Genomic DNA, 102,323 nt, shown 5'->3' on the forward strand with positions numbered 1-102,323 from the left:
GCCAGCCTGGGTGCCCCCAACTGCCCCCCCCCACCAGCCTGGTCGCCCCTCACTGACCCCCTGCTTGTCTGGTCACCCCACGCACCCTGCTGTTCGGTTGTTTGGTCGTCCCTCACTAATTTCCCACTGGCCTGGTCGCCCCACGCAGCCTGCTGTTCGGTTGTTTGGTCGTCCCTCACTGACCCCCCCTGCCAGCCTGGTCGCCCCATGCAGCCTGCTGTCTGGTCGTTACTGTGAGGGCATCCTGACCAATTTGTATATTACCCTTTTATTATTATAGATGCTATTTTTAAGTGTTTCAGAATTAGCATCCAAATAAATAGGTTTGCTTTGTTGATTACAAATTAAGAGTAGTTTCAGGAGGCTTAAGCTATAAACCAAGCCAATATATGAGAAAATTCACATCCATCGTTTTTCAAAAATATGAAAGGTTGCTACAAATAGAACTGTTTCTATAGAGAATACAATGTACAGTATCTAGAAACTATATATAGTGGACTCTATGTTTTATCATTTCATTCATTTTTTTTTACAATGAGTAGAGATAACTATACCAGCTGTATAGGTATTTTTTTTTCTGTTACCATAAATAATGAAATGAATAGACTGGACTATATAATATGTGCAATTCAGGCTTGCTATCTTATAAGGAGCTATTTGTGTATGAAATTTTGACATGAGATTGAAAATGTGTGGTTTAAAAGAAAGAGAAAAAAAACAACAGCTTTATATCCTAATGTACTACATTTCAAATTTCGGGCTAATTTATAATTCTCGTAAAGCCCATGCTATTAAGCAATTCAAAATTTCAATGGCTGTCTATGTTTAGCTAATATTAGCTCCTCCACTAATCAGCCTGTGACATTTTGCATGCTATTCTTCATTTTTTCCGTCTGTATTTTTTCTCATCTAGCTTTTTCAGGAATGTTATTCCTATTTCTGTCACACTGTCGCCTTTTAGTCTGTCTTGCAAGAATGTAACATCAGCAGCCAAATGAACCTAGGAAAGAAAAGAAAAAAGGCTTTTGTCATTTACGTTTTAAAAAACAAACAAACTCATTTTTCTGACTCTTTTTTTCAGCTTTATTTACCCCACAGGAGCTGACTTTCCTTATGGAAAGATAAAAAAGAGCTAGCTCTGTGGATGAAGGGCCCTTTACTGCGTGTCTTTCAGAGATGGTCTGGCTGTGTGTGAGCTCTGTGTTATGCATCTGCAAAGAGATGGGCATTCCAGGCCAGGCCGAACCTGGGTGACTCTGGGGCAAGCCCAGAGATGTGGGCCCTTGCCAAGTTTTGTTCACAGGGCTGAATTATGAATCCATCTCAGAAAGAACACAGATTCTCAGCTCAAGGATGGCCTTGACCCAATGTGCCTTGCAAGCAGAACTTCCAAGGATAAATGAATTCATAAACGATTCCTCTCCAACTGACTTGCCATATATCATTCTGTCCTAGCTAAATAGCATAATCATAACATAATAAGTATTGTCCTAACAATACTTAGGACTCACTTATGGCTTTGAGAGGTTTAAAAAAATATAGACTAAATAAATCATGAATATAAAATTAAAGATTGAAATTACAGACATGAATATTTGATACCAAGGCCTTCTTTTCCTCTGTAAGGCATAGCTCATTTCCCAGACATTGAAGTGAGCCCCAAGGGCTGACTTCTCTATTCATTAAAATATATTCACATAAGAGCAGCATGGTATTGCTGACTTACCCTCAATAAAATACCATTCAGCTATTTTAAGTCATTGGGGGCAAAGAAAATAAATAAGTGAAAGTACCTAATAAAAGCAAATAAGTGGAAAATCCTGAGCCTAGTAATGAATTAATTAATATTAATTAATTATAATGTTACCAGACTCATTCCCCTCTCTCACTAAGAATTCCTTGGCCAACCAGCCTGGATTTGTTAAACCATAAACCTTGGTAGGCCAAGTTCTTTGGCCCAAAAACCATGCCTCTGTGATGTCCACCACCCAATAGAAAGATATAGACTGCACTTTGAAATAGAGAAGATAAATTCACCCACATTTTTTCCATGTAAGATCTTTTTCTGTCTTTGTAAAAATTAGACAGAAAAGTAAATAAAATAACAAGGAGACTACACTGAGACTATCTGAATATTTGGGGCCACATGTTGTCTGATGCCTATGTGTCTATCATACATGTATGGTCAACCATTACCCATGAAAGATGGAGACTTCTCTATCTTGCTTTTGACTTGGTTTTATGGTTCAACCCATTAACTCCCAGAATTCTTCCTTTTTCCTTTCTTGATTTCATGGTCATTGATTGTAGGGCAAGCTTTAAAAAATGGTAGATAGACCTGTGGAAGATCTGTGTGACTGATACATTATATCTATTGTTTTACTCTTTTGGACTACCTGTTATTATGTCCTTCCCCTAATTATTCTATATAATAAAGAGGTAATATGCGAATTGACCATCACTCTAACACACAAGATGGCAGCCCCCATTGTGGACACAAGATGGCTGCCACAAGATGGCCAGCAGGGGAAGGCAGTTGTGGGCAATCAGGCCAGTAGGGGAGGGCAGCTGGGAGGGACCAGGCCTGCAAGGAAGGGCAGTTGGGAGCAACCAGGCCAGCAGGGGAGGGCAGTTAGGGGTGACCGGGCCAGCAGGGGAGGGCAGTTAGGGAGGACCAGGCCTGCAGGGGAGGGTAGTTGGGGGGGACAGGCCTGCAGGAGAGCAGTTAGGTGTCAATCAGGCTGGCAGGGGAGTGGTTAGGGGGTGATCAGGCTGGCAGGCATAGCAGTTAGGGGCGATCAGGCAGGCAGGCGAGCAGTTGGGAGCCGGCAGTCCTGGATTGTGAGAGAGATGTCCCAGATTGGAGAGGTGAAGGCTGGGCTGAGGGACACACACTCCCCCCCCAATGCATGAATTTCATGCACTGGGCCTCTAGTCATAAATAATTGAAAATTATATTTATGCTTCATTATTGGGTAGGTCAACACATGTCTAGACTAGGGCTACTATGTAGTCTCACTATTCTAAATAGCTAAGCTTCTGTGAAAATGAGACTGTTTGTTACTACCTCTGCCTAAGCTGCCCTTGGCTCATCAGTCTTGGGCAGATTGTCTTCTTCTCCCTTCACTTTCCCAAAACAGCTCTTTTGGTCCCTAAATGTTATGAATATTTTTCAGGTCTTGTTTTACTTAGCCTCCGCTGTACTTGGTCTTGCTGATCACTTCCTTTTCTTAAAATTCTCTCCTCTCTTGTTTCTTTGACCCCATTCTTTCCTGGTATTTTTCTAAGCTCTGGTTGCTCCTTCTAAGTATACTTTGCAGCCTTTGTATTCTCTTGTCTAGCTTACTCACTATGTTTTGTCGCCTCCTAGGGTTCCAACTGTGGCTCTCTCTCTCTCTTCTTTTTTACACTCTTATCTACACACTCTTTGAGAGTTCCAGTGCTTCTTCAGTCCACATCTCTGTGACTTGCAGACACGTGTAACAACTGCTGAGCGATATCATCACTGGTGTGTATAGATACCTCAATCCCAGCAGCTGCCCAATTTAACTCCTCATTTTGTCTCTCCCATCCCCAAATGAACGTCTCCTGGTTTTGCTCTCTTGATTAATAGTACAACCATCGCTATAGGTTGCTCAGGAACCTGAAAATAGCCCAAGCTGGGTTGGCTCAGTGGATAGAGCCTCGGCCTACAGATTGAAGGGTCCCAAATTTTATTCCAGTCAAGGGCACATGCCTGGATGTGCCCGGGTTGCGGACTCCATCCCCAGTGGGGATGTGCAGGAGGCAGCCAATCAATGATTCTCTCTCATCACTGATGTTTCTATCTCTCTCTCCCTCTCCCTTCCTCTCTGAAATCAATAAAAATATATTATAAATTAAAAAAAAAAAACTAAAAATAATTCCTGGGTCTTTTCTCAACCTTGTCCCCTTAGTCAACTGATTACCTAATCTTAAATCTGTTCTACCTTCTCAGTGTTGTTGGCATCACCCTTCTCTCCACTCCTCCTGTCAGGGCTTTCTCTGGTTTTTCTCGAGTTTCCCACAAGCAACTTCCTAACTGCCCTCCTCCTCCCTCTAGCATTGTCCCCTCCTGTACACTTTCACTTTGTGGACAAAGGAATGAAATTCCTAAAATACAAATTTGAAAATATCATCCCCCTGTTTATAAACCTACAATGGGTCTCTGCTCTTTTCAATACAAAAATCAAATTCCCAACTCGTCATATACATGCCTTTTTATTTTTTTAAATCAGGCCTCTGTAAAGAATTTAAATCTCCTTCTTCATGACAATTCCTCTCTCAACCTACATGTCATTCATGGTAAACTAATTCAAGTTCCTTGTTCCTTGATGGAAACATTCTTTTTGTGCCTTTGAACAAGCTGCTCCTTTTCTCCTGCTCCCCAAGGCTTTCACCTCACCACACTCCCATTTATCCTTCAAATGCCAGATCACAGTTTTTCTAGGACGTCGTCCCTGACCTTCCATCCCACCCCCCCACCCAGGTCCTCCCATAGCCCTTAGTCACACTTAACATATCTGATTTCTCTACAGGACAGACAGTTCTTGAAGGGCAGCAACTGTGTCTTGTTCATCTTTCTAAGTGCAGTGCCTGACTCTTAGCAGATGCTAATCATTGTCTTCGTTAAATTGATGAATAATTCAGGTGTGGAAGCCAGCCTCCAGAATAGCCTTCAATGATCTCTGGCCTCCTGTTATTCACACCCTCAGGTAGTCCCCTCCCACTTTGCGCCAGGGTTGGCAGCACCTGTTGTGATTAGATCTACAGAGAGGCCTGTTTGGCAAGGAACTTCATGAAGCCTCTAGCCCAGTGGTCGGCAAACTCATTAGTCAACAGAGCCAAATATCAACAGTACAACGATTGAAATTTCTTTTGAGAGCCGAAAACCGACTTCTGTGCATGGGCCACGAAGTTTCAATCGCACTGTACGTGCGTGCCCGCATGTGGTATTCTGTGGAAGAGCCACACTCAAGGGGCCAAAGAGCTGCATGTGGCTCGCGAGCCTCAATTTGCCGACCACTGCTCTAGCCAACTGTCAGCAAGGCCATGTGAGTGGGCTTGAAAGTAGATTCTCTAGCTGAGACTGCAGCCCAACCAACAGCTTGACTGCGTGTGTATTAAGCTGAGAAAAGCTCTGGGCCACAACCACCCCACTAAGCTGGTCCCAGATTTCTGATCCTTAGAAACCGTGTAAGATAATAAACATTGGTTTTAAGCTGCTATGTTCTGGGGCAATTTGTTACCCAGCACTAGATAACAAATGCACCCGCAGAATGGAGCAGGGGTTTACCATTTCCAGGGCACCTCTGATAATCCCACAGAGTAAGTTGCAGTAGCACAGCGATGACCGCCCGGCAGGGAGCTCTTCCACAAACTCCACCAGAGGGTTCTTGTCCAGAATCAGGGAAAATTCATTTCTGCTTGAATTATTACAGGTCACACTTGGTGTAATTCCCAAGTACATCTTGAAAGCCACCTGACAAAGAGGGGGGCAAATTACGAAAACTTGGTCTAGAACAAATGTCTATAAATAGGGCACCCAAATACTCTGTTCGAGGCAGTGCTACGTAATGGGGAAGCGCGTGGAGTTTGCAGTCAGGAAGTCTGGGCTCACACTTATTTCTGAAGTGTACTTTTATTTTTATGCAACATCTTAAGGGACTAGGTCTTAAAACAAAAATCTTGTAAAGTAGATATCCTTTAGGAAGGAGGGAAATTAAAATATGACTAATCATCAACATATTAGTATGATATTTGTCACACTGAGGCTAGTAAAAGATAACACGTCTGCCCTAACAGGAATGTGATAGAGCGAAGGATGCTACAGGAAGGTTAGACTCAAGGGTATGTTTGGGGAAGCGATGAGAGTGATATTACTAAGGATGGCAAGACTCCGACAGGGAGCAAAGAGTAGTGGCGAGAGGCACATAAATGAATCCTAAAGTAACTTCTCAAAAAAGTCTCCTGTTTTACAGGACTTAACTTTTTTTATAATATGGAAATGGAGGAAACCTTGACGATTGTTTCTGTTTCATTCCCCTTTTCACAAACGAATAAACCGGAACTCAGAGGCGTAAAATGACATGGCCAAGGCTGCACTATATCTCGGCTCCTAGTCCACGGCACTTTCTTTTCACAAAGCACACCGACCTGGAATTTGAGGCTTATTAATGGGAATGTGTCAGCTTGATAGGTCTTTCAAGTGCCTTCATTAATTTAATTTTAAAATTAACACCAATGTAGGAAATTGAAATAATTTCCTTAAATTATTTCTAATTAGAAGTACTTCTAATTAAAGGTTTTTTCATTCACTTCATTCATTCATTCATTCATACTCAATGAGCACTGCCTGTTTAGTACAGTGCCTGACACAGTGGAAGTTGAATAACTATTTGAAAAACGAATTACTGAATGAGCATCTAATCTGTTTGACACCATGTTTAGATCCAGAGTACAAGTTAATAAAAAGGGCTACAGATATTAAACAAATCACTGCAAGAGTATGGTAATCCTGCAAGTGCAATGTTACATATAGGGTAGGGCAAAAGTGGGCTTATAGTTGTGAGTATGCGAAACACAGGCTTTATTCTTGTATTATTATTTATTAATTGTGCCGCGCCAGCACGGCCAAGGGTGAACCTGAGTGGGGGCGGTGAAGGATTGAGAAAGGACAGACAAGAGAATGAAAGCTGGGTCTCGGCCGGACGCTGCTTCTCTGATGGAGAGACAGCGCCACGGACTACAAGCCGTGTCTTTATTTTACAGCCAGATGCCACGAGGCAAAGTGAGGGCGTGGTCAAGATGTTTACAACATTCTTGTGGGTTTCGATCCTACTCAATTACATGCACCTGAACTCTATCAAGCCCACATCACTCAGGCACGTGGGACCACGTGTTCGGACCAGAGGTTCAAGCTTACAACTATAGCTGTTGGCTATAATTGTGCTGGGAGGGCTCTCTTCTCCAAGCTGGGACTTGCACGGGGCCATGAGAGGACTGTGCCCTCTCATCAGTCCGAGGCTTGAACCTGTCCAAACACTGTAGCCGCTCCCCACAATTAATTATTGTATTATTTTCTATATGGACAACTGTAAACCCACTTTTGCCCCACCCTGTATTAAGAAGCAATCCTGGGAATAATCACAGAGGAAGGAACTTCTACCCTGTTCATGAATGCTGAGGGAGAGGTTGTCAGGTGAACAAGGTGGGGGTGGTAGTGGTGGTATGCCAGGCAGAGGGAACATATCGTGGGCATGAAACGCCAAGATTAGACTCATGGGAGGCTGGCATTTATCAGCTGGAGGCAGTGGGGAGGCTCAAAGCCATGAATAAGCTACGGCAGAATTCAGTTTCTGTTTTAAAGGGATCTCCTTGGTGTCAGCGTGGAGGGTGGATTTAGGACTGAGGGGATGCTGGGCATGAGGTCAAAGGCAGAGATGCCAGTCAAGAGATTACTATGCTAGCCCAGGAAAGAAATGATGAGGACGTCTCATTTTGTCTTTCATTCAAAACTCAAAGGCTCACTAAAGTTTTCCTATAAATTCCAAGTAGTCAAATCCTGAAATTTGCTGGACATCTCTGCCACTAGCCAGCTTGAAAGGATATAAAGTGAATTTCCTGCTCTTAAGTAGCAAGAGAGAGAAAAAAAAAACAGCACAAATGTCCAGACTTGGACATTGACTTGGCTCCCGACCAACTGGCTGAAACCCATTTCTGGGAATGCTTTGATTTCCCCGGCTGGAAAATTCCTAGACTATTATTTACATGAGTGAGAATTTCTTTCAGATTCTCAATGCATGGAAATAACATAAAAACGGAGGCTTTGCGCTTTGAATTTAATTACCAGTGTTTTGGCTCTAGTTTCATGGCCCAATACCCACCAGTAGGAGGCATTGTCTAAACACAGTTGGGAAATACTCATTCTTGGGGAATGACATTGTTTCCTTATCTGGCCGAATTCGGTCTGAGAAGGAGGACGGTTACTTCCAATGAAGGAAGAGCTCCACCCTCAGCCACGGCCACAGCTGCTCTGCCAATAAATAAGGCAAAGCATTTCCCTGCTTGTATTTACCTCCAAAATGGATGCTTTCAACGGGATTTTAAAATTCATCCTGCACCAGAAAACGGTGATTGGCTACAGCTTCATGGCTCTGCTGACCCTGGGAAGCGAGCGTCTCTTTTCACTCGTGGCCTTCAAGTGCCCCTGCAGCACCGAGAATGTGGTCTACGGGCTGGTTTTCCTTTTTGCTCCCGCCTGGGTTTTACTGATCCTGGGATTCTTCCTGAACAACAGGTCCTGGAGACTCTTCACAGGCTGCTGCGTGAACCCCAGGAAAATCTTCCCCCGAGGCCACGGCGGCCGCTTCTTCTATGTCCTGGGCCAGATCACTCTGAGCTCCTTGGTGGCTCCAATGATGTGGCTGTCTGTGGCTTTGCTCAATGGCACTTTTTATGAATGTGCCATGAGCGGGACCAAAAGTGCAAGACTCCTGGGATTGATTTGCAAGGACAAGCCCAAAGAGTGCTGGGAAGAGCTTCACAAAGTGTCATGTGGCAAGACCAGCATGCCAGCCACAGACAGCGAAGAGCTGAAGCTGTCCCTGCAGGCCCAGTCTCAGGTAAAAAAAAAAAAAAAAAAAAAAAGACAAACGTGGCTTTCCCTCCCAGCTTGAGCTATTCTCTCAGTTCTCCTTCTAGCCAGGGCTGAGTCTGAATCCTGCCAGAACAGTTTGAGACAAAAGGGAAATTGGAACAGTGTTGAGACCATCTCGGGAAAAGCTTTTTAGCAGTCGGAGGGGCTCAGTAAAACTGCTGATTGAATTGTCTTTTCCATTTCCGAACAGAAAATATCCTCTGGGTTCTGTTTACATAAATACTTAAGTACTTTAAAACTACCTCTCTGGGTTGACTTTATAAATAATGCAGGATAGGAACTCATAATTGAGCGTTAAGGCCAGAGCTGTAATTAGAAATTACTGCCTTCTATCACTTATTTATTTTCAAATTAGTTTCTCAGGGGAAAAAAACAACAAAACCCACACACATAGCATTCATCTATTAAAATATAGCTGAACCAAATGAGTTAATGCTTTGCAATGTCGCATGCAATATAGTTAAAATCAAGATTCCCTTGAATGATTTCTGGCAACTTCTGTCTCTGTGTGTAAGAAGTGTCAGGATTGAGAAGAGTTTCCCAGATAACGTAGGAATTGGCCGTCTTTAGCCTCTGGTGAAAAGCGATCATATTCTCTAGGGAGGTGTGTCCTCCACTCTGTGCTGTACAGCTCAACAAGTCTTACATGACGTTAGAAGCTCACGATTCGGGGCTTTGTTTTATGGAACAGAAGGAAATCATAGCTTTCCCTAACTGATGTGGGGAAGTAGCTTGTCATCCTTCCAGGTTTGTGAGCACAAGTCCAGATGTGACGCCTTGCCCCGGCCTTGGGAAAGACTGCATTCCTACTTGTGAGTAGAAGGAATTGCATTCCCCAAACCAAAACAACCAATAAGAATGGATAAACAGATCCACAACTGGTCAGCAATGCCATTTGTTTTGGAATAAATGTACTGAAAATAGTATAATTTTACTTTTCAACAAAGATTTACACATCAAGGCAAAGAGTGTTTTTTAAATCCTGCATTCCAAAGCTGGCTGGCAGTATTGTCATATACTGTTCATAAACCGATAAGCCTAAAGTCTTCTGTGTAATGCACAAAGTACATCTTAGATAAAAACATGCCAGCGTCCCAGGTGTCTTTCTTCTTTTGTTGAAGGAAGGCATTAATTATGAAGGTTATGACACAGTGATTTATGATTTATGTCCCCAGGCACCAGGCTCCATTCAGTTAATGCCAGATCCAAACACTTATCACCGTGTGAGCTTTTCTTCTCTAAACACAAGCACAAGGAAGTCATGCACATGCTGTCATAGCTGAACCTGGGCACACCGACCTGCTTTACTCTTCAGCAGAATGAAAAGGACCTGGGGCTGATTCCTGGGGGAGGATGCAGGAGGGATGTGGACAAGGCAAGCTGTGTCAATAGCAGGTGCTCACAGTAGTTCAGGTAATCAGGAGAAACAAACAGTCCAGACTAATAGTTGGGCATGTGGGTGGGGGTGAAAAAAGTGTCCCATCCATAAGTGGGGCAGAGAAACAAGAAACCCAGCTGGGTGATGCTCTTTTCTTAAGGGAGGTAAAGTTGTAGTAGTGGAAAGAACTTGGCCTTGGAGTTGGCTAGCCTTGGGTTTGAGTCCTGATTCTACCAGTCACCAGCTATGTGTCTAGAGCTAGTGATTTCACTTCTCTGAACCTCAGAGTCCTCTAGTTGGGGGAATAACACTTGCCCTGCTGGAGAGTATAGAGATAATTGACATCAGGGGGCATAAAGCTTCTGGCGCATGATAATAGATGAGAAAACTCCCAAGGTTTGAGGGGGGAGACTCATGCAGAATGGGACACTATTGAAGGCTGGGGTGGGATCATGTACCGTGTGTAGTTAGATTATGGGTACTATGAGTTGGGGAAGAACAAGAGGGCTCAGTACGCAGGTGAGAGCAAGGTGATTCTAGGGTCATTTCCAGGGCAGGAGGGGGAGAAGAAGGGGAGTTTGAAGCTGACCAAATGGTTTAAAACTCAAGCAGAATTGGCTCAGATATTGAGGTGAGATGGCCTACTGACCCGCAGGAGGCCTGGCTGTAGGGGATGAACAAAAGAGGAAGTTCTAAGTATTCAACCACAAGTCAGGTGAATATGAGGACTTTCACACCATGGTAGCTGTGTCTAATTCATTAATCATGATAGAAAGATACCATGAGTTTAATCATGCATTTACATACACATATACATTTGAAAAATAGCATCCTATATAATAATAATCCTATATAATAAAAGGGTAATATGCAAATTGCCCTAACTATGGAACAACCGAGAATAATCAGTCACTATGACGCCCACTGACCACCAGGGGGCAGACACTCAACGCAGGAGCTGCCCCCTGGTGGTCACTGCGCTTCCACAGGGGGAGCTCCGCTCAGCCACAAGCCGGGCTGATGGCTGCGAGCACAGCGGCGGTGGCGGGAGCCTCTCTTGCCTCCTCCACAGTGCTAAGGATATCCAACTGCGGCTTAGGCCCGCTTCCGTGGGGAGCGGGCCTAAGCTGGCAGGTGGACATCCCCTGAGGGCTCCTGGGCTGCCAGAGAGATGTCTGACTGCTAGCTTAGGCCCCATCCCCTGGGAAGCGGGCCTAAGCTAGCAGGTGGACATCCCCTGAGGGATCCTGGGCTGCAAGAGGGCACAGGCTGGGCTGAGGGACAACCCCCCCCTACCCCCCGCCGCCCAGTGCATGAATTTTTGTGCACTGGGCCTCTAGTCATGTAATAATAGCTCACATTTACTGAATGCACATATATGTCTACATCATCTCATTTTAATCCCCCAAATTGCCCTCTGGGATGGGTAACCTCCATTTTACAGTTGAGAAAACTGAGGTGCAGAGAATAGCCAGTAAGGAGAAAGTTGAGATTTAAACCCAACTGGTGCCAATCCAGAGACGGCATTCATGTGGAGTCTGAGCCCTTCACAATGACTCTAAGGCTGAGAGTGTGAGAACCATGGGTTTAAAGCATTGGAGTGTATCTGTAGTTCTGTTATGGTCTGAATGGGTTCACTTGCTGATTTTTGTCTCTATTTTCAAATAGGCCCATCTGCTGAGAAATACCAAAGGTCATTTCATTAAAATGTCAAGAGAAAGTTTGAAAGTACTCATTAGTTGTCCAAATATGAAATTAATTCCAATTATCAAAATATAATTAGAACAACAAAAAAGTTTAGAAGATACGTTGAACTATTTAGACTTCTGTTTTTAACATTTGGTGGGGTGGGGGAGAAAGCCCAGCTGAGCCAGTCCATAATCAGAAAGAATTTTGTTTTTTCTAATTATAAAAATTCAGAACCAATAGTTCTGCAAGTTTGGAATCACTGTAATTTTTTCTCAGCTTTTATGCAGGCTTTCAATTCTTACAGTTTCAGTCTCCTTATTGTATTACTAGAGGCCCGTTGCATGATATTCATGCAAGAATAGGCCTTCCTTCCCCTGGCTTCACTCCCGGCCACCCAGGAGCCCGCAAGTCCTCGCTTCCTGCCGGAGCACCGCTCCTGTAGCTCCCTCCGCTGCCCCCTTTCCTCCTCATAGCAGGTGTCCCACCCCTCCTGGCCACTCCATGCCTGCATATGCAAATTAACCCACCATCTTTGTTGGGTTAATTTGCATACTCACGCCTGATTGGTTGTGGGCATAGTGGAGGTACGGTCAATTTACATATTTGTCTATTATTAGGTAAGATGTCTGTTTTACTTTATCATGATAATGAGTCATGAAATTTCTCTCAGAAGGGGTTGTTGCTCCCTACAAACAAGAGAACTTGGGAAAAATCAGTCACTAGACGCATATATGCATTTATCAATGCCTGAAAACACATGGCTAAGAAACTGGTCATTTGCTCAAATGGTCACATTTACCCATGCACAGAAATGTTCCCTCTGAAAGATAATACTATTTGAGGGCTTGGTTTCCCTGATTCTTGGATAATCTATATTTTTTGCTTTTTTTTCAATTTGCCTGCCTTCTAGTTATTTATTTGCATATCAGCAATGATGTGGAGGATGGAGAATAATTAGTTAAAGTCAAAATTTATTTTGACTGTTAGAAAAGTGTTGTTAAAAAAATAAGATGAAGGATTTCAGCTGAGATGTGGTTTTAAGTTAGCCATTCACTTCCCAATACTATCACCCCAGCTCCCTGAGAAGTGGCTTTGCTTTTACACGCCCTCAATATCTCTCTCTTTCTAAGATTCTAGGATGGTGCCTGATTTGTTCAGCATCTTTTTTCTCTCTGCTCACCACTTGTTATGCTCGCTGCCGATCTAAAGTTAGCTACCTTCAGCTGAATTTTTGGAAGACATATGCACAAAAGGAGAAGGAGCAGTTGGAAAATGTGTTCCTGGACTACGCCAGCAAGCTGAGTGAGAGAAATCTGAAAAGCTTTTTTGAAAACAAGAGGCCAGAGGTCTTCCCCATGCCTACTTTTGCTGCCTGGGAGGCTGCTTCAGAATTGCATTCTTTCCACCAAAGCCAGCAACACTATAGCACCCTGCACAGGGTGGTGGAGGAGGGTCCGGAACTTAGCCCCGAGGAAGATGAGACCACAATAGTCCTTGTGGGTAGCGCCCACAATGTGTAGTTCACCCACCATCGCTGACTCATGGTGTCCAGGGGTTCACTTCTTATAACATCTTGTTACTGCATCAGCCACAACCTGTGAATATCTGTTTTCTCACATCCCGGGTTTCTTTATATGACAACAAGGCCAAGGGAAGCAACCTTGCAGCTCCCAAGTGCAGACATTGTTAGGATGTGCTCAAACTGATGCTGAGTGACTGGTCAAGGATGGCGAGAAAGGTGGTCTTGCTTTGGGTGGGGATTGGGTTCAGAATCTTCAAGTTTAAGATTTTATGATTCAACAGCAAGACGCATGCAAGAAGGTCATGGCAGCTGGGGAAGAAGTGGTGAGTTGTGAGTGAGACAGGTACTCTTAATGGACTACTGTACACAGTGGGATCTGCAGTGTAGTCAGCAAAATCCTCGTCCTATAAATCTATCCTACTGCCCTTTAAGGGTGTATAAAATTCTACCATCTGAAATTCATTTCCTCAGAATCTGAAGACATCAGTTCTCAAAAATAATACATTGAATGGACATAATGCCTAAAATTCTGACCTTCTCACATGTTTCCAGCAGACAATGAAAATATGCCCTGCAAGCAGGGCTGTATTAGGGCTTTTGTGGGCCCTAAGTACTTTGGCCTTCATGGACCCCTTTCTACATTAAAAATACACACACACACACACACACATATTCATGACTGTATTAATATAAAAGAAAATATATAAATATTATGTATTAAATTTTTTTTTCAACCCAAAAGTTTATTTTCTTCAGATTTTAAAAGAAATTCAAAACACTTGTGGGCCCCTACAGGTATCATGGGCCCTGGGCACAGTGCCCACTGTGCTGAATGGGGCAGTGAGGCCTGACTGGAGGTCTGTGGGAACTGTCCAAGGCGTGAAGCCCACAATGTACACTGAGCCAGAATGAGATTTTAGGAGAGGCAAAAGGGCAAGCTGGAATGCTGAGGCCGGAGCTTGAACACAGAGAGAAACCCCAGAGTAGGCCTACATTACTGGTAAACAAGGCAAGTGCCAGAGGCTTTTAAAAAAATATATGTTTTTATTGATTTCAGAGAGGAAGGGAGAGGGAGATAGAGATAGAAACATCAATGATGAGAGAAAATCACTGATTGGCTGCCTCCTGCACACCCCACACATTAAATAATAATTCAATGTATTATTTTTGAAAACTGATGTCTCCAGATTCTGGGGGTTGAGCCAAAAACCCGGGGATATGCCCTGACAGGGAATTGAACCGTGACCTCCTGGTTCGTAGGTCGACACTCTACCACTGAGCCATGCTAGCCAGGCTAAGTGCCAGTGGCTTTGGAGTTATTCCTTTTGGAACAGGATTTTGATCAAGAGCATTAGGTTAGTGTAATCCGTTTTGTGGGTTGGAACATACTTATTACACATATAAAATGCCATATTTGAATCTGGAAGGAAATTTGCTTTTAGGCAGCTTCAAATAATATTTTCAATGTTCAGTCGCTAGTTAAAATTCAGTTATGCAGAAAAAATACTTGTCTAGCTGTAAGAGAGACCATATTCTAAATTTTGCTCTTCCACTAAGGAGGAAAGGTAGAATTAATGTATATGACAATCTATTATGCTCTGGGTAGTTTACACATTATTTATATTTAAAACTCACAAGTATACTGGGAAGGAAGTATTACTGTTTCTACTTTTATGAATAACACTGAAGTTCAAAAAGATTAAAGTTAAGTCATAGGTAAGAGATAAGAAACTAAATTTGCACCTGAATTTATCTGATTCAACTTCTACCACATAAAATGTTGCATGATGTTGATGTATTCTCAAATGTTCATTTAACCATGAAAAGCATGTTTCCTCATTGAAGCATCAATGAGCCTGGCCAGCGTGCCTCAGTGGTTGAGCGTGGACCTATGAACCAGGAGGTCATGGTTCAATTCTCTGTCAGGGCACATGCCTGGGTTGTGAGCTCGATCCCCAGTAGGGGGAGTGCAGGAGGTAGCCGCTCAATGGTTCTCTCTCATCATTGATGTTTCTATCGCTCTCCCTCTCTCTTCCTCTCTGAAATCAATTAAAAAAATATTTTTTAAGTAAGAAAAGTCTAAACTCAGGTGATACTGAGTAGTTTTGCTTAAAAACAATACCTGAAAATATAAGCATCCTTTGGAAGAGTGCCTAACCCATACAATTATTACTAATTGCATTAACATTTTATTCCTAGATTTAGCATAAAGGAATATACTTCTGCAATAATAATGGTTGCTGATGGAATCAACGCAAGATTATTTCTCTTTGGGGTTTTGTTCGTATCTGTGTCATGGGAGGAAACATGATGGATAATAATCAGTGTCTTTAAAAACCTTGCTTCCTTAGACAAGTGAAACCTTATGAGTGGATTTCAATGGTCCTATATAGGAAGTCAAGCAGTTAAAGAAATATGCAGCTACAAATGAGTGTTTAATCAATATCCATCTTCTTTGGTGTGAACGTCCTGGGAAGACAGAGCTTCTCTCCTTCCCTCCTACCCCAGAGATAAGCTAGTCATCCCAACCACTGCTGGGGTGGGCTTTGCTTCAATCAAGACTATGCTTTATTATATCTCTCTAGTTCCCCCACTTTTAAAAATGACATTTTATCTTATTTGAAACACTTGAAAGAGATAAAATGAGAGGCAACTCCAGAAGGATCGGGACAGAGGGTCAGAGTGCCAGGGAACACAGTTTGAAAACTCTTGCTCTAAAACAGTGGCTGTCCATTAAGATCGCTTGGGGAGTATTTAAAAAGTTCTTATGGCCCAGCCAGTATTGCCCAGTGGTTGAGCATCAACCCATGAACCAGGAGATCACGGTTCAATTCCCAGTCAGGGCACATGCCCAGGTTGCAGACTTGATTCCTAGTGTAGAGTGTGCAATAGGCAGCTGGTCAATGATTCTCTCTTCATTGATGTTTCTAGCTCTCTCTCCCTCTACCTTCCTTTCTAAAATTAATTTAAAAATATTAAAAAATAAAAATTTCTGATGCTGGGCTTTATTTCCAGAGACCATGATTTAATTGGTTTAAAGTAAGATCTGGGCATCAGGATTTCCTCAGGAAACCCTCACGTTATTGTATGGAGCAGAAAGACTGATAACCATTACCTGGGACAATGACTAAGAGGTCAGGCCAAGCCTGGACAAAAGCTTACATCTGACACAAATAAAGAATGACACCATGCAGGGCTGACCCAGAGTTTGGCTGGCTTTTCTAAGGTGTCTCTGAACCCTTAGGCCCAGATTGATCTTGAATTTTCCTTTGGGATTTTGTTTTCCAGAGTATTTCCTAAATAGTTTTCATCTCCTTGTAAGGAATTTTGTTGTTAAAAGGTTACATTAATAAAATGCTCCCAATGCTACTGCTATTTTAAAGTTGTGAATGAAAAAGGAGCTATGTAATATAACTGACAAGCTCAGTGACCAACAGTAACCACACAGGACGGTCTGATCACAAATTCCTAACTGGGCAGGTCATAACAGGGCGTCACATCCCAGGCCTACAGCTTCCTTAGCAAAGGTCAGTCTTGACCTTAAGTGAACTCTGTCTATTGTTCTTATGCATCGGGTAATATACCTTTGAAATTTCAGAGTAATTTTTTTTTCTTTTTTCTTTTTGTGAATCCTCACCTGAGGATATTTTTCCATTAATTTTAGATAGAGTAGAGCAGATGGAGGGAGGGAAGGGAGAAAGGGTGGAGGCACAGAGAGAGAGAGAGACAGAGAGAGAGAGAGAGAGGCACATGGATTGTACGTGCCCTTGACCAGGAATAGAACCTACAACCCTTCAATGTGCGGGCTGATACTCTAACGGTTACTTTAACTGCTTGACTTCCTATATAGGACCAGGGGTGGGCAAACTTTTTGACTCGAGGGCCACAATGGGTTCTTAAACTGGACCGGAGGGCCGGAACAAAAGCATGGATGGAGTGTTTGTGTGAACTAATATAAATTCAAAGTAAAGGAGCAGAGGGGAGAGCAAGAGAACCCTCCGCTCTTTCAGCTCCGCGGGCCGGATAGAACAGCCGAACGCGGGCCGTAGTTTGCCCACGGCTGCTCTAACCACTAGCACACCGGCCAGGGCCAGAGGAATATTCTTTTCCTACCCCTCGAAGGTACAACTACAGGCACCAGAGCACCAGACCACAGAACTTCTCATGATGATCTTGTTCCCTGAATACCACCTGTCTGTGCTGTAAATGTTAATTATTAACTATTGTGTACCTATCAATGTAAAAGAAGTATGTTTCTCCATTTTGCTTTTTGTCCAGTCTCAGAGATTTCCCTGCTTTGCTTTCCTCCTGCCCCCTTAATCTACCACCAATTAATTTAATGGAACCCTCCTTACGTCTCCTTCTTTGATTCTAATGTATAAAATAAGCTGCAAAACTGCCATTCTCCAGAGCATTTTCTCAATCCATTGAGATTTTGCTTCCAGGCATATCCTCAAAATTTGGCTCAAATAAACTCTCAAAAGACTTTGCTATAGGCTGAACATTCTTTTGTCAACAAAGCCACACACTTAGATTTGTTTTGTAAGTCGGTTGCTCATGAGTTTCATCCAGGTAAGTTAAGCAATAAAAACAAAACCAAGAATCTGCAATGGGAATCTGGTATAGACTGTATTTTTTAACCTTCTGTAGTTCACTTTTTTAAAAAGTTAAATTTATTTGGATAACATTGGTTAATAAATTACATACATTTCAGACTAGGTTTTCATGTGCTAAGATCTCTGGAAGATTGAAAACGTTTTCCTGGAATATCATAGTGCCAGGAAACAAGATGCCTCTTTAAAGTCAGATTTTCTGTAAGTCCCAGTCACAAGCGGAATTGGAAGACGGACATTCCTAATAAGGGAAGATGACTGGTAGAATGTGCTGAGACTTGAACTTTCAGAGATACTTCTCTGTGACTCGAGGAAAAATAATGTTACATAATTGTAATCATCATAACAGTTTCAGGGCAATTTTCCTGCAGGTGCCTTGCCTTCATAGTGGAACTCCGCCATAAGTAACTGATGTGATCTGTTGGGGTGTTAGACCCAATCAGTCTGCAAGATCCACAGACCCTGTGGCTACGCATACATGCTTTTCCACAAAAGCAAACTTCCTGCGTTTTCCTGCTTTCACGCCTCCCAGAGGTCCGAGGAGGAAGAGTTCAAGTACGGGGGTGTTTGTCTAAGGCCGTTCTTGCCTCCTCAGAGGGGAGAATTAAGTCTAAATGATTATGTTTGTTTAAACAAGTTTCTTATTTTTAATCATCTACCTGGCATATTTTTGGCCCAAGCGGTAATAATTCTTGAAATATGTTATGAATTGCTTTTGCTGTTAATACTCATTATTTTTTAGATATTGAGAATTTTATAACTATAAAGGTTTTTCTTTCCCTTTAATTTTTCCACTCTCTTATTCCCAGCTAAAAAAAAATGCCACTCGGTAGGAAACTGGCCTGACATTCAGCTGGCTGTGATGCCAGCTTCTCTGGAATGCTGTGTGGCGCTGTGCTGTGACTTCCATGGAATTCAATCCCTGCGTGTCAAGGGCTCCCACTTATTTTAATATCATATGTTGGAAAATGCGAGAAAAAAAAAAGTTCCATAGGCTCTTACCACTCAATTGTGAGTTAGCCTTTGAAAATAGTAATTAATAGCAAAGAGAAATGCTCCGTTTCAGGCTTAGTCTGATTAGCTTCCACGCAGGCGTCCTCAAACTATGGCCCGCGGGCCACATGCGGCCCGCCGAGGACATGTATCCGGCCCGCCGGGGGCCGCTGCCTGTCCTGCTTAGCAGCCGACTCGTCCCGGGCCCACAGTGCGCATAGGAATTTATTCATAGTTGTTTTTTTAAACTATAGTCCGGCCCTCCAACGGTCTGAGGGACAGGGAACTGGCCCCCTGTTTAAAACGTTTGAGGACCCCTGGAGCAGCCGTTTTAGGAGGTGTTGAGAATGAGGCCGGAGGGCACTTAGCCCTGGGTCCGCCCGCCTCCTCGGTGCGGAGAACTGCTCTTTTGTGATTTGGCCACCAGCCGCCGCTCTGTTGGTTGGGAACCTGCGTTTCTGAGCGAGACACTTGGGATTCCTGGCTGAGCTTTTCATGTGGCTTCTTCCCGCCCCTTCAGCTCCCCGCCCACAGGAGCCACATGGTTAGACATGCCTGACTCCCAGCCAGCCGAGGCTCTGGGGACTTGACTATGGTGGTGCCTCAGTTTCCCACGTCCATCTTTGGGTGGCGGGTGGGAGGGACATACAGTAATTCTCAAACATCTATTTAAAAATTCTTCTCCTACAAAACAGTGGCAAGATACTAAATATTTTAGGATTTGGGGCATCTTTGTAAGTAACAGAGTCACAGCTGCGGGCTGTCTGATGGAGGTGACTCAGTGGGCGTGACCCTGAACCCTCTCCCCACTCCCACCCTGCACTGTCGGGGTTCCCTGGCCGGGGATCTTGGAACAGCATCGCGTTGCCTGCGGTGGAGTAGATGTGAGCCTTGGCAGCTCTGGGCAGTGGCTTTAATCCTGCTGAAGAGGAGGTCGGACTTTCCCCAAGGCGAGATGAGAGGAAGTGGGGCCTTGGAAGGGAACCCCTCAACCTTACATCACCAATAAGGCTTTCCAAGATACCTCATCTTCCCATGGGGCCTCAGGAAATTCTTTTCCCCATGGTACCCCAGGAACTCCACTTCTACTGGTAAGAGGTGGGGAGGACACAGACAGCGCCCCACCGGTAACAAAAGGACAGGAAAGGAAAAGCCTCCCATTTTGTGCATAGAATTATGCTGTCAACAGAATTCAAGTGTTGTGCGTTGTATTGGGTGCATTGCACGTAGGCTTATACTTAGAATTGTGAAATATAGCGATTTTGAGGGAAAGTATTTCTTTTTAAAAGGTACATTGTTTGGAAAAATGGAAAAAAGCCAAATGTAATCAGGGGGGGAAAAAAGGAGGGAAAATAAACTACAGAATCATAAGGAACAATCCGTTTTGTTTTTGAAGAGAAAGAAAAAGACCTAAGATATGCTGGTGTCTCTGACTTGAACGGCCTTTTCCACGTTCCTTTCACCTGGACAGGTGTCCTAGTAGGTCATCTCTGGTAACAGTCTTTGAAAAAATGCAATGCCAAGAGAATGGCCTGGAAAAGGGTTAGAAAAAGAGAAACAAAAGCAAAAGCTCCATAGGATTAGAGGAGCAGAGCACATTTTCCTGGTTGGTTCCTTTAAGAGAAATTCAAAGGAAAACCTAATACAATCTATTGTAGTACAACATCATTTTTCCTAGCATTTGGTTGCCTCCCCTCTACCAAAGCATCTCTCTGTGAGTTTACTGTTCTGAGAAATGTCTGTCCCACTCTTCCTAATAGTTTAAAATATTTACTTTCGCCCTAGCCAGTTTGGCGCAGTAGATAGAGCATCAGCTTGAAGACTGAAGGGTCCCAGGTTCGGTTCTGGTCAAGGGCACGTACCTCAGTTGCATGCTCCTCCCTGGCCCAGGGCTCGTGCAGGACGCAACCAATTGATGTGTTTCTCTCACATTGATATTTCTCTCTGTCTTTCCCTCTCTCTTCCACACTCTCTAAAAATTAATGGGAAAATATCCCCAGGTGAGGATTTTAAAAAATAAAATAAAATAAAATATATACTTCCTACTAACATTGTGGTTTCCCCTGCAATGCTTCCTAGGGGAAACATAGTTTTGAAAGATTTCCTTACTTGATTATTATCTGCAAAATACATAGCGAAGACAATTATTTTTATTTCAACACCTTAATAGTATGTGAAATGGAGCCTGCTACACTAGTCCATGCAGGAATTCTAGCCTCTGGGGCAAACAAGCACTAGCATCAGGAAGATGAATAATGTGAGCAGAGGACTCATAAGACTCCTAAGTTGCTGTTACTAATTTTTCAGACAGAAAGAGCAAGGCTCGTAACAATTCCTTTGCCCTGTTTTAGAAAATCTCAGAATGTTTGTCATACCCAAACCTGCTTCCTGAGGGGTTTCCTATGATGGCCATGTTCTATGTCTCATTCTAACAGACTAGAATGGGCATTTGAGAGCGCGGGCAATGAGCCCCATCATTGGGTTACAGGCCTGGCAGTGGCCTAGCATGAAAACTCTGTGCCACAGAGGGCTGCTGACTGACTGGACAGGTTGGGACTTTGAATATGAGACAGAGAGAGTCACAGTTTGGGTGACTGGACAGAAAACGAAAGATACGTGGAGAAAAGGAAGCCAAGTGGACACTGTGAGGCGGCCAAAGGACTGATGTGGAGAGAAGAAAGGGAAGTAGTGTGGTGAAGGGGGAGGGAAGGGTGGTGGAGGGCGTCAATGGGGAAAAAAGGGGACATCTGTAATACTTTCAAAAATAAAGATACATTTTTTAAAAGAAAAAGAATAGAAAGGGGAAGGAATCAAATGTATAAATTGCCAGTCATAAAAACAGTCACAGGGATGTAAAGTACAGCATAAAGAATATGGTCAATAATTCTATCTAATAAAAGAGTAATATGAAAATTAACCATCACTCCGCTACACCCACCAGCCACACCCACCAGCCAATAAGGAATGAATATGCAAATAAACCCAACCAAGATGGCTACCACCACAGAGAGCAGGAGGAAGGCTTGGGTTTTCCCGGCAATGGAGGAAGCCAAGCTTTCCGCCTGCCCTTGCCGGCCTAGACCTCCACTCAAGGCTACAAAGTTTCAATGATAGAAGATACATAAAACCAAACAGAAATGGTGGCAGCCACGGAGCTGGAAAGAGCAGGAGGCTAGGGTTGCCCGCGGCAATAAAGGAAGCCAAGCTTCTGCAGCCCTGGCCGGCCCAGGCCTCCACTTAAGGCTACAAAGTTTCAATTATAGAAGATACATAAATTCCAACAGAAATGGCTGCGGCCACGGAGCAAGCAGAAGGCTTGGCTCGGCTCCAGGCTACAAAGTTTCAATTGTAGAAGATAAATAAACCCCAGATACCAGGGCCTCCGTTTGGGTCACCAGGGGGCGTGGCCTGCCTGCAAACCACCACAGGCCCCTCACCCAGGCCGCCCCACACCCCAAGGGAACCCCCACCCTGATCCGGGACATCCTTCAGGGCAAACCAGCTGGCCCCCACCCGTGCACCAGGCCTCTATCCTATCTAATAAAAGAGAAATATGCAAATTGACCATCACTCCAACACACAAGATGGCTGCCCCCATGTGATCAAAGATCCTGCCCCCATGTGGACACAAGATGGCCACCACAAGATGGCCAGCAAGGGAGGGCAGTTGGGAGGGACCAGGCCTTAAAGGGAGGGCAGTTGTGGGTGATCAGGCCAGCAGGGGAAGGCAGTTGTGGGTGATCAGGCCAGCAGGAGAGGGCATTTAGGGGTGACCCGGCTGGCAGAGGAGGGCAGTTAGGGGTGACCAGGCCTGCAGGGGAGGGCACTTGGGGGGGACCCAGGCCTGCAGGGGAGAGCAGTTGGGGGGGACCAGGCCTGCAGGGAAGGGCAGTTGAGGGGGAACCAGGCCTGCAGGGGAGGGCAGTTAGGGGTGACCAGGCCTGCAGGGGAGGGCAGTTAGGGGCAAAGAGGCTGGCAGGGGAGCAGTTAGGCATCAATCAGGCTGGCAGGGGAGTGGTTAGGAGGTGATCAGGCTGGCAGGCAGACGGTTAGGGGCAATCAGGAAGGCAGGCAGGCGAGCAGTTGGGAGCCAGCAGCCCTGGATTGTGAGAGGGATGTCCGACTGCCCGTTGGACAGTCGGACATCCCTCGAGGGGTCCCAGATTAGAGAGGGTGCAGGCTGGGCTGAGGGACACCCCCTCCCCCGTGCACGAATTTCGTGCACCGGACCTCTAGTATTGTAATAACTATGTATGATATTATGGTGTCAGATGGTACTGGACTTACTGGGGTGATCACTTTGTAAGATGTATAATTCTACACTGAAACTAATATAATGCTATATGTCAACTATAATTGAAAAATAAAAAAAATTTATTTAAAAAAGATATTAGTAATTAGTTGCAAGAGCAAAGTAAGCAGAGGGTAGCTGAGTCACCACAACTGCGGAGGAGTGAAGTAGGTAGGGCAGTGCAAATGCCTGCTCCTGAGATGACAAGGGAGACAGAAGGATTTTCTGATTTCTGTTCTCCCATGAAGCCTAGCTGTTGTGTCCCAGGATATCCTTACAATAAGCCCCTCTGACTTGACACAACTCCAACCTAAAGGAGTCTAGCTAACACAATTTGGCTCCATGATGAATTGTAGGCTACATTTCAAATATTTTCCATAATAAATGGAAATGACTAATTTTATGTCTAATTAGCTTTTCTTAATAAAACTGTTACTATACATGTGTTTGAAAACCATCGAATATATTTTTGTGTAACTAAGAAGATTTTTTTAGATCTTAGATCAGAGAGAGGTATAATTGCATTTTCTATTTAGCCTTGTAATAAACTGGAAGAGATACACTGGTATGCCTATTAGGTTAAGGGAAATGCAATATCTAGTAATTTGATTACCTATTTAATGCTTGCATTTTATAATCACAGTTGACTTCAGTGTAGCAAGAATGACTCTCCCATCTCTCCTGCAATTTTCTACAATCATATAAATAGTGGGGAAAAAATAAAGGGTTTCAATAAAATTACCAAGATGAATTCACTGTCTATTGTTTAATAAGAATTGGATATTTTTTCCTGTCCAGAATTCCATTGCAGTTCAAATCTTGTTATTGTGGATTTGTTATTGTGAGCAACCAGACATGTTTGGATTTTCAATATAGTAGTAAATACTGTTGAAATAAGGGCGCTGCCAGTGATGGGCCTTAAAGTGGGAGGGGAAGAGTAGGAGACTTTAATTTGGAGATGAATGTGGACTACTGCCCTCTTCTGGAAAGAATAGGAAGAGCAACAGTGTACAGATGTGTGGTAAGATCTTCAAACATTTTCTAAATTCACTTCAGTAATATGTAACATATGTCTACAATATTCTGGTTTGCCATTCAGTCACATGTAACATATGTCTACAATATTCTAGTGGGCCAAACCCTAAGAATACCTGGAATTATTCTTCCCTTTGAAAAGCTTACAGACTTGAAGGGGAAATGAAATTACTGAGAAATGAAAGATAACTTTAATGGATAATACAATTAAGTATCAAATCAAACGAAGTTTATATATATTACCATGACTCAATAAAACTCTGTATTTTTCTATTCTTTGTAAAATACTTTTGCTTTAGTTAGATGAGGAATAGAAATATATACAAAAGAAACTGCCCAACCAGCATGGCTCAATGGTTGAGCATCGACCTATGAACCAGGAGGTCTTGGTTCAATTTTCAGTAAGGACACATGTCCAGGTTGCAGGCTCAATTACCAGTGAGGGGTGGGGACATGCAGGAGGCAGCCCATCAATGATTCTCTCTCATCATTAATGTTTTCTCTCTCTCTCTCCCTCTCCCTTCTTCTCTGAGATCAATAAAAAAATATATTTATAAAAATGTTTTCTTTCTTTGGGTATTCTCTCTCAGCACTAGGAAATTCTTTGGAATATTTTTCTTTCTTAGTAGATAATCACCTATATAGTTAATAACTTTTTATATTTAACTTTGCTTGTTGAAATGATTGTGTGGTTTCTGTCTCCTGACTGGGCCCTCACTGATTCTCCTTCAAGAAAAGCACACCTCTCTGAAAATGTCTAATCAAGTCAGATTTGAATGTCCCTGTTGAGGTGTTAAATCAGTGCTTCTGAGTACAAGCTTGGACAGAGATTGCAATTCCATGGCATGGAGCTGCCAACACTCTGTGACTTAGGAGTTTTAGGCTTCAAAGCATTTGAATAACTTGAATAAATTCAGCCATGGCAGTTTTGTGCATTCAGATCAGAATTAGGACAAAAGAAACATGACTGGTGTGATTTGCTGGAACCCTTCTGTATTAGACTCACCTTTCATCTTAAATAGAGCACTTTATAAATAAAAATGATTCCCTAGTTTAAAAAAATCCCTCTGCCATTGAGATTCCTTTCTGGATTATATGCCTAAATCTTGCTCTAGACTTCATGCTTACCACATTCACCATTTAGATTTCCTTCCCCGCTTTAGGCATTTTCTTTTCCCTTTTTTGCCTCCTATGAACATTTCCTTTCAATTATTTCTTTGATTTTATATCACTCTCACACACAAAATCATTGTTTATAGCATCTAATTAAGGCAAAGTTTCAATGTATACTATCAAAAGGAAAATACCTCATTTTTGCTTTCCAGAATTTCCAACATGTACAACATATTGGGTTCCAATTTTTTAATGTAAAGATCAGAATTTCAAGTTTTAAAAGTATTTTTATATTTTGAATATATTTTGTGTTGTGTTTTAAAATTTCATTCTACTGTGACAATACCAATGATGTGATGGTTATACTGAAAAATTATAAAGTCCCTCTATGTCCCTCAGCACAACCATCCTAATGACATTGGCCTGACAGTAAGAAGCTTTCCCAGCTTTGATGAACAGAGTCCATGCTGGGCCGAGCAGCTGTTAACACTGTTAGTAACTAGACAGTATGAATGCTTTGGAGGAGACCTGGGAAGTCACAACCAGGACGCTCAGCTGTTTATAATTACAGTTCGGTGTCCAGATTTTAGCTAGAGAAAGCAATACCTGAAATTCAGGAGAACTTTAGCTGAAAGAGGCCTCATCTGACAGATCTGGAAACCGGGTTTCAGCCAGGCTCAGCGACTTTCTCAGGGTCACACCGAGGGAATGGGGCTGAGCGGGATGAGAACGCTTCCCTTTTCATCTCTACCGCATTGGATATGGCTACACCACTGCTCTCCCGCATTGGATATGGTTACACCACTGCTCTGCATCTGACGAGGATCGGGCTCCTTGGGTTTAAGTTACTTTTAAAAGACAACATTATACTAGTTCTTGTCAAGCCTAGCCTTTATGATCATTTTTATTTTAATGATCAAGTTTATGTCTAATTAGCTTCTCCTAATAATAAAACTTCATCATCAATGTGTTTGGAAACCATGAAAAATATTTTTATGTATCTAAGGAGGTGTTTTCTAGACCTTAAACCAGAGAGAGGTACAATTGCATTTCCTACTTGCCCTTATAACAAACGGAAAGAGATTTGTTCCTGTTAAATTATAGTTAAACTCTCTAATATTTCATTATTACAACTAAAATCAGCTAAGGTAACTGTATTGCAAATTCCACATTTTCGTTTTTCTCAAAACAATGACCATAACAGGAGAAAACCATCAAAGGTATATTTTAGAGGAACAGTTATATTTTTTTAAAAGTACTGGAATCAGGTCAGAGAAATAAAGTGTAAGCTGGCTTTCTTACCTGTCTATGGTGATGTCATCTAAGTCTCAATTACACCATCAGTAAAATGGGGCTAATGATAGATGCTCTCTACTTCACAAAGCTCTTATAAGGAAAAAATAGATAATGGGTGGGAATTACTTTGAACTTTTCTTCAGAAAATCTCTGTATTACTAGTTTTTTAAATATCATTTTATAATGCTAACAATTTGTTATATGTCTTATTTAAAACTTGTTGTATTTTGAGACAATCACCACAAAAAGCAGACTTAAATATGATAAAATCACAATTTAAAAATGAATACCTTTTTGTCGGTGGGTAGTTGAAATATTGGGGGGCTCACTTTGTAAAGTATATGATTGTCTAACCACTATGCTGTACACCTGAAACTAAAAGAAAATAATATTGAATGTGAATTATAATTGAAAAAATAAAATAAATACCTTTTAATGTTGCAGGAAGATGGCTTTAGAATTAGCCTGCCATCCCTTTTTTATATGAAATATAAGGCTGACTGAAGGGTTGTTGTTTTTTTATCAATAATTTGGTCTCTGTCATGGGATTTGTTTTTAAACCACTAGATGGTGCAATTTGAGGTCTAAAGCCTGTCCAAAAAAAATTGTCAGAAGCTTAGTGATAGAGTTACTTCCCCTTGGGAAAAGGCAAAGTGAGGAAAACGAGAGAGGGGGGTGTTAGTAATATATGAAGTTACATGATTGTCCTCTCCCCGAGGCAGAGGAGTGTAGAGCAGAGCATGAGATCAGGAGACCTGTTCCTACGTGTAGTCTTTCACTAACTAGCTCTTAGATGACTCACTTCACTCATCAGGACATGGGTTTCTTCTTTCTCTGCTTCCCTCTCTTTCCTTCTCTGGAACCAGGACAGAGGTCACGAGTTCTGTGGAGGCCACCATATGCAGATGTGAAGTACTCAACAAGGACAATGCCAGTGTTCCGTCTAAGAGCGTGGTCTGGGAGGGCAGCCAAACAAGTCACCGCCATCAGGTTCTACTCCTGTCCCTGCTCTGCTCCACAGGCAGCACTAAGCCTCCTCTGATCTTGCCCACTTCGCTATAAAACCGACTCTACCATCTGACATCCACCGCCTCTGAGCAGAGACTACAAGGAGGGATGAGACAATGCAGCCAAAGGCCAGACCTTTTAATGAAAGCTGATTATAAGCAAAGCATCAGTGGTGAATACCTAACTAAAACCTGACCCTTCATCTGTGTTCAAATGCTCCTGAATTGGGTGACATCATTCCCACATGTGAAAGAATATTTTGCTGGAGAAGTGAAAATTATTAAGGGGGAGGAAACCAGGCCTTTGAAGGAAAGTGCAAAGACCAGGAGACAACGCCTCTGCACAAAAGAAGGGTGAGGGTGGCAAAACATTCTCTTCATTGAGAAAGAAACTTGCAATAAGAGGGGAAGTTTTGAATCCATTTTGAGTTGATTTTTGTGTCTACTCTAGGATAAGGGTCCAATTCCATTCTTTTGTGTGTGGATATCCAGTTTTCCCAGAACCATTTGTAAAAGGGATTATCCTTTCCCCTTTGCTATATTCAATGGTGAAAAATTGCAAGCTTCACTCCTACTCCACACAGTACTGGAAGTCCTAGCCAGATCAAGTAGGTAAGAAAAAATAAATAAAAGGCATCCACATTGGAAAGAAAGATGTAAAATTATCTTTTTGCAGATGATATGGTCTTATATGTAGAAAATCCTAACAAGTACACACACACACACACACACACACACACACACACACACACACACAGAAACTGTTAAAACTAAGAAATGATTTCAGAAAAGTTGCAGGATACAAAATCAACAAACAAAAATGAGCTGTGTTTCTACATACTAACAATAAACTATTCAAAAAAGAAATTAAGGAAAGAATCTTATTATAATAGCACCAAAAAAGGATAAAATACCTAGAAATAAACTTAACTAAGGAGGTAAAAGACTTACTTAATGGAAACTATAAAACACGGATGAAAGAAATTAGATATAAACAAATGGAATGACATCCTGTGTTCATGGATTGGGTAACTTAATGTTATTAAAATATCCATACTACCCAAAGTGATCTATAGATTCAATATAGTTCCCATCAATATTCCAATGGCACTTTTTACAGAAATAGGACACAACCATCTACATTTATATATTGTGAATATTTAATTTTCATCAAAATAGCTCATATTCTTATAGTATTGCCCATAGAACTGGTTTAGTGAAAATGTATTTCATTTTTCAAACTACTGCTTCAGGATCTTAATTATGGGCTGCAATTATGGAAAGAGAGAACAAAATTTAACCTGTTTAGTAGTGTAGTAAACTCACTACACTAAGACTAGAAAGCCTAGATTTTAATTTCAACTATATGATTCACTAGCCATGAAATAATAAAAGTAAGAATAACAATAAATGGGAAAATGTTTCATTTGGATTGTTTTTTTAATGTACTAGTATTTAATGTTTATCAAATTCTTTCTGAGGCTCAGTTTGCTTATCTGGAAAGTAGGGATAAGAACTCCTAGTCGGCCTGCTTCGCAGGAATACTGTAAAGATGAAAGACAAAAAATATGCAAAACTGCATTTAGAATCACAAACCGCTATGTAGAACTATTATTGACACTAATGTGAAGAATCAATATGGCAATGGATGACCCCATCAAGGGTCACAGGAGGAAAGAAGAATGAGACTGACTAAATTGGTCAGTTGTGAAAACATAAAGGCAGCATTCCTGGACCGCATAAATATCTCGTATCCATGCATCCTTTCTAGATCTCTCACAAATGAACAAGGCAAGGAATTCTGGCTAACGATGCATTTCCCACTCTCATATCAAAAAGCTGATCTAGTCCCAGATGATTCCAAGCTGCCTCTGCCTCTCAGGGCTGTGAAAGTTCTTAGCGCACCTACATTTATAGGAAGCTTTCTTTTTCTCTTGGGAAAACATTTGTCCTGGAATGAAATGGCTACAATGTTCTCTGACACAGGCAAAGACTACCTCCTTCCAAGTGCTGAAAATGACTACATAAAGAAATTGGTTCTGGGCCTGTGTGCTATAAGGCTGCCTTATTGCACTTCCCTTCTGTTTACCTTCTCAAAACGTTTTCCCCAGTGTGGGACACATACCATTTGGCCAGAAAAATCGATAGATGCTTAAATGCCTGGAAGCATTTATCTGTGTTCACAATAGCTTTATCTCTGTGCTGAAATAAAATGCTTTTTGATCGGAATCCTCTCTCTTCGCACCTAATAATGGATACAGATGGAACCTCTTCAATCAGAGCAGAAAACCACCAAACTCAGGACGCATCAAAGGGTTTCAAAACATATTGACAGAGCTTAAAATGCTCTTACCTGGGCAATTATGTCTGTAATTTCTGAATAACTGTGGCATCGTCCCACACAAGATCGAGCCAAAAAGTCTTCCACCAGCCGCGTTCCAATGCCGTATCCCCTGTGGATGAAGGAAAGACTGTGGTCTGGAAATAATATTTGAGTACTTAGTGCTAAGTTTGTCAGTGTTTAAGAATGGATTCATCTAGTTAGCACTTGCCAACTGGATTACAAACTAAACCTAACGTGACAAGTCAAATGGCTATTTAACAGTGGGCTGCTTCTTTGTCCCACAGACCACAGACACACAAGGCAACAAGGCCCTGGCCGGGTAGCTCGGTTGGTTAGAGAATTGTCCGGATACACCTAGGTTGCAAGTTCCATCTCCAGTCAGGGCACATACAAGAATCAACCAATGAATGCATAAATAAGTGGAACAACGAATCTCTCTCTCTCCCTCCCTCTCTCTGTGTCTCTGAGAGACACAGAGAGAGGGAGGGGGGGGGGAGAGAGAGAGAGAGAGAGAGAGAGAGAGAGAGAGAGAGAGAGAGAGAGAGAGAAAGTTAGTTGCTAATGAGAAACATTAGGCCGCAAACACCAACCAACCTTATTTACCTTTAGTGGGCAAAGCCAAGTTTGGGCCATTCCTGACTCCTCAAATTCCTTTGCTGGTAGATTAGTTAATATTCCCTGGATGTGTTGCTCTTTCCTTCTTTCTTTCTTCTTCCTTCCTTCCTTCCTTCCTTTCTCTCTCTCTTTCTCTCTCTCTCCCCCCCTCCCTCTCTCTGTGTCTCTCTCTCCCCCCTCCTCTCTCTGAAGAGAGAGAAAGAAAGAAAGAGAGAAAGAGAGAAAGAGAGAAAGAGAGAAAGAGAGAAAGAGAGAAAGAGAGAAAGAGAGAAAGAGAGAAAGAGAGAAAGAAAGAAAGAAAGAAAGAAAGAAAGAAAGAAAGAAAGAAAGAAAGAAAGAAAGAAAGAGCCCTAGCCGGTTTGGCTCAGTGGATAGAGTGTCAGCGTGCAGACTGAAGGGTCCCAGGTTCGATTCTGGTCAAGGGCATGTGCCTTGGTTGCGGGCACATCCCCAGTGGGGAGTGTGCAGGAGGCAGCTGATCGATGTTTCTCTCTCATTGATGTTTCTAACTCTTTATCCCTCTCCCTTCCTCTCTGTGGAGAATCAATAAAATATATATATAAAAAAAAGAAAGAAAGAAAGAAAGAAAGAAAGAAAGAAAGAAAGAAAGAAAGAAAGAAAGAAAGAAAGAAGGAAAGAGCAACACATCCAGGGAATATTAACTAATCTACCAGCAAAGGAGTTTGAGGAGTCAGGGATGGCCCAAACTTGGCTTTGCCCACTGAAGGGAAATAAGGTTGGTTGGTGTTTGCGGCCTAATGTTTCTCATTAGCAACTAACTTTCTCATCATTAGCTATTGAGAACGAGGGTCCGCTAACTTGTTGTCTGCTGCAGGTGTGGTACCTAGATGCTCATTCTCCCCTTAGCAGAGTTATTGTGGTAGGGGGGCAGGCATGCCTGGGGTGGGCTCTAGAAGGAGGGGACGAGGGGAATAGAAAAATCAATTTTTGTTGCTAGTGTAGATGTCAACAGTTAGAACTCTGAGTTTTCGTGAAGATAAAAAAGAGCCAAGTTCAGAAAATTCATTTTTCATTTCAGGGAAACTGAATCTGTGGGACTTGGGAGAAAGTATTTGTATTAGCTCTACCTCACAACGAATAGCTTGAGTAGTACTTGCAGTACAATTGTGAAAGCATTTTACTGAGATGTGATCTGAGAATGTGGCTAAGATGGCTAGCAGACACCCTCAGCAAGATCAGCCTAAGAACTTTCAATGTAGTTGAGGAAATATGACCTTAATGGTGGAAATAAAGAAGAACAAGACTTCCTTTGCCAAACCACTGACGCAAAACTGGTCTTTTCATTTCACAGCAACCTGTGCATAAACCAGTGAAACGATTTGAATGGAGCAACAGAACACCCAGCAGGATAAAGACCCCAAAGTCTGTAGAGGCAATATTTGCTCCGTAGGGTCTAAGAAGGGGGGAGGCAGGTTTGATGTGAGAGTGCTCATGAATTCACCAAATCTAGCGATATTCTATTAATTTTTCCGAGTGGATGGCAATATTAAATATAGCTTACTGCTATTCAAGAAAAAATGTTTTGTGATTCTAGTCAGGAAGTTCTCACAGAATAGACTTTTTAAAAACAGAATGTATACTTTACCGAAATAGTTGTACCAGGATTTTAAAAATGTCTGCAGTGTTTCTAATTTTTATGCATACACACAGGCTTGGCCACTGGGAATAGTGCTGGGAAGCCAGAATGTGATGGTCAGTGCCGTATCTATACATATGTATTGCTTTGGTCAAAGGGTATGCTTCTGCAAAGGAGATATTTGTTTACTTATATATCAAATTAAAAATGTAAGATGCAGAAGCTATTAAAGATGTCCGATGTGAATTATTGTTTTTCTTAAGGCAAGTCCTTTTGGCAGCCTCTCAAAACTTATTCTTTAACTAATATTTCATTCATATTTGTTAAAAAGTGCACTCAAGTAGTAGCTAACCAGAGATTTTTTTTTAGTCAAATAAGTGAATTTCTGTATTTCCTACCTATGTTCCCCACAGCAATGCAAATCAAACATAAGCTAAATAAAATGGTATAATGGGGGGGGGGAGGAGATATATGTACTAATATATGTAATACTTTAAACAATAAAAAATATTTTTTTAAAAAAATAAATAAATAAAATAAAATGGTATAACTTCTGGACACGCTATATGGCCTGTTTCAGTGTGACCCGAGTGTAAAATAGCTTACACAGCTCCCACTCTTACTGACAGTTTAGCTGAGGAAGTGCTCCTGACTAATTAAGAAGAAATGAATAAAAGAAGTACATGGATCAAAATAAATATAGGACAAGGAAAAGGAACTTTCTAGTAGAAAAAAATAATAAGCACATAAAAAAGGGAGAAAAACCAAGGTTCGGAGAGAAAAAAATCTTTGATATTTATTTTATGGAGTGTTTTTTTTTCTCCTGTATTCCAACTGAAAATACAGTGAACCCTTTTTAAAAGCTCTAAAATGCTCAACTCAACTAGCTAAATTTCCCATTCAACCTGTCTAATTAAATCTTCTACAGATTTTTCAGTCATTGTCCTGTTAGAGCCCTTTTCAGAATCTATAATTAAGAAGTTTAAAAATGTTGACAGATACTTTATTATTTTTTTATTTTTATTTATCAACTTTAGAAAGAGGAAAGAAGGGAGAGAGAGAGAAACATTGATTTGCTATTCCACTTATTTATGCATTCATTTGTTGTTTCTTGCATGTGCCCTGAAACCTTGGCCTATGGGGACAACACCCCAACTGAGTTACCCTGCTATGGCCAACAGATATTTTATTATTGAGCAATAACATAATGTTCATATTATTATTCTGAGAAATTTAAAGGCTGAATTTGTGCAAAAGGAATCACCATTAATAAAGACAAGAATAATGAGCTTTGCCGAAACCGGTTTGGCTCAGTGGATAGAGCGTCGGCCTGCGGACTGAAAGGTCCCGGGTTCGATTCTGGTCAAGGGCATGTACCTTGGTTGCGGGCACATCCCCAGTGGGAGGTGTGCAGGAGGCAGCTGATCGATGCTTCTCTCTCATCGATGTTTCTAGCTCTCTATCCCTCTCTCTTCCTCTCTGTGAAATATCAATAAAATATATTAAAAAAAAAAAAAAGAATAATGAGCTTTATTTAAAATGGAAGAAGTGGGTTCCACTAATATATATACTAAAGGCTCAGTGCATGACATTCATGCACTGGTGGTGGGGGCCCTCAGCCTGGCCTGGACTCTCTTGCAGTCCGGGACCCCTTGGGGGATGTCGCCTGCTGGCTTAGGCCGACATCCCCTGAGGAGTCCTTAGCGCTGCTGCGGAGGCGGGAGAGGCTCCTGCCACCACCGCTGTGCTCACCAGCCGTGACCCCGGCTTCTGGCTGAGCAGTGCTCCCCCTGTGGGAGCGCACTGACCACCAGAGGGCAGCTCCTGCGTTGAGCATCTGCCCCCTAGTGGTCTGTGCACATCATAGCGACTGGTTGTTCTGCCGTTTGGTCGATGTGCATATTAGGGTTTTATTATAGGACATATATATGTATTTTTTGTTTTTTAATCCTCACCTGAGGATATTTTCCCCATTGATTTTTCAGAGTGGAAGGGAAGGGGGAGGGGAGAGAGAGGAGAGAGAGAGAGAGAGAGAGAGAGAGAGAGAGAGAGAGAGAGAGAGAGAGAGAGAGAAACAATGCGACCCAACTGAGGATCAAACTTGTACCCTTTTGGTGTACCCCACAATGCTCCAACCAATGGAGCCACCTGCAAGGGCCCATTAGCAGCTTTTTGCACATCCTCCCACAGGTGGTCTGTGCTTATGTAAGCACGTATATATAGTAGAAGGAGTTATGTTAGAACAAAAGCTTTCTGAAAAAAAATCAAATTTGATGATCCATCGTGTTAAAAGAAAAAAGTGTTTTACCACCTCCTTTGCTTACAATGACTAGCAAAGAAATGATTTCCAACTAAAAAGAAAACAATTCCATGCCTGATCTACATGGGAAAAAAGTCCCTTCCCATTACTTATACTTTGTGACAACCCAAATGGCAGCTGGTAGAAATGATGTCTAGCCTTAAGATGTTATTTACTGAAATAGAAGATGAGCTAGTGCCGTGGTCGGCAAACTGCGGCTCGCGAGCCACATGCGGCTCTTTGGCCCCTGGAGTGTGGCTCTTCCACAAAATACCATGGCCTGGGCGAGTCTATTTTGAAGAAGTGGCGTTAGAAGAAGTTTAAGTTTAAAAAACTTGGCTCTCAAAAGAAATTTCAATCGTTGTACTGTTGATATTTGGCTCTGTTGACTAAGGAGTTTGCCGACCACTGAGCTAGTGGAATGGAGCAAGAGAAGTCAGGGTGGGGAAAATGCAGAGGATGCTAAGAAACAACGCACATTCCACAAGAATGAAAGACGTCTACTTACATTTTATCTAAATATGTATTCACATCTTCATCTTTTTCATAATCCTTGCACAGTTGGGCAACCAGAGCTCCATAGGTTAGGACAAAGAGATCTTTGTTCTGGAGAAAAATGGGTAGTTTCGCGTTATAGGCAGTTACAAATAATATATTGCTCTAGCTTTTAGTTGGACTTCCAGATAATCTGTTCACTTTCCCACCCTTTGTTCTACCCATATTTGCATACATTGCTCGGGGCAGCGGGGGGAGGGGGAGCTATGAAATAAAATTAATTTCTTAACATAAGAAATCTTTCTCTGCATTTGTTTGTATTGTATAACTTGCAATATTATTTTCATGGAGAAAGTTTCTGAAGAAACACTAATTGCTGGTATAAATTCCTGTTGTTCTAGAATGGCCTTCGGTAGGTGTTGTCCATGTTTTCGGTTGGAGGAATAACTGGGGGAGACTTCTCATGAGTCTGCAGACTCCCTAATGGGTTCCAGACCTGCCAGGAAGACCATCAGGAAGAATCCAACTGCAGCAGGAAATTTATGGCTTTGTTCTTTATAGTTAGAAGAACAAAAAAAAAGAGAACTTGTACTTTCCTTATAGACCTCCAAAATATGCCTTATATTCAGAGTGAATTAAAAATTAAAACTGAAACTGCAGATAATTTAGGTTTGGTTTCGCATAGATAGGTTGAAAATGCGGGAAACAACATAAAGCACCATCAATCCATTTTAGAATGTCTCTGTTTTGCGTCTACCATGAATACTATCTAAGAATGGAAACGGGTCCTAGCCAGTTTGGCTCAGTGGATAGAGCGTCAGCCTGTGGACTGAAGGGTCCCGGGTTCGATTCTGGCCAAGGGCACATGCCTGGGTTTCGGGCTCAATCCCCAGTGGGGGGCGTGCAGGAGGCAGCAGATCAGTGGTTCTCTCTCATCATTGATGTTTCTATCTCTCTCTATCCCTCTCCCTTCCTCTCTACAATTAATAAAAATAATTTTAAAAAAAAAAGAATGGAAAGGGGATATTAGAGATAATTTATTCCTATGCTCCCAGTCCTACAGAGGAGGGAATGGGGCCTCAGGAGGAATGAGTGATTTGCCCAACTAGCCAGCAGCTGGCAGAGCTGGAATGAAGCCTGAGACTGCAGGTCCACCCTCCACATACAGCAACTATCACTGAGGTGCACCAAAGAAGGCATGTTTCGAGTAGAGGTGGGTGGAAGGTAGAGGTACTAGGGATTACTGTTGAAAATAATCTTATCTTGTGCATAATTACTTATTTTCATGAAAGGTCAAATGTGGATTCCAGGTTAGAAGAGATGTCCTTACCTCTAGGCCCAGGTGTCTTGGGTAGATAGCCTAACCTGCAGGGGAGAATAAGGCCTGATAATATGTATTTAATTTCTTCTTTTAATCATGGACAGAAATGTCTCAACAAACCAATAAAATTGTTTATTCAACAAAGGGGATTCTATAAAATATTACATAATTTTGAACCAAATACTTCCAAAATTGGCCCAATACCACCAGTGTCTACTCCCTTATGTACTGGTTTATATCATGACAATGTTTTTAGTCAAGTAGAATATTTATTATCACTAAATAATTTTATTTTATTTTTTATCACTAAATAATTTTAAATGGATAGAATCTAAATATTATACAGCACATAGGGACATAATTTATGTTGAAAAATATAAATATAAATGTCATAAATATATGTAGAAATATATTACATACATTAAGGACACTATATAATTCAGGTATAAGAAAATAATACATTAATATTTTTACCAGGAAAGAAAAGATGTAAAGCAGGAGATTTGAACAAAAATATTGTTAAACAAATCATGGAAGGGTCATCATGTACTCAATCTGAATTTTGTTCTTATTTAAAATTTTCAAGAACCTAATCATAGGTCACAAGAAATGCCTATATTAGTACATTTCTGCTTAGTATATAAGGAACCACAGCAGAAAATAAGTTACTGCTATATGCCAATATTATATCATAAAAATAAGCAAAGGGGAAGGGAAAGGGGGACAAAACATAGTTATTATCACTAGCCAAAAAAAAAAAAAGAATTTGAAAAGGAGATAAAAGTATATCCTTACCTACATACCATATCCTCAGCATTGTGTCCCTTTATAAAGGCCAAGCTGAAATAATGGCATTTTCTTTTTCTTTTCTATCTCTTTCTCTCGGTCTATCTCTCTCTCATTATGATGGGTGGGTACAAACTATATTCTACTTCCAGCTGTGTTTTAAGTTCAATACCCATAAAGTCCAGTTTTCTCCATTCTGCTAAATGGCCAAAGGCTGTATCTTGAACTACATATCCAGTTGAGTCTCAAATCCATACAACTTATCACAAGGAAGGTCAATATAATGTCATCAATTTAAAAAATAACCATTTTTCATATATGGAAAATAGAATATCATTCACTATTTCAGGAGGTTTTGGAGATATCAGGATAAATACGAGTTTTTATCAAATGATGTAGGTATGAATGATGTACAATATTTTTTAGCAATTGAGAGCCCCAATAAAAATAAATCAAGATCCTGGAATGCCAGAGGGGGCATCTGTAGACATTTCAAACTGGGCTGTGCCTGGGTTAGTCATACAATTTTAAGTACCCATAAATGAAATTACTTAATTTTAAGCAATGCCCATCAGTCTCTTGAAATAAATAACAGGGCTTTAAACTTAATGATGAGCTTTCACATATATAACTTGTGAATGCCTAAAACTATAAGAGAGGATTAAAAAAATCTAAATCTAATCTGCAAATAATAGAGTTTTAAAAATAACTCCCAGCTGAGAATATGTAGAAAAGATAATAACACATACCAAATTACAACAATACCCCCTGACATCTAAGATCAGGGAATCTATGTTTAAAAGCAATCTTTTAATACTGATTTTTTTTTTATCCTCGAGTCCTATTTAATTTAATATATAATCAACTATTTTCTATGAATTTCATTTCCTATCTCCTGAAGTACAAAATACAACAAATTACAAGTATGAAATACAAAAAAAATTGCTTAATCTTTTCACATTTTCTGTCAGAGACAAGAAAAATTTGACACTTTTGTAGATCTCACCAGTCAGAAAAGAAGACCCTGGAATATATAAGAATCGATTATTCTGTATGTAAGAAGATTGTTGTAATTATTCCCAGAGGTGTCATTTACGATTCACTCCACTAAACACTCCCTTACTCCACTGAAAAACTCTACTTCTAGCATCGCCTTTCAAAAATAAATCAGAAGTCACTTAAAACATTTTCTCTGAAGTAGAATAACATATCTTTGAGAACATGTTTATAAAAAGATCTTACTATTTTGTGGTATTCAGGTTTTCTGGGTGCAGGGCGAGACATAGTGCTTGATGGACGAAGACTGGGATCTTCGGTTTCTTTCCTTTGGCTTTGTTTTGTGTTTGCAAGTCCCCCCTTGCTTTGAGTCACAAGCGCTACTTGTGTACGCCACTGCTTTTGCTCCTTGCTGAACCGAAGAGGACAGTCATAAACAGGAAAGTAGCCGCCTACTTTCCCAGCCACCAAATGAGTACTGTTCCACTTGTGAGGGTGAGTTGTAATCTAGAGGCATGAAAGCTGAGATGGGAAGTCAGACCAGAAGCACCATCCACTGAAAATTCTTCAGCCCAAGGGAGTGTGAGAGTGGTGTTTTGCTCTCAGGCCAAGGCATTGTTTTAAAGTCACCAACAGAAACAACCCTCACAATCCAAGATAGATCTCAATGTTGGCATCATTCAGTCTTTCTATTGATTGTTGTGTGAGCTCAAGACAGGATCAGCAATCTGTAGGCACTACATCCTGGGTTCAGACCTAATCAACTCTAATGGGTTATCACATTATCCCCCAAATAACGGGTATCATAGACCCCATCTTGTGTGATTAGAAAATTTAAATATACCTGGTAACTTTTTACCCATAACTAGCAATTTGAAGGAGAGATAGAATTTTGGGTGCTGATATTTTCTTATAAAACTGTTGCTCAAAATGGGTGTTCTACACTTTAATAATGTATGATGATCTTGGCAGAGAAAGCAAGCCCTTAGCTTTCTTTTGATAGTCCCTGAGATGTTGGCTATTGAAAGCTCTCTTTATTTATGCACAAGTATAGTTAAAGTTGAAACAAGAATCCCTCTCATCTTGGCAACTGCAGGGTGTGGAGGATCAAAACGTTTCCAGAAATAAAAGCATACAACTCAATTTAAGAAAGTAGTCTCTTACTTCATACAGCTTGAGTCAATTAGCCCTATGTGTTCTGGGAAATTCTTGCTATAAAGTGACAGACTACTGACGACTTTGAAGACGAGCATGGCATAGTTGAAAGAGCCTCGGAAGGTTTGGAGGCTCAGGCTAAGCTGCAGTTCTACCACTTACTGGCTCTGTGACTTGGGCAAGCCATTTTATTGCTCTCTGGCTCAGTTTCCACATCTGCGAATGGCAGTAATAATGCCCACCTCACAGAATAATTGTGAGTATCAAAGAGATAATGTACACTATAAAGCACATTACAATGCACTATATAAACAATAATTACTAAAGATTATTCTTGATGTTGAATATATTGAATGGTATCCTACAATATTTAAGGTATTTCCATTAATGCCTTTGTTCTATGACCCCATTCTCAGGAAAATCCGTTTTGCTGGGTCGTAGGGTGTGGGGGGCTTTTCAGTAGCAGTTTAATAGCACCTTTATTTATAGAAACTTTACAGTTTACAACATGGTTTTAATTTTCTTTATCTCATTTTCATTCACCTACAGTCTGAGAAGTAGTCAGCATGGTAATCAATACCATGTTATAGGACAGGCATCTAAGTCAGAGAGGTTAGAACATTTTTTCCATGTTAGCTCAGTAGTAGGCAACAAAGAGTGATTTAGGCTAAATTTGCTGATTCCAAATTTAAAAATCTTTTTTTTTTAACTGCACACACTGTGACTACGTTACAAAAATATTTTAGGGGTAGATTCACAAAAGCTACTAAGGTATGGTGACAGCACACTGATGGGCCCAGTATGGGGCAATTCTGGCTTCTGCATGAGAGATCCCTGCAAAAAGCATGCAAAAGTCCTGTGTACTTGGTGAGAGGGGAGAGGTGGTACGGGAATCAATTTTACAAAGCTCTACAGGTGTGGTATGGTGACATCAGGGCCACCATGAGAATAAACATCATGATGAAGTACTGCTCTTCTTCGGCCTGATGGTGGGTCCCACTTTTCCCCAGCCCTGCAGCAGGACCACAGGGCTTCAGGAAGGTCCCTGCCAGGCCTACTGTACCAAAGCACAATCTGCTCAAGTTCAGTGGGAGGCATGGCCTCCAGGACAGTGGTTTGCTGGTTTCCAGACTGTGAAATGCAGTTGCTGTAATAGGTGCAAATGGCACCAGGTGTCCGACTGGTGGGGGTGGGGTCAGACCAAACCTGGGTTCAGCAACTTTGGTACTTGGATTTTATATAAAAAGAAGTAGCCTGGGGCACACAAGGCTCACTTGGATCTTCATTTAAATAGAAGAACGCAGGGAGGTTGTTTCAAACATGTACATGATCTATAATGTCGGTCCTGGCAGCAAACTAGAAACAAGAGTCATTTCAAAGTAATGCATAAGTTTCTCCTCTTTTATTAAGAGTTCTTTCAGTGTCCTAGGCTTGAATTTGGACTGAGTTTGAAAATAAGATGCATTCTTCAGGCTCATCATAGCTGCACTGCAGTGTCAATCAACCCAAGTAAATGGTGAACTGGGCAACTCCCCTATGCTGTCCTGTGGGAGGTACCTGGGCCGCTGAGTAGAGAAGCTAAAAGAGAAAATCTACTAACCCATCCACCATATAATCACCCTCTGAGATCATCCACAAACTCTCAGAGAAGGCAAAGCCACGTCCAGCTCTTGTAGGCAGCAGGAATGGCACCAGGTGTTAGACTGGTGAAGTCAGACCAAACCTGGGCTCAGCAACCTCCATACTTGGGTTCTGGCTAGGAGAGAATTCGGAGTCCAGACCCAAATTGAAAGAGAGCATTTCCTGGGTAAATGACAGAAGTAGAAAATGTAATTCCTAGAAGAGATGGGCTTAAGAAACAAGTTCTAGAGGTAAAGGAAGGGCTCCTGGAGCTTGAGAGTGAGGAGGCTAATGGGGCCTCCAGCGAGGGAGAAAGGGAAAGAAAGGCAAGGGTGAGCTCCCGGGAGGAAGAACACCCTGGCTCCTCTGTCCTAAGGGCTTTAAGGGTGGAGATCTTAGGGGAGGCCCCAGGGGGAGATCTCAATGGGATATTCAGCAGTTTTCCAGGTGTCTCCTTTCTGGGTTGTGGTCTCCACTGATGGATTGGCTGGGGACAGGGCAGGGGGACATTATTCAAGCTGGTCCTGACATCAGCCTTGGCTGGTTTTATTGCTTATCTGGGCTGGGAGCTGAAATAAAACTAGGATCTTATCTCTAGGGAGGAAAGGTCAGGAGGTCCAATCACCCTGAGGGCTAGGTCCTACCCTACAATTGTCCTTTGCAGCTGGGGCTTTTCCACCCCGATGACCTTCTATACCTGGCCCATGGTCCTTGCTCTGCTCATGTCTGTCCAACTGCCTACAACACAGCTACCATACGTCTTTCCAGGAGCTTATGATTTTTCAGGCTTTATGTGTGGCCTAGTTTTAGATATATTGCTTGTAAGTAGCATGAATATTTTTAAATCACTCTACAGGTAAGTTTATTCCAGCTCTGGTGTGGCGGTTAACAGCATTATCCAGACCACCTGGGTCCTATCCTGGTTCTTCTATCCATCTCTGTGTGACCCTGTACAATTTCCTTAATCTCTGTATACAGTATCTCAGTTTTCTCATTGGTAAAAAAGCTGAGGATAATATACTTCATCATAGGGTGATTGTGGAGGGTAAATAAGATAAAGTTCTTAGAATAGTGCCTGCCTTAGAGTAACAATCAGTAATTAATTGTTAGCTATTTAATTTTTTCGTGTGGAAATTGGTGTGTTTGGTCTCATTCCTACCATTATTTTGTGTTTTCTTTTCCTTTTTTTTTAAAAATATATTTTATTGATTTTTTACAGAGAGGAAGGGAGAAGGATAGAGAGTTAGAAACATCGATGAGAGAGAAACATCGATTCAGCTGCCTCCTGCACACTCCCTACTGGGAATGTGCCCGCAACCAAGGTACATGCCCTTGACCGGAATCGAACCTGGGACCCTTCAGTCCACAGGCTGACGCTCTATCCACTGAGCCAAACCAGTTAGGGCTTGTGTTTTCTTTTTACCATCCTTTTCCCTTTATTTATTATCTCTTTTCCTATCAATATTCTCTTTTTTTTACACTGTATTTCTATTATTTAATAATTCTACTTAAAATTTTACTGCTGTATTAAGATATAATTGATATGCAATTAGATGAGTTTTGACCTATGTATACAACCGTGAAGCCATCAAATCAATCAATGTAATTGACATTTCCATCACTCCGTTTTAATTGTGTTATCTTAGATTCTTTGACTATTTAGCATCCATTAATTACAGGGCCACACTAATAGGCAGTCATTTACGTCTCCTGTGCGATCCAGAGCCCATACTCTGAGGCACCTTGTTATCTGTCATACAACAAGCCAATATTTCCCCTTCTCGGAATCAACCCGGGTCCTGGCCCCAGACAAGTAGTGACAGTCCCTATGCCCCAAAGCCCGCCAGGATTCTTCGAACTACCCAGCCCTGGGCTGGCTTCTCTGCCCGATCTTACCTTTGCCAGGGAACACCAGTAAAAGCTCCGCCTAAGCTTTCCGCTTTGTCTTTCTGCCTCCTGACCAAACTTGGTGTTTCTCCATGTGGCCGTGGGTGGCCTGGCATGCCCCTTTCTCTTCGTAAATGTAAGTAATAAATTCTTCTTTTCAGTGGTATTGGCCTCTCTGTGTCATCACGCAATCATCTCCATAAATTAAAATCCTGCTGGTACAAATTGATTCAATGCCCCCAAGCTTTCTCAAGCCTCTTGGTAATTGCTTTTCCCATTTCTCCTCCCCCATTACCTAGGCAAGCGCTGGTCCATTTTCTGTCAGTACAGATTAAGTTACACTTTTTCGAATTTTATATAGTCACACACACATTATGTATTCCTTCCCTTGAATTTTTTATTTAGGAAATGATTTTGAATTCATTCTTGTTATTGTGTTGTTTCCAGTTTGCAGCTGTTCTAAGTAAAACTGCTATGGACATTCATGTACAAGTTTTCTTGTGAACATATGCTTTCATTCTCTTGAGCAAATACCTAGGAGATAAACGAACATGTTATACAGTGGATGTAGAGTTAACTTTTAAAGAAACTGCAGTTTTCCAATCTTACATTCCTACCATCAGTGTATGAGGGTTGCGGTTACTCTGCAATCCTCACCAACGTTTGGTATGGTCAGTATTTTTAATTTTGGCTATTTTAGTTGTCATATATTATTATAACCATAGTTGTCTTAGTTGTATCTTTTAAACGAAAGAGTAGTTATTTCTATATCTTATAATTAAAGGAACATCTTAATATCATATTTGTACTCATCATTATATTTTACTCCATGTCTTTCCTCAGAGTTCATTTCCTCCTTGCTGAAAATATATGTTAACAATCCTCTTACTGAGGTTCTGTGGGCAGCAGATTGTCTTAGTTTTATGTATTTTTATTTCGCTCTGTCTTGAATGACAGTTTACCTGGTATTAAGTTACTCTGCATATATTGTCTCTGGTCTCTGTTGTTGCTGATTAGTCTCCTGCTAGTCTACTGTCAGTCTTTCATAGGTTATGGATCTCCTCTTTCTGCTGGCTTTTAAGAATATCTCTTCATTTTCCGCATTCTGCAGTTTTACTATGGCATGTCTATATGTGGATTTATCTTTACACTATTCATAACATCTAACACCATTCTGAGGTGAGAACTTTCTTTGATTCTGCAACATTCTCATTTGTTTCTCTTCAAATAAACAGATCATGGAGTTGCTTAATTTGTCTTCTATTTTCTTTCATTGGTTTTTTAAAAAAAATACGTTATTTCTTTGTCTTTTTGTATTGCACTTTGGATGAATTCCTCAGCATTATGTTTCAATTCACGCATTATGTATTTAATCATGTCCAGTTGAGAGTTTCTTTGAAAACAGAAACTTAGATCTCATTCACTTTTTATAAGCCCAACCAAGCCTAGTCACGTGCCTTTTATATAGAAGTTATTATATTAAAAAAAAATGATTGATGCTCCCTGAGTGCCCCGCACCGACATGGGAGGCGCTTGTCTGCACTGGGGTGACTAATTCTCGGCTCTCTCGGTTACAGCCAGCAGCGCTCATTTCTATTGCGGAAGCTCTGAGCGCGGGGAAGGGAAGGGTGGGTGCGGGAGTGAAAGGTGCGGGACTGCAGGCATCAGGCCGGCTCCTGGCGGGAGGAAGATGGCTAAGGGCGAGCGGAGGAGACCCCTCCAGCCACTCAGAACTTGATCATTCCAAAAAAGGAGATCCACACGGTCCCGGACATGGGGAAGGGGAAGCGGTCTCAGGCATACGCCGACTGCATCGGATTCATCCTGACCCTCAACGAAGGTGTGAAGGGGAAGAAGTGACCTTTGAGTACAAAGTCTCTGAGGCCACTGAGAAACTGGCTGCTCTTCTCCACACTCTGGACAGGTGGGCTGATGAGCCTCGTCCAGTGGACCGGCCCTCTCCATTTGGGAACAAGGCCTTCAGGACCTGGTATGCCACACTTGACCAGGAAGCAGAAAATTGGGTGGCCACAGTGGTCCCCACCCATCTGGCAGCTGCTGTGCCTGGGGTGGCCGTTTACCTAACGGAGTCAGTGGGGGACTCCACGCATCGACTATGGCACAGGACACGAAGCAGCCTTTGCTGCTTTCCTCTGCTGTCTCTGCAAGATTGGGGTGCTCCGGGTGGACGACCAAATAGCTATTGTCTTTAAGGTGTTCAGTCGGTACCTTGAGGTGATGCGGAAACTCCAGAAAACATACAGGATGGAGCCAGCAGGCAGCCAGGGAGCGTGGGGCCTGGATGACTTCCAGTCTCTGCCCTTCATCTGGGGCAGTTCACAGCTGATCCATCACCCGTATGGGGAGCCCCGGCACTTTGTCGATGAGAAGGCCGTGAATGAGAACCACAGGACTACCTGTTCCTGGAGTGCATCCTGGTCATCACTGAGATGAAGACGGCCCCTTTCTGAGCACGCCAACCAGTTGTGGAACATCAGTGCTGCCCCCACCTGGTCCAAAGGGAACCAGGGTCTCACCCGCATGTGTAAGGCTGAGTGCCTGGAGACGGTCCCCGTGATCCAGCACTTCAAGTTCGGGAGCCTGCTGCCCATCCATCCCCAGCCAGAGAGCCACCGCAGCTCCTGTGTCTGCCCTTCCCGACCCCAGCTATGGTCCCCTCCCGCCCCCTCCCTCTGTTCTTTCTGTTTGGGGAGAGGCTGTTTACTGGGGTGGTGGTGAGTGCGGGGTTGAGGAAGGCTCAGGGCACAAGGCTGAAATACCCAGGTTGGGACAAGTGACCAAAGGGTGGCCAGTTTCCTGACTTCCGCCATGGTGGATGGTCCCTGGGCCCTGCTCCACCCTGGCCTGCCTCTCCTCCCTCTGCCAGTCCTATTTTGAGGTCCAGGCTGTTCTGCGCCACTGCGGGAGGGAGGCATTTTGCTGATTTTGTTGCTCTCTTGGGGTTGGAGCAGTTGCTCCTCACAGGTGGGTCCCTTTCCCAAGCTGAGTTTGGGTGGCGGGTGTTGTGAGGGCTGGAGGCTGAGGCTGGTGGCAGCCTTGGCTGGAGTGGGGCAGGGAGAGTCATTGGCTGTTCTTGCCAGTAACCCTTCCAGCTCCTCCTCATGGCTGCACTGGGCCTTCGAGTACCTGTGTTCAGGGCCTCATCCTGGCTTTTCTGTTCTCTGGCCTTGGCTTTGCTGGGTCTTCTCCCCGAGAGTAGCCTCTGGAAGCTGCCCCTTGGGTGGGCTGGGCTCCTGGTGAGGCCTCCTCTCAGCTTTCTCTGGTGGGGGCAGGGGGCTGGGGGAGTGACGGCAGAGACTGAGGGGCGTTGGGCCAGCTGTGGTTGGGGGGAACCTAGGTTCCTCTCCGTATGTTCTTACGACCACTTCTGTTTGCTCCTCACCGCGGCTTGCTTTTCCTGGGCCCTTGGCCTTGCTTCCCTGCTGCCCCTATGGGTGGTGGGTGAGTGGGCTGCAGGAGGCTCAGGAAGCCTGCTCCCTTGTCCTCCCAGCTCCCTGGACTCACCGCTCGGGACGAGGGCGTGATGGCCCCCCAAGCCCGGGCTTTGGCTCTGAGGATGGGCAGGCCCACCCAGAGGGTGAGGGGGCGCCGGTAGCAGCATGTCCATTCCAGAGTGTGTTAGGGCTGCTCCTGGGGCTGACCCTGCCCACGCCCAGGCTGCCCTTCTGCATTCCCCACGCCTCCTGTCTGGGCCACATGCCCTTTGGGACCGGGGAGCACACAGAAGCACAAGCCAGGGTTTGACCTGGGATCTGGGTCAATGGCCTGGCAGAGGCTGGGACAGGAGTCACTAGAGTCACAGAAATAATTTCCCAGGAGAGGCCCCATCAGTGCCCGCCTCCCTCCCAGGTCCAGACACCGCCTTCCTGTGCCCTCACAGGCCCCCTCAGCCCCTTGGCGCCTTCATTGCTGCTCGGATTAAAGCCTCTGTTTTGGAAAAAAAGAAAAAAGTCATTTTATTTCTTCTTTATAGATATGTAATTTTATTAATACCCAAATATTACATTTCCATAGAACAAAATATATCATATAAATAAATTTACAACTTAATTTATAAAGCAACACATTATTATATTAGATTCTGTCAATCCAAATAGATTTTTATGCAAAGTTAGAGTGCTTTTGTTGTGATTCGGCTTTAGGAGTACCCAAACCTTGTTTTGCTCTTTTTGGGCAAGTTTTTGGAATCTTCTGGCAGAACTCTTGGGTTATGGACATTCCAGACAGTCGTGAATTTTGGATCACTTTAGTTTTTTTATAATTTCCATCCTTTTTTATGCCATATCCTGAACTAGTAGAAAGGTAAGAACGTTCTCTGTTTTGCTTCCCCTGCTCTATTTGCTGGTGCTGAGCATTTTGTGTCAGCACGTGGAATGATGGCAGCAGTTGGCTTTGTGAGCAAGCCATCCATCCTCTCTTCAGTGGGAAGATACACTAAAGAAGTTACTCCTTCTCTCATACCAGATGACACCTCTTTCAATTTCTCCCAGCTGTAATCTGAATGGAGTGCATTTATTAGGTTAGGACTCCCAAGGTGCACAAGGGAAGATGCTAGGATCCTTTCAACAGAACTGACACAACCAGTTACACCAGTAAGACCCCATAAAATGGTTATAGCTCGAGAAGTCTAATGATCAGAAAGGGCTCCGAGCTGATCTGTGGAAGAGCTTCCCAATGATGGGCCCAGCTCTCAACTGTATCGTGTCTTCTCTGCAGAGAAGTGGAACATGGATCAATTCTTTAATTGCTGCTTTGACTCTTGGCGGGCAGCAACTGTTCTCCTCTTTCATATTCAGATGTCCGTGTCAGGCTGGGAAAAATTTCTACTATGGTTCTGCTTTCCTACTCATTCCTGCCTTGATCCTTCTGGCTGCTGGCTATGCTCTGAGAAGCCAGATGTGGACAATTTCGAGCGACTACTGCTGCCACTGTGCCCCTCCACACCGGAGAATCGGCCTCCTGGAGCGCAAGCTGGCTTGCCTCCGGTTCTTCAGCATCACCGGCAGGGCACTCATTGCTCCACTGACGTGGCTGGTGGCCACCCTGATGACAGGCACCTACTACGAATGTGCAGCAAGTGAATTTGTAACTGTGGACCCTTACCCAGTGTTTGACAACATCAGTGCCGGCGAACGGGAAGAGATCTTAGCTGGGTTTCCATGCTGCAAATCAGCTCCATCTGACGTGGTCCTGGTAAGAGATGAAGTAGCTCTTCTGCACAGATACCAGTCACAAGTAAGTTCCTGATTTTTTTTCCTGTTATCCTCTCCTATGTTAACTATCGTGGGAAACATTTCGCATCCTGCTGCTTCTCATATTGTCTGTTTATAGAACACAAACTAGGTGTCAATCATCAAAGTGATTTCTGCTGAGAAGCTATATAAATACAGTTAGGATATTGGGCTTTGGAATCACAGTCCTGGGGTTAAGTCTTGCTTTGCTGTTTAGTAACCTGCAAACCTTAAGCAACTGTTAGGTAACTTACCCATGCTTCACTTTTCTCAGATGTAAAATGGGGATATTAATGGGATCAACTGCATAGGGTCAGTGTGAGGAATAGATCAGCTAATAGATCTAAAGCTGACTGTAAAAACAATGAATTTTAGATATTGTTATTAAAATTATTATTACCATATGACTACATTTTATCTTGCTACATATATATTCTTAAATATGAATTCTTATAAATTAAAATATCTAAAATTACAGGAAGCTTAAATATAATTAAAAATAAACAACAATGATGGTCTTAAATTAAGTGTCCTTAGACAGGTTTGTGTGAGAAGTGGGATGAGGGAGTGGGAGGAAGGCCTGAACCACTTTTCCACATGTCTCCTCCTAGAACCCTATGAATCCAAACTTGTGAGGTTTCCCCAACTCTTTATGCTCTTATTTTCCTGTCTTATTCCCTTATTGGAACTCTCCTCAACTTCTTGCATCTGTTGAACTCCTCTTTAATGATTTAAGTTTGAGCATCACCTCCTCTGAGAGGTAATCCCTGATACTCTTCTCCTTGAAACAAGTTCATTTCTCTTCCATTGTGCTCCCCCCAAATGCTGTGTTTACACATATCAAAAAAAATGACACATTTTACCATATTTCTTGGATTGTTCTTTTGTCTCTCTCTTTAGGCTTAAAGACTGCAGAAAGACCAAATGTATCTTAAATTTTTCACAACCAAGAACCATGCACAGCACATGGTGGAGGTCAACCTGGGGCTCAATAAATGACAGCTGATGAATTAATGGGCGTCTGAGATGGCCTTTCCTCCACCATGCCAGCCTCTATTAAGTTTAATTGTGATGAGTATGTTGTAGGTTTTAGCCCCACAGAGTGTAGCTATCTTAGCGTACACACTGTAATCCCAGGCCTGTTGGTGAATAACAAACTGTGGAAGAGACCTTCACCTTCCAGACTGCCTACTGCTGGCTTCCCCAAATGTCTGAAACTTGTGTCTCTCACTTTATGTAATAACTGCTGAATATTGAAAAGAAGAATTAAAGGGGGGGGGGATTGTAAGAGTAGAAAACAGCCATTCACATCAATCTTTAATGGTGGAAACTAGATAGTTACAAATAAAATCTAGTTCATTTTCCTTTCAAAGTATATTTCAAAAACAAGTCGTAAAAACTAGCCAGCAAATGACTATTTGAAGGGAGAGGAAAAGGAAAACGATAAGTTGTTATACATTTAGGGACATAAGAGTCTGCTCACTGACTTTCTTCTTTGGTCATAAAAAAATAAAAGGAAAGAGCAACTCAGGAAGAAATATTAATGAATACTTGTTGGCACATCATTGAAGACGCCTTAGGAGGCTACCATTATTATCTATCATATCATTTTCGTAACCATCATTATCAAATACTTCTTAAGCCCCCAGAGAATGCATGGGCTTGTACCTGATGGTTGAAAAGTAAGGTTGAGCTAAAAGCAAAGAACATACTTTATGTACCTTTATGCAAAGTAGTTGGTGGGTTATAGCGTCTGCTACTTCAAGGACAACACTTAGAATTCATTCAAAACCCTTTGTAATCCAAAAACCAAGTAGAAATGGTTGGGCCTGTACCCCCATCATACCCATATCCATATCAAATGATCATCACCTTGTTAGTATGTTAAAAACTAGAAAAACAAATACCTTGTCCACAGTTTGGTCCTGTTTTGTGGGAATCCCTCCTACCATGGCTATGTCTTGACTATTCGAAGCATTGATGCTTTCTGTTTTCCTTTTAAATAATTACATGAAGATGCTGGGCTGGATTTTGATCACCTTGGCAACCGTCATTACCCTCGTGTCCTGCTGCTTGGTGAGGTGCTGCTCTCCCCTCACCTCTCTGCAGCACTGCTACTGGACCCACCACCTCCGCAACGAGAAGGAGCTCTTTGAGCAAGCTGCAGAGCAGCACTCACGTCTCCTCATCACGCAGCGCATGAGGAAACTGTTTGGCTTTGTTCCTGGAAACGAAGATGTCAAACACATTCGCATTCCTTCGTGTCAGGACTGGAAAGATATTTCAGCACCCAGTCTTCTCTGTGTGGGTGATGACTTGCAAGGTCACTATAGCTTCCTTGGAGGCCAGCTGGATGAGGCTAATGAGGAAAGCACACCAGGAGGTATTGAATTAAAACCTTGATTGTAGCACCTCTCCCAATTCAGGTTGCTTGACACATGCTTCATTCTTACGATGATGGAGTTTCAATGTAATTCCTTTATTTTTTACTCTCTCTTCTGTTATGTGTTTACAAAAGTCCATGCAAAACACCATTTCCAAAATCAAATTGTCTGATAATTGTGCCAATGTCTCATTGATGGTCTGGTAATGCCTACATTTGTCTTATTAAAACAAAATGGAATTTGGAGTTATATCACCATTAGAATCTCGGTTCTGTTATTTAATAGCTGTGCAAAAATTACTATTTTTAGTGCCATTTCATTGTCTGCACATAGTAGCTACCTCAGAGAGCTGTTGTAAGGATTAAATATGGTAACATAAGCAAAGTGCACAGCACAGTGGCTTTCCTAAGTAAGTCCTAACAAATGTTACCTTCTCCCTCCTCTTTGCATTGCATGTCTTTGTATCACTATTTTCCGTCTCTATTTTCTGTTTTTTGTTTGTTTTCGTGTTTTTTTGTTTTTTTTTTGTTCCTTCTATCTCTACATGCAGAAACTTTTCACTACTTCTGCCTCTACACTTAACATATCTGACCTTTTGGAAACCAGGATTAAAAGTCCGTTCATGGTGACATGTAAGGGAGAAGCCCATTGATGAAGGTCATCCTGCCATAACCAGGGAAAGATAATGCATTATTGTATCATCATTAGTATCATAAATACTATTTGTAGCACCTCTGTACTGGGAGCATTTTTATAACTATGACATATAAAGCTGTGCCTTTTCATTAATTGCAACTTTGCATTCAAAATCCATTTGAGGAAGCAAGACTGTAACCTCTATTTGCATATTCATTATCTACAACTCCAGAAGGGGAGACCTACCTGAGTTTCCTGTGTGACTTTGCATTTCTAATATTTGACAGTTTTCTAACTTATCTTGATTATTTCTGGTATATCCAGTGTCTTGTGCCTGATTTTTGCCACATTCACGTGGGCAACTGGGTCATTGGCCAAAATAAGCAAAATGAGGGCTTTTATTTTTTAAACCAAAACAATGCTCACTGGGCAATGGACCAAATGCCAATAGTGAAGCTGATGTTCAAGATTCAGAGAAGTCAAGCAATTTGCCAAAGGTCACACACTTATAAGTGATGGAACCAGAATCCAGTAGCCTGATGTCTGACCATGTACTCCACTGCAGTACAGCAACAGAAGGCAAATTATAAAACTTCCAGGGCCTTGTATGTGGAATTTTTCAATGACTAACTAAGACAGCCTGAGTTCCAACAAGATGCCGTATCACATCTGAGTCCCTCTTTTTCCACTTCCACTGTACCTGCATGTACAAGGGCTCACCTTCAAGACACTGTGTTTCAAAAAAAAAAAAAAAAAGACACTGTGTTTCCATGCTCAATGAGGCATAACTTTGGATCTGAGCGACTCAACAGCCAGTAGCACTGATTCTATTAGCCACAGATTACACGCTGGACCGGAAAGCTCGGGTATTCTCTTTCTCACGCAGGGAGTGGCAGAACACTATAATCCATCCATTTGTTTTCAATAGGCCATAGTTTAAATGGTCAAAATGAATGTCAGGAAATCATACTCTCTCATCATTCATATGGTCTTATACAAGTCAATCTCTGGGACTTAATTATCCCTGACAAGAGACAGGGGCGGGTGATTAAATTGTGCGAGTGGGTGATTAAACTATTTTGAATCCTGGACCCCTTCAAAGAGCCATTCTGGGAAAAGTTATTTTGAGAAAATATCCAAAAAAACTGCGCGCAGCGCACACACACACAGACACCACACACACACAGGCGCATATACCTCAGAGTTTGAATACTGTGGTAGGCTAATGGCTTCCCCAAAGGTGTTCATGTTCCAATCCCTGGAACTTGGGAATGTTACTTTATAATATATATGGCAAAAGAGACAATGCAGATGTGAAGTTAAGGATCTTGAGATGGGGATATTATCCTGGACTATCCTGGTGGGACCGATATAATCACGAGTCCTTATAAGAGGGCCACAGGAGGAATCAGTGTCAGAGAGAAGGCAAAGTAGCAACAGAAGAGGAGTGGGGAGGACTGTGAGAGTGATGCCTGAGAAATTAACCATTGCTGGCTGTGACGATGGAGGGGGTCATGAGCCAAATCAAGGAACGGATTCTCCCCTGGAGCCTCCCGAAGGAACACAGCCCTGCTGACAGCTTGACTTCAGCTCACTGAGACCGGGTCTGACCCGTGTCAGAACAGGAAGAAATATATACTGTTCTTACAGGACTCGGAGATAATAAATCTGCCTTGTTTTAAGCCACTACATTTGTGGTAACTTGTTAGAATGGCAATAGGAAATGAATACACATACCAACACATTTCAATTTATGGACACACAAGCCTGTCATGAATGACACCCTGTGGATTAAGACCTCTTCAAGGTAATTTCTAGGACAAGCATTCTGATTCTACATGCACTGATGCTCCGCCCTGGGCAAAACCATTGCTCCTGTAAATTAAATAAATATATCTATAATATTATAAAACACACTGCATTTTAATATTTTAAGGTGGTTTAAAGTGCAACCCGGGCATGTGCCCTTGACCGGAATCGAATCTGGGACCCTTCAGTCCAGCACTCCATCGACTGAGCCAAACCGGCTAGGGCTATTATAAAATATTTTATAATGTGGACATATTCCATTGGAAATGTGAGAAAACAAATGCCAAAGGGAAAAAAAAAACCCACTAATCTGGATCTATGAAGTGCTTTATTGTATATACATTTAATAAATCCAGAGTAATCGGCTTTTTGTTGATTTTCACTTTGAAATCATTCGAATTTGAGAAAGCTGCCTACAAAATCAGCACCTTGACCCCGGTAATAATCTAATAGACCCCATGAGATCTATATTTTGTTGGGTCAAAAGTCATCCAAGCATTTCCTGGCAGACCTAGAACATAGCATTTTGTAGGCAGCTCGGTAGTGCCTGCCGTCAGGGCGTTCTGCCTTTTGCCTCATTCTCATCATTTTCTGGGACTCGCCCACGTGCGCCAGTTTCTTCCTTGCCCAGTGCTCTCCGAGCCCCTTCCCCGAGCGTGGCAAGCCCGGGGTATTCTGACCAGTGGTGCCAGCACCGTCTACAGCACCCAAACCCGCCGGGGTGGCAGCAGGTCCTCGGCTCGGTGCGCCGCAGCGCTGGCACCCACCGTGTGAGCACCCGCGCAGGCTGCGCGCCTCCGATGCGGCAGTCCGCTGGGGTGGCCCGTCTAAGTCTTCCCAGGCTTACAATGGCCCTTCAAATCGCCGTCCTCCTGCCTCTGAGGCGTGGAGACGCTGTGCTCCCCCAGGTTGGTCAAGCGCAGTCACTGCACCAGGATCAGACCGCTCGTCTGGCTCCGCCCATAGGCGCCGGCCCAGAACCTGAACACCGTCTCACCTCCTTCACTCGCACAGCTCTGGTCTAAGTCATCGTCGTCTTCTGCTTAGATTAGCACCACAACCTCCTAATTGGTCTCCATACTTTCAGGCTTTGTCCCGCTTACATATATTTACACTCGGTAGCTAAAGTCATGTAGGCAGATTGTCCCTCTTCCAGCTGCTAAACCCTCCAATGACCCTCCGCGACCTGTAACCCCACCCCCATCCCCACCCAGTTCCCGGTGCACCAGCCACACAGGCTTCCAAAATGCCAAGTGGGCTCCGGGTTGAGGAGCTTTGCCTTGTTCCCTCTGCCCAAAGCTCTTTAGCCGATAACAAACCCTTAATTTACCGGAAATGAGGAATCCAGGAAAATAAGCACCGTGCATTCGCAAAGTTCCTTCGTGTATTGATTCTCATCATCTTCAGAAGAGTTCCTGCTTCCCCCCTCCCCCCCTCAAAGTTTAAAAGAATGCCCCATCAACCCTTAATACTGAAGTACTAAAGTGTATCTGGATGTTTGTTTTAATGTATTCCTCTGCTATAAGGAAGCTATTCTTCCTAACACAAGATCAGGATGCCCTCCAGTTCATTTTAAAATAATGAAAAACCCCTAACCGGTTTGGCTCAGTGGATAGAGCGTCAGCCTGCGGACTCAAGGGTCCCAGGTTCCATTCCGGTCAAGGGCATGTACCTTGGTTGCGGGCACATCCCCAGTAGGAGGTGTGCAGGAGGCAGCTGATGGATGTTTCTCTCTCATCGATGTTTCTAGCTCTCTATGCCTCTCCCTTCCTCTCTGTAAAAAATCAATAAAATATATATTTTTTAAAAAGAATGATGAAAGAAAACTTGAGAGCCTCATCATTAGGGACCTTACTACAAATTGCTGTTTCCCCCACTACACAAGGGAAACCTGCTTTCATACAGAAAACAAAACAAAGGGAAATATAAAAAAGTGTGAAAAATCTCCTAATGTTGGAGTATTTTCTTGTATTTCCCGCTTTTTTTTTTTTTACTTAACCATGTTCCTTTATTATAAACATAGTTATTTAGTATTCTTCTCATAAAAGTAACATGTTAAGCCACTTGTTTAGCTTTTGCCATTATGGTTCTTTGAAAAACTTCTTTGTAACCGATGCGATGAACTTACAGATGACATGTATACATTTGAAGCACATTCCTCGGCTTCATTTTACCAAGTCAAAGGTCCTGAACAATTTTCAGCGTACTGACACGTTTACATTGCTTATCAAAATTGTTACTGACATCTACACCCTCTTTATCAATTCACAGAAATACGCAATCACGGACACCTTTAAATCCGATTACAGCCGGGATCTGGATGTAGAAGCCAGATCTCCGGATTTGCCGTCGATTTCTCCCCGATTCCTTCGGAGTCGCTGTTCAGGGGCTGGGCCGATCCCCCCGGACCCGTGGGACCCGCCGGCGGAGCTTCCCTCCCTCTGCCCACTGGGTTCTGCACTGCTTCTCGCCCAGCTCCCGCGGGACGCCACGGACCTGGGAGGTAGAAGCGTCGAAATCACCTGCACCCCACCATCAGCCCGCACTTACAGTGCGCGCCGGTCCGCCCCACCAGGCCACCGGGTCGCAAACCGAAAAACCGGGAACGACGGAGGTCGCGAACTCCCTCCCTGAGCCTCCACCAGCGACTCCCTCCCGCTCCGGAACCAGAGGCGGCCCTTCAGCCCTGACTCATCGAGCGCGGATGCCGCGCGGAGGGGCTTCTCGGGCTCAGGCCCCGCCAAGCCCCGGAACCGGCCCTAGGTGTCTGTGACGAATGCCAGAGCCGGAGCCCTCACCATCCCTGCAAAACCCGAGCGGGCGTGGCGCAGGCGGCTGCTCAGCGCCCCGCCGGCCAGGCCCAACGAGTCGAACGCGGAACTCGGGAGCGGGCAGAGGCCGGCGCTGGGCTGTTGCTCAGCTGGCCCGCCTGGCTCTGGGTTGCGGGCCTCCCAGCCGGGGACTCTGCGCCTGCGCCCGCCCGGCCGCTGCCCGCTCTACCGGCGCCGCCGTGGTCCCGGCTGCGGCGCGCCGCCTGGGTGTCTGGGCGATCCATGGGCAGCGGCGAGGGCCACGATGACAGACTACGGCGAGGAGCAGCGCAACGAGCTGGAGGCTCTGGAGTCCATCTACCCCGACTCCTTTACAGGTGACTTCCGCGGCCGCGTGCCCGCAGCCGTCCCGGGCTGGGGTGGGATGGGCCGGCGCCGCCGCCGCCCTCGGCCTCCCGGGCCACGATGGTGAAGGGACAGCGAGGCCGCGTGGCCACCTCTCCCGCCCCTCTCTCCTCAAGTTCTTCTCGCGAGGTGTGCAGGCACTTGGAGCAACTCCACGGCTGTTGCTCCGCCTGTTCCCTGGAGCCTCCAAGTCCCGGCGAGGCTGGCTAGGTCCCTGGAGACTGTCAGGCCTGGAATCCCATCCCGGGCACTTAGGTGTCGGTGTAACTTACAGCAACCGGAGGGTGAACGAAATTAACACGAAACGTACTCGACGTGGAAAACATACTCCTCTTCCAGAGCCGCCAAGGTGCCGGTCTTCACATCCTCAACCTTCGTTCGGGTAGAGGCTGTTTTTCCTGCGATGGTGTTTTCAAGTTTATGGGATTCAGAGTGGTGTTGATCTAGAATCAGTTGGAGAGTAGCATTGTTCTGGAAGTTGGTCGTTTTCCTTTTCTTTCTAAAAAAAAAAAAAAAAAATTCTGGCATTCTGCAGAACGCCCCCTGAATGATGGAGCCCAAAGGTCAGGTCCCCAGGGGGTAGATTCACAGTTGTCAGACAGGAAGGGATGTTAGGCACCATCCAGCCTGCGCCGCGTGCCGCCAGCGAGGCCGTGGAGGCTCGGGAAAGGTGGGTGGCTTGCTCTGGGTCGGCCAGCAAGTTAGCGGCAGGTCTGGTTCGAAGAGTTAGGTCTGGGACGCCTTTCCTGTACCTTCACCTTCAGACATGTGGGATGTGGGAGCTGGCTGCAGCTGGGATGAGGGGGAGCAGATTACATGGCAGGTTGGGCTAATGTAAAATATTGAGAAATTCATTACGTGAAGGAAGACACTTCTTCTGTATTAAGCAGCGCTTCCGATGGTTCTTAAAATGCAGCCAGATAGCCGTATCTGTGTGGCTTCTCCCACATTACACTCAGCTTTTGAGAAGTGATCAAATAAAACCAGTCAGAGCGCGCGGAACCTGGATTTGTGGGGTTTCTGTTCCCCATACCTTCCTTTGGGTGTTGTCTTATCATTGACAGTCAGAATTCAGTGTGTAAGGTTTGTTATTTCAACTCAATAAACCCCAACCCCTCTCCCTTTCACTGTTTAGTGTAGTTTTCTTAGCTCTGCCTTTGACCACTGCTTGCAATGGTAGCAAATTTTGTTCTGCTTTGCCAACAGGCAGATGTCTCTCAGCTACCCCAGTATAGCTCCAGTCCAGTTCATGTTCTCTCTCACCAGCAGCACAGCTGTGCTGTGAGGATGTTAATGGGATGAGTGAAGAGGGGTTTGAGAGTATCATTAACTGGGTGAGTGTGTATGGAGTCTGGCTCCCTTCTCTATCCTTGCTTCTATGTCAGTGTCTAAATAAACTGGGATATAGGGTCAGTTGTTGGATATATTCTTAATTGTGACATGTGGTCATTCCTGTTACATTGGAAATGTGACAGGCATGCACACTGTGTAGGCAGAGTTAAGAAGGCGTAAGATGTGCTATTCTTTTCATTTCTTTGGACATAAGGTATCCCTCATTAAATACTGTTGCACATAAGCATTTATAAAAGTGATACATTTTAACCCTACAACAGTCTGGTGGTTCTTTTGTATTGTGCTAGGCCCTGATACAGTTCAGTGTATGTAATTCTTGTCAGAGGCAAAAGTGCTTGAGGATTTTGAGTTAGGATAATAAAAGACTAATAATAAATTGATGACTATTTGACGCCTGCAAGTATTCTGCAGTATCAGCTGAGCCTATCAGTTTCTAATTCCTATCAACGTCTTTGCAATAAATAAATTGAGATGTCTTGATTAATAGTTTTTCAAGAATCCTGCCTTACTTGTTAATCATGTTCTTTAGGAAACCTCTCAGGGAAAAGGCAGAGAACTTTGGAATAAAATGTTTCCATGTTTAGTCTTTTGAAATCTTCAGGATTTGCAAGGTTTATTGTTTCACAGCCTTCTTTGGTGTTGATGATTTTATACTTTCATATTTCTGGACCGGGTTTAAGAAAGAAAGATTGCTTGTGTCAGTTAGCCAAGGAACACAAATTGACAGTTTTCTAACTACATTTTGAGTCTCACTTAATATTGGATTTTTAATATTATATTTGGTAGATGCTCAGTGCTGTTGATGAAGGATGTAGGTATATCTTTTTTTTTTTTTTTTTTTTTTTTTTTTGATAGATGGTTGAGTGCTTGACAGAAAAGCCTTGTTAAGCACATTATGACCCCCTTGTGGAAGCAGGAGGCATAGTTCAGCCCCTGTAGCCCTAGCCATATAGACCTAGCTTAACCTCAGAATTGGCTGCTTAACTATCTGCAAAGAACTTTTGGTCCATTGTTGCATTTGTTGTGAATTCTAAACATATCATAATACAGTTTCTTCTCTTTGCCTGTTCTATAGCTTGACTGCACATTGATCCAATGTTTCCAACTACTAGTCTTCCAAAATATAAACAGGCTCTCCTGTAACGCATTCTCCTTCAGTAGTGCTTCACTAGACAAGGTCCAGCTAAGGTAGTAGAATTTGGTTATTTCCATTTCTGTATCGAAATGTCTGGCTATGAGAAGTTTTGTTGAAACATACGTGTTGGCTTTGGGCTAACCAAAAGTCTGGATCCCCGAATTCTGTTTGGTCTTACAAAGAGAGGTAATCCTGTTATTTGCTGGGTCAGTACCTCAAAGTAGCAGCCACGAGCCTTTAACATTTATGTTTGCATCTTACAGATGGGGCAGAAGTCATCATGTGAAAGCAATTTTTCTTGACAGACACTTCCTAGAAGCAAAGGGGCTATTTTAATATGGGCTGTCCGGTAGTTTGTTAAAACCTTAATGTCATTTGTGTGTCCCTTTAGTGTACTTTTCAGCTACTCTACCTCCTTTATCTCTGTTCTGACAAAATCCTCAATTCTGTCCATCTGTCCCTATATCACCTACCACTTCTACCCCCCACGGGTTCATTCCACTATGCCCAGCAACCTGACTTTTTCTCAAACGAATTTGATCCATTTACAATGGTGGAAGTCTGTTATCTTTAGGAAGGCTGATCTTTCCTCTACTTGCTCCAACAATAATGCATTGGAACTGGGATTGTTCCTTCAGCAGAATACAGGAATCAATCATCTTTGCAAGTCCAATTAAGTCACTTTCCCATCCCTATTTTAGTCACCTCCAAGCTTTGGCATATTATTCTTTTCCATGTTTTTTTAAATACACTTTAAAAAATTAGGTTTAGCTGTGACAGAAAACCTCAAATTACAGTGGTTTTTAAAAGGTAACATTTTATTGCTCTTGCACATAAAAGATAGTTGTGTAGCTCTCATCCAACAATTCCTCAGGGACCCAGACTTCTTAGTTGTTTGTCATCCCCAAGATGTGGTCACCCTCATGGTAAAGATGGAAGCATTCCTTTTCCAGGCAGTAGGATAGTTAAAGAAAATACAGTTGAGGAAATTTCCTAGAAACTGTTAAAGGACTTACTTGCTTCCATCTCAATTAGTTGGAAGTCAGTCATTTCATGAGACCTAACTGGAAGGGAGGCTGAGAAATGTACTTTTTATTCTGCGTGGTCAGCGTGCTAAGTTAAAAATGGTCTGATTGGCCCTGGTTGGGTAGCTTTGTTGGTTAGGGCATTGTCCCCATATGTCAAGGTTGCCCGTTCAATTCCCCATCAGGATACATATAAGAATCAACCAATGAATGCATAAATAAGTGGAACAACAAATCGATGTCTCTCTCCCCCCCCTCCCCCCTTCCTTTTTCTCACTCTTAAAAAAAAATGGTATGGCCCTAACCAGTTTGGCTCAGTGGATAGAGCATCGGCCTGTGGACTGAAAGGCCCCAGGTTCAATTCTGGTCAAGGGCATGTACCTTGGTTGCGGGCACATCCCCAGTAGGAGGTGTGCAGGAGGCAGCTGATCGATGTTTCTCTCTCATCGATGTTTCTAACTCTCTATCCCTCCCCCTTCCTCTCTGTAAAAAATCAATAAAATATATATTTAAAAAGAAATGGTATGACTGGAAGAAGGGGAGAGAGGATTTGGTGGGATATTAGCAGTGTTCCAGTATCCTTTTTTTGTTGTTGCTTCTGGGTCACAATTTTTTCTCGCTCATGCTGCCAGGTGTAGTGGGTATCATTAGCTCTGTGTCCTTAGACAAATCATATAACCTCTCCAAGCCTCAGTTTCCATATCTGTTTAATGAAGAATAATGTAAATGGAAATACTTTATAACTGTTAGATAAAAGATACTCTTTGCTGGGAATTTATCATATTAGTTTCTGGTTCTTCTAATATAGCTTTTGTAATTCCTCATCTTTATTAGTAGTTTTGATTTCCATTTTTATCAACTGCTGACGAAATGGAAATCAATAGCCACACCTTGGAAATGCCATCTGCAAAAATTTGGCCTCTGAGATTCCTCTTTCTATGAACTTGGTAGCCCTATAGTTCTTTCATCCCCGTACTTTTACCGAACATGCCTTTCATCATGATTTTTTATGGATTCTTTATCAACTTCTTTCGTGTTCATCTTGCCTCCCTATTCTGTCCGGCTCCAAAGGTCAGGCAGTTAGAGATGTTCTTGCTACCACCCCATATCGTCATTTACCGAGTATTTACCATATGTGGTTGTTAGAAGCCCAGTCTATTGGGAAAAGACACTGGATAAGTAATACACAGCACAGTGTGATGACTCTTTCATGGAGGTATATATAGGGTGCAGCTGGAGCATAGGGAGAGATGAGGGTCTGAGTTGTTTTGGAAAACTGAGGGGTGATGAGGAGTTATATGAATGAAATGTGGGGAAGGACCACAGCATGAGTAGAAGGATGAGTCTGTGTTCAATGGGCAAGGGGCTTGGTATTGCTAGAATATAAAGTGAGAAGTGGCAGTTGTGGAAAATGAGACCTGACAAGTAAGCAGGGGCCAGACCACAAAGGGCCTTGGTAGGAATTTAGGCATGATCTTACAGGCCAGGGTTCATTGCCCGTTTCCTCCCCACCTAGCACAGGCACATCTACATCATAGATACATTGGAGGTGCACGTTGTAGACACTGCTGTGTCAGACCTGGTTCTTGATAGCTGGGGTGGTGTGATGACCCACGTCCCGTGTGGTTCAGGGTTCGGGCTCTGGAGAAGGGCCACGCGCAAATGACAGAGACGAGACAAGAAATAATAATTTGGAAATTGGAGGGCCAGGCGGGAGCCCAATTCAAGAAGGACTCCGCTTGTGCTCAGGCCTTGCCATCCTTTTTTTCAGTTTGGGATACACCTATAGCCCTTAGGCAGGCAATTTCCTCTTATCAGCAAGGATTTACATGACTATCTGCTCGGGAGGTTGCTTCAGCTTCTTCCATTGTCTCCACTAAACAGTCAGTGCATAGCTCTGACCTTTGCCAGGGCTCAAGGTTCACCAGCTTTCTGGGCTCCTTGTCCACACCTCTCTGCTAGTGAAGACAATGGGCGGTTTCCCACTGGGTGGTTCACAAATATAGTATTTTCTTGAATTTGTTTTTACCTCTCATGGCTACTGCTTTTCTTTTCATTTCTGGCACTTTTTCCTTCTCTTACATTTCACCCTCTCCCCACCCCCCCCCACCCCCACCCCCCAAATTTAGGGTTCCTTACAAAGCTGGTGTTGGTCCTTATTTCACTCTCCATTTTCTCTCTAGTCTTATAGCTTTAGCTATCACCTCTTTGTGAATGATCCCAAATTAAATTCAAACCTACCTCTAGCTCCATTTGCTTATTTCTGATTGCATACTCAATACCTCCAACTGAAGCTACTCTGTGTCCTTCAAATGTATCACATTTGATTTTTCTTTAACATTTCTTGTTTTGTTAGTGGCTCCACTTTCCTCTGCCTGCATGTTCAAAATGTCATTCATCATCATGTTCCTTGCTATTCCCATTGGTGCCAACCTCCTTCAGAACCTCATTATCTTTGCTGGGACAATTTCATTAGCTATCAAGTTCATCCTGCCTCTGGTCTCCTTTCTTTCCTTTCATTTTATGCACTGTTGCTAGATTTATTTCCTGTGTTTAGAAATACAATTCTGACCATATTACTGCTGCTAAAAAACAAAAACCTATCACTGGCCACAACAATACTTTCAACTGTATTTTCAACTAGTTTTCCTCATTCACCTCACTTACACATATTCCCATCAAATGGGATAGTTTCTGATTCCCTATTGTTCCTTAAGCTTTTCCACCATTATACCCTTGCTTCTGTGTTAATCTACATCCTTTTCTCCATCTCTACTTACCACTATGCCTTAATTCATAGCCTAGCTCAAATGATTTCACTGGAATTTCTCAGCTGGGAAAAAAAACATTTTCTTTTTAAACGAAATTCTATAAAGTTATTAAGTTCTGCCAGTTACTACCTGTATAACCTTGGGAAAATTAGTAAAAAGCTTTTATCTCAGTTTTCACATCTATAAAACTGGTATGATACAATATTTAATTGATTCTAAGACATATTTTTACATTTTAACATCTCTGCAATATGAATTTGTCTTACAAAATCTATCACATCATAGTTTAATTGCAGCTTTTTTCTTAGTGGTACATAAAGTAGAGTGTATCTTATACTTGATAGCCTTTTAAGTTTGGTGAAATACAGTAACAGTATAAAATCATGGTTTTGGTGTGAGAATTAACAGATCTTTATGTAAGTGCATAGCACAGTATAGGCACCAAGTCATGCTCAATAAATGTTAGCTGTTGTTATTGGCTATAGGTGATTCCTAACTTACCACCTCATGAAGTCCTAGAAAATGGTAGTAAATTGTAATGTTATTGGGTTGAACCTTCATTTCTGTAGTTTTAATGTTTACATTTCATGACATGTAAATACTAAAGCTGGTCATGAAAAGAAATAGGAATGAAATACATCAAATATTTTACACATTTGTTTTTTTAAAAAAGGTAGAGCCAATCATAAAAGTTTTATTATAATTTCTGTTTAGGGACTTTTTCATCATGGGCTGGCCTGCCTGAGGCCTATTAAAATAGGAGTCCAGTGAGTCTTTTATATTTCCGACAAACACCTCTCAAGTAATCGTAGATGTTCATCATTGTTGCAAGTACTTTTAAACTTCAATTAAAATGAAGGCATATGTCTTGATATTTTTATTGTTAGTGAATATTTATGAAGGCCTCAGAAGTTCCAGAGTAGGGGAAGCTGAGTAGTTTCCATAGTGACTTCTGCAGAGATCCCATGCTCTTTCCCTTCAGAGAGAGGCTGCTGACCGGATTCCACCTTGTCAGGGGCCAGTGCTTTCCAGGCCTGGAGTGGGGCACAGGCTTTTCTCACGGACTCAGCAGCTGTCATGGCGGCTTGACTTTCCTTGTTTAGTCTTGTAATGGTTCTGAATGCAAGTTTTCTTTGTTTGGTTCCAGAGATGCTGCGGAAGAGATACCTAGAAGACACAAGCTCTAACAAATTAGTATTTACTATTTGTCATGGAGATTCTGAATTGTATTTCAGAATATATAAGTATAAAAATTAGTGATAATACTGAATATTTATCAGTGGCTAGTTTCTAATAAGAAACATCAAACTTTTTGTTATTCCATTTGGGAATTTTTTAGAATATAATTTTCCATATATAGGTAGAAATTTTGAATGAAAGGTAAATTACTTAATTATTTTAATTGATTTGATAAAACTCCAGGAAGGTATCTACTATAGGTATTTCTTTCCAGATTAAAGACAACCCAAGATTTAAATAGAAAATTGATGGATGTGTTTTATCATTTGTGTGTTCTATTTAGTCTGTATTTGTGGAAATGGAATTAGTTTCCCTGACTGGGTAGTGATATTTGGCTAATGAGGAAAGCATCTTAATAACTTACCCTCTATGTATATTTTCTTGCAGTATTATCAGAAAACCCTCCTAGTTTCACCATTACTGTGACATCCGAGGCTGGAGAAAATGATGAAAGTAAGTCTAATAAAAAAATACTTGTGGTTTTTCTAAGCCTCTCAGGAATTTTACTCATTCCAGAGCCATTCTGTGCTGGGCCTTGCAGGTGCAGAGGTGCTGGGGTGCTGTTAAGAATCTAGTGTAAGGATTGTGCATTTCTAGTTGGTATACTATGTAAACATGACTTCTAGAGAAATAGAAAATCAATAAAATACATTCTGACACAATACCAGTAAGCTTAGTTTTTAAAAGCAAAACAGAAACATTAACGATACTTCAGATGGAGAAAAAGTAAGGTATTTTTTGGCCAAAACAAGACTTGGCATGCATATGTATTCCAGTGGTTGTGTGGTATTTCGTTCAGTGACTGTTATTTTTCCATGACTTTTTATCTTTGGACATTTAGATTGTTTACTGGATTTTTGCTGCTATAAATTAGTCAAGATAAACACCTATCTGCGTGTTTTTATCTCTCTTTAAGATGGATATTCTACTGTTATTTAAATATATATATGTATAGATGAGTTAGGTGAAAAGTTTCTCACACAGCCTCTCACACTGTCTACTTCAAAATGTGTCATCTAACAACCCGTAGCAATCCCCTGCCGGCGTTGTGCAGACAGAAATACAGGCCGCAGGGCTAACGCCAGTCTTCCGCTCTGGGAACTGGCTTTAGTAGAGGCCTAAAATGAGCCTACGACAGTAATTTTTCTGTGTTGTATTTTGTACCTTTCGTTCATCTTGAGGGTTTTAAAAATAGTGTAACTTGTTTTTCTTTAACCTTGTTTTTCTTTGCAGGAAAATCTTTCGTGCTTTTTATTGACACTTAAATTAATTACTGATTCAACAAAGATGTTGACTTCCCTATACTTTAAGGTATTCATAGAAAACTGTTTTCTGGTGTTTTCAGCTGTACAGACTACCCTCAAGTTTACATACAGTGAGAAATACCCAGATGAAGCCCCCCTTTATGAAATATTCTCCCAGGAAAATCTAGAAGATAATGATGTCACAAGCATCTTAAAATTATTAGCATTACAGGTAAGGTTTTGTAATGGTATTATTTTTTGGTCTTAAGTATTATACATCAATTGCAAGAGTAAAAAAATTCTATTAAACATGTATAATTAGTACATTGAAAAAGCAGAATTCATTATACGTATGTATATTTGTTGGTTTCCCACTCTGTCTTTAGACTGAAGCCTGTTCTGTACCCGTTTTGAACTGTCAGCCCCATGACTTTTAGATATAAAAAGTCTGACAAGTAAAAGCACAACTTCAGTTAGATCCTCAGAATATCCAGTTCCATGTGCAGTTAAAAATTCCAGCTGAAAAGAATTGAAATTTTCAACCCCTCTGACCTGTTGCAGGCTAGTTGCCTACAATCTGGGAAGAAGACTGGTGATTGATTTTTTTCTTACGTCTCCTTATCCCTAAGCTTATAAACAGCAACAATGGTTGTGACTCCTCTAAGAGGGGAGGTTATGAAGAAGGAAAATGGGTATTGGAAAGTTCTTATTTGGCTAGTTTTGTGGTGGGATGGGCTACCCACAGTATTTAAAGCTGTCTCTTGCTTGGGTAGAGAGTTTCCATGTGTTCTTCAGAGTAGGGAGTAGGGAGGACAAGCAAAATCTTTACCATCTTAAAATCAAAGTCCTAGTTTTGTTTGCTCTAAGAATCAACAGAAAACATGTCTCCATCTTAAATGTGACTTGTATATTTCCAAGAGTATTGCTCTTATTAATGTTGATACTTAAAAAATATCTGGAGCTCCCAGCTAGCGTGGCTCAGTGGTTGAGCGTTGACCTATGAACCAGGAGGTCATAGTTTGATTCCCGGTCAGGGCCTTCAAATGACCAACTTCAAAGTAGCTTTTGCAGTATAGTCCTTCCATGAGTCAGAGATGCTTTTATATTGGGTTTTGAACCATTTCAAATCAAAAGAAAAAAGGTAGATAAAGATAAATCACAGAACTACCTACAATCTTTATTATTATACTAGAGGCCTGGTGCACGAATTCGTGCACAGGTGGGGTTCCTCAGCCTGGCTGGCGATCAGGGCTGATCAGGGGCTGGCAGTGGGGGTGGGGGTGGAGGGATCAAAGGAGGTTGGCTTGCTGGGGGAGGTTGGCTTGCCGGGGGAGGTTGGCTGTGGAAGCGCACTGACCACCAGGGAGCAGCTCCTGCATTGAGCGTCTGCCTCCTGGTGGTCAGTGCACGCCATAGCACCCTGTCATTCAGTCGCTTAGGCTTATATATATATATAGATAGATTATGTTAGTAAATTGCTTTGGCCTTAAAGTTCAGGTCATTGTCACAGCTCTTAAAATATCCGAAAGGAACTAAAATAATGAAAATATGCTTAAGAGCTGATGCTACTAGCTACTGTAGGAAAGGTTTTCTGAATTCTACCTACATATATGATTATTAAACAGAATTTACTGAACTGTCTGGTTTAGGTTGGATATAGTAAATTACTTTTAAAATTAAGATATTGTTTATATATGTTCAGTTCTTAAATAATCATTTATTCAAGTGTCTGAACTGATATGTAACTGAATTAGTAATCATATTATGAATGCATGGAATTTAGTTATTATGCTGAAACACTCTAATGGGTTGTTTTTATTTGTCTGAGAAGTATGCTTCTCACTACAACCCCTTTTTTTGTTGTTGCTTTTTTGTTTGTTTGTTTTGTTACATAGGCAGAAGAAAACCTTGGTATGGTGATGATATTTACTTTGGTAACAGCTGTCCAAGAAAAATTAAATGAAATAGTGGATCAAATAAAAACTAGAAGAGAAGAAGAAAAAAAACAAAAAGAAAAAGAAGCAGAAGAAGCCGAAAAGGTATATTAAAAGCCATGGTTTTTTCACTATTCTCTAAATTTGTCCCTTCCTCCCTCCTTCCCTCCCTCCCTCCTTCCCTCCCTCCCTTCCTCTCTTCCTTCCTTCATTGTTGAGGTTTTGTTTTGTTTTTTTATCTGTTTTTGGAAATTTAAGTGATTTTTTGGAAATCATGAAAATAAATTAAAATAAATTTTAGTAAAGCTTTATAAATAAAATCTTAGGAGTTCCTCATTTTGTTGGTGGCATAACACAAATAATAATCAGTAAAGTTTAGTAAAGCTCATGCAGGTAAGATCAAGAAATATAAATTACTTCACTTACGGTATAGAGTTTAGAATTAATAATGCCCCCACCAGAGTGATTTAAATACATTCATGCAATGCTTAACACGAATATATGTTTTGAGAAATGCATTGTTAGGCATTTCATCATTGTGCGAACATCATAGAGGACACTTATATGAACCTAGATGGTATAGCCTACTCTACACATCTAGGCCATAAGGAATAGCCTATTGCTCCTAGGCTACAAACCTGTACAGCATGTCACTGTACTGAATACTGTAGGCATTTATAACACAATTTGTGTATGCACTAGGTAAGTATTTGTGTATCTAAACAAGAAAAAGTACAATAAAAATTGGTATAAAAGATAAAAATGGTACACCAGTAGACTTTATAAAGATTGCACACTTAGGCTACACTAAATTTATAAAACATGAGATTAAATCAAGCACAAGAGAAAATGATGCAATTAAGAAACTTGGTAAACACAAGATATGTGAGGCTGCTGCTGGTGTAAACATGGCATACGCTTTACAGCAAACTTTTTATATAAATAGAAAGTACATTCTAAAATAACGATAAAAGTATAGTAAATGCATAAACCAGTAACAGTTGTTTATTATCATTATCAAGTAGTAGTATTGTATATAATTGTATGTGCAATATTTTTATGCAACTAGTAGCACAGAAAGTTTGTTTACATCAGCATCACACAAACACATAATACATTGCCCTATGACATTTGGACAGCTATGATGTCACTAGGCGAGAGGAATTTTTCTACTCTGTTATCTTACACAGCCACTGTCGTATAGGTAGGTACCTGTCATTGACTAAAATGTTATGCGGCACATGACTGTATTTACTAAAATAAAGAAAACCTCAAATTCTGAAATACAGTAGAAAGATAAGCTATGATGCTAGTGTTCTAAATTGATGTGTATTCAAAACATTACTAGTTACAGCAACAGCTTTCTTCTGAATAGTGAATAGCAATGGTGATATGTTGCATATTATCTTTGTTTTTTGTAATAAAAATTATAAATGGACTTTTCCAGAAGAAATTGCCAAAACCAATGAGAGTAGCCAATGCAGGCAGATATCATATTAAACACTTTAAAACTTAAAACAGTTTTTCCTGTAAGTGGCTATATTCGTCTAGAACAGTGGTTCTCAACCTTCCTAATGCCGCGACCCTTTAATACAGTTCCTCATGTTGTGGTGACCCCCAACCATAAAACTATTTTCGTTGCTACTTCATAACCATAATTTTGCTACTGTTATGAATTGTAATGTAAATATCTGTGTTTTCCGATGGTCTTAGGCGACCCCTGACAGTGGTTCTCAACCTGTGGGTCGCGACCCCTTTCACAGGGGTCGCCTAAGACCATCGGAAAACACAGATATTTACATTACAATTCATAACAGTAGCGAAATTACAGTTATGAAGTAGCAACGAAAATAGTTTTATGGTTGGGGGTCACCACAACATGAGGAACTGTATTAAAGGGTCGCGGCGTTAGGAAGGTTGAGAACCACTGGTCTAGAAGATCACTAAGTCTTATTTTTTAAACTGTTGTCTCACTTATCTGATGACCTGTCTTTTTTATTTTCCAAGCAATTATTTCATGGCACTCCTGTTACAATTGAGAATTTCTTAAGTTGGAAAGCCAAGTTTGATGCAGAACTCTTGGAAATTAAAAAGAAACGAATGAAAGAAGAAGAACAAGCAGGAAAAAATAAATTAAGTGGTATGACTCGCCCCTATTTCTGTTCCCCCTAAACGTTTTGGCATTAGTTCTGATATAGCAAGAGGATCATTTGAACAGATTTCTATAAGACATTTTTTTCATCATCACCCGAGGATATGTTTATTGATTTTAGAGATGAAGGGAGAGTGAGAGAGAGAAACATTGATGTGAGAGAAAAACATCGCTTGGTTGCCTCTTGCACCTGCCCCAACCAGGGATCAAATCCACAACCTAAGTATGTGTCCTGACTGGGAATCGAACCCAAAACCTTTTGGTGCACAGGGCGACACTCCAACCAACTGAGCCATCCAGCCAGGGCTGTCAGAAAATATACTTAGGCATCCAGGAGAAAAAAAGAGAAAGCATTCTCTCTACATGTTGATGTATTTTCACACGTAATTATAATTAGTATTTGTGGATTATCTTTGATCTAAATATTACAATGATAGATCTTGAGATACAGCTACCATGACTTCCAGAATTATAAGCCTTAGAAGTGATAGAGTCACATTTATTTTTCTAGGGCTTGAGGCAGACTAGGTTATCATTTGTTCCATTTTAATGCAAAATACATTTTATATGGCTCTTAGCTCAGTTCATAAATTTATTGAAATTCACAGAATAACAGATTTTCAGACTTTTTTCCTGGAGGGTTGTAGAAGATGGAGGAAAACTATGCTGTTCAAATTAAACATATTTATTTCTTTTAGGGAAACAGCTATTTGAAACAGATCATAATCTTGACACATCTGATATCCAGTTCTTGGAGGATGGTAAGATAATATTAGAATTCCACATGTATATATTATACTGTTTTTAATATTAAACCATGAAAATCAGAGTAATCATAAATCTTCCCTCCCAAGGGTATAAAGAAATACATTTTGAAGAATAAATTCTAATGTTTGAAAAATTTATACATAAACTATAGCAATATATTTTTTAAAGTTTTCTGATAACTTAAACAAAATCAAATATAGCAATAGATAAACAATTATGATCACATTAGCTTCTAACAACTTGTAAACCAGACCCATGGTCAGCGATCATCAACTTTGTATGACCAGGACATATCATTGTTTTCAATTTGTCACATGCCACATCATAAATAATTCATTCTAGAGGCTTTTTTTATAACTGGATTTTTTTAGACTATGAACTGGAAGCACAAAGTTGTTGTTAAAATGTGTGAGTCTTTGCTGACCATTACAGACCATTGTTGGCCTGTAATGATTTGCAATAGCAATTTAATATTTTATCACCTCCCTTGCATGTGGAGAAGTTTCTGTTTGTATCTTTCATTCCTAAGTATAAGACTGAAGATGAAATCTTTTGTTTTTTTGCAGCTGGAAACAATGTGGAGGTAGATGAGTCTTTGTTCCAGGAAATGGATGACTTGGAGCTGGAGGATGACGAGGATGATCCAGACTACAATCCTGCTGATCCGGAGAGTGACTTGACCGATTGATGGACCATCCCCGTCTGCAGAGGCTTGACTGCCACAGCATCTGTGGCTATGCCGAGAGGGTGTTGATTTTCCTTCCTTTTTTTCTAAGAAAAAAAAACAATTTTCAGGAGAATATTCTTCTGAAAGCTTTCATCAATGAACTAATAAACTGACCTTAAAATTTCAAATATAAAATTTTCAGTTCCTCTTATTAGTGGGAAGAATCTCAGGTACAGTCAAACCTCATTTCTCAAACGTCTGCCATCTTGAACAATTGGGTTCTCAACTGAATTGTTCACAGAACTAATGTTGAATCACACCTTGGTTTTCCACCTGGCAACCTTTTCATGCTGATACCTTACCATGATGAAGTCTCTCAGGCAACAAAGGAGAGAAATAAACATTAGCACAATTTTAAAACATAAAGAGGCCATCGAGTGCTAATGTTGCTAAGGGTGTGAAAGAAACAGTTATCGTGGGCAATTGAAGAGGTAGAAAAACTTGTTTTGGATAAATGAAAAGCAGTTAGTTAGTGGCAGCATTTCAGAGGCAGTGATATGAACAAGCAAAGATATTGCATGCTGTTCTGAAAGACACCCCTGGGGCAAGTGCTGAAAGTGACTTAAGGCTAGTAGGGGCTGTTTTGATAAATTTAAGAAAACAAGTCTTTATTTACAGATTAAACAATACATTAGACATATATATATATATATGAAAGGTTAAAATGGATTCATTTGGGGGTCTGGAATGGATTAATTCAATTTACATCATTCCTAATGGGAAACGATTCTGTTTTCGAAAAAATTGCTTCTCCAACAGCCCCCTGGAACAAATCAAGTTCGAGAACTGAGGTTGCACTGTATTTTAAATCATTTTGTGTTGGAAAGAGATCTTCCTATACCTTCAGACTAGAATATAGACGGCTGCTATGCTTAGGTGTGGTTTTATATACAAGGAATTGGAATAACTCAGTGACTTGCATTCTAAGTGTTGTCATTCATACATGTACGTTATTAGAAGACTGAGGTGAATAGAGTATTAAACTTTCTGAGTTCTAGCCTTTGGGTATGATAAGTTTAAGTCTTAAAAAAACCAGAAGCACATATTATAGTCAGGAATAAAATGGACTTTAGTCCTATTTGAATCAGAACCATCTGTGGAGTTATTAAAGTGTGTACTTTTAGGCCCTTCTCAGTTTAAGTTAATAAACTCTGAGTCTCAATCTGAATCTTAAAACTGAAATCTCATGCCAGTGACTGGTTGTGATGCACACTCCTGATTAAGAACCACTGTCCTACAGTTAAGTCTATATGCTGTGATGTTCCCCTATGCTTCTAATTAACCAGTCTGAAGGGTTCTGAATTCTGAAGGTTGTACACTGTCTACAAGAGAACCACACTCCACATCCATGCATATGTGAGACCTTCAGAATAATTTGAAATGATTGACTTGGGAATTCCAGGTAGGAGAGTCAGGCTTCATGCAAGTTAGCCACTCACTGCAGATTTGGAGGATTGAATCTTCACCACAATGAGAAATCACTTGTGTGATTGATTGCAAATAGCTTCCTCCATTCAAAAATATATATACCGCATACCCACAAACACAGCACTGTCAATTCCACATTTATATTTGGAGTCAGCCCTTACAATTAAAACAAATCATTTAAGACAAAGGTATCATTGAGGAATTTAATACTTTTCACCAACTTGATCCCGGCCAATACAAGAGAATGATAGTCATATTCAGCATTTCTATGCAGAGAGAAGTCCAAAAGTTTGTGTTATGTGAGGTTTTGCTTGTCCTAAGGAGATCCTTTTTGAAGCTGATCAGCAGATGTGTAAGAATCTAAAAGAGCAGTTCAGTTAAAATTAACAGAAGTGGATGTCAATGAAGACTTTGAAGGGTCAAGAATGACTCCACTTCCCCCTCGCCCATGATTTTTTAAAGTTTTAAGGTTTATACGTTTTCTGCAGATATCAGAGTGGATTGCCAACTTTGTCATTTCAGAATGCCATTATCAGAATTAGGCAGAACCCAATGATATGGCAATGAACACAAGCTGGTTAGTTCTAAGTATTGTCATCCAGAGTAAATATCAACTTTACTGTTAGCGCTGTATTCTGCAAATTAACCAAAGACTCTCCAGTTCCCAAACTGGAGCATACATCTTACCCAAGGTAAGTGGGTCATTCCCCTCAGCCTAGTCCCTGGTAGTTCAAAAGGCATCAGGGTTCCCTGGCCTCTATCCTCAACATCATTAGGTAGAAAGGCTGGAGGTGAAACCATGTCGAAAGGTAAGGGGGTCTTTGCATAAATGAAAGTGCTCAGTGAATAGGCAAAATGAAGTCATTATTGCTAACCCCATGCAGACAAGTAAACTAAAGCAATTAAGGACCTGAAAATACTGGAATGTGGGCTACTGCCACATAACCCAAGATGTTAAAAAATAAGTTATTGGTTTTGACCATAACAGTTCAAACATATCTAAATGGGATATAATAATTAAATTATCCTGCAAATGTGATGGTATCTTTAAGATTGATTCTTATAGAACTTAGACTATTTTGAAAATATGCATCTGAATATTTTTCACCTATACTTTTAAGATAGCTTTTTAAAAGAACATCCTTTTATTTGGATGTGTCTTCTGACATATAAATTTTGTTTTTAAAATATCAGATCCATCTCTATATAAAGACCCCTAGGACATTAGGATTTGTTACTTAAAAGATGTTTGTTTTTAAAGGTAAATATTAATTTGATATCTCTTTTCTCGCTATTAACTAATCTTACAGGATTCTATTTGAGATAGGAACTGCCTCTGTGCACATGTATTTTTATATGGGGAGGTTGAGGTTTCTGTTTCTGATATTGGTGCTCAATTGATGATGAACCAGCACATGTTGATCCTGCCCCAGGGAGCTGAAGCACATGGGAAGAAAGTAAAGATTTAATACTTAATATTTTAGTTCATTACTGAAATTTAAAATATTACTTAGTATGAAAATGTTGCTGGTTCTGGTCAAAAAGGGTGAGAATTGAGATAAAAGCTCTTCTACTAACTGTGGGAGCTTGAAAAACATTCACTTATTCTCTGGTCCTCTATTTCCTCTGTAAGGTGGGGTTTAATATGCAAAATCCATTTTAAAAGGAAAATTAATAAACATGTTCAAAATTGGTCAGTTACCAGCAACGTTCTTCCCAGGGCTTTCCTATTTCACCATATTCCACCTGCCCTGCCCAGATCATGTGGAAGAAATAATACGCTATGGAGGTCAGTGCCCTTATCAAAGAGGCCCTGGCAAGCTCACTCGCCCCTTCTGCCATGTGAGGTTACAGTGAGAAGACAGCCAAGGAAGCAGTTCTCATCAGACATGAATCAGCTGGTATCATAACCTTGGATCTCCCAGCCTTCGGAACTGTGAGAAATAGACGTCTGTTGTTTATAAGCTTCCCAATCCAGGGCATTTTGTTATTGCAGCCTGAATAGACTAAGACAAATACTCTATCTTCTGCCATTAGTTCATAGTCTAATTCGGGAAAAAACAAGAGATTACTTAGCAATGCAGGTAGCAGCTTCCTTCAACTACAGTTGCACAAATGCTGCCCAGCATTTGCATCGGTAGCAGCAAAACTGCTTCAAAAAGAACAATTCTGATGGGCATCTTAGCTCCTTAGCTGTGTGTGTGTTTTGTTTGTTTGTTTGTTTGCTAACTGCTTTGCAGTCCAAGTTTTTCCTCTGCCCATTCATGCTTCCTTTACTCTGTCTCAGGTATTGTTCCTGAGAGCGCTTTGCGTGTCTGCATACAAATCTCAGTCTGTTTCCTGAGAGGACCTAACTTAAAATATCTCACAAAATGATTTAAATGAAAGCAGCATGATGACCCCGTGGCAGAACAGCAATGGTGCAGAACCGGCTGAGAGCAGAATTTGGTGGGATATCTCTTGACTCATGCCCTTGGCTACTCATAGACTCCAAGTGTTGCTAGGGAAGCGGTTCTGGGTGGGATTGGAAATGTGTAGGAGCATTTTTGCTTGTCACAACATATCAGGGTGGGCAGAAGCCGGAGACACTAGGCATTTTCTCGGGTGAGGACACTTCATGAAAAACTTGTGAATCCTGCATGCATTTCTAATATTCCTCTGGATATTCATGGCTGTCAAAACCCCATATAACTACGTTAGAAAAGTGTGTGGAAAGACAGAGGTGTGGTGGGTGTAATAAGGTTTAGAACTTTTTCTAGAATATAAAGAAATTCGATTAAGCTCCTGAAACAGGTGAAGTGCTAAAAGAATCTGAGAAGAGACCTCTGGTCGGGATAAAGAGGCTCCTGAATAGGAAGAACTTGAGACACTTGGGAAAGCAAGACCCATATCACCAGCAGTAGTTGCCAGTTTCATGCAACAGACACCTGTGCTGGAGTCCAGGGGGAATGAGAGGCGTCTTGGTGGAGGTCTGCAAAGCTCAAGGAAACAGAACATTGGCCAGACGAGAAGAGCCTCCCCTCACCAACATGTGGACACTAAGCTTCCCTGTCAAGGGCCCCTTTGGGAAGGAGAAATGAGAAGATCTGTTGAGAGGGGAGAAACAGTCCTGACAGGAGGTTTCAATTGTCATTAAATTTACTCATCACTTTAACACTGAAAGAGACATGTGATCTTTAATCTACAGGCTTAAAATATTTTTATAGTGAGAAGGAGGATTTGAGAATAAGATGAGATTGGTTATAGATAATATAAAAGAATCTTTTCTCCCCACAAACTGCGGAGCAATAAGTATAATCCTTTTACTGGATTGTAGGAGAATTAAGACAGTATAATTAAAACCTTGGCTTGAGTTTGAATCAGTGCTGGGAGGCGGCTTCTAGGGAACAAATCCTTTAGGTAATGAATAAGCATAGAGAATACTTCATGAAAGATACCTGAGAATATGGAAATCATTAGGTCCTGCAGTTACACTTTAAGAATATTAACTGATAGTTATATAAAAAAGATAGTGTTGAAGCAAGTATGATTTTTTTTCTTTTTCTCATTCCATAATTTTTATATGCAAAATTAAGCACATGCCCAAAGCTTGTGTTGTGGTTGTGAATGGGAGAAATGAAATTTCTGTGAATTTTATTCTGAATTACCGTATGATACAAATACATTTTTCCAATTTAACACGTTAAGCACCAAGCCTATTTTGTCTTCCTTTTCATTTCAGTCACCGGTGACTGACATGGTGCTTAACATGTTAATAAGAATTTTTTGTTTATATGGAGTTAGTCCGTTTTGCTAAAGATGGTGTATTTCTCAGATTGCTTTTTCTAATGAATCCTATATAATAAAAGGCCAATATGCAAATCAACTAAACAGCAGAATTACCCAGTGCTATGATGCACACTGACCACCAGGGGGAAGATGCTCAATGCAGGAGCTGCACTCTGGTGGTCAGTGCGCTCCCACAGGAGGATCAAAATTCAGCCAGAAGCCGAGCTCACAGATGGCGAGTACAGCCGTGGCAGTGGGAGCTTCTCCCACTTCCACTGCAGCACTAAGGACCCCCGGGGGATGTCCACCTGCTGGCTTAGCGGGGAGCGGGCCTAAGCTGGCAGTCAGACATCGCCGGAGGGGTCCCAGACTTCAAGAGGGTGCAGGGCATGCTGAGGGCCCCCCCTCAGTGCATGAATGTCGTGCACTGGGCCTCCAGTATCTAAATAGTATTAAATTTCCATACCTCTTTTAATCATGAAAAGGACACCACTGCCATCTATCAACCAAATTCAGTAAGTTGTCTTTAAAATATACTCACAAGTGCCATCTAGTGGTTAAAGAATCTATTGCATTTATAGCTGCCACTGCTGTTCTGCAGCTGAGCCCAGCTCCAGAGACAAAGAGGGCAAAAAACTAATACAAACAAAACACAGAAAAACTTACCTCCCATCCTGGCCACCGCTTCCAATTTTGCCTCCCCTCTACAAAACGCCTGCCTTTGTTTACTCTTGGTGTCAGCTAGTTGTGGGGTTTGTTGTTGTTGTTTTGGTGTTGATCCAGACTTTCTAGATGTTTCCAAAAATGCCAGGACTTCAGGGACAGAGTTTGGTTTTCGCTGTGGCAGGCAGCAGAATCTGGATTTTCAGTTACAATTTCTGGCGACTCTTCTGGGACAATGAGGACCCCGGTAAGGCCCGAGGGCCTGGGCTGAGGGTCCCAGCTGCTTGTGGCAGGCTGACCCCATGACAGGGACTACAGGGATTTCCCAGCAGCTGTTGAGAGTTCTTTATCTCAGGACTCTCCCTGCTCTCCCTCTCAAGGCATCAGGGGTCTGAAACACTTAGCTGGTGGAAGGAAACAGGTCTCTGTGGAGTCTGTGGACTCCAAGTCTGACTGGGTAAGTCAAACTGGGGTGCACAGGAGGGGTCCTCTATCACTGCTGTCTGGACTTTTTAGCCATCTAGGACTCAGCAACGAGTCATCTGAGGTAACGTTTTGGCAGGGGATAAGACTCTGACTTTAATCCCAGTTCCTCTGTGGGAGGCAGTCAGTTGCTGTCTGAGAGCTTTGGTCTGTCTGTTCTAAGGACTCTCTGAGAGCCCTCACCTGTCTGAAATGAAACTTTGGTTACCATTGTTCTTTGTTTTTTTCTTCTCTTTTGGGGATTTGCTTTGATCATTGCTGTTGTGTAACTCATGTGTTTTGACCTTGTCTTTCTTTAGTTGTTTTTTTTTTTCTGTTTTTAAACAGGAGACTTGGTCTTGGTTCCATCAGAGAGTCCATTAGGTCGTATTTTAGCTAACTGGTCGATTAAAGTCAATGACAAATCAGAATTGTTTTGCCAAAGGTCTGGTAAATAGGATAAGATGTGCAAGATTTCATGTTGTTACATGATAAAAATTCTACTCTGAAAGAATACAGATTGATGGTTCAAAGAGGAGGGGTGGAAGGTCTCACCCCCACCCCCCAACAGTAAAACTCAAAATCATTAAAATAAAGAATGAAATGGTGGTTTCTGAGGGGCTGGGAGGTGGAGAAAATGGGGAGATGTTGGTCAAGGGGTACAGACTTTCAGTTATACAATGAGAAGTTCTGATGATTTAATACACAGCATGGTTACTATAGCTAATACTGTATTGTATACTTGAAATTTGCTCTAAGTGTAAGAGATAGTATTGCATCTGTGATCAAAGGAATTGTTTTAGCTTTCTCATTTCCATACCAAACAATGATATGGTACATGCAGCAATTACAAATATTACTAACTTTTTTGTTTCCATGGAACTTTCCACTGCTTGGTGAAATCTTGTTTTCTAAGATTTTGGAGGTTGTGTCCTATTCCAATAATGGTCTGTCCAAACTAACTAAAGACAAAATAGAAAAAGGGATTTGAAAAAGCCCTGTATAACTGTGATACAATACTTATTCTTCTTCCTCAACCCACATAATCAATTCATCTTGTCTTTTTATACATTTTAAGAACTTGAAGATTTTACTTAGAGTTATTGCGGACTGGCCTACTGAGGGACAACAGGAAAAACATCTCAAAAGGCCCCTAAACCATTTAGTTCAATAATAATTTGGGTTATAAATTCAGAGGTTCTTGGCTGAGCTATTCATTTTCATAAGTAGTCTGCTCCCTTTGATTTCTACTTTCTAGGCGATGCCACTCTCACAAAAGTGATTATTGTCTTAATTTATGAACATTATGGGAAACAAAAGAAGGCTGAACCTTTTATAAGCTTAAATTCTCTTCAGCTTAAACCTTATATTTTCCCAGTGAAGACTTGTTCATTGAAAGCATGAAAGACCTCCCCTAGAATCAAATTCTATTGCTAGTGGAAACCTGAGAATTATTATCAAAGAGTAGTTTATGGAGGGAACAGATGACTGACAAATGGGAGAAATTCCAGGGAGACGTCAGGGCAGGTGTGAGACATAGTTCAATTATTGTAGAACGCAAAGAGATAGGCTGCATCTTCTGTAATGCGTACTGAAAGATGCAATATAAAACAGGAGTGGAAGGCCATCACTTAGGAAGGACAACCCTGGACGTTTTAGAAAATGAATTTAAATACACTGTGATTTTATAAAGTTCTTTGAACCTCCCATAGCCTTAGCCAGTTTTACAGAGGATGTTTGGAGTAAAACCCTAGAAAAGGAACACCAGCCTTCTGAGATAGGTCTAAATGATTTTAGGAGCCATCCTTCATGCCCAAGGAAGATGTTGCTATAGCTTTCAAACACCTGTTGTTGTTTTATAGTTTCCAATTTAAGTAAATATGACGACTGGTTACATGCAGCTCTCTTTATTATCTCCACCAGTTTTGACTCTTGATTTGTCTGGACTAATCACATGTCTATTTCCTAATATCAATAAAGTATTACCTAATTTATTTACTCAAACTGAGCTATCTGTTTACTCCCTAGAGGACTACTCATTGGCCAAAATTCACTTGTAGGGAGTATTTATTTCTCAGCAACACATCATTCCCTGTCCTCCACGCAGTTATATCAGAAGTGGATTTTGCTTCATCAGTTGACGTGTAACAGTGAGTAGTGAAAACGTAGACATAGAGCCTCTTTCAAGCCTTACCCTCTCTTCAGCATACCATGTACTTATTTCTTTCTCCTCAGTTTTCTGTTTTTCTTCCTTTTCTTTTGGACTCAGGGCAAGAATAGGGAAAACACATGACAATTTTTCTTTATACAAGTACTTTCTCCTATATTCATTCAGGAGATACAAACAATATGTGACTCGCCTGTCCCAATATCCTATATAAAAATGCATCCCACACTCTACTCTTTCCTCCTTGTTTCTGTGACAAAACAGCTTGTTCTCTCTTAAGACTGTGCAAGACATACTAAATATAATAAGTAGTTAAAAGGAGTGATTTTAGAATGTTTTTGTGGGCTGCCTGACACTCTTTCCTCTTTTCTCCGAATGAAGAATTCCTGCAATTGGTGCTTTTTGGTATGTGTGTCCATGTTATACAATATAAATTCTTCCTCACCACACTCCAAAGGTTGAGTTATCCAAGGTTTTTCCTGGAAAATTTCATAATAGCACAGTCATAACAGCACTCCATCTGTCTCTTGAAAGCATTTTTTTGTGATTTATCAGCCAGTCTCCTCTATCCTCACTTCTCAATAGCTGAGGGTGCCTGGACTTCACCTTGAGTCAGGAAAGCTCTAGCAACTTAGTAGGGCCTTAACTGGATCTTTTAATTGGAGATCAAATAACATCCCACAAAGTGGTCTCTGGAGGTTCAGATAAACATTCATTGAAACAGTATTTTGGTCCCCCCCACCCCCACTTTTTTTTTAAAGTGTGATCCGCACGATTGTTAAAATGCAAATTTCCAGGGCACACTTTCCAGAAATTCTAATCCTATCAGTCTGTTACAGGGCCTAGAATATGAACATTTACCAAAACCCAGGTAATTCTAATGCAAGTGATGTTTCTACCCTTACCTGGCAAAATTCTAACCTCTGACTTTCCTCTATCGGTCAGATGATTTAGATTGTTTGTAAAAGAATTCAATGTTGTTTTTTGACATGCAATTTAGACAAAGCCATATTTGCAACTTTAACAAATTCATTTTCTAGGTGTGCACAGAATTTTTTAAAAAGTGCACAGCTAACATATGTGTTGGTTCTACACCTAGTGTTATTAGAACTCATCTATTTAACATTCAAGAATAGATTTCTTGCCCAGTGGTTGAGGGTCAACCTATAAACCAGGGATCACAGTTTGATTCCTGGTCAGCGAACGTGCCTGGGTCATGGGCTCAATTCCCAGAAGGGGCCGAGCAGAAGGCAGCTGATCAATGATTCTCTCTCATCATTGATGTTTCTATCTCTCTTACTTCCTCTCCCTCTTTGAAAACAATATATAATGGATTTAACAGGTGGAGCTAATAGAGAAATGCCTAGCTGGTCCAATCTGTGAACAGATGTGTCTTTAGACTGTGTGCTTCCTGTTTATAGTTAGACTTTCCTATTTAGATTTATTTAGGATTTCTGATAAAAATTCAATTGGAAAATGTAATAAAAACCATACAATATCTTACAACTATATGAGGGTGACATCTCCAGAGTAAAACCAGTTGGTGTTACTCACACAGAGCAAATTCCACAATTTATTTGAAATGGCAGACAAATCCCAAAGCCTCAGAAGCTTCTTTCAGGGACAACAGATTATTTCTGTTCCAGGGAAAAAAAAATAAAGTACATTTATTGGAGAATTTCCTATTTCTATAATAATGAAAATATGAAATACTAAGAAACTGTATTAGTAAAGTGATTGAAGGCATGGGCTCTGGGACCCAATAGTCTGGCATTAAATCCTGCCAGGTCAGCCACCTGGGCAACCTTGCACCTCCTTTACCTTATTTTCCTTGGTGCTATGTTTGGAATCATGATAATACCTCCCTCATGGGGTTTTAGGAAAAGCTGTTTATCCTTTTAGTATCTTAGTTTCCTCCTCTTTAAAATAGTGATAAAACCTCTAGGAATGTTTGGTTGCTATTAAGAGTAAATTATTATATATGCACTAGAGGCCCAGTGCATGGATTCGTGCACTGGGAGGAGGTGGGGCCTCAGCCCAGCCTGCACCCTCTTGCAGTCTGGGACACCTCAGGGGATGTCTGCCTGCTGGGGGGGATCGGGCCTAAGCGGGCAGGCAGACATCCCTCTCGCAGTCGAGGGCTCTCACAGTCTGGGACCCCGCACTCCGTACCGCCCACCTGCAGTGGAGGCAGGAGAGGCCCCTGCCACCACTGCTGCGCTTGCCACCCATGAGCCCAGCTTCTTGCTGAGCGGCGCTCCCCCTGTGAGAACGTACTGACCCGCAGGGGTAAGCTCCTTCATTGAGGAGATGCCCCCTGGTGGTCAGTGCACATCATAGTGACTAGTCGTTCTGCCGTTCAGTCGATTTGCATATTAGGGTTTTATTATATAGGATGCTATTTAGTATGGCATGGGTTGAGACACATGACATTTAAAAGGTGCTTGGGTAGAAACCAAGATGGCGGCATAGGTAAACAACTGAACTTGCCGCCTCACACAACAACTTCAAAACTACAACTGAAAGACAAAACGAACATCATCCAGAACCACAGGAAGACTGGCTGAGTGGAAATTCTATAACTAGAAGGAAAGAGAAAAGCACACTGAGACTCAGAGGAGGTAGAAAGGCAGAGGTATGGAGGTGCATGACTGGAGAGGGCTGGCAACTGAGTACGCACTGGCTTTTTCAAGCTGGAGGGAGACACAAGCTCCTGACTACTCTGAACTCCAGTTCCGGGCGAGACTCTGGGGACCCATACTCATTCGGGGAGAAACTGGACTGTCTGGCAGAGCTTGGAACTCCAGGGCGGCTTTCTCTCAGAGGTGCTTGCAGCGATTACCAAGGGACACTGAGACCCAGGGGCCTCTTAGGGCAGGGCTGATAGTAAGCCATTGCTGTTTGCTCCACCCTCACTCCACCCCATCCAAGCTGAGCACAGAGGCTTTTGCATATGAATGACCTGGTCCTTTGAAAACTAAACTTACCTATCAAACTGCAGCTGAGTCAGAGAGACCCAGAACATCCAGAAGAAGGGACAAGGCCCCATAGCAGCTTGCATTGCTTCACAGCTGGGTCTCATCTGGGCACCACCAAAACCCAAACAAAGAAGAGGAATCTGCAGATCTCTCCATAGCTCCTGCTGGGTGGCCTCAGGCAGAGACTAAGCCAGTGTACCCAGGGGTCAGAGTAGGACCATCCAGATTACAACTCCTCAGGTCCATAAGGGACACACTCAGGGGGCAGACTCAGTGAGCACCAAAGCCCCACTGAAGCAAGTCTTGCCTCATAAGGGTGTCTCCAGCACAGAAGTTCTCCCAGCGTAGACACAGCTGATCCTCACAGCCAACTGGCCTGCAGGTCAATTCCTCCCAGTGATACCAACAACAATCAAGACTTAACTACAACAAGACTGTGCACACAGCCCACAAAGGGGTGCACCAAGAGTGTCCACCTCAGGTAACTGGGGAGGCTGAGCCACTGGGCCCTATAGGACACCTAGCACACAAAGCCACTCTATCAACTCTGGGAAGCAGCCAAAATGCGGAGACAAAGAAACAGGTCACAAATGAACGAAATGGAGGAAAGCTAACTACTGGATATAGAATTCAAAACCACGGTTATAAAGTTTTTCAAGAATTTTCTAGAAAAGGGCAATAAATTTAGTGAGACCCTCGAGGATATGAAAAAGGACTAGAAATTAAGCATACAATGACTGAAATAAAAAATAATATACAGAGATCCAACAACAGACTAGAGGATTGTAGGAATCAAGTCAAAGATCTGAAATACAAAGAAGCAAAAAACACTCAAGCGGAAAAGCAAAAAGAAAAAAGAATCCAAAAATATGAAGATAGTGTAAGGAGCCTCTGGGACAACTTCAAGCGTATCAACATCCAAATTATGGGGGTGACAGAAGAAGAGAGAAAGCAAGATACTGAAAACCTATTTGAAGAAATAATGACAGAAAACTTACCCCACCCGGTGAAAGAAATAGACTTACAAGTTCAGGAAGCACACAGAACCCCAAACAAAAGGAATCCAAAGAGGACCACACCAAGACACATCATAATTAAAATGCCAAGAGCAAAAGACAAAGAGAGAATTTTAAAAGCAGCAAGAGAAAAACAGTTAGTTACCTACAAGGGAGCACCCATAGGGACTGTCAGCTGATTGCTCAACAGTAACTATGCAGGCCAGACGGGAGTGGCAAGAAATATTCAAAGTCTTGAATATCAGGAACCTACAACCAAGATTACTCTACCCAGCAAAGCTATCATTCAGAATTGAAGGGCAGATAAAGAGCTTCACAGATACGAAAAAGCTAAAGAAGTACATCACCACCAAATCAGTATTATATGAAATGCTGAGAGGTATTCTGTAAGAAGAGGAAGAAGAAGAAAAAGGTAAAGATACAAATTATGAACAACAAATACATATCTATCAACAAGTGAATCTAAAATTTAAGTGAATAAAAAATCTGATGAACAGAATAATCTAGTGAATATAATAGAATCAGGGTAATAGCAAGGGAGTGGACTGACCATTCTCAGGGGGAAAGGGTTGTGGGGGGTGCGGGAAGAGACTGGACAAAAATCGTACACCTATGGATGAGGACATGGGGGGGATAGGGCATGGGGTGGGGTGGGAAACGGGTGGAGGGGAGCTATGAAGGGAAAAAAGAGGAACAATTGTAATAATCTGAACAATAAAGATTTTTTAAAAAAATAAATAAATAATAGAAATCATTTAAAAAAATAAATAAAAGGTGCTTGGCATGTATTGAACACTCAGCAAGTGTTAGTAATTACTATTAAATACTAAGAAATTGAAAAGAATTTTATTTGTTTTTACTTGTAGGTGAATAAGTATGGACAACAAAGACACATATTTGCTGAACTTTAAAGGCTATAATTTTGAATCTTCTTTAGTTGATGCTGACTTTCTAGAAAATCTAGATGATTTTGAAATTAGAGATGATGATGTCTTCATCATTACATATCCAAAATCTGGTAAGTCTGAGGAGTGGGGACTACCTGTTACCAGTTTTCACTCTGGTTTGGTAATACATGTGTACAAATGAGCCCTTTTCCAGACATTAACAGTTGCCCAGCCTACATTTAGAGCACCATTTAGGATTTTTAATAAAGTTAAATAAATCTCAAATTTTTCATATATAAGGTCATTTAAAATGCATATATTGTCATTTTTTAAGGCACCCATGAAGAAACCAAATATTGAGCCAAAGGAGATACTAGGTCAATGCTGACCTTTGGCTTTCTCTGAGAATGGAAGAAAATATATTTTAAAAATCCAGCAGGATTTTGGTTAGCAGCATCTCTCAGTCAGAACTAATTTCTAATATGCTTTTCAATTACACTAATTGCTTGTAATTATAATAATGAAATAATTTTGAACTAAAGTAAATTGTCCTCAAATCTTACATTCCCCTTAAAAGCTTATTTTTTTACATATGCTTCTTAGAACACAGGGTGATTGGTGTTCTTGAATCAATGTTGTACAAAGTGGTTAATATTGCCCCAAAATACATTGGAGTCAAAGTCAATACAAAAAAATCATTCCTGATTTTCATGAAAATGCTCCATTCCCTCCCTTTTACCATTGACTTTGAAATTCAGGACCCTGTTTACTTTCCCCAAATTAGTAATGCAATGCCTTTTCCCTGGATTTTCCTACTCCGCAAAATATGTTGGCACATTTGATATCAGGTGTTGTTTATTTTCCTCCCTTAGATGTTGGTGGTGCCTCAGTTTGCTTAGTTTTAGGTTAAGCAGCCCATAGAATTTTTCCTTTACCCTTAATCCAGCCTAGGTGTTTGGCACCCCACACACCAGTCCTTAGTCCAACCTGCTGGGTTCTTACTCATCTTACAGCGGAGATTAGTGACTCTCCAGGATTCACCATAAATTTTATCAAACCTACTGTGTCTACTAAATCTACTCAATTGAGTAGCAATGATTGCAAGATTATTGACACCTCACATTCTTTTAGAACATTGATTATATATTCATGAACATAGGTGCAAAAATCCTAAACCAAATAAATATAAGCAAAACAAATCTAGCAATGTAAAAAAAAAAAAATACCACTGCGACCAAGGTGGCTTTATTTCAAGATTGGTTTAAAAATATATTAATGCAGTTCACCCACATTACTAGAGTATAGAAGAAAGCCTGAATTATCATCTCAACAGGTGCAGAACAAGCATTTAATAAATTCAGCATACATTCCTAAGGGAGACTATTAGCAAACTAGGGAGAAAGTGAACTTCTTTAACCTGATGAATAGAATCTACCAAAAACTAACACAGACATCAAATGCAATAGTGAAATATTTAAAATCAAGTATGAGACAAGAATGCCTATCAGTACTTTCATTTAGCACTGTATTGGGAGGCCTATACAACGTTAAAAAGAAAAGTTGGAAGGGGTCTTGAGCTCTTAAACTGTCTAAATTTCCAAAAGGTAAAGCTTTAAGCAAGACTAAGGAAGGAGAAACAGAGAGAGCCGCAGAAAATCACATGAACAGAATGTACACGAATTACAGGGAACAACAGAGCTGAAGGATTGATCTAATCACTACTATCACAACTCTTTTTGAGTAAAAAGGGAACTTAGAACACCTAATTTTATCTTTACTGATTTTAATGTAAAATACATAGAAAAAAATGTTGGGCACTTTTCCTTGGCATCTTTAGAGTGGTTAAAAAGAAAGAAAAAGCTCCAAATAGTTTTGAGATAGATGGCATAGTAATTGACATTGTTAATAAAAAATTAATTCAGGGTTGAAAATGAAATTATTTATTTTTACAGGTACCATCTGGACTCAGCAGATATTAAGCTTGATTTATTTTGAGGGACATCGTAATAGAACTGAAGACTTGGCAACGCTTGATAGAATCCCCTTCTTTGAATACAATTTACGCAAAACAGACTTTCTCAACAGACCATCTCCTCGGCTCTTCTGTTCCCACCTCCCATATTATTTAGTACCAAAAGGTCTCAAGAACAAAAAAGCTAAAGTAAGTCATATAAATAGCTTATGGACCATTGGCACAAACAAAAATACTGTCTTCAAATATTTTTTACAGCCCCACTCATCCACAGTCTTTCAAATGTGATAATTATAATCTTTGATACTGTTTGACACATAAAATATATATGGAATTATAAGTATATACATAAATTGGGTCATCCCACACATTGCTTGTAGTGTGATTATATAGTATACAGCAACATTTCTTTGATGACAGCACATAAAATTCTATTCTTTCTAATGGTTTAGTAGAATTTATTGTATGGCTCTACAATGTTTAGTGTAATGATGGACAGGTAAGTTGCAGCAATTGTATATATTACATCGCAATACACATTCTTTTTTCTTTTTTTTAATCCTCACCTGAGGATATTTTTCCATTGATTTTTAGGGAGAGTGAAAGAGAGAGGGAAGACAAAGAGAAATAGCGATGTGAGAGAAACCCATTGATTGGTTGCCTCCTGCATGGGCCCCGACCACGGTCCAGGCCAGGAGGAAGGAGCCTGCAACCTAGGTACCTGCCCTTGACCAGAATCGAACCCGGGTCCCTATGGTCCGCATTCCCACGCTCTGTCCTCTGAGCCAAACAGACTAGGGCCAAACTTTTTAGTTTATATGTAAATTATAAAATGATATCTCAAACTAATCTGAGTTTGCATTTTCCTAATCAGTAATGAGATTAAGCACTTTTTGATATGTTTATTGGCCATAATTATTTCTTATTCTGTGAAATTATTATAATTTTTGTCCAATTTTTAAATTTCATTGTCTTTTCTTAATGATTTGTTTTATATATATTCTGGATACTAATAAATTATTGGTTATATGTGTTGCTTTTCTCATACTTTGTTGCTATTTGTAACTTCATGCTATATATTTTGATTAACAGCATTCTTTAAAACTTAGTACAATTTAATTGATCAATTTTTATTTTAACCAAAATAAATTTTTTTCTGTTTAGGAAATCTTTTTTTCTCTGAGACCAGAAATATATTCTTTATTTTTAAGATATCAAATGTTGCTTTCATATTTAAATCCTTAATCCATTTGTAAATGATTTTTTTTTTTGGTCTGGTGTGAGGTATGAAGTAGAATTCCAGTTTTATAGTATATGGACAATTATCTGTTTCAACATCACCTGTTAAGTAGTTTTTCCTTTTTGAAATGCTCTCCAGTGCTATCCGGGTTTTTTTTTTAATCAAATGTCACTTAAAGCTTACAGAGGGTACATTGAAACAGTTTCTATGCAGGGTAATTTGTAGTATTACCCAACCTTACAAATAAATAATTTTACTTTTAGAAATTATTCCTATATGCTTGCACATGTGAAATGTCATATGAATAAAGTTGATTAATTCAACAGTCTTTGTAATAGCAAAAAAAGAAAAATCAAAAATTATGGGTATAACCTAAATTGCCATGAGTAGTAGGCTGGATGAAACAAATTATTACGCATTCATATAATGACATATGTTGGTGTGAAAAAACAACAACAAAAACAACAACAACCGGTAAGAACAACCAAGAACTGTTAAAATTGTTTTACTATACCCCCTGCAGATTGTTTACGTCTACAGAAACCCCAAGGATGTTATGACTTCATACTTTCATTTTTCAAATGTGGTGGTTGTGCTTGAAGCTGGGAATGATATGGAATATTTCATGAAAAGGTTTCTAGATGGAAATGGTAACTATGAATTTATGCATTCAACTTGTTTATGAGGCCGTGGTGCCATCTAGCCAAATTCTCAAACTTGGGGCACATATTTTAAGGAAATAAAGAAGAGTAATGATAGAAGCTGGATGCACACAAGTGGTTACTACTCTGTTCACTTAATTTGCCACCCAATGGCTGTTCTGTTCTCACCAGGACCACTTGGGGGTTGTCATGGTCCCAAAGGCATATTGTTTAAGAAATAGTCTGACCAGATCATTAAAGAACCACATGGGTGTACCAGTTCAAAGTGGGTGCAGGGTTTGTGTTCTGTCACCGACCTGTGGGAGGCCATATATGGCCGCGGTGGAATATTCATTTCAACACTGAGGAGGACAGATTGATGTCAGAGGCTTGTGGAATGTGGAATTGGGGCTCTCACTTATTTAGAAGATTAGATTCAGGCTCTGTCTTATAGATATCTGAAGTTGCTATCCAGAGATCTTAAAATACACTAGTGGCCCAGTGCATGAAATTCGTGAACATCAAAAGGGGTAGTCCCCGCCTACCCACATGCGCCTCAAAATCGAGTGAGACCCAGACCTGGCTGCTCCCCCCCACGTTGGGCTAGATCCAGACCCACCCAGTCCCACCCTTGTCATGCCCTGTCGGGCAGGGGGCATAGCCTCAGGTCCCCTGGCCTGGTGCCAGGACAGGGGCATGCCTTGAGGTCCCCCATCAAGCCCCGCCAGCTGGGGGACACAGCCTGAGATCCCCTGTCAAGCCCCGCTGGGTGGGGGGCATGGCCTGAGGTCCCCCGGCCTGGTGCCAAGGCGGGAGGCACGGCCTGAGGTCCCCCAGCCTGAAGCCAGGGCGGGGGGCACAGCCTGAGGTCCCCTGTCAAGCCCTACGGGGGTGAGGGAGGGTGTAGCCTCAGGTCCCTGCTGATTGCTCATTAAAGCTCCTTATGGGAACTTGGCTTCAGCTGTGGGTGCAGCCATCTTTGTGACAGAGTGATGGTCAATTAGCATATTCCTTCTTTATTAGATAGGATAATAAAAGGAGAAATAAAGAACGTTTTTCAGGTGGAAGAAGTAAGAAAGTAAGGAGCTCACCTTAAATCTGCACAATTAGTTGTTTGGGCTTCTTATTTCTTCACTGCTGCTTTTCCTACAGACATAGGAAAGGCTGGTTTCCATTAAAATCATGTAATTGTTTCCCAAAGCACCATTTTTACCAGGTAACATAGATGTCTAGTGGTGGGGGCTTTCCTTTCCTTTTGGAGGATTCCAGGACAGAAAAGAAAGACTCTAGTTTGCTGTTTGGTAAGTGCAACATCTTTACCTTGTCACTTACTAATTTCCCCCCAGTGGTAGGAAGCCGTTGGTTTGATCACATCAGAGGCTGGTATGAGCACAGACATGACTTCAGTATTCTGTTTATGATGTATGAGGAAATGAAAAAGGTAAGAGGCGAAGGTTATTTCTAAAAATTATTTCTTTGAAACCCTTTTTTATTTTGGTTTTAATGAACCACATTTTCCTAGTTTTCTTGGTACCTAACTACTTCGAATGCTTTTTCAGGGATTTCTACTTTCCTGCCCATCCCTTCATTATTGGCTTCCTCGGGGCTCTCTTCTCACTGTACACTGTCATCTCTTGTGGTTCCTTTTCATGCACCCATCTGTGTCAATGAGGGCAAACTCACCTGACTAGTGATTGAAAAAAGAGCAAAGGCACTTGGAAATACTGGGGCCAGCCCTGGCCGGTGTGACTCGTTGTTAGGTGTCATCCGATGCACTGAAGGGTTACTGGTTCGATTCCCAGGCAGGGCCTGGGTTGCAGGCTTGATCCCTGGTAAGAGGCACAATGTTTCTCTCCCTCTCTATTCCTCTCTCTCTAAAAATCAATAAAAATATTAAACAAACAAAACAAACAAACAAAAACAACCCTGGGGCGAGAACCACTAAGATTTGGCCAATTAGTCAGAGGTAATTGTGTGCCCAGTGATGCAAGTTCTTTGTGTTTTGTTGTTGTTGTTTTTATTAAAGAGAATCTTGAAATGTAGCTTTCATGGAAATCACATAATATTTACATGTTGGCCTCCAATGAAAACTGTCTTAATACATTGTGTAAACCAAACCAAACACATTTGAAGTTCACTATTTTGTGATCTCTGATTATATGTTGACTCACTGCTACATATCTTATTTGCTCAATAATTCAAAATTATAAAATGCCTATTATGTGACAGACCCTAAATCATCAGACAAAGACAATTGAACCCTTTATTTATAGAACTTATAGTCCAACAGGGAAGACAAGTATTCACTAAGTAGGTATATATACTTCAAACCTGTGATAACTGTTATCAAGGAAAAGTGCAGATATGATAAGATAGTACATGAAATATACTGATCTGGTGTAGGTAATAGGCAATTATTTCTGGAAAAGTAACATGACAACTTCAAGGTAATAGATATGAGTTGGCAGAGAAGTAAAAGAAGTCTAAGCCAAGAAAAGAGAATGTGCAAATTACCTGACAAATTCAGGTGCATGATATCTTGGAAGAAGAAGTTAAAGAGCAAGGTGGAGGTAATGGAAGATTAAGATAGAGAGGTGTACAGGAGCCAGACCATGAAGGTCTGTAGACTTTGTTAGTGATAGTAATTTCTTCATCTTAAAAGCAATAATGAGCCCTTTAACAGTGATAAGAAGAATAGCAATGATAGGATTAGTATCTTTAGAATCTAATTCCTTCTAATGGGTTTAAAAGTGATAATGGTAAAAACAGGCAAACTAGTTAGAGACCAGTTTGCTAAACCACTGTTCATTGTTAGTGTAAATAAATGCAAATGATTTGGGGATGTTGGTTTTGTATCCTACAACTTTGCTGAGTTTTTTAATAGTTCTAACAGGGATTTTTTTTTTTTTTTTTTTGTAGATCTTTAGTGTTTTCTATGTATATAATCATGTCATATGTGAACACATAATTTTACGTCTTTCTTTAAATTTGGATGCCTTTTTCTTGTCTATTTACTCTGGCTAGGACTTCCAGTATTAGGCTGAATATAAATGGTGCGAACTGGCATCCTTGCCTTGCTCCTGATCTTTTGTTGTTGTTGTAGTTGTTAATCCTCACCTGAAGATATTTTTCCATTGGCTTTTAGGGAGAGTGAAAGACAGAGAAAGGGAAAGACAGAGAGAAATATTGATGTGAGAGAAACACATTGATTGGTTACATACTGTACGGGCTCTGACCAGGGTCCGGGTTGGTGAGGAGCCTGTAATCGTCGTACATGCCCTTGACTGGAATCAAAGTCTGTAGGCTAAGGCTCTATCCACTGAGCCAAACCAACTAGGGCTGTTCATCTTTGCATTCCAGGAGTAAATCCCTCTTGTTCATAGTGTATAGTCCTTTTAATACATTACTGAATTTGTTTTGCTAGTACTTTGTTGAGGATTTTTGTATGTTATCTTTCATAAGTGATATTGATTTTTAGTTTTCTTTTCCTGTAGTGTTCTCATTGGGATTTGGTATCAGGGTAATGCTGGCCCTATAGAATGAGTTTGAGAGTACTTCCTCCTCTTTGATTTAATTTTTTTGAAGAGTTTGAGAATTGCTGTTAATTCTTCTTTAATTTGTGTTTGGTAGAAATAACCAGTGAAGCCACCAAACTTGAACTTTCCTTTTTTGTAGCCATTGTATTTAATTACTTGCTTTCCTCTTTCCCTCATGAAATTGTAAACTCTTAAGGAGCACAGATAGCACATTATTGTTCCCTTAAACTTCTCTGCACTTATCACAGTTTCTGAAACAGAAGATTCCTAAAAGTGCTAGTTGAATGAATGAATGGGTGAGTGAAGGTGAGTTGTCCTTATAAAATCAAACAGTAGAAAGCTCTAACAAAGCTGGCAACCAGAACACTCATTTTCATAGAAGGAATAGGAAAGTAATATATCTTCGTCAAACTTTAGACTTAGAGTAAGTCCAATCACCTTCAGTTTTCCAAAATGTGATCAAGATGTTGGGATGTAACTCCTGCATTCTTTGTAAGCTGAATAGTTTCTCACACCCACAATTCTTTCAGGATCTCAGAAGTTCTGTGCTTAAAATCAGCCGTTTTCTTGAGAAAGAACTGAGTGAAGAGGCTGTGGAAGCTATTGTGAAACAGTCTACATTTCAGAACATGAAGTCTGATCCAAAAGCAAATTATGATGACATTCTAAAACATGAAATTGGGAAAAGAACAGATGAGGGACATTTTCTGCGCAAAGGTGATGCTCAGGGGGTTTTAGAAGCAAAAATGCTGAGAGTTCCGTGATTGCTTGGTCGCTACACTAATTAAGTGTACACTGTATTTACTGTGTCTTTCTAAGTCCTGTCATTTGGAGCCTGGAGAGAATCAAAGGCATGTACCTTGGTTGTGGGCACATGCCCAGTAGGGGGTGTGCAGGAGGCAGCTAATCGATGTTTCTCTCTCATCGATGTTTCTAGCTCTCTATCCCTCTCCCTTCCTCTCTGTGAAATATCAATAAAAAATATATATTAAAAATAAATAAATAAAAATTAATCAGGAAACTTTTCTTGAAATTGCTCTTGATATTGCTAATTTTTTAAAAGTGTTTCCTTTTTGTCCCATTTACTATCAGCTTTTAAGTCTCATTGCTTAACTAGATCAAATACAAAGTAATTCTCATGCCCATAAATAGCTTGCTAACTGTTCCAAATGCCAATGATAATGTTTAAATAAGAAAATTTGATAGTTGAAGATGCCCAATAATCTTCATTTGAAAATTGGCTTAATGACAGTTTCTAATTTCCATCAAGTAAAACTGAAGCAATGACAGCTCTTAACACCCTCTGTGACCTTGATTTCATTACTTGAAAATCTTTGGGTTTCATTTCTTTTTAAATTTTAAAGTATGTTTTTATTGATTTCAGAGAGGAAGGGAGAAAGGAGGGAGAGATAGAAACATCAATGATGAGTGAGAATCATTGGTTGGTTGCCTCCTGCACGCCCCCCAATGGGGATTGAGCCCACAACCTGGGCATGTGACCTGACCAGGAATCAAACTGTGACCTCCTGGTTCATAGGTCGATGCTCAACCACTGAGCCATGCTGGCCGGGCTTTCTTTTCAATTTTATTTATTTTATCTTTAGCTTTTTATTTACTTATTTTTACTTTTCAAATTATAGTTGAGGTTCAAGATTATTTTATATTAGTTTCAGGTTCACAGCATAGCGGTTAGATATTTATATAATTTATGAAGTGATTCCCCCAATCATTAGAGTATCCACCTGGCACCATACATAGTTATTACAATATTATTGACCATATTCCCTATGCTGTATTTTACATCCCATGACTAGTTTGTAATTACCAGTTTGTACTTCTTAATCCCTTCAGTGTTTTCAATTTTAAAAATGAAGAAATGCTGATATTGTGGAGTTGTGTTAAGAATTACATTACATGATAGATATAGTTTGCCAAGTGTGGTGCCAAGCATTTATTTATTTTATTTTTAGATATATATTTTCTCTTTATTTTATTCTTTCCCCATCCCCATTTATCCCCCATCCCATCTTCCACCTCTACCCACCTCTCTCCCTCGCACAATCACCACACTGTCCTCCATATCCATGAGTTCTTTCTCTTTTTTTCTCAATCTCTCCACCCCACACTCCCAATAGTTACCCCATACCAGAGTTGTCTGTCTGCTCTCTATCTATGAATCTATTCTTCTTGTTAGTTCAGTTTGTTCATTAAATTCCACAGATGAGTGAAATGATATGGTACTTGTATTTCTTTGGTGCCTGGTATTCAGTAAAATACATGAAAAAATTCTAAGCTAGTCATCTATTTTACTCTTGTTATACCAGCTCAATAAAGGCTGTAATTTAATGGTAGTGGTTGGTGAAAGCATAATAGCTGAGGATAGTGAACTTTGTAAGTGTTTTTAAGTTTGTTTCTTAGTTCATTTCCGTATAAGGAAACATGAAGTATCAAACCCACGGAGAACTAAGAGGTATTTAGCGTGGCTTGAAGAGGAGGTTAAAGTGGGTGGGAGGAAACTCTTGCCCTGATAGTGCCACTTACTCACCCAGGTGCCGACCGTGTGCTTATTTCTAGGTACCGTTGGAGACTGGAAACATCACTTGACAGTGGAGCAAAACGAAAGATTTGACAGAATATTCCAAAGGAATATGAAAGATTTGCCTTTGAAATTCATCTGGGATTTAAATGAGGAGTAAAATCAGTGTAAAAGAATCCTAAAAAAATCTACTAACCAGAGAGGCTATTTTAATATACACATTAATTTGTGCTTCTTATGCAATGTTAATTATAAAACTTTACTAATAAAAAATGAGTAAACTGTGCTTAGGTTAGTTGCCAAGAGTTTGATAAACACTTTGAAATTACAAAAATTAAAATGATTAGGAGATAGTCTGCATTGATATCCTGTATTATAAATTGAAAAACAGGAAGCATGTAATAGGAATTATAAATGTTCTGAGTTTTCTGTACTGTGTATTTTTTCTTTACCCACAATTAAATTTAGTATTAATGGAACATTAAAATGTATTTTACTATTGTAATTAAATATTAATTCTTTGATTTAAATTATTATGAATGTTGAAATAGAGAACTCTTATTAAAGCACATGGATCTATTTAATACTTTACCAGATCACTAAAATTTCTTTTTATATATTGATTTTGAGAGAGAGACAGTGAGAGAGAGAGAGAGAGAGAGAGAGAGAGAGAGAAACATGGATTTATTGTTCCACTTTTTTTATGCATTCATTTGTTGATTCTTGTATGTGCCGTGATGGGGATCTAACCCACAGCCTTGGTGTATCGGGATGATGTTTAGAGATGTTAGGGAGAAGAGACTGCATATTATAAAATACTGTGTTAATAATAGTAATATTATGATTTAAATTTAAATACTTGTGGGGAGAATTGTCTTGTTCTATATTTACATTGTGTAGTAAATTTAACAAACAAACACTGGGTTTACTAAAAGCAAGGGGTTCACTGCTAGGCTCTGTAGTTAAGAAAGTTTTGAAGAAATACAGTTACTCCGCAGAGAAGTTTATATTCTAGTTTGGATAGCAAGGTAATACCAAATACAAAAGAATACATTTAAAACATAGAACTCGCTGGTTGAATTTAAAATACACATCTAAATTAGGTTAAATTGAATTAAATGGCATAATGACTATAGTAGGTGATAAATTTTAAGATGAATTGTACTCTACTAAGACGTGTTAACGTAAAAAAACATTCAAACCTGTAAATAATTTTTTGTGAGTTTACTTGAGCCAAACTGTCAACAAGTGCCGGGAAGCAAAACCTCAACTAAGTGAGATAATGCTCCAGATAATGGGGGGGTGGGGTCATCTCTATTTTTATACATTGCAATCAAAGGAGGGACAGGTGGGTTACATGAAATCCATTGCTGATAGACTAGAGAGATGGAAGAAAGCAAAGCAGGGAAACCTCTGGGATTGGATAAAAAGTAAAATGCTAGTCACATACTTAGGTGGGTGCAGGAACAATGGACATGATAACAATGAAGGAATCTGTGGTATCTGTCCTGGTGCCCAGGCACATTAGTTGTGCCCCAAGGGGTCTGGAAAAAAGGAAGTTACAAGTTACCCAGACATTTCAAGGATATGCTATTATAGATGCAAAAAGACAGATAGGCTCAGTTCAGGTAAAGGTTGACCTTGTTAGTGAAGATACGGCCTAGGATGTAACTACCCACCACAACTGCATTTAATCAAAGTTTAATTTCAGACCATCCTTTGTGGTTACTTTAGGTCTCTGAGTTTGCAGGACAGCCATGCAGGCCTTCCCTGAGCCTGTCAGGTTAGCATGTGGCCCCTATATCTAAGTAGGATATAATCATTAAATTATCCTTCAAATTTGATGGTATCTTTAACATTGATTCTTATAGAACTTAGACTATTTTGAAAATATGGATCTGAACATTTTGCACCTATACTTTTAAGATAGCTTTTTAAAAGAACTTCCTTATATTTGGATGTATCTTCTGACATCTAAATTTTGTTTTTAAAATACCAGACCCATCTCTATCTAAAGACTCCTAAGACATTAGGATCTGTTGCTTAAAATATGTTTGTTTTTAAAGGTAAATATTGATTCTAAGGCCCTTGAAAATGACATTGAAGGAGCGTTTTAGGCACATTCTCAAAGGTAGGCATTTGATATCTCTTTCCTAGCTATAACTAATCTTATGGGATTCTATGTGAGATAGGAACTGCCTCTGTGCACATGTATTTTTATATGGGGAGGTTGAGGTTTCTGTTTCTGATATCGGTGCTCAATTGATGATGAACAGGCATACGTTGATCCTGCCCCAGGGAGCTTAAGCAAAAGGGGGAACAGTGAAGATTTAATACTTAATATTTTAGTTCACTACTGAAATTTGAAATATTACTTAGTATGAAAATGTAGCTGTTTTTGGTCAAAAAGGGTGAGAATTGGGATAATAGCTCTTCTACTAACTGTGGGAGCTTGAAAAACATTCACTTATTCTCCGGTCCTCAATTTCCTCTGTAAGGTGGGGGTTTAATATGCAAAATCCATTTTAAAAGGAAAATTAATAAACATGTTCAAAATTGGTCAGTTACCAGCAACGTTCTTCCCAGGGCTTTGTCTACAAAACTCGAACATCTTTCCTATTTCACCATATTCCACTTGCTCTGCCCAAATCATGTGGAAGAAATAATACGCTATGGAGGTCAGTGCCCTTATCAAAGAGGCCCTGGCAAGCTCACTCGCCCCTTCTGCCATGTGAGGTTACAGTGAGGAGACAGCCAAGGAAGCAGTTCTCATCAGACATGAATCAGCTGGTATCATAACCTTGGATCTCCCAGCCTTCGGAACTGTGAGAAATAGATGTCTGTTGTTTATAAGCTTCCCAATCCAGGGCATTTTGTTATTGCAGCCTGAATAGACTAAGACAAATACTCTATCTTCTGCCATTATTTCATAAAGTCCTATTTGGGAAAAAACAAAAGATTTCTTAGCAATGCAGGTAGCAGCTTCCTTCAACTACAGTTGCACAAATGCTGCCCAGCACTTGCATCGGTAGCAGCAAAACTGCTTCATTAGAACAATTCTGATGGGCATCTTAGCTCCTTAGCTGTGTGTGTGTTGTTTGTTTGTTTGTTTGCTAACTGCTTTGCAGTCCAAGTTTTTCCTCTGCCCATTCATGCTTCCTTTACTCTGTCTCAGGTATTGTTCCTGAGAGCGCTTTGCGTGTCTGCATACAAATCTCAGTCTGTTTCCTGAGAGGACCTAACTTAAAATATCTCACAAAATGATTTAAATGAAAGCAGCATGATGACCCAGTGGCAGAACAGCAATGGTGCAGAACCGGCTGAGAGCAGAATTTGGTGGGATACTCTTGACTCATGCCCTTGGCTACTCATAGACTCCAAGTGTTGCTAGGGAAGCGGTTCTGGGTGGGATTGGAAATGTGTAGGAGCATTTTTGCTTGTCACAACATATCAGGGTGGGCAGAAGCCGGAGACACTAGGCATTTTCTCGGGTGAGGACACTTCATGAAAAACTTGTGAATCCTGCATGCATTTCTAATATTCCTCTGGATATTCATGGCTGTCAAAACCCCATATAACTACGTTAGAAAAGTGTGTGGAAAGACAGAGGTGTGGTGGGTATGATAAGGTTTAGAACTTTTTCTAGAATATAAAGAAATTCGATTAAGCTCCTGTAACAGGTGAAGTGCTAAGAGAATCTGAGAAGAGACCTCTGGTTGGGATAAAGAGGCTCCTGAATAGGAAGAACTTGAGACACTTGGGAAAGCAAGACCCATATCACCAGCAGTAGTTGCCAGTTTCATGCAACAGACACCTGTGCTGGAGTCCAGGGGGAATGAGAGGCGTCTTGGTGGAGGTCTGCAAAGCTCAAGGAAACAGAACATTGGCCAGACGAGAAGAGCCTCCCCTCACCAACATGTGGACACTAAGCTTCCCTGTCAAGGGCCCCTTTGGGAAGGAGAAATGAGAAGATCTGTTGAGTGTTATAATGTAAATCAGCGAGCTAAATATAAGACGCCTTAACAAGCCAAATTAATTAGGAGTCTTTATTATGCCAGTGGGCTCAGAGGAATATTGCTTCTCAAATTCTGAGCAAAATATGGAGGAAGTGTTCCTTCTTTATATCGTTCCAGCCCTTTGTCTCCCAAATAAGGGTTTTTCCGGACCTTCTGTAGACTTTACAAAGAGCTCTGTGTAAGTTATTTTTGCAGGCAGCTTGTAACCTTGAACATAGTACATTTCAGATAACTAATAAACACCTGGCATGAGAGTATGGGAGTATTATCAGCCCCTTATATGAGATGGCTAGCCTGCAAGGTCAGACAGCTAAGTTTATCTTCCCTATTATTCAATCAAGCTAAAAAGCAACTTGAATTTACAGTATAAGGGACTGTCTAAAAATAACAGAGTTGACACATAGAACAAGGGATCATCTACAAATAGCAGAGAATTTTAAACAGTAATTTTACAAAATAGAGATTATTTTGCTTCAGAGAGGGGAGAAATAGCCCTGATAGGAAGTTTCAATCATCATTAAATTTACTTGTCACTGTTTAACACCAAAAGAGACATGTGATCTTTAATCCATAGGCTTAAATTATTTTTATAGTGAGAAGGAGGATTTGAGAATAAGATGAGATTGGTTGTAGATAATAGAAAATAATCTTCCTCCCCACAAACTGCTGAGCAATAAGTACTGGATAGTAGGAGAATTAAGACAGTATAATTAAAACCTTGGCTTGAGTTTGAATCAGTGCTAGGAGGTGACTTCTAGGGAACAAATCCTTTAGTTAATAGATAAGCATAGAGAATGCTCTATGAAAGATACCTGAGAATATGGAAATCATGTGGGTCCTGCAGTTGCACTTCAAGAATATTAAGTGATAGTTATATAAAAAAGATAGTGTTGAAGCAAGTATGATTTTTTTTTCTTTTTCTCATTCCATATTTTTTTATGATGCAAAATTAAGCACATGCCCAAAGCTTGTGTTGTGGTTGTGAATGGGAGAAATGAGATTTATATGAATTTTATTCTGAATTATCATATGATACAAATACATTTTTCCCTTTTAATAAGAATTTTTTGTTCATATGGAGTTAGTCCATTTTGCTAAAAACAGGGTGTATTTCTCAGATTGCTTTTTCTAACAAATCCTATATATTAAAAGGTCAATATGCAAATCAATATGTAGAATGACCGGTTGTTATGATGTGCACTGACCACCAGGGGGCAGATGCTCAACGCAGGAGCTGCCCCCTGGTGGTCAGTGTGCTCCCACAGGGGGAGTGCCACTCATCCAGAAGCTGAGCTCACAGCTGGCGAGTGCAGCGGCGGCAGTGGGAGCTTCTCCCTCTTCCATTGCAGCACTAAGGACCCCCGGGGGATGTCCACCTGCTGGCTTAGCGGGGAGCGGGCCTAAGCTGGCAGTCAGACATCCCCAGAGGGGTCCCAGACTTCAAGAGGGTGCAGGTCAGGCTGAGGGCCCCCCTCAGTGCATGAATGTTGTGCACTGGGCCTCCAGTATCTAAATAGTATTAAATTTCCATACCTCTTTTAATCATGAAAAGGACACTATTGCCATCTATCAACCAAATTCAGTAAGTTGTCTTTAAAATATACTCACAAGTGCCATCTAGTGGTTAAAGAATCTATTGCATTTTTAGCTGCCACTACTGTTCTGCAGCTGAGCCCAGCTCCAGAGACAAAGAGGGCAAAAAACTAAAACAAACAAAACACAGAAAAACTTACCTCCCATCCTGGCCACCGCTTCCAATTTTGCCTCCCCTCTACAAAATGCCTGCCTTTGTTTACTCTTGGTGTCAGCTAGTTGAGGGGTTTGTTGTTGTTGTTTTGGTGTTGATCCAGATTTTCTAGATGTTTCCAAAAATGCCAGGACTTCAGGGAGAGTTTGGTTTTCGCTGTGGCAGGCAGCAGAATCTGGATTTTCAGTTACAATTTCTGGCGACTCTTCTGGGACTATGAGGACCCCGGTGAGGCCCGAGGGCCTGGGCTGAGGGTCCCAGCTGCTTGTGGCAGGCTGACCCCATGACAGGGACTACAGGGATTTCCCAGCAGCTGTTGGGAGTTCTTTATCTCGCGACTCTCCCTGCTCTCCCTCTCAAGGCATCAGGGGCCTGAAACACTTAGCTGGTGGAAGGAAACAGGTCTCTGTGGAGTCTGTGGACTCCAAGTCTGACTGGGTAAGTCAAACTGGGGTGCACAGGAGGGGTCCTCTATCACTGCTGTCTGGTCTTTTTAGCCATCTAGGACTCAGCAACGAGTCATCTGAGGTAAGGTGTTGGCAGGGGATAAGACTCTGACTTTAATCCCAGTTCCTCTGTGGGAGGCAATCAGTTGCTGTCTGAGAGCTTTGGTCTGTCTGTTCTAAGGGCTCTCTGAGAGCCCTCGCCTGTCTGAAATGAAACTTTGGTTACCATTGTTCTTTGTTTTTTTCTTCTCTTTTGGGGATTTGCTTTGATCATTGCTGTTGTGTAACTCATGTGTTTTGACCTTGTCTTTCTTTAGATTTTTTTTTTTTTCCTGTTTTGAAGCAAGAGACTTGGTCTTGGTTCCATCAGAGAGTCCATTAGGTCGTATTTTAGCTAACTGGTCGATTAAAGTCAATGACAAATCATAATTGTTTTGACAAAGGTCTGGTAAATAGGATAAGATGTGCAAGATTTCATGTTGTTACATGATAAAAATTCTACTCTGAAAGAATCTACATTGGTGGTTCAAAAAGGGGGGGGTGGAAGGTCTCACCCCAAGCCCCCCAACAGTAAAACTCAAAATCATTAAAATAAAGAATGAAATGGTGGTTTCTGAGGGGCTCGGAGGTGGAGAAAATGGGGAGATGTTGGTCAAGGGGTACAGACTTTCAGTTATACAATGAGAAGTTCTGATGATTTAATACACAGCATGGTTACTATAGATAATACTATATTATATACTTGAAATTTGCTAAGAAAGTATATCTCAAGTCTTCTCATCATAAAACAACAAAGTGTGACATATGCAGGGGGAAAAGCAGTTAATAAAAACTGACCCAGTACCTATTAAAAATACATTGGAAGGTCTCCATAGCAAATTCGATCTGGCAGAAGAAATCATTAGGAAATGTAAAGATAACTTAATCAAGATAATCCAATCTTAAGAAAAGGAAGACAAAAGAATAAAATAAAAGAAAAAAGAAAACCTGAACAGGTCTTAAAAGACCTGTGGAAAAAGGAGAAACACGCTACCTCTAGCAGATCAGAATCTAGACAAGTTCCAATACTCAGGTTTCAACGAAATGTACCATATGCCAAGAAACAGTGTCTGAGTTTATCCAGAGACAGTTTCTGTTTAACTGCTCTATTTTTTGGCATGTCACACTTCCCTGTTTCTCCTTTTTTGCTTTTTTGTGTTTAATTGTTTGTTATAGTGAGTTCCTAGAATTAATTCTGTGGAAGAGTCTGTTTTCCCAGATATATGCAGTCTTTGGTGTCTCCAGTAAGTTTGTGGCTTAAAAAAAAATGTTTTATATTTAAGTCTGAGCCACCATAGCTCCGTGGTTCAGTCAATAATAGGACTCATATTTATACGCTTAAGTATCTTAAGTTTATAAATTTTCTACCTTTTCACTGTTTACAATTGACATAAAATTTAAAAGTTCAACAACCATAAGTTTTAGTTTACTTTCCTCAAGCTATTTATTTTAATTATTAACTCACATTATTATTTTTTTAATCCTCACCTCAGGATATTTTTCTATTGATTTTTAGGGAGAGTTTTACTGCTGGCCCAGGCCAGGGAGAAGCTTGCAACTGAGGTACTGCCCTTGATCGGAATTGCTCCTGTGGCCTACACTCTATCCACTGAGCAAAACAGGCGAGAGAGCCTCACATTATTATTTATAATCATTAACATACTGTGTCTTCATTAAATGGGTTATTTATTTATTTTACATTTATAAATCACTGTGAGGAAAAGGCAGTCTGAATACTTGCAAGGTCATATTTCTGTCACATTAAACCCTTATTTTCTCAGCAGTAAACATTTCTCCAATTAAAGAGATTGAAGTCTTCTTTTGGGTCAAATTTTTATTCAGTGAAAAGTGACAATAGAAAAGATGAAACTATAAACTCCAAGCTACTAACTGTAGTTCTAAGTAAGAAATACAAGCTGACTTTGCCTGGTGTAGTGCCTGCAGAATAAAGGTGAGGGAAACTGCGTTAGGAAGAACTTGAGTTGTGTTCCAAATCAGTTAGTGTGCCACCGGTAATGTCAACAGACGCAAAAGAGTCATTATTTACCTTAGTATATGAGAAGAAATATTTGTTATTCAAGAATCTGCAACAGAAGAGAAGCAGCAATTAAGGTCAACAAGCCAAGTGAATAGAGAGGGAATTTGAACAGACTGTAGGATATTCATCTTTTGCGGTCATTCTATTTAGAAGACAAACTGACTGGATAGATTGTGTGCCTGTGAAAAAGAAGCCACACAGGGGTATCTCAAGAACGAAGCCCAGAACCTACCACTACCTCTGTGATATAGTGGCATAAAGACCTTTCCAACATTTGCCCAATGAGGGTTATAATGGCTGATAAATGGTGATTGGCAGTTAAATGAGTATTACATTTGTGTCAAGAATATTGTAGAAGTTGGGAAAACACCTAATCCTTCAAAGTTAATCCATTTAGCCAAGACCGGTT

General features: G+C 41.1%; 5 protein-coding genes and 1 pseudogene across 11 annotated transcripts; 5 read left to right on the top strand and 1 right to left on the bottom strand.

Moving 5' to 3' along the window:
• Window positions 1-255: 255 nt before the first annotated feature.
• TRAPPC3L (trafficking protein particle complex subunit 3L) lies at window positions 256-55,463 on the bottom strand. Its single transcript, XM_080663484.1, has 5 exons — window positions 55,361-55,463; window positions 34,978-35,075; window positions 29,968-30,067; window positions 5,315-5,500; window positions 256-1,000 (listed from the first exon to the last, which is right to left on the bottom strand). Coding segments are annotated over exons 2-5 (408 nt in total). The 5' UTR covers window positions 34,980-35,075; window positions 55,361-55,463; the 3' UTR covers window positions 256-880.
• On the top strand, window positions 8,103-13,264 carry CALHM5 (calcium homeostasis modulator family member 5; the record flags this gene model as incomplete). The annotated part of the gene is made up of 2 exons (XM_080663483.1): window positions 8,103-8,642; window positions 12,875-13,264. The coding sequence occupies 2 exons, from the start codon at window positions 8,103-8,105 to the stop codon at window positions 13,262-13,264; spliced, it is 930 nt and encodes a 309-aa protein (XP_080519609.1).
• LOC308245898 (serine/threonine-protein phosphatase 2A activator-like) lies at window positions 44,503-45,468 on the top strand (annotated as a pseudogene). The gene has a single exon. The product of its transcript is annotated as a serine/threonine-protein phosphatase 2A activator-like (transcript).
• CALHM4 (calcium homeostasis modulator family member 4) lies at window positions 46,726-50,473 on the top strand. The gene is made up of 2 exons (XM_080663485.1): window positions 46,726-47,985; window positions 49,998-50,473. Exons 1-2 carry the CDS (start codon window positions 47,425-47,427, stop codon window positions 50,382-50,384), a joined length of 948 nt encoding a protein of 315 aa, XP_080519611.1. The 5' UTR covers window positions 46,726-47,424; the 3' UTR covers window positions 50,385-50,473.
• A 227-nt stretch (window positions 55,464-55,690) lies between the features above and the next one.
• RWDD1 (RWD domain containing 1) lies at window positions 55,691-71,513 on the top strand. 4 transcript variants are annotated; one of them, XM_080663489.1, is made up of 7 exons: window positions 55,691-55,958; window positions 63,897-63,962; window positions 64,855-64,985; window positions 66,649-66,792; window positions 68,695-68,827; window positions 69,538-69,600; window positions 70,174-71,513. In XM_080663489.1, exons 1-7 carry the CDS (start codon window positions 55,886-55,888, stop codon window positions 70,293-70,295), a joined length of 732 nt encoding a protein of 243 aa, XP_080519615.1. In that variant the 5' UTR covers window positions 55,691-55,885; the 3' UTR covers window positions 70,296-71,513. The 4 variants fall into 4 exon arrangements, with proteins under 4 accessions (XP_080519615.1, XP_080519613.1, XP_080519614.1 ...); XM_080663487.1 differs by lacking the exon at window positions 55,691-55,958 and adding an exon at window positions 56,105-56,335; XM_080663488.1 differs by lacking the exon at window positions 55,691-55,958 and adding an exon at window positions 56,182-56,368.
• A 2,562-nt stretch (window positions 71,514-74,075) lies between these two features.
• On the top strand, window positions 74,076-96,190 carry LOC308245754 (amine sulfotransferase-like). Of its 3 annotated transcripts, none has more exons than XM_080663492.1 (7): window positions 74,076-74,210; window positions 83,683-83,834; window positions 85,656-85,864; window positions 87,439-87,565; window positions 88,903-88,997; window positions 91,623-91,809; window positions 93,667-96,190. In XM_080663492.1, the coding sequence occupies exons 2-7, from the start codon at window positions 83,693-83,695 to the stop codon at window positions 93,786-93,788; spliced, it is 882 nt and encodes a 293-aa protein (XP_080519618.1). In that variant the 5' UTR covers window positions 74,076-74,210; window positions 83,683-83,692; the 3' UTR covers window positions 93,789-96,190. The 3 variants fall into 3 exon arrangements, with proteins under 3 accessions (XP_080519618.1, XP_080519617.1, XP_080519616.1); XM_080663491.1 differs by lacking the exon at window positions 74,076-74,210 and adding an exon at window positions 76,350-76,440; XM_080663490.1 differs by lacking the exon at window positions 74,076-74,210 and adding an exon at window positions 78,694-78,805.
• The last annotated feature ends 6,133 nt before the right edge of the window (window positions 96,191-102,323 follow it).

Source organism: Plecotus auritus (genome assembly GCF_963455305.1).
Source record: "Plecotus auritus genome assembly, chromosome: 4".
NCBI classification, from domain to species: Eukaryota; Metazoa; Chordata; class Mammalia; order Chiroptera; family Vespertilionidae; genus Plecotus; species Plecotus auritus.

Excerpts from the sequence above, each read along its gene's own strand:
- LOC308245754 (XM_080663492.1), top strand. The coding sequence starts at position 83,693 with ATGGACAACAAAGACACATATTTGCTGAACTTTAAAGGCTATAATTTT. Across the intron at positions 83,835-85,655 it reads CATTACATATCCAAAATCTG|GTACCATCTGGACTCAGCAG; the intron begins GTAAGTCTGAGG and ends TTATTTTTACAG. Across the intron at positions 91,810-93,666 it reads GGGACATTTTCTGCGCAAAG|GTACCGTTGGAGACTGGAAA; the intron begins GTGATGCTCAGG and ends GCTTATTTCTAG.
- CALHM4 (XM_080663485.1), top strand. The coding sequence starts at position 47,425 with ATGATGGGCCCAGCTCTCAACTGTATCGTGTCTTCTCTGCAGAGAAGT. Across the intron at positions 47,986-49,997 it reads TGCACAGATACCAGTCACAA|ATGCTGGGCTGGATTTTGAT; the intron begins GTAAGTTCCTGA and ends AATTACATGAAG.
- RWDD1 (XM_080663489.1), top strand. The coding sequence starts at position 55,886 with ATGACAGACTACGGCGAGGAGCAGCGCAACGAGCTGGAGGCTCTGGAG. Across the intron at positions 64,986-66,648 it reads TAAAATTATTAGCATTACAG|GCAGAAGAAAACCTTGGTAT; the intron begins GTAAGGTTTTGT and ends TTTGTTACATAG. Across the intron at positions 66,793-68,694 it reads AAGCAGAAGAAGCCGAAAAG|CAATTATTTCATGGCACTCC; the intron begins GTATATTAAAAG and ends TTATTTTCCAAG.
- TRAPPC3L (XM_080663484.1), bottom strand. Across the intron at positions 5,501-29,967 it reads TTACAGACATAATTGCCCAG|GTGGCTTTCAAGATGTACTT; the intron begins GTAAGAGCATTT and ends CCTCTTTGTCAG. Across the intron at positions 1,001-5,314 it reads TCAGAGGTGCCCTGGAAATG|GTTCATTTGGCTGCTGATGT; the intron begins GTAAACCCCTGC and ends TTTCTTTCCTAG.